The sequence below is a fragment of the Aethalodelphis obliquidens genome, unplaced genomic scaffold (assembly GCF_003676395.1).
Source record: "Aethalodelphis obliquidens isolate GAN/ISIS:26980383/991018 unplaced genomic scaffold, ASM367639v1 scaffold7, whole genome shotgun sequence".
Classification (NCBI taxonomy): Eukaryota; Metazoa; Chordata; class Mammalia; order Artiodactyla; family Delphinidae; genus Aethalodelphis; species Aethalodelphis obliquidens.
In genome coordinates this window covers 46,165,572-46,309,750 of record NW_020837951.1, presented here as the reverse complement: position 1 = coordinate 46,309,750, position 144,179 = coordinate 46,165,572, and the positions used below count along the sequence as shown (strand labels likewise).

The following is a 144,179-nucleotide window of genomic DNA, read 5'->3' as shown; positions in this document are numbered from 1 at the left end:
GAGTATATGTACCTACTAGGGAACGCAAACCATACATCAAATTCACATGCATTTGTGAAATTTTAGCTGATTACTGGCAGTAGGAAACAAAAAACAGGTTAATAAACTATCCTCCACAGAGGTCAGTGACTGTAATAGGTAATCAAAATGTAAAGATATTCATTGCAAATGACTTTTTAATTTTTCTTCAGAAGTTCACAATGTATTAATCACTCCAATTTGGAAAATCCTAACATGGAATTGAGATACAGTTCACAATCTAGTAATCGCCCCAACTGGGAAAATCTTAAACAAAAAAATTGAAATGCTGGATCAAGGGAAGATAACCCTGATTTGATTTGGGAGTCCAGAGCCCCCATTCCAGCCCTCCAAAAATCAGCAATGGGACCCTGAACAGGTGCAGGCTCTTGGGCTCTCAAGTCCTCTCTGTCTCCAGCTGGGAAACAATGCTTTGGACTAGATGGGCCTTCCTTTCAGTCTTCATCATGCATAATTCTATGTGCACTTTATACTCCCAAGGTGCTCATTAAGGTACTGATTTGCCATGGATGATAACAATCTGACTCAAGTGACATATCTAAAGAGAGCAAATGAAACATTAACATGAGTTTTCCCTACTTAAAAAAAATGATTTTCTATGCAAGTGTTTAAGGAATTACTGACTAAAGTTTTCTCCGTTAAATACAATGTGAATAGACAAATAGATCCCCATCTTCCTACCAGGTTGCAGATTAAATCCTTAATCATCAGCTTGTATTGCTGAAAGCAGTTGGTATTAAGCAACTTTCAACTTTCTCTGAAGCAATCTTGGTTTCAAAGTCAAGATGCAGACAGCCTCTTTGTTTTGTTTGGTTTTTTTGGCTGCATTGGGTCTTCATTGCTGTGCGCAGGATTTCTCTAGTTGTAGTGAGCAGGGGCTACTCTTTGTTGCGGCGCGAGGGCTTCTCATTGCAGTGGCTTCTCTTGTTGCAGAGCATGGGCTCTAGGTGCGCAGGCTTCAGTAGTTGTGGCACGCAGGCTTAATAGTTGTGGCTCGCGGGCTCTAGAGCGCAGGCTCAGTAGATGTGGCACACGGGCTTAGTTGCTCCGCAGCATGTGGGATCTTCCCGGACCAGGGATCGAACCCATGTCTCCTGCATTGGCAGGCAGATTTTTAACCACTGTGCCACCAGGGAAGTCCCAGACAGCCTCTTGATTTTTACATATTTGATATGTAAACAGTAAATCTGTAGATATATATTTTTGCAATTAGGCATCACATTAATGACACTGCACTTTGAGGCAGGTAAAGAGGAGGACTGATTCCATAAATGTGGTGATATATGATAACAAGGAATAGTTGCTTAATGGTGAAACACTTTCTCCTGTATAACACTGGGAAAGGCATGTCCGAAGTGCTTTGTCATTATATGATGACTGGGGTTAAATTAGTTTGATGTTAACGTTCATACTTAAGATAAAGGTTACTGTTTAAAACACTCCCTGCTCCACACCCCAGCACCCTGGGGTTGAATGCTTAGTGGTAGGATATTACCGGTGTGACTGAGTTTTCTAAGGAAAACTTTTTACCCTTAAGAGAAAGCTAAAGATACATGCAGAAATTTTCTAGAAAAAAGATTTGATTGTTTTCCTATATTCATACTAGACTATATGATATAAGGGGAGATTATTTTAAATAATACTTCATCAGATATTTACTGAGCATCTACAATATTCCAGACACTATGCTGTGGGGTTATTTATAAGGGCAAGAAAATGCAGGAAAAGGTCCACTCAGGGAGTTTGCAAAATACTAGAGAAATAGTGGTTAGGTAAATGTTCTTGACTTTTAAGACCCTGGTTTGTTTTGAAGGCAGCTATTAGACCTAATGACCTTAGCGATTTGTTGCCATATAATTATAAAATTGTGCTCTAAGTTATGTTTCGATGATAATTTCCTCTCTTCCGGCTCTCTTTCTTTGCTTGATTAATTACTACTTCAGGTCTTAGTAATACTCGGACTTTATTCTGGGAAACCTTCCCCAACCCTTAAGACTATTTGGGCTCTTAAAGCGCCCAATGCCTTTTAACCATAGAACTTACCACACACTAGGGTGTCTATGAATCTGTGAGATCCACTTGGATATTACACAGCTGTGTTTTGCTAGCACTGTGTCCCCAGACACTAGTACAGCACATGGCTTAAAGTTGGTGTATTCAATGAATAATTATTCATTACATGAATGAACATTTATCATGATCCTGGGGAAGGGGGATAGTGATGTAAGAAACTATTCCTTTTGTATACTAGGCACATAACAGATTTTTTAAAAAATTATTATGAAGACAGTACACACTGAATTCAGAAGCCTGAAGTTTGCTCCAAGAAAGCTGTGAGCAGCAAACTATGGAACAATTTAGAACCTCCCAGGTAGCATCAGAAGTGTGTGGAGATTTGCTTAACATAACAATGTGGAGTAGGTCCCCTTGAGTAACAGGACTATAAAAAGGAACTGCTTCCATTTTTAGATACCTCACTTGAGTCCAACGAGCTGTCAGGTGCATGCTGCCTCTTGCTTTGCAGCCTGGGATAGAGTTACACCCTCTGCATTGCATTTCATTCCCTTGATTATTTACATAATCCCTCTGGCTGTGCCTATCAATTTACAGACCGAAAGGAATCCCGTCATAAGCACACTAAGTTATATACTTGGCTGCATCTTACAAATGTGTTTTACCTGGATTATATTTGGCAGGGCAAACCCCTGAGTGATGATAATTTCATTGTATTTAACATAAAGTCTCCCTCGAGGTGGTGGGTGGGAATACCTGAGGTATAGGGAAACCAAACCCGTTAAGCATAATCACTCCAGATAGCTTGTCTTCTTTCCACAACTTGTGACTTTAGAAATAGATTACACAGTGTCTTTAAAGCTGTATTGTAATGAAAAAGTTCCTGTAGCAGCCCCCTTTGAAAACTTCATGCTTATACCAAGCTATGATCGTTTGTGAAATATTAACTTTGAGAGGAAAGATGATTCATTCTTTCCCCAAATAATGGAGTTTGTTAGATCCCTAAATATTTTGAAGGGTAAGATAGACCGCCAGGCTAACATTTTTAAATATATAAAATGAAAATACATAGATATTACCAGAAGTAAATTGAGAAAGAATCTGTTTTATGACTAGAGGGATGGAGAGTAAATCTTAGCTGCAAACAATAAAACAATTATGATGATGCCAATAGTTTATTTATGTGTTTACAAATTTATAGACTAATAAAATGAGACAGTACTAAAGCATTAGAATGTCTCAAAGCGCCAAGAGAACTGAATACCATTTCACTGGTGTACTTCAGATGAATTTTCTGATACCAAGATGAAGAAAAGTAAGAAAGGTATCTGAGTACATCAGTGTGGTTTAATACATCAATGTTGTCCTACAAAAGATTCACTTCACAAACAGAAGCACTGAAGCAGACTTCACAAAGATTTTGTTGAGCACTTTGAAATATTCAGTTTCCCAATTGTAGGAGAATATTCCTAGAAACAGAAATGGTTAAGTCTGATCAGAGAGCCATTATCTCCAATAGGATCACCAAAGTCAAGAAATATTTAATAAAAGTATACATTACTCATAATATTCTCATTTAGTTTTTGTGGTATTAAAATATAAAAAATCCACACTGTCATTAATTCCTTCAATTAAAGTCCTGGAAAAGTTCTGTTTCAAAAATTATCCAAGTCATCCTTAAAGACAAATGCAAGAGGAACCTGGTAGTCATACATACACAGAGTCTTGGGCAAGTGGATTTCAGCTGGGAGTCAGGGCACATGCTTTCTTGTCTCTTGGTTCTACCTCTGGCTATGTGACTTTGGACGATTGTGTCTTGCCTTTCACTATGCCAGTGGTTAAAACTCTGAATTGCCTGGAGGATTTGTTAAAACACAAGTTGGAGTTTCTAACTTAGTAGGTTGGGGTGAGACCCACGAATTTGTATTTCCTACCAAGTCCCCAGGTATTTCTTATGCTTCTGGCATGGGACAGGCTTTGAGGACCACTGCAATCAATACACATATCTCCCAATCTAATCTGTTTCTCTTTACTTAGGAGGGAAGCACGTGTTAACCATGAAATGCGGGATGGCAGAACATGTTATGGTCTTTACATGACACTGCAGGAGTGGTGTACTTTACTGGGCATCGAGGCAGGAAAGGAGGGAGGAAGAAGCACACATTTGTACCCAGTTCCCAATATTTTCAGTCTCTCGATTTCATCAACAAGGAGACAAGCCTAGCATTTGCAAGCAAAGAACCCAGAGTAGTTTAGGGGAAAAATAAACAATGTTCCCAAAAATTCCAAGTACATTCTCCAGCTCTCCATCTTTGCCCTTGCTCATACTATATCCTGGGGCTCAAAAATCCCAAATGATACATAAATGTAAAGGGGTAAAGCTGACCAGCAGTCATCCTGCTGGTAGAAATATGTAGATCTTTCCTTACATACAAAGTGACAACTCATAACAGATTTATGTTCAGAAAAGAACACGGTTGGGTGTATTTTTTAAGTAAAGATCATGAAGAATTATTATGCTTTAACTAGAATATTTTTTACACCTAAACAGAAGTAGACATGTTCTTTGTGATGCATATGAATAAATGTTCACATTTATATGGCTAAATATGGCATTATGCATTGATGAAAAACATTTTCCAGTAGGCACACCAAAATATGAAAAAGATTTAGTTAACTCAGATTTGCAAAGAATATCAAGATGGAATTTCCTTTTATATGCTGGAACTCAAAAAGTCCATTTAACTACTGATGTTAAAATAAAATATGTGAAACAGTGTGTTTTTCTATACCCTAACTGCTGTATTACTTATTATAAGCAGCATTACAGACAATAAAATGTTAGTATAAAAATTGTCAGGTGTATTAACAAACTATCTGCAATGGGATTTGTCTTGTAAAAGCTGTTTTCCTTTAGAAATAAGGCTGCATGCTTTTCTTATTTGCACATTATTCTCTGCATAGAACACTGCTTTATCACTGCAATTCATTGCCTCTCCATGGAGTTACTAGACAGTGCAGCATATTTATAGTGACATGAATTACATTGCTGAAATAAATATTACAATGCTTCTCTATTCAGAGGACATCATGAACAGGAACATAACACGACATTTGCTTTCTCTCAGGGAAATTACATGAGCCCTCTGTGTAATTTTCAACGGAAGGGAGAACAATTTGTGAACGTAGAACCAGTTTGTGTCTTGTACCCATAAAAGTCATTCAAGTTCATCACAAGTCAAGTCCAGATACAAAGTTGTTTATACAACTGAATAGATTTTGCAAAATGAAAAGATTCAGTAAAGGAAGACTTAAAATTTTAATGGTTAATTGCTCCCAATATTTTGGACACTTTTTCACTGACTGGTTTTGGGTAGTAAATTCATATAGAACAATGAAGTCTTGCTGTGTGATTTTTTTTTCAGTATGTAATTTTAAAACACCATAACCACTTTTGAGGAAAATGATTTTATGCAATCATCTATTATAAAATTTCGGTCTTTTTCATCTTATCAAAGTGTCAAACACAAGGATGTTACTTCCGGATACTTTTAGAAAACTGAAATATAGATATTTTCAATAAATAGAATTATAAAAATTGAAAATATTTAATTTCTAAAACGTTTATTAGGTGTGCAGATTTAACATATATTTTTACAATGGAATTAATGAAAACTTCCAAGCTCAGTTAAGCAAAACCACATAAAAAATCTGAATGATATTTATCCATTTACTTGGAGAGGGGAAGATTATTACATTCAAATTTGCTTTCCTATAGAGAACATATATTCAAGAGTTTCATATCATTAGTTGAAGGTGACTAAGGTGGTACAAAATAATTAGAATAGAACACATCCTCAAGGATCTTTTCCCCACCAGAATAATAAAACATATCTCTAAAAAGTGGACGTTCTCCAGAACATATAAGAAGGATGTAAAAGTAGAAAAAAATCGTGCAATAAAACTTTGTAATAAACATTAATTTTTTAAATGCTTGGTAGCTCTTTGCAATTCTTGCATTGTCCCAGGGACTAGGAATGTGAGTAGTTGAGTGTGAATATTGAGAATTTTGTTCATAATTTCATTTTCCAAGTTGCAACTTAAAAAAAAATAGTAATATAAAGCATCAAACATATTCTCCAAATTTCTTCTTCTATGCTGAAAGGGTAAGAAATAAATTGAGTTTTCCCCTTCCTTCCTCGAAAGTAAACAGTACAAAGTTCAATTAAGTTAGAAGATGCATAGGAGGAGATGCTTTGTTTTAATTGAGGCAACATTTGAGTTAACTTTTAGACAGAAAATTATGAATGTGACTATTACCGATATAAAAGTCATTTTATGAAAAAAGATGACAATCCACAGAGTAAGTTAATAAGCAAGTATAGGAAATTAATATTCAACCAAGTAGACATTTATTACTCTGCAAAATCTTTCATATAAACCTATGTATTTTGTTAAAATATTACTTTTTGGAATTTGATTAGTAATTTACTTCTATATTTGAACATCATTGTAAAAAAATTGTTAAATTTTCTGGTGCCATCCCTTAAAAAATTCCAAAGCACATCTGATGATTAGTAAAGACTTAGTATGAAAAATAAAGGAGAAAAACAAAACTAAAGTAATGAATTCTCTATTTTTTACATGTTGGATCAATATTTTGGATATATTGGGTTATACAAAATATAATACTGAAAATTTTTAAATATACTTGTTTTAATATTTTTTAATGTGGCTACTAGACAATTTTAAATGACAAATATAGCTTGCATATATTTTCAGTGGAACAGCCCTGATCTACACTGTAAATAGAAGTTAAAACTTAAATTTTGCACTTTAGGAAATTTGTGGCCATTGTTACCACATGTATTTTAGAGAGTATTCATTCTGTATAGCCACAGCTAATCTAACCACATATGACATAACTTTCCCCTTGGTTGTGAGACCATTTCAGTTGTTAGTAAATGTTCACAGCCCATATTAGATTGATATTTTAGTGAAAATCTGAGTTTTTAAATTAAAGCATGTTTGCTGAGTCACAGTGTACAGTTATAAACGTTGTTTACAACACAAGGGTTCCTAAGTAAACCCAACCTGTACCCCACTCACCAAGTCATCGTCCTGGCAAGGGCATTCATTTGTCTGGAGGAGGAGGTTCTTTTTCCCTAGTTAGCACAAAAGCAGCACGTGGGCTAGCCAACTCTGCATGTTTGCATCAAGATGTAATATTGCAATATTATAAAAAGCACTCTCAGAACATTATTTTCTGCTCCAATCATCCAGATAGAGTGCATTGATATTTCTACATGATATGCAGTAAAACTTCTGATATCACCTTTCATTTGCCAAAGGTTTTATTATTCTCCCAGCTTTCACACATGTTTTATCACTATTCTCATAGTAATACTAGGAGATAAGTAAAGCAGGTATTGTCCTCATTTTACAACTGAGAAAATGGAATTGAATTTCCTCCTTGGATCGGAATAGAACACAGAATTACCACATTTTCCCTTTGCAAATAAAATTACAACTCATAACTTGTGAGGCAGCCCTATAGGCATATACATTGCAACTAAAAGTTAATGTAACATTTATAGGCTAAAAACAGATTATAATAAAAGGAAATAATTCAACCATATTTTGGGCTTCTAAAATTCAATCAAAATTTTGTTTTCTAATAAAAATATTTAATCATGTTTTGTTATTTAATTTATATGTTTTAAAAGAGTGAAAAAAGTAGTGGCTAGGTAGTGTTCCCCAAATCTAATTTATTTATTAGAATTTTTGTTCTCACAACTTATCTAAGTGAGCCTACAGAAAAAAAGTTCTCCCTTGAAAATATTCCTGAAAATAACAGCTACTTTGAGAAACAACTTTGCATTAGAGTCAATTAAAATCTATTTTTAGTTAATAATAAACACTGTTTTCACTCTATATACTTTACTTAAACTAAGGAAAAAACAACTTAGCTAGTGCTTTTATGAATCTAGAGGGCTCTGAGGAGAATATCTTTAAGATAATTCCTTAATATCCCTTTTGGAAGAGTATTAGTAGTTTCTTATTCAATGTAGATTTCTTAAGTAGCTGACATTTATTTTGTTTCCTACCACCTGATCTTGGTACCTTAAAATCTGTTTTTCATTTGTTTTACATTTATTCATGTTCTAATGGCTCTTGGTGATTTTCAACTAGAATTTTCTTAAGGAGTGAAATTTAAGATCTTTCTACATTTACAATGAATATTGTTTGTCCCTATGTGTTTTTTAAGAAAAACCCTCTATTTGTTAAACATTAATAACTCATTCATATTGATTATATTCTTAACAGTTACTAATTTCCAGTCATTGGATTGGAGCCTTAGAGTTCACTTGATTATAGTAATTGGCATGTATATTTAATTATATCAAATAGTATGCCTTTCTTTTGATGTTTTTATAAATAGCACATTTGTTCATTGAAATTATTCATGTTCATTGAATAGCACATGAAATTGGCATGTATATTTAATTATATCAAATAGTATGCCTTTCTTTTGATGTTTTTATAAATAGCACATTTGTTCATTGAAATTCAGACCAGGCCTAAACCACATAGGTTTTGAAGAATGGAGTGTCTTACCTTTACAATAAAAGTTGGCTTCATAACCTATACTCAAAAGCAAAGTTTCATCTTGGGGTATCAAACCACACCACAACTGCCAGATTATCAAGGAATTGGAGGTAATAGATTCACAACGTTTTATATTTGTTTCAATCTCATTTTTATCAAACCGCTATTGTCATCAAAAGAGATTATTTAGGCACATGCTTCATCCATACTGATTTGAAGGGGGATTTAATGAAACATGACAAAAAGGGAATTTATTTTAAAAGTAAAAACATGAATTCACCCCAGACTATCACACATACTACTCATTCTGTAAATCATGTAATGGACATTGTCATTTTGACATGTAGAACATTTCTCTTCTTCCATCACCTTTGAATTAATTGGATTGTAAGGGGTAGGGCAAGGGAAAGAGGGATGGAATTTGGAAAGTGCAATGGCTCCCATTGCTATTTGTACCATTGGAACATTTTGAAGTCAGGTAGATATTAACCTAATAAGGGAAGCCCCACTGGCTTTCTGTCTCCTCCAGACAATAAAAAAAACATAATTGTGTCTGTGCCTCTCTTTTCAATTGTTCTACTATAACACAGATTGAGAAGTAATACAGATTCTAATTAACTCAAATTAGACTAATGAGAGAGATGATAAGTACTACAACATGAAGATTAAGAAATTAATCCTAATTTCCAACCTCAAAGATTTTGGGTACAAAGGAAATAAATGTTAAAGGAACAAATTGGGCACTAACTGCTTCACAGGTATTGGAAGTTAGTGCTAACCAGTTAGTGGCTTTAACCCATTTGGATGCAATCTCCTGAATTTCTACAAAAAAAGAATTTCAGCACCTAAAGGACAATAGCCTAAGTTTCAAAGTGATATTAAGTCTTTTCTTGCACTTCTTGCACTTGATTCTGCATTTATCATTAGCTTGGGGCTGAGAAGGGTGGAAGTGGTTGGGATAGGAAAATATTTTATCAATTAAAAAATAATTTATTGATTTAAAAACTTGCTTAGCAAGTTTTTTCAAAGTTTAGAAAATTTATAAAGACTAAGTATTACAACATAGTATTAAAGACATTTTAAAAGATGTATAATGGGAACTTTTATTCTAATTCTGTTTGAGAAAGCCATTTATTATAGATGTGCATTAATAAAATTCCTTATTAAAAATATGCACAGCATTCTATTTTTCCATAATTTGCAACTCATTAAAAATTTTACTTTTATACTGATGCTTCTAATGTTCAGTCATTTCTCTAAGTTTTTAGTGTGAAAATAAGCTTGTAGAGAAAAGGTAATCTTTTTTACTATTGCAGGATTTTCTTGCAGCAGTCCATAATTATAAATTATGGATTTATAATATTGTAAATTCATATTATATGATAAATTTATTTGTAAGTATGTTCTTAATTCTAATCCTTTTTACATATAGGACTTAAGATAAAAAATGAAATAAATAGCCATTAGACTAATAAAATGTAGAGCAATTTGCCTAAAATTTAAAAAATCAAAACCACGTAAAGGAAGAAAACAAAAATGTAGGCTGTTTGGATCATCCCAGAGGACTTCCAATCAAATATCAAACCAAACTTAGAGTCTTCTGCAAACCAAAGTAAAAAGGGAGATAAAGTAGGCTCCATGAGTCTCTTATTAAAAAAGATGGAATCACATTAATTCCTCAAAAATTCTTTGAAGTCTTTAAAATAGGAACTCACGTTGTGGCTCTCCAAGTAATAATCTCCTTAACAAGTTTGCAACATGCCAAGTGGTACATTACAACAAAATCAAGTCACAGACACAGGTGGCATAAACAAATTTATTACCAAGAAGGTACAAAAACATTCAAACAACGTGTTCTTTAAACTAGGTGAAATTTTAGCTCTCTGTCCTTCAGTCATTGACCTTTCATGAAAGGTTCTTTGGAGGCCCATGTGACAGTAGTCTTGAGGATCAGCTAGTCATCTGGTTAAAATTAGGTGAGTCCTTTATTTTGCTTTGGGGCCCTGGGAAAGAACAGGAGTCCTAGGACTAGGGCATGCTTTGAAGGATAGTGCGCGCTGGCTCACCAAGTTCTCAAATCACCTTTACAATGGGGGAAAAGTATCTCAAGTATCTCTTCTGTTCTATTGCAGTTGGGGATGTCATAATTAGAAGTCATTGTTATTGGAAGATACACAACACTGATTAGAGTCTTTCAAATGCTATCTAATTATCCTAACTAGAATACTTTCAACGTTAATAATCCATTCTAGCATGTAGATTATAGTTAAATTATACCCACTTTATTACACTATCTATGCCTAGATATTTAAAATGAATTGTAGGCAACATAACAAGAGTCGTTACAATCTACTCAGGAGAGGACTCGTGGTTTTCCTAAGATGTCTGTATCAGCTCTTTCCCTTGAAGATCTGCTAATACAAACCTTCTTCTTTATTAATATGCACAAAATATTTAATTTGTAATAATAAATACATTCTTCTTTTCAGTACTTTATGCATAGTGTTTTATGTTTCAAATTATTCCCCATATATCATTTAATTTATGCACTGGAACCTTGTAAATTGAAACAAAATAGGACCATTTTCTTCATTACACCAAAGAAAGCAGAAGGGCTCACGTTGGTAAAGTGATGTACTCAGAACCACACAGCAAATCTTGGCAGAGCTGGCATTTCTTATCTAGTGGTTTTCCATTGTGTAATTTTTCTTAGTGATCTTTTGTAATGTTCCTCCTGCTGTTTTTCCAGAAAAGTCTACAAGAGGAATGCATTTATATTCTTTTACCTGATTTCACTTTCTCTAATTATTCAGGAAAATGATTTTAAGCATTCTCTTTGGCTGGGTAAGAGTATGCTTTTAAGTTCTCTGATGATTCTTGGGAAAAAAAAAAAAACCACCAACTTCTTCAATACGGAATTAACTGTAAATTGAACTCTGTTCTTATTTAGCAAAGTTCAAATGGTAGTCTGTGCTTCACAAAAATTACAAAATATTTACCACATAAATCTAATTTAAAATATAAATGGAAATTTTTGTCCACTTATTTTGTACAGAGGAGTTGGAAAATTGGAGTATTTCAGACTAAATTCTTAAACTTATTTTGGCTCTCTGGCTTATAATTAAAGTGATCTCATCTTATAATTCACTTCTTCTCCACTATCAATATTGTCTTCAAAATGGAATTAACTCCTTCTAAGGAAATAACATTGCTTCATGAAAAGAGCACTAAATGTGAATCAGACAGAATGAGTTTGCTTTGTCCCATTTCTGCCAATTATTTGCTAAGTGATGTTGCCTAGTTCCCATAACTACATTAAACCTGGATTGAAACATCTGAAGAGAAGCAGTGATATGAATAAGAACCTCTAAGGGTTTTATGAAATTACAAAATAAGGGCAAAATATGTCAGGGTTTTTTGTTTTCCTGGCAGACTCTTACTTCTCTTCATACTTCACCTCAGGCATCACCTCCTTGGAGCATCCAGCCCTTGTATATACCCTCTTATCTCACCTCATTGGATATACTCTCCTTTGCTTATCTCTGTCATTGCATTTACTCTATGTAGTATCTGCCTAATTCTGTGCCTCTCCTAGACAGGTAGTCTCTGGAAAGTAAGGACAACATTTCATCAGTCTTTTTATTTTAGCTCTAATCCAAGAGCAGTACCAAATAGAGTAGATTCTTTAAAAAAAAAAAAAAAAGTTAAGTGAATGAATAGATGAATAAATGAATGGAATGCAATGCAATGGAAGAATATTTACCCATCTATCTCGCAAGGTTGTTGTGAAGATCAAAACTGGTAATGAGTGATAAGTTAAACTTTTAAAACTTACGTGTCATGTGCAGTTTCCCTCAGCTTGCATAGCTTTAATAAATGATTGGGAAGTTAAATTAAACAAAACTAAAACTTTTAAAAAATTTACCATGGATTTGTGTCTAACCCTATGCAGTTTGTAAATGGTGACCTTGTGCAGATTAAATCTAAAGGCCCTTGAGTGGAGTTGTCTATCCTATATCCGCCCTCCTTGGCATGGCCCTGGCTGAGGTTGAGAACTACGGGTGTCTCAGACTGCCAAAACATAAGGAGATATGACAGGTAACCAAACGGGAGACTGCTGGCTGCCTTGGGCTCGCTGAGATTTATGTCTAACAAGGCAGACTTGTCACTGGGCCCTTTGGAGGGGAAATAAAGTGATGAACTAATGCTAGGCATAGGAGGCGCCAGGCCCTGACAGGCTAAGGTGTGACCTGCTGAATCCTAACCATCCCAGACATCTTTAGAAGAACAAGTGAGCTGGGAGATGGCCAGGGGCAAGCAAGGTTGCAGGGGAAAGGAGGTGTGTACAGAGCCCACAGAGAGTAGAAAAAGAAAGGGCAAGTGAGATTACTGGTCATCTGGTGTCTTTGATCCCACGAAAAGCAAACTTCAAGCACAACAGCAAACACAACCTTTGAGCATTACTGTCTTCAAAGAGTATTTACCAAGTGCTATCTGGCTTGATCTCCCAGGCTTGGTTAAATATGCATTTTCTCAATGTTGTGTTTCTGACTTTCTTTTCTTTCCCTTTTTGTTATTGTTGTTATTATTTCTATTTTTTTTTTAATTTCTTTTAACACCTCATTTGCTTTAACACTATGACTGACACTGAGGAGAGGAGGAAATAAAAGAAGAGTGAGAAAGAGGAGAAAATTCCACAGAGAGCATTTTTTAAAAAGCCTTTCCAATAGAAAAAAAATGGAATTTAACATTTATAATTATATTATTAAATATATTATTAAATATAATATACGATTCCTTGATCATATTATTAAATATAATATGTACATATGATTCTATAAATGTTATTCTTCATTTAAAATCACTAATATTTCAAAATTAGCAGGCAATACATTCAACTCATACCATTTTTATAAGCTACCTTTCCTTAAAATAGGAAACAAGATCAACAGTGATATTAAAATACATTTTATTGGGTGGCTAGAAGTGTACAAACTTTACAAAGCATTTAAATATATCATTGTACTTTATTATATTAAGGGGAAATGGGAAAAATGGGAAGTTATAAATGAGGTAAAAGTTTTTGTATGCCTTTATGTGTGGCCATTTCATTACATTTTATCACAGTTCTTTGTTTATATGACAGTGTACCAACCAAATCCAGGATCTAGGGAAATGGTAACTATGTTTTGTTCATCCTTGAATTTTCAGCACTTAGCAAAATGCTTGGGGCATAATAGGTTCTTAAAGATATTTAATAAGTAAAAAATGAAAGAACTAAGACCTCACATAATATATCATACTGTTTTAACAATATAATTTTAAAATAATAGCAATTTTTTAACATACAACGTACCTCTCATTTTTCACACATTGAAATGTGTCATAGAAGTATAAAATATATGAAAAGATAAATTTTCTAATGGGTTCATCACTGGGTTCCAATGAATATTTAACTGATCACATTATATTTTCAACTCTATGAGAATTAGAAAGTAACAAAAGAAGATATTTATTATGTGAACATTCTCCACTAAATCGAAGAGTAGAAAGCACCCTATTTGAAATACATAATGTACTTTTGTTTTATTTGGTATTTAGAGTATATGGAGCAGTAAGAAGAGGACACATTTTTCCTTTTTGAAACACACAATGTTCTAGATCCTTTAGACTTTTAATAGAAGTGGTTTAATTTGACTTATAATGTTTCAGAATGTAATATATGTAACAAATGTAAATTTTCACTCCTTTTGTTTCCTACATTTTATTTGTACATTAAAAATCTCATTAATAGTTAGATCAACTAATACAGCACACACCCAGAGAATCCAATTCATCACTTGTGAAGGACAGACATAGTTTTCACCACAAAGATAAGGAAACGACAGCAAGGATTCACTTGTGTCCAGGCGGTACCTGCTCAATCTCAACAACCTTAGCTGCACACAACACAGAAAGAAAAGCCATCTCTCCTCCCTCCCCCAGACCTTGAGAAACCACTGCAACTAGTACATATCAGGAGCATCAAGTCAGTCATGAGCATCAGTCACCGAAGCAGCAACAGATCATTGGAGATGACTTGTTTTCCACACTAAGAGGGTGTGGCAGTAGCAGCAAAAAAATGCAGCAGATATTTAAAACAGTCGTGGCTGGATGTGACATGGTGTTCCATGTGGTTCTCAAATCTTCCAGACTTGAGGGATTTTTAAAAATATAGACTTCTAACCTCCAGCTCCAGAGATTCTGATTCATTATGCTTGGTATGGACCTCACGCTGTGGGAGTCTGTTGACCATCAGATTGGAGAACATCTAATCTAGTCCGGGCCACTTAACAGATCAGAAACTCCAGGCCCAGAAATGAGAAGGCCCTGAGACCACATAAGACATGAACGCTAGAGCAAGAACCGCATACTGGATCTCAGTGGTTCCATTTTCATGATGCCACACCCTTGACTTGAGTGGGAGAACTAGGGTTAGAGATTTTGAAAACCAATGTCTGTGAGTTACACACATCTCTTCCTCATGTGGGATTTACACTATTAATTAGATGGAAACTTTTATTTCCAGTCTAGCAAAGGTAATATTCAATCCCAGATATTTTCCAAAGTATTTTAATTTCTGAACCTACAAATTAACAAAGGTAGTCCAGGTTAAATGCCTTTAAAAATAACAATAACAAAATGTTGCTTATGCTATCTATTTTCCCCATTGAAAACAGTGCTATCACTTTTTCTGATTATGTAAATAGTGCATAACCTTTGTAAAACTTTAAAGAATACCATAAATTATAGGGAAAAATGAAAATATCCTCTGAGATCCTGCTACCCTCATGTATCCATTTGCGTCATTTTGGTTAAATTCATTTATTCATCTTCATGCAATCACAGATATTTATTCTGTATATAAAATGGCATAAATGGGACAATATAATACATGCTGGGTCAGTTGTTTTTATGAACTGACATCTCCTCTCCCTCTACTCCATTCTCCCCTCCCCACCTCATCTCCTCTTCACCAACTATATAGTCAAAAATTACAGGGCTTCCCTGGTGGCACGGTGGTTGAGAGTCCGCCTGCTGATGCAGGAGACACAGGTTCGTGCCCCGGTCCGGGAAGATCCCACATGCCGCAGAGCGGCTGGGCCCGTGAGCCATGGCCGCTGAGCCTGCGCGTCCGGAGCCTGTGCTCTGCAAAGGGAGAGGCCACAACAGTGAGAGGCCCGCGTACCGCAAAAAAAAAAAATTACCTACCTCCTGGTGTAGATGATTTCTATACCTTTCTATACCTTTCCCCATGTATATGGAATCATGCATGCATATATGCAAAAACATACGGCACATATAAAACACATTTTGCCACCTTGTTTTACATAATTGGAATGGTGCATATATTTCTCTGAATTTTGTTTTTGTCCCTTAGCTGTATATCATGGACATATTTCTAGGGAAATATATATAGATCTAATTCATTCCTTTTAATGGCTAAATAATATTGTATGAAACTATCACAACATATTAAATTAGTCCTCAATTGTTTCTGAAGCTGTAAAATATATCTTTGTTACTATTCCGTATGCACTAGGACTTTTATTTCTATGGGCTAGAATACAAGGAGTGCGATTGCTGAATAAAAGGATATGCAGATTATTAATTTTAATATAGAGTGCCAGAATGCTTTCCTAAACGGCCGTCACTATTTATACTTCCACCAGTAATGTATGAGAGTTCTCTTCCTCACTTGTTACCACTCCAGTGTTTGCCGGTCTGAGGGTGTGACGTGATAGCTTACTGTTAAATTTATTTACATTCTCTCAGTGAAGTAGAGTATCTTTTTTATATTATTAGCCATTCATACTTACTCTTTTGTGAAATGCCCTCCTACTCTCTTTTTTTACTCCAGGATCAAAAATACTGTGCAAAATCTCAGAGATCAACATGGCAACACCATGAAAAATTAAAGCCCTCTCTCTGTGTGAATGCCTTTCGTGGAAAAAACACATACAAGCACACATGCAAAATAGTGGTTTACACACAAAATGCTATTCTCTGAAATCATTTCAGGCTGATTAACAAAAAGATAAAATAATTATTTTCCTGGAGTAAAACTAATGAAGCTATACATCCCCATGTTTCATTATTTGGGTTTGTTTTGTTTTGTTTTTTGTGGTACGCGGGCCTCTCACTGTTGTGGCCTCTCCCGTTATGGAGCACAGGCTCCGGACACGCAGGCTTAGCGGCCATGGCTCACGGGCCCAGCTGCTCTGCGGCACGTGGGATCTTCCCGGACCAGGGCACGAACCCGTGTCCCCTGCATCGGCAGGCGGACTCTCATCCACTGCGCCACCAGGGAAGCCCATTATTTGGTTTTAAATACAATTTTTGGAACAGTTTTCTTGAGATAAAATTTACATACCATAAAATCGATCCATCCTTTTCAAGTTTATGATTCAGTGGGTTTTGGTATATTCATCACCACTATCTAATATGAGAAGATTTTCATCATTCCAAAACGAAACCCCATACTCATTAGCCGTCACTCCTAATTCCTTCTGCCCCCAGGCCCTGGCAAACACTATTCTATTTCCTATCTCTAAAGATTTTCCGATTGTGGACATTTCACACTAGCAAGATCGTGCAGTATGTTGCCTTTTTGGTCTGGCTTCTTTCACATAATGATTTCAAGGTTCATTCATGTTGTAGCATGCATAAGTACTCCATTCCTTTTTTATTACTCAATAATATTCCATTGTAGGTTATACCAAATTTTATGTATCTATTCATTAGTTGGTGGACATTTGGGTTAGCCTGTCTGGGTTCAAATCCAGGTTTTGACAGTCATTTCCTTTGTGACCATGGAAAGAGAAACAAAGCTTAACTTCAGTTTCCTTAGCCCCAGTACCCTGGATTCTAGTATATTCTGGACAGGGTTGTTGTGAAGACTAGGTAAAACAATGGATCTGAGACAGAGTACCTGATGATTATCAGGGAATCAGAAACCACAGTACTTATTTTAACAAAGAGACTCGAAAATGGAGAGTGACTAAAAAAGGTAAAAAGAGGAACATTGAGGAAACAGAGAAATTAACTGCAGGAAGCAGTTACACCTGTAGGGCTGGGAGAAAACAGGAAATTGTTGGAGTGGGTTATCCAAGCCCTGGGAGGAGGGTCTACAGAGCTGAGATCTAGCCGGCTGGGGAGAGAGTTTGGCTTGTCTTGTGTTCTTAAGGGGCTGTTTCTGCTGCTGCCATGGAAAAAGGCTATTGGCAGGAAGATGTTGAAGAAGAGTAAGGAAATAGCATGAGCTTGTCTTTCCTCCTTCATTCTGCCTTCCATTTTCCCTCTAGTGCCTCCTACTGGTCGTCTAGAAAGACTCAATCTGGCCAAGGGGAAGTGCAGATTGCAGTCTCAGCTGAGTACAGAGCAGAGAGTCTGGAGTTGAAAAGAAATAGCTTAATGAACTGGCATCGTTCACTCGTTGACTACTCTGTATTATACCCATTTTTGAATTTCCAAAAAAGCAAAAACTATGCTTTTGCCTAGAAAGATAGTCCTTTGCTCTCTCCTCTTTCTGGAAAAAGGTAGACACAGAATCCCAACTGGGGTGTTCATCTCTGGAAAGAGTCATGGTATCCATCGCTGAGTGATGTTAATTACTCCTCAAATTCTGTAACAGTCTCACCTGGAGACTAATCTGCAGTCTAAATTGTAGTAGAACCACCACCCAATAAATCTTATATAAAATAATAAGAGGAAGAGAAAAGATAAAAATAAATGAATGAGTATATAATAATACAAATATGAATACACATAACAAGCGAGGAAGAAAGCATGCGTACCTTCTATAGTCCTTATTTATAAAACTAATCATGAGTTGATGGTTAATATTTGTCACTTTCTTTTTTCATGTTCCGTTTGAACGACTGGGTTTCTTTACCAGTGGGCTTATCTCAGTTTTTATTTCTGAAGGATCTGAATCCTCAGTAACCTGCCTTTTTATGGTTGCTGTAGTTTTCTATTAACTTCTATTATTGGACATGAAAGTATTAATAGGTGCTCAGAGAATCCTGTCAGTGTGCTCCCTACTTCCCTTCCTGTTTAGAAGCTACTCAAGTCCCTTTGATCATCGACACCAACTTCCCCAGCCTGTGCAGCTACCTCTTTTTCTGAGTGTTAGTTCAGTGCCGTAAGGAGCCCGAAGTGACCAGGCAATAGTTTCAGCTTCCAGTTTAATGAAACTTCTGGTGTCCATTAGAGCCTAAATTGTGTTAGAGCCACCTTCCTCAGGATCTAACCATCTGGAAACAGCTCAAGTTGTTTTCCTCCGTCATAAGAAAATCTCTTAGATCAAAGCAGAAGAGACACCAGAGCAGGAGTCGGTATCAAAGAAGTATATCAAAATACAAGTGAAGGCCTCAAGCCACCTTCTCATGTGCATCAAGTATCCACTTGATGATTAATTACTTGCCCAAACTCCTGGCTTGGTGAACCATGTAATACCTAGTTCATGAGGGGCAGTTCAGGTTGGATGGTCATTTTCGTGTCCTGTGAGTGAAAATATGTCACCTGTCATATCAGTGAACAAAGGACATTGCAGCCATCAAGCCCTCAGCCGCTACAGCCACCCCCGATGGTGCACCCTAAGGAGACTCAGGATGGGAAAACACAGGATACTGGCCCCAGATAGCTGAGGTGCGCATCAAATGAATGATTTCAGTGAGCCCAGATTTTGCATCTTCCCATACATAGAAAAGCGCTAAATTCATTAACTTGAGATGTCTATTTTTCTAATTAATTAACAGTAATCTTTTGAAGCTCTGACTACCTAGTCTTTGTTGCAAAAACTCCTCTGTATCCCGGCTCCTCCCTTACCTCGTCTGAGCCATCCCTCAGAGCTATATGAGAGGCTGCGTCCCCGACTGAAGTCCTCAGTTTTGTCCACCAAATAAAACATAACTCTCAACTTTTAGGTTGTGCATTATTTTTTTTTTCAGTCGACAGTCTCATGGTCAGGATTTCAGTCTCTATAAGGGTCAAAAGCACACCAAGGGCTTCCCTGGTGGCGCAGTGGTTGGGAGTCCGCCTGCCGATGCAGGGGACATGGGTTCGTACCCCAGTCCGGGAAGATCCCACGTGCCGTGGAGCGGCTGGGCCCGTGAGCCATGGCCGCTGAGCCTGCGCGTCCGGAGCCTGTGCTCCGCAACGGGAGAGGCCACAACAGTGAGAGGCCCGCATACCGCAAAAAAAAAAACCACACACAAAAAACCCAAAAAACAAAAAAAGCACTCCAAGAACCATTTCTCAAAAGAAGAAAAGAATGTATCGGAGAGAGCATAGATTTGCTCCCGAGCCCTAGAGGCCTTCACGGTGGTCCTCCTCTTGGGTCCTTCCGGAGTCTCCTTGCAGCACCCCTGTTTACCCAGACTCTTAGGATTTTAGGATCTGCCACTATGAGTCTACAAGTGGCCAGGCAGGACCACTGGACTTGCAGCAGAGCCTTCTCTTGCTTTTTTTTTAATCACCCATTTCTTGTTGTTGCTGATGGTGGTCACAGCTCATTCTTAATTTATTTCTAAACTCTTAAAAACCTACCCACATTATACAGGAAAATTTCACAGTTCATCAGTGCAAAAATTTTACTTCTCCTTTGTTTTCCCTTCCCCCGCACTGTAGAGGATCTGAAATTTTACTTAATCCACAGCATTCTTTTCATCATCTGTGCTCAGTCATGTAAAATGTAAGAAAAAAAACACTAGTCAATTTAAAATCTCAGCCTCTTACCCCACTGTTACAGCAAATTTAGGGTAAGTCTACAGCATTCCCTTATTTTAGCTGGTTCTAATACTGAGGCATATTTTTTTATTTGAAAATCAATGCCTAAAGACTTGGCTAATTGTACTGCATTTGAATCATCACTGATAAGTGTCCCAAGAGCCACAAGAAGTCTAAAAGTAGCTGCCAGGTCTTGTACAACTTCCAAGACTTGCTAATTACTGACAAGCCTTAAGCTTTCCCTTCAATGTTATGGTCTTTATGAAAAGAGAATAGTTCACGGTCAGTGTAGCCAGAGCAATGTGAATGTTCTTACTATTCCCTGATTTCAGTTCTATTGCATAGGACAGTAGTGATTCCCTCCGGGACATCATGAGCTTTTTCCCTACCTGGCCAACAAAAAAAAGCCCATGTACTCAGTTGTGGAACTCCTAGCCCTGGCCTGTGACTCCCCAGCTGGCTGCTGCCCAGGTGTCAGAATCCAGGCAGAGTTCAAACAGGGTCTGTCCCAGCAGGCCCTGGGCAAGGCCACCAACCTTTGTCCTCAATTACTGTGCATTTCAACTCCTGGACTTGAACTCTACTGTATCGTAAGTGTTTTTAAAGAGAACAGCTGTACAGGACGATTGACTGCCCTGCCAATCAGGTGGGCCTGCCACATCTGTGAATCTCGAGAGTGGTGCCGTCCACCCCATACCTCTGCCGCCCGCCCTGCCATCGGGGTGCCTACCGCCTTCACTGCACGGGGTGCAGCCAAATGTGTGAGCTCGGTGTTGATATGGGGAAGGGGAGCCTTCTCTTGCTTTGCTTCCACTCAAACGTGTTAGTTTTAGAAGTGATTCAGTAAGGGCGGTTAGTAGTTGGGAGAGGACACGGCCCGTTTTATGCTAGTACTACCAAGGGGGTGCGGTGAGGCTTGTTCTGGGAGTGCTGAAATGAGCTCGCGAGTGAAACAAATTGTGCTGTGACAGGCCATTGCTGGGATGACACCCACAGAAAGAGGCAAATAGGAAGAGCATATCCCTTCTCTGTGTGTTTGCCTCTCAGTCTCCCAGGAGTGCCCCCATTGGTAGAATCTAACAGGAAACCTGCTAGAAAGCAGAAAGATTATTTGCAAAATTGAAACCTCAGCATGACAGAGCAGAGCATAGAAGAATGGGTTTGGAGATGATATACAGTAGGTTAATAACCAGCGCAGCACGAAACTGATCGTCAACTTAGTCTACTGCACAACATGTATAAAAGTAACTTGAACTGGCTTACTTTCCATATTAAAAAGCAGTACGTATTTATTGAGTAAAACAGTAAAACAATATAATAAAAATCTCTTATAATCCTACAATTTAAAAAGAATTGGTGTATCTTTTGCTCTTACTACACACACACACACATTTTTTAAAATTGAAGTATAGTTGATTTACAATACTGTGTTAGTTTCATGTGTACAGCAGAGTGATTTGGTTATACATATATATATATTTTTCAATTCTTCTCAAGATATCGACTATAGTTACCTGTGCTATACACAGGTAATCCTTGTGGTTTATCTATTTTATATGTAGTAGTGTGTATCTGTTGATCCCATATTCATAATTTATCCCTCCTCCCCTTCCCCTTTGGTAACCATAGGTTTGTTTTCTATGTCCACACACACATCTTTATATTTGCAGAAACTGGGGTCATATTCTACAGGCAATTTTTTAAACCCTCTTTTATGCGTAATAATCTAATATACAGTTAGCATCTTTATTTGTCATTAAATAATCCACAATCACAATGTTATTGTCCACATAAGGTCTTAGTATATCTCTGTACTGCATAGATATACTAATATATCATAAATCATTCCCTCATTTTTGGATGTGTTAAATAATTTGTATTAATACATTATGCTGTGATAAATATCTTTGTTTTAGATTCTTTACAAACATTTGTTGTTAGCTAAATTTTGGAGAAATGTTCACTCTGTTCTTATTACATTGTTTGAATCTTAATGATAATTACTATGTATATAAGTCCCTTTGAAAATAGTTTGTCACAATCAGAAAAGCAATTTCTCGAATGGCAATTCAGATGCAAATTCCCTTTCTTTTTCCTTCCCTCCTTTCCTCCCTCCCTCTCTGTTTCTTTCCTTCTTTCCTCCTTTCTTTCTTTCTTTCCTTCTTCTTCTCCTCCCCCTCCCTCTTCCTCCTCCTACTTCTTCTTTCTCTCTCTTTCTTAGTTACCCCCCTCCCCACTCTCTTTTGCCAATTACGCTACGATGCTAGGCTGAGGCGTTATTTGAATTACTGCACATTCCTTTCTAGAGCAGAAAATATGACTAAAAATGTATATGAGATTTTTTGAGTGTGGGTAGTGATGAGAACAGCTGGGGTGGAGACTGAAAGAAATGACAGGGACATTTCATGTAGATATAAGTGGAATTGCTTAGCACAAAACATAGATTTTCTTGTGGTAGGAGAATAAATTAGAATAGAGTATATTTTTTCCTTATAAATATAAAATGCTAAATCTTAAAGCCATCTGTGCTCTTTCTGAAAGTTTATAATTTGAATTTAGGTAAGTCAAAGTGAAAACGTTCATGTGTCAACAAGCAATGTAGCTAATCTAGGATCTCATAATCAAGTGCCATAAAAAATGTTGGCTACAGTAAGTGTGTCCCCAAAGCCACTGAGTCAGCGTCAGCTATTTCAGGAGGAGTTTTCAGGGAGCCCAAAAGAGTCCCCAATGAGGGTAAAATTGTCTTCAAGCCGTTTTGCCTTTCTTTTGCAATGCAGATCCTGGTACCTCAACTCACTGGTTCCCAAATCAGATATAGTCAAGGAGATAAAATGTATTCTGTTCCATCCCATGTAGGTACTCCCAGTGAAATGAGAGGATCACCTCAATATGCAGACACTAGGAGCCCATACCCTTATTCAGAGGACAGAAGCCCATTGCTAGAGTCAACTTAACTGGGAAATAGATTTAGACCCAGTAGTGAAGCTCTGTTACCTACCCAAAATTTTAAAGTGGAAAATACTTTGGGGTTTTAGTCTTTCAGAAGGTAGCTCCCTCAAATTTTAATTATTCTTGTTAAGATAACTGTAATTGTTTATGTCAATAAGTTATGTTATTTTGTCTATTTATTATAAATATGGGTGTGTGCATTGTTTACATAGATTAGGTGAATTTTATTAACATGTTACTATTTGTTACTGTTACATCAAATTATGGAAATGATACAATACTCCAGTGATTTGTTCCTGTGTCATTTGAGACATGATTTGATATATTTTTTTAATTTGATAGAAATGTTTCACTACTGTCTCTACGAAATTATTATTTATGTTACTAAGATGCTGAACTGACTAATGCCATTTTAATGCAAAACTGACTACTAACCTTGAAATTACAAGGGTTGCAATTTTCAGATCATATAGGAGTTACATTTACTATTTTAAATTGCTAATCCTCTCAAATAATTATTTGCTTCTTTTTCTGGAAGAATTTTTAATGATTTAAAAGTAATACCCAGCTGATTCTAAAAAATAGGGAAACACAAGAAATAAGAAGAAAAAACCTTTCTGCATTCTTAGCATTCAAAAATTATTGGTTGATTTCCTTCCAGTTCTTAACTTTTTCTAACCCTTTCTGTCATGATAAAATGTCCTTCCTTAGTCTCTAGTAACAATTTTTGATATTCTCTCTGTTTTATATTCTATGATAACTATATATTTCCATGTAGGATATGTATATATATGTGTGTGTGTATATGCACACACATATGTAGTATATTTCTATGCAAATATATATACATATATAATATATATATCTCCTGTATATGAAATACTATATATATATTTAATTCTTTGGATAAGAACCTAATCTTATTTTAAATTTAAAGACGTAGTGATTCATGTCCTCATGTGATTCCAATGCCTTATTCATAGATCTGCTTGTAATGATTTAATAAGTCTTAAACAATGAAGCATGTATTCTGGTAGCTATTATGTATTTTTGTCCCATTATAGATGGAATCATCTAAAAAAGGGATCTAAAGATATCTCTTAGTGCTGCATGTGTATATGTGGTTCTACAAAATTTGTCATTGTGGTTATTACTTTTAAACACTTGTTTCTTTTTCTTTGGAAATTATTATTTTCATTTCATGGTACAGTTGTAGTCAAGAATATGGGCAAAATTGCAAGTTTTGCACTTGAAATTTGCAGTTAATCAACGCTTATTTTCTTTTCTTCTGAAATATGGAATTAATACCCTGTAAGAAATAAAAGAAATATATATGGTTTAAAAAATTATATATCTGAGGAAGAATCATCATCATTGTTGATAAATAGTCATTCCTGGTTTGGGGAGTTTATTTTGGCAACTATACTTTAAAAATATTAATGCTTCTAAATTCATGATTGGGATGTCACATTATCTAATTCACGTTAACAAGGAGAGGGAGGCCAGAGCAACCAGGGTTGCCAGTGAGTGAGAGGGGAATGCCAGAAAAGCAGTAGAAATTGCCCATGCCTGGAAATCAGGAATCCTATGTTCTCAGGTATGCCTGCCACAAAATATTCAGTGTAAACGTCATTCGTTGTTGAGCTCAATAATGCTTTGGTTTCTTAAATGATGTAAAGGTTTCCAAACTAAAAACACAAAACAAAACACAAGTGTATTAGAATAAAGATAAATTATGCACTCAAATCTAACAAGCCAATGAAATACCTGACTTGAAATTTAAAATGGTTAAAAAATATTAGAGCATGATTTTTTAGGTTTATCAGTTCTTCTAAAAATAGAACATACTGTAGTGTTTAATTATGGAGAATCGCTTTGCTAATTAAGGTTTTAGTAGACAGAAAAGGATGTTACAACTTAGTCATTAACTTAAATTTTCTTGAAAGAAGTGTAATTCTAAAGACAGAAGAACACAGCTTGGCAGCTTTATAGGTCATCTGAATAAAGCCAACATTTGAGTTCTGGTTTTTCTTGGCAAAATACAACTTTCTACCTCAAAGAAATAGTGTTGACAAAAGCTTATTCTTAAAAAGTTTCCTTAAACATCAAATGTCTCTTACAAAGCAATTTGTATACTAAAGTGTAAATTAATCTGATACCGTAATACTGAATTTCCATTTTGAAAATTTATACAAGACTTGAAAAGTGAAGACTTTGAGTTCAATAGCTTAAAAGAAAAAATGAGTGTTGCAGATTTGTACTGTATTGTACTGTGTTGTATTGCATTATGTTATATTATTATTCTATTCTATTCTAGCCTAACCCCCCTGAAGAACATGACTGCTTATGGTCTATCAGGAAATTAGCTGATAGACCATAAGCAGTCTATCAGGACCCACATTTTCAATGTTCTCTTTTACAGGTAATCACACACAGGCCAATATTTACACATCTGTAGATTGTTTAATATAATTGAATGATAATTAATATGATACTAATATGAATTTATCATATGTGTGTGGTTCTTGAAATTTACAAAGTTATTTCAAATTCAACACCACCTCCCCCAGCCAAGAAGTTGTATGTCCAACCAGTGACTTGGTGTTTTGCTTCTGTTCAGCCTTGATAACTGCCTTTGCATAACCTCAGATACGATCAAAACTCTTCTCCCAGAAATATGTACTGAACAGAGACTTCCAGAAACTTTCATAATTTGTGCTTCACTGATCTCAGAGGGATTTGGGTGAATCAGGTTTTCTACTCCTATCAGCCAATGCAATCTTATGCAACTCTTGTTTCAAGAACCATCTAATATTAATATGAAACCTCAAACTCTGTATACAGGATGCAGATCCTTCCTTATCACAGTCCTCAGGCTGCACCTTACACTTGGCTTCTTTTCATAAATCCTTTTCACATGTCATACCCAGGGCCAATGGCTGCAGTCAATAATTAATGCTAGTGGGCTGGCTCTTTTCCAAAATTCAGTTGTTTGGCTTCTCAGTCGATATCATATGGACAATCTTTGCAAAATTACTCAAGAGATTTTTTAAAAATTGTGTACTGGAGAGAGATAATTGAGAGCTGTTGTACTTTCAAATTCTTATCTGTGATTATAATAGTGAGCACAGGCCAAAGGATTCCATGCATTTTTCATTAAGTGAGGAATTTTATTTGTCTGACTTCATAACTTAATGTGACTCTTCAACTAGGACACAATGAAAAATGATAAACAGAAGTATTCAGTCTTGAAATTCTAATCCATGCTAGCCAAGGTCAGCCTGCCTGCACAGACTACCAGGCACAGAATGAGGCATAGAGAACCTTCGTATGTGTGGACACCCTTCATGTATACCCACTCCTCCATCAGAGGACTCACTCCCAGAGAAAGATCAGCAGCTTCTGAAAGCCAGGGACTCCCTGGCACTACAAGAAGGCCTTGTGCTGCTAGGAGCTGGCCTGCCACTCACAGCTAAGCCATGGTATTCTCTTATTGAATGGAAATAATTTCAGAGAATGCCAAAACCAGACAAGGCCACACTGTGATTTTGTTGGATCAAGGCAAAAACAAGAACCTCCTGTAATTATGTGTTAGACAAAAACAAGGACATTACCCAAGTGACAAAAAAGACCAGATGTTACCCTTATCTGGCTACTATGAGTAACTATTGCCTTTTGACCAATTACAGTTTTAGCTGTACACCATTCCTCTCTACTGCCTGGAAAATAATTTTTAAGATGCCCAAAGAATTATCTTTAATTTTTGATAGCAGCAATCAATCCAGAGCAAAAGGCCTACTTCCTTGAACTCTTCCTAAGATCACCAAACGTATGTCCAAATCTTCTAAGTCGCTTCTTACACCCTTTCACTGAGATGCCTCCAAGGTTTCTCAAAGGGCGTGTTCTTCCTCATTATAACAAGTGAATAAAAGCAACCGTGTTATACTACAAATGTGTTCTGGGAGGTTTTTGGCTGGAGAAATTTGACAAATCTGTGGCATGAGCATTTGGGGATCAAAGGAAAGCTAGAAGAACACTCACCAGAAAAGACAGATATATGTAAAGGACAGAGAGATAAATTAACAGCAATAGAAATTCTTCCAAGTGTGCAGAAAAAAGGGAGATTGATATGGAAAGAGGGAGAGAGAGAGACATTGCTAGAGACAATTTATGAACAGAGGACTTGAGAAAATAGACACAGGTCACCATGGGATGTTGGAAGCTAGTGGTGGTGAGAGTGGAAATAATTCATCCATGCCTCCATTCACTTATTTAGTCCACCAGCAAGAATTTACTGAGCGCTAACTATGTGCTGGGCACCGGGGTCTGGGGATGCAATGATAAACAAGAGGAAAATACTATCCCTGCCTTTCTGGATCTCACAGTTGGTGGTAGGGAGTGGAAGTTATCTGACGTTGAGATAACAAGCGTTACTCAGATAATTGCAGAAATAAGAATTGCCCTTGACAAGTGCTCTGGAGGAAGGATCTAGGAGGCTCTGAGAGACTCTACAAAGACGAGGAGGCCACAGGTGGCTTCTTTGGGCCAAGATCTGAAGAAGGAATAAGAGCTAACCAGGTGAAGAGATGATGGAAGAACAACCCAGGCAGAGAGAAGGACATCGGTGAAAGCCTTGTGGTGGGAAAGAATATGTTAAGTATAAAAGCATGAAATGAGCACTGGAATGGCAATAACAGTAGGATATTCTGTATGAGAGAATAGAGAGGTAATTAGGGGTGCAATATGCAGAACATTTTAGGACAAGGACTGGCAAATTAGAGCCTGTGTGTCAAACCCAGCCTGTTGCTTGATTATATGAAGTTTTATTGGACCACAGCCCCCTATTTGTTTATTGTTTGTGGCTGTTTTTCATTATAATAACAGTGTTGAAAAGTTGCAACAGAGACTGTATGGCCAGGAAAACCTAAAATATTTATTATATAGTCCCTTAGAGGAAAAAGTTTGCTGACCCCTGTTACAGGTTTTGCCAGGAGTTTTGTCTTTATTGAAAGAGAAATAGAATGCCATCAATGGCGTGGAAAAAATACCTCAGGCCATAACATGGTGAGTTCAATGAACAGAGCCCAGAGGACATGTGGGTAGACAAATTATGAGGCAATGGTGGTAGTTCAGGTGAGAGGTGAGGTTGTTTAAGAATAGGGAGGAGGTGGTGGAGATGGAGGGAAATGTGATGAATTGGATATGTGAAATATGTGAAATGGAGAAGAGAAATCAGGGAAGACTTCTGGCTTCTGGCTTGTACAGCTAGAGAGAAGATAATGGCATTTGCTGAGCTAAGGGATGCTCCAAAGAGAACCAGCATTTTGTTAATTTATTTTTACACAAGCGAGAAGATTATGAGTTAAGTTTGGGTGTTCAATTTTGAGGTCACTCTGAGATGCCCAAGAGAAGATACACAGTAAACAGGTGGATATACAGTTCTGGAGCTCAGGGAAGAGTACGAGTTGCATGCATACAAATCTTCCCCTATGTTTATAAACAATTTGGAACTAACCCAAGGAGATAAGTGGGGATCAAAGTCCAGAATCAGATTCTTAAAATATTGAACTTGAGTGCATTGTAGGGCTTCCTCTCACTGGGATTTGATCTCCTCAATCTAGAGAATGGCAGACATGCCCTACAGGAAAGTACCAAACGGACACAAAAGAGCTGGACGAGGAAAGTATGTGCCACTTGAGAACAGAACACTCCAAAAGGAAAAGAACAATAGACAAGAGGTGGGGTCACTCATGGACAAGGCCTTCAACACCAATTATCTCAGCCAATAGAGAAAGATGGCACAGATGAAGGCCACATTCTAACTGAAGTCACCACTCTGATAAGCTACTTCTTCATCCAAAAGAGAAATGGCCAGATAGAGAGAGGAGCTAGAAGTATTTGTTCTAATACTCTTCTAAGTCAGAGAGTTGAGACTGAGAACCATTTCCATTATGGCAATGTGAGGAGTCGGGGAGGGGCATGGATACACGTTTCCTTTTAAGAAAAGATTCCAAAATCATATAGAGGACAAGAGACATATAAGAGGTTCAAAATTTATGTTGTTACGTCCTAATTTGAGGAAAGGAGAAACTATGGAGCTATATTTAAATAAAAGAAACTCATTAACATAATTGTATTTTAGTAAACAAAGCGGACTGGGGATTAGTGGACATAAGGAGACACTAGTAAGACGTCTATAGAGGGCTGCCTGGAAGTAGCTTTCCAGGGCTTGGCCATTCTCACTGGCCAAGTATTAGTGGAGGGTGAAAAAATTCTGACCCTGAACTTTGAGCACTAATAAAGCCTAGATGTCTTTACCGCTTCAAGACATTCACTGTGGTGAATAGGAGATTTAATGTAGTTGATGTACTAGGAAGTAGCTCCTAAGAATTTTTTAATCAGTCCTGCAAAACAAGTCCATTCTTTGTTAGTCGTAACTCAGTATGGAGCCACCATTAGGACTGAATTTTGAGCTCTTATTATTATGCTGGTTAATCACTGACTATGTTTTCAGTGGGAAAATAAAGGATGTCTTTGTTTTTTAATCAAATTCAATGGCCTTTCATAAAAGTAAAATTTTCTTCTCATAATAATGTTAATGCAGTGTTTCCTTTTATATTTTTAATTTTTGCCTTTTAAATGCTCACAAACTCAGAAGTTATACATGCTTGTTGCAAAAACTCTAATATTATGGAAATAAATGCAGTGTAAAATGAAAGCCTCCCTGAAAGGCATTTACCTGCTCCCTTCTCTCTCCCTAGAGTAAGTATCAGGGTTAACAATTTTGACTGTATACACTTACAGAACTTTATCCATGCATTTACGTATATAGTTTTCTTTATAAAAATCACACTATATAATATTATTATTGTTATTATTTCTATTGTTATTAATATTATTTATCTTGGTTTCCTCACTCAACTGGAATCTCAAACCAGTACCAACAGATCTACTTGAGTAACTTTAACTGCAAGGTAACACACTATGTGTGGATGTAAGGTGTTTTGTGTATTCAGAACCCAAAGCAACATTTTTATAATGATCCTTAGCATGATATTGTCAGATTAGTAAAAGAACTATTTCATCTCTATGTTTAAACTATAGACCAGGTTTTACATTATGATCAAAAGAGAGACAACGGAGCTTCATGGAATGAGCTCTTGAGCTAGTTCAGCTCATCATTTGATTTTTCTATGATTTAAAGTCCTTATTTGTAATGAGGTTTGGGTCCAGTTTATTTCTAATATTCCTGCTAACTCTAGAATTGTATATGTGTCGAGTATTGGAACATCCAGTTTTAAGACGCTTTAAGAGCTTTTCCTATTTGTCAATATTAAACACCTATCTGCACTCGATACTTTAGGTAAGCTGAGGGACAAAAATACATGCTACCTGTCGTCCATGTCAGATATTGATTGAAAGATAATTTTTCATTTGCCCTTGAATTGTTGTTTCCAACAGTAACTATTTTCCAGAAGTGCTGAGAAGTTCTATGAAAGTAAGGAATTAAGAATCCGAATGGAAATTAAACCCTTAATAGCTAGAGAAATGGAATCAAGAAAACTAAAATAAAATTTCTTAAGGTGAAGAAGTTTCCTTTCGGTTGTGAGAAATACCTTCAGGAGAAAAAGCAAAAAGAGAAACATGTATGGGACCATGTATGGGCAAAAGCAGAACATTGGGGTGGCTTAACTATAGAAGAATGAAAAGTGTGGAGTCATTCTGGTCCCTGGAAAAGAACTGCTGCTCCCCCTTGTGGCCAGTGTAGAGAGCTAACACCCTGATAAAGCAAGGCCTTTCATTCTAGACACAAAATGATGTAAGATCTGTTTGGATTACAGTGATATACTGCTTTTAAGGGGAAAATAAAAGGCATATTCAAATGGAAACTTCAGGTGATGGTTCTGTCTCAGGTATAGGCTTCATGTCACCAAGGGCAGATGATGTGAGGCTGTGCCCACTTGGAGCCACAGATGCTGACTGTGGTCAACTCATGTAGTTGGTTGGTCGACACTTACTTAACAAACATGTTTGCCAACCACTTTGTAAAGTACTAAGAAGAGTGTAAAGTAATATAATACAGTCATCTTTCAAAAGTACTCCATCCACCTAGGAATATATAATATAAACACAAGGAGACAGCTCATTATGAGGTGGTGGATTGCTGTCATACTGGGTGACCTAGAGCAGGGAGAATGGAGAGGGGCTTTTTTGCACTGGGACCTGAAGGGTAGAGGTGCTTCAGAGAGGCTTAGGATGGTAATAAGCCAATCAAGTAGCAAAGCATAAAGCCAGGAAGTTAACCAAGTTTTGTGTTTATCCACTAAAGGCAAGAAAGAATATTTGGGACCAGATTAAGTAATCCTGAGCTAACCACTTTGGACTATATCCCACTTGTTTTATAGATAAATAACTATTAAATGTGTTTGCGTAGAGAAGTGGCATGATGTGACATGTTTCAGGAAGTTTAATATGGGAAACTATATTCAATAAGTGTCCTTTAGTTGCATATGAATTTAAACATTAAAAGAATTACAATTATTTTTTTTAAAGTTGTACCTCTCTAATCCATTATTCCCTATCCTCATATGAGCTATTTTTTCATGTAATGTATTACTATTTGACATTATATGATTATATACGTGTTTGTTTGTTTGCTGTATCCCTCACTGATCACAAATCCATGAAAGCCACAACTCTCACTTTTGTTTACTGCTGTATCCCTAACTCCTCAGACAGCAGTGGACACTGGCTAAATATTCATTGCTATTATAAATAAATCTACATGGAAAGGCAAAAGGCTTGAGGTAAGGAGAGCAATTAAGTGTTTATCAAGATGATGAAACTTGACCTTGAACAGAGGAAGGAGAAGAGAAAAAAAAGAGACATTCAGTATTTTGAAGAATGAGTAAACTAGATTTGATAACTCGCTGAATGTGACTGGCGAGGGAGGAAAAAGGAAGTTAAAATTGCTGAGGCTTCAAGGTTATGTGCATGGTAGGATGATGGTAGCGTTAAAACAAATCAGGGCCATCGGTTGGAAAGTATGTTTTGGCTGGATAACGGAGTAAGCTTGTGACACAGTCTGAGAGGGACAGTTAGTGATTTCTGGTTAGAATCCAAGAAGCAGGCCAGGCTTGCAGATTCAGCTTTATGGCAGAAAGGAGAGCTGAACCATGAGCTAAGATTAGATTTCTGTGGGACGAACTCTAGATGCTGTGAGGAGGAGAGGAGAGAACTGAACCTTATAGTTATATAAGCCGTCTTCAAAACTGACCTTAAGCACTGTGACCCGCTCCTAATTTATGCCTTCATGCTACATATTGAGCCCTGACTAAACAAAACATGATAGGAGGATTCTGGGGAACTCATAGTCTTGTTAAGGGAGGGAAACCTGAAGAAAAGATGTATACACATGACTCATCAAAATGAATCAGCTACCCCAGCTCCAGCCGACTGTAGACCTGCATCGTCAGATCTTATGATCTTTCAAGACAGGCTGAGTTTTTATGTGAGAATTTCTACCATCTAAATATAGGACATTGATTAAAATGTGTGGGCCAAATCATTTTTGCTGACTGGATTTATTTTTTAATTTATTTTATTGAAGTATAGTTGATTTACAATGTTATGTTAATTTCTGCTGTACAGCAAAGTGATTCAGTTACACATATTCTTTTTCATATTCTTTTCCATTATGGTTTATCACAGGATATTGAATATAGTTCCCTGTGCTATACAGTAGAACCTTGTCGTTTATCCATTCTATATATAATAGTTTGCATCTGCTAATCCGAGACTTCCAAGCTGGCTGGATTTAATCTGCAGCCAGCCCTATTATAATCTCAATCAAGAAGAGAGTCCTCCACAGATGTAGAGAATGGACTTGAGGACGCGGGGTGGGGGAAGGGTAAACTGGGACGAAGTGAGAGAGTGGTATGGACATATATACACTACCAAATGTAAAACAGCTAGTGGGAAGCAGCCGCATAGCACACGGAGACCAGCTCTGTGCTTTTCGTCCACCTAGAGGGGTGGAATAGGGAGGGTGGGAGGGAGACGCAAGAGGGAGGAGATATGGGGATGTATATATATGTATAGCTGATTCACTTTGTTATAAAGCAGAAACTAACACACCACTGTAAAGCAATTATACTTCAATAAAGATGTTTAAAAAAAAAAAGGATAAAGACAAAAAAAAAAAAAGAAGAGTCCTCTATCTCCCTTACCCCTTTAATTGTGTAATCTAGGGGAGGATGCTTTAAGAGTCCTGTGAGAATCAGATTAAACAGTCTGGTAGGGAGGGGTGTTTTAGAAAGGCCACTGTGTACTGGTAGATAGGATCACTCTCACACATAGGTCTGTGTGAGTTAAATGAATAACTCATTCTGTTATTTATTTAATAAATAACTCATTCTGTTATTTATTTAATAAATACTTACAGAGCCCATACCATGGAGTAGGAACTCAGTATATAAGGGTGAGCAAATTAGACAAATTGACATTTTGTTGAGGCATATTTCATCAGTTAAGAGACTAAAGATTATTGCCAATGGGAAGAAGAGAACTCTTAACATCTACAGTATGTATCTACCTGGTGTGCTGGCTGAAACTGCTTTAATTTTTATGAGAAAGCTAGAGTGGAAGGCGAGGAACATTTCTAGGTGAAGTGTTTATCTGTGTGAATTGCTGGGGCAGGGTAGGTAAGGGCTGTGAAAAAGGCCCTAGAAATGTCAAGTACAGGCAAGACAAAAGAAAATTAATAAAGAATGAAATACATCACATTTGTTACCTATAGGAATAACAGCGAAAAATGAGTTGATTTGAATTCTGATTAAACCAGTGGCTTCCAAGCTTTCTTTGGTTGTGTCACAGTAAATAAACTATTTTTCCTTTCCACACACTATACAAAAGATGCACATATACTAAAACAAAAGTTTCACATATTAATATTTACATTTACCATATGACATATTGAGAAATTCTCCATTGTTTTGTTTTGTTTTTTTAAAACACTGGTCATGACCTACTAATAAGCTAAACCCACATCCTTGAAAACACTGGATTAAATAAAATAGTCACTTGTCCTTGTGTATCAGTCATTACTTCTTCTCAATGGGCCATGGATTTTCTAGGACTTTGGTTCTGAAAGTGTATGGTGATATCTGAGACACAGTACTGTTAAGTTAATAGAAGTACACCATTTAATTATTTGTGTTCTTAGATGTAATACCAGTTTATATTGAGAAGCTATGTTTGTTTTCAGGGACTTTTTACTTTTACTAATAGAAATCAAGTTAATCGTGATTTTGAAAGAGTATATAAACTGACATTTTAAAATAAAGGGTAGCCAGGAAATTTAAATTTTTATTTGTAGAACTTGTTTGCTTTTAAAGATACTCATGACCAAAATGTTAGTGATAATTGAGTATTGAGTATTGCTTAAATTTACAACATAGTAATGACATTAGAAAAATTAGCCCAAGATGTATAGCGTTTTGGAAATAGGGAAGTTTATTTATTAATATTGACTCATGCTACTATTTTTTTATCGACTTTTCTAACGTGTTGGATATTGAAATAATTAAAAGAGCAGGATATTATATAGAAATCATTACCTGTGTACAAAGCTTTTAGGAGTTGAATTTCTGGAATGTGGTGCAGTTTATTTATAATGTTTATATTATGTTTTTTAGAAAATGACTAGTGTATATTGAAGTACTATAGAATTACACTGACATTTTCTATCATGTAACAATTTTTTAGGATAAGAAAAGAAGACAGAAGCCAAATAAGCAAGTAAAGTAAGGAACCATAAACTTGATAATCCAAGACATACAGAATACAGTAAAGTTTTATATTAATCCAAATTTTTGAATAGCATTCCCCAAGTAATAGATAATAAACATGTACTTCCTGTAATAGGTTCTATACCATCATACCATTTGATTTTCCTGCCTTCACATTTTATAATATGGCAGATGCAAGAGTAAATCTTTGTGATATTTATAGAGGTCATTATCCTTTGTTAAAGAGATTGTATGAGAAATTCTGTAATTATTCATGATGTTACAAATGGAGGTTGAGAATGTAGCTTTTGGATTCTCACTCAAATTCAAATCCTGGCCTCAAATTTAATTAGCTGTGTAACTTTAATTGTGCTACAAATGACCATTGGACCTTTCAGGCAAAAATGCATAATTTGAACATAGTCCTAAGGAAACATCAGACAAACTTACATTTAACAACATTCTAGCAAAGACTAGACTGCACTGTTCTAAAGTGTTAAAGTCGTGGAAAACTGTGGAATGACTATGTTGAAGGAGCTTAAAACAACATGGCAACTACAGACAATATATTTTCTTCTGCTATAAAGAACATTATCAGGCAATTTGAATATGATAATATTAGTGTATTAACGTTAATTTCCTGGTTTTATTCCAACTGTAGTTATTGAAGAGAAAAAGAGAATGATAGATAATGTAATAAAGTGTTACTATTTCAGGAGATTGTTTGAAGACTATATGGGAGTTCTTTGTACTATCCTTGAAAAAAATACCACTGAACCATAGTTAAATGGGTGTAATTATACCAAATTCAAAAAGCTCTTATTAAGGATTAAATGAGACAATTTGTGTAAAACTCCAAATAATCCTCAAAAAATGATAGGTGTTAGATGTTTTTGCTACAACACAATATATCTGTTCCAGAAATACCAGGATTTCTTTTTTTTTTTTTAACATCTTTATTGGAGTATAATTGCTTTACAATGGTGTGTTAGTTTCTGCTGTATAACAAAGTGAATCAGCTATACATTTACATACATCCCCATATCTCCTTCCTCTTGCGTCTCCCTCCCACGCTCCCTATCCCACCCCTCTAGGTGGACACAAAGCACTGAGCTGATCTCCCTGTGCTATGCGGCTGCTTCCCACTACCTATCTATTTTACATTTGGTAGTGTATATATATGTCTATGCCACTCTCTCACTTCATCCTAGCTTACCCTTCCCCCTCCCCATGTCCTCAAGTCCATTCTCTATGTCTGTGTCTTTATTCCTGTCCTGCCCTTAGGTTCTTCAGAACCATTTTGTTTTTTTAGATTCCATATATATGTGTTAGCATACGGTATTTGTTTTTCTCTTTCTGACTTACTTCACTCTGTAGGGCAGTCTCTAGGTCCATCCACCTCACTACAAATAACTCAATTTCGTTTCTTTTTATGGCTGACTAATATTCCATTGTATACATCTGCTGAAGAATTCTCCAGTAGAAGGTGGTATAATCAGAGGCTATGGGCACAGTACTAGAGTTATATTACTTGAGTTCAAAACTTTTTTTACACCATTTACATTCTGTTAGCCTGAGCAATTTTTCTAATTTCTTGGTGCCTCAAAATTTATCAGGGATAAACAGGGAAAAAATAGCAGTTCTTTTAGAAGTTGGATATAAGAAATAACTGAAATAATATGTAAAGTACTTTCAAATGCTTATTCCTTGGAAGCACACAATAAACATTAGATATCACAATTAATATTTTGGAACGGGAATGCAAGGCAATTCTCATTATCTTCTCCTAACAAGGCTTTTAAATAACACATTGCCAAGCAATTATTATCAATTGTCTATAACATGGGTACATGCACGAGGAACTTGATATGGCTATGTAATGTCTATACATTAATCCAATGTGGAGTTAGTTGTATTAAGAAGGTAATACTTAAAGAAAAACATTAGTAATAAAAAAAATTTTTTTTTTCGGTAGCTAAGTATGAAATGACTAAATGCTGGTTAGGAAAATTCTGCCCCTGGGTCAGAAAGTCCCTATGGTTTGGAGTCAGATTTTTTTGGCCGTATGATTTCAAGAGTTTTGATATTGAGAAATCCACAATGTTTTGTGAATATGACACAGTAGTTCAGGGCCTGAAGGTTACCCCTGAGGAAATATCTGAGGTTTAACACTCTCTTTGGGGGCTTGCTTTCTTTACCACGTGAGAAAGTACCAGCTACCAGCGATCCTTCTTGGACAGTCTCATTAAAAGCTGAGTTGAAACCTAGAATAATTACGGAGCCAAAGACTCCAAAGCTTTAAAGAAAAGTTTATTATGTAATAACTTACAGACACCTTGAAAGGATGATGTCACCAAACCACCCGGCATTTCCCTAATAACAGGTAGAAAAACTAGACTTCACACACTGTAGAGGTAGAAAAATTGGTGTTTACACAGGTCAAACAAAAGTGCCTTGACGCAGGTAAGAATATTGTCTCAAATCAAAGCTGTGAATATCATACTCAGAATTAACTGCTCTAGTTGTGGAAATACAAATCTGTCTGGTTGATGAAGACTCCCAAGAAGCTACCAAACCCTCCTGACAAAGGCAACCTGAGTTTCCTGTATTTTTTATTTCGTCCATCTTCCCGCCACTGTGCTTGGCTGCCCAGAGGGCTGCGTGCATGTCCCTGCTTTCCTGAAATTCACAGCAAAGCAATACCTCTGCACCATCGGTACATTTCCTTCTTGCTCTTTGCTTCCTTGCTGCCTATCTTTCGACCCTAATTCTGCTTGTCACCAGCAATTTTAAAAGGATTAGTCTTTGCAGCCTCCCTTTCCCGCCCTGCTTTTTTCCAAGATCAATTTCCATCCTACAGTCTTCTTCCCACGCCTAGCTCCAGATGTGGTCCGCCTTCCTCCACTCATGCTGGAATTTCCCAGCTTCCAGGGCCCAATTCTGGCTGCAGAGGCCTCTCCATTCCTCTTTCTAGCTCTCAAATACCCTAATCCAGCTCCAAACTCCTCCCCACACAGATCCAAAGTCCACCCCTCATTCTCTATTCCCAGAATGTTCTCTCCCAGCCTTTCCCCAGGCCTGCTGCTGCTGTGACCACACTGTTCCTGTTTCCTAGGATGCACGCAACTTTCTAGAAAAACTTCTTTGCTGTTAGATCCCTCCGCCAGATTCCTCGCACTGACTGCAAGATTTCTGGACACGGGTGAGCCTTCCAAGCTTCATTGTAATTTGGCTGAATGGATTTGTTGATCTCACAGCAGATGGTTTTCTCCCCAAAAAGGTCCTCAACTTGGAATGGCCCTTAGTCATATTGAGGAGCTTTTTAACATGCATCCACCCCTAGAGATTTGGATAACTGGTCCGTTTGGGACGTGGGTATTACAATGGTTTTACAGCTTCCGAGGGAGGTCTGATGTGTGTGTCTAGGTTTGAGAACCAAAACAAAAGCCTTCAACCTACTTGTGCTTTTTTCACCTGGTTCTTCTCTTAAGGGGTTAGAGTTCACCTTGAATTTTTGAAGATGCTGCAGCCCACACTTAGGGAGCTGTATACCCTGTTTCAGCCCTAGCTTACTCCAAAACAGCAGGAACAGAATTTGCCTTCAGAGCTTTCCAAGAAAGTTGCCGGGAAAGTTGGCAATGCGCCTGGGTCTGGTAAACTGCCAAAGAGAATTTAATTACAGACTAGAAGGGCCCAAGTTGAAAAAGAATCCAGGGTGATCACACAGTTACTTACATTTGTGGAACTGCTAACTGCTCTGGAAACTCTGGCAACACAATATAGCCAGGCAATTAACCCTGGACATCACACTCAGGCTTCTGCCCACTTTTTCCTTCTAACTTTGATTACTGAAGGCTGGAGCTGGCCTTCAAAGTCTAGTAGTCTGGAGGGACCATTTTACAGATGAGAAAACTGAGGCCAAAAGACACTATAATTTAATAGAGTTCCCACATCTAAATAGGGAAAGAGGTAGGCGGGGGAAACCCAGTCATCTCTGTGGGAGTCAAACTGCACCTACTTCTAGCCACACCCACTCACTTCTCATCTATTTAGTTGTCTGCTTTGGAAACGCCTCTGATAATTGTCAATGTGCATTTGTCAAATTGGAAGTTTGGTGAATGCCCAAGAGAAATGGAATTTTATGAAAAGGCAAGTGCTAGAAGTAATTGGTGATTCATTATTAAGCTCAAAAACCATGGGAAATAAATGAGGAAAATGACTTTATCTCGCGAAGCCTCCCCATAGCAGGATGATTCCTTACCTCATAGAGGTATGAGCTTTGAAAGTGTGGATTTAGTGCTTAGTTCTGGATCTGGCATCTGGTAAGAGAGCAATAAATGGTCATAGAAGCGAGAGAGGTTTCGCAAAATCAGTATGCTGCAAAGCCTCAGTGCAATGACATTCTCACTGTTTTCTTCCTGAACTGAGAGAAAAGGGAAGTTTTGCAAATTGTAGCTGTTGCATTGATTAGGGACTCAGTTTTTCTTTTTAGTTTAAATGCACAATTTTCCCCCTATAAAAACAAGTTGATCTTTCAGTTTTAACTCCAAAGTTAATTCCCTAGAAAACAGTGCCAACCAAGTTGGTGTAATTAGCCACATTTTTATCTGTGAACTTGGAAAGGTAAAACAATCAACTAAAATAGAAGACAAGGGTTTTCTTGCGTATTCAGAGTGGGGGCCATAAGATACACATTTCTTTGATCCTTGGTGCTTTTTAAAAGTAGAACATAAGCGTAGTGCTTTTTACCACCCTATCATTTTCTTCTGAAGTGGAAAACAAATTCATTGCTGCTTGCAAGAATGCTTCCCAATATGAATGTATATATACATTCATTATATATATATTCATTATATATATAATATTCATTTTCTATATATGAAATCAAGTGTTGGCCTACTCAAAAACTCAAAAAGAACTGGATATTTACACTGGCAAATGAGTATACTGCCCACCAATGTTAACTTGTCTCAGGAAGTAATTTGAGAAGTGGGAAATTTAGTTGTATTCTTTCAAGGGAGAGAAAGTTTTGTATTCTTTCTATAGTCACTATAAAATGCAATAGCTAACAAAAAATATTCTTCATGTGTATTAAACTTTATTTTGCGGGGGTGGGGGAAGGAGGGGTGGGTAGGACTCCCTTGGTTTCAAGTAACAGAAACCAATTCTAGCTAGTTTAAGCAGGAAAGAATTCAATCCAAGGACAAGATCTCAGGAAGGTACTAGAAACAGTGAATACAAGGTCATGAGGTCTCTCTCTCTCTGTTTCTTTTCTTTTCTACTTTATTTATTTTTCAGACGTGCTTTCACAGTTTCTTAGGTCCTCCTAGTAGGTGAAAGGTCCCCAAATCATATTTTCAGATTTATATCTTATAGATCTGGCTGCCCAATGAGAAGATGAACTTTCACAGCCCTAATTCCATATTCATAAGGAAGGTTCATCTTGGGTCAAGGGCTTATCCTTGGATCAATCATCCATGACTATGTGGGCAGGTTTCAAAACAGTAGAACTGCTTCAGAAAGTCACTTTTACAAGCAGGCTGAGAAGTTCATGAACAGACTAGGCAGTCAGCCAACTAGATATCCACTAAATGGCTTGTAATTCACCAAGTACATTTTAATAATGGTTTCATTTCATCCTCAAACCATGACAGACCACTCTATTCACAGTTCTCTATACACTTTTCACTTTGTAATCTTATTTTTGTTTATCTAGTTTCCTGATTAGTCTATGAAATTTTGTTTTGTATTTTTTGTTGTTGTTGTTGTTCGGTACGCGGCCCTCTCACTGTTGTGGCCTCTCCCGTTGTGGAGCACAGGCTCCGGACGCGCAGGCTCAGCGGCCATGGCTCACAGGCTGCTCCACAGCATGTGGGATCTTCCCGGGCCGGGGCACGAACCTGCATCCCCTGCATCGGCAGGCGGACTCTCAACCACCGCGCCACCAGGGAAGCCCCTGTTTTGTATTTTAGTGCCTGACACTGGGGTGTTCAATAAATATTTGCTGAAAGAATGTATGACTAATTCTGTTAGGTAGGAGACTTAGATGAGACAACTGGCATACACTTAGATTAAGTGACAGATTGAAGATTCCACGGCTAATGAGTATGAACTCAGCTTCCATAGCCTCAATCCCTTTCCTACCTGCCAGACTGCTTTCTACATTGAGTTTTCCTCTTCTTCTGACGCCATAGGGTGTCAACAACTGACATGAAAGGATTTGGTCTGGTGGTTAGAATCATGAAAGTAATAGAATTGAGATAAAGGTACAGTGCATTTTACAAGAATTTAATTTTACCCTCTTGGTCCATTGTTTAATAATAGCTTTTAACTAAATACAAAGGGTCTGTACTTTTCTTTTAAATATTTACATGGAGAAAGATTACTCTTAGTCTATGCTTAGAATGGCAAAAATAAGGGTTACGTATTTCTATTTTAGTGTTTTATTCCTGAAAATGATATTCGGCATGGCAATCACTCCTGGAGAGGTGACCACTTCTCTCATAATTTGGGGGATGGTTTTTGTTTTTGTAAGAGCCCTAAGGAGCAAAGGGAGAAAGCGGGTGTCTCCTCCTGGCCCGTGGTCCTTCCGCATCATAGGAAATCTTCTTCAGCTTGGAGACCATCCTTACCTTACATTCATGGAGACGAGGAAGAAATACGGAAATGTCTTTCTCATCAGACTTGGCATGGTGCCTGTCCTGGTGGTGAATGGGATGGAAATGGTGAAACAAGTACTATCAAAGTTGGAGAGGGCTTCCCTGGTGGCGCAGTGGTTGAGAGTACGCCTGCCGATGCAGGGGACACGGGTTCGTGCCCCAGTCCGGGAAGATCCCACATGCCGCGGGGCAGCTGGGCCCGTGAGCCATGGCCGCTGAGCCTGTGCGTCTGGAGCCTGTGCTCCGCAACGGGAAAGGCCACAGCAGTGAGAGGCCCACGTACCTGAAAAAAAAAAAAAAAAGATGGAGAACATTTTTCAGGCCGACCTAACATACATACATTCTCTTTCCTGGCAGAAGGAAAGAGTCTTACGTTTTCGGTCAATTATGGAGAGAGTTGGAAGCTTCATAAGAAAACTGCTTCCAATGCTTTACAACATTTTCTAAAGCAGAAGCAAAATCCTCCACTTGCTTTTGCTTACTTGAGAAACATGTCATTGAGGACGTTTCTGAGCTGGTAAAAGTCTCTGCAGAGTTGACTTCCAAGAATGGCAGCTTTGACCCCAGAGGTGCTATTACGTGTGCAGTGGCCAACGTTGTCTGTGCCCTTTGTTTGGGTAAGAGATGTGACCACGGTGATGAGGAGTTTCTTAGAATAGTTAAAGAGAATGATGACTTACTCAAGCCTCCAACGCTGCTAATCCTGCCGATTTCGTACTGTGTTTCTGCTACCTTCCACTGCAAATTATAAATTCTCCCCAGGAGTTTTATCAGGCCCTGAATCAGTTTATTGCTCTACATGTACAAGATCATCTTACAACATATGATAAGATAAGGGTTTAAATTCATGCCAGGACTGGGGATTTGGTGAGAAGTGAAAAAAAAAAAAGGGTGAGATGCATTAAGAACTCAGACAACTTTATGTACTTCCTTGGTTCTTTCACTGTAATTTTTCCATAATGAACCTTACCCAAACTATGGTAAATGTGAGGTCCAATCAGAGCAATTATAGGGCAGTATTACTTAGTTCTCATGTAGGGACCATAAGAAGAGCTTTGAATTTTTTGAGACCTCAGAAATTTCCCTATTGTGCTGATAAGGCACATACTTGAATTATGAATCTGTAATTGACTGATAAATGATGACTAACATGTAGGTGAGCCTCTTGAAGAAATGACCCAATAATTTTGTTTCTCTAATTTTTCATCTGAAACTATCGGGTCTTAAAATTATCAGCATATTTTTTTTCAGAAAGTGTTTTGAATAATTATAAAGAATATTCTACAGGAACCTTCCAATTTACCCTCATATCCTACTTGAGTTTCTTTCCTATGAAGAAATGAACTTTGAGGTCATAACACATGTAGAAATGTTATCCATGTGACAGGAGGAAACCTTCTTATGAGGCCATTGAGATGTTTTTGGCCCAATTTGATGGTCCACAAAAGAGTAAATTTCTCTCTTGAAGTATGTATGTACTAGAAAGAATCCTAGTTCTTGGGGACCAATTTGCTGAGAGGAGGGCATCGGGAAAAAAAAACATGAAAATGTGAGTAATTGAGCAAATGAAGAGATGTGAGGATTTAAGTCCCCTCCGATTAGAAGGAAGAGGCAGAAAACAATGTGTCTCAGGGTACCAGCAGGGAATTCTAGATCAGTTACAGTAAGTAAAAGAGTTTGTGAAATTCATAAATTTTGCTTCCTACTCCCTAACCTACTCTAGCCCCACTTCCTCTTCATGGTGATTATAGTAAAATCCTTACAATAGGTTTGAAAACCTCTTATTGTATTTATTGCTTAGCAATTTCTCTGTAATAAGTTAACCTCTGACTTTTCTAAGTGTGCTTCCAGACATAGGTATATTCTTTATTGATTGAAAAAGCTTTTAAGAAGAAATTTGAGTTTGGTACCTTGATTTTCTATTCTACATTCTTTTTTTTTTCTTTCTTTCTTTTTTGCGGTATGCCGGCCTCTCACTGTTGTGGCCTCTCCCGTTGCGGAGCACAGGCTCCGGACGCGCAGGCTCAGCGACCATGGCTCACGGGCCCAGCCGCTCCGCGGCATGTGGGATCTTCCCGGACCGGGGCATGAACCCGTGTCCCCTGCATCGGCAGGCGGACTCTCAACCACTGTGCCACCAGGGAAGCCCTCTACATTATTTTAAGATTGAACATTGCCTTAAGATTAAGCATTAAGAAGCAAAACTGGTTGCAAGGTTTAAAATGATCTACCTATATTCTTTATATTCCTAAGCTAATTGGGTTCATTTCAAGTTCATTTCAAGGCTTTTCTTGCATGAGAGTCATATATGCTGTAAAATGTAGTTAGGGATGACTAATCATGTTAAGGTTTATATCCTCAGGACTATATCCAAGATAGCACTGATGCTCTGAATAATACATGCCACAACAAATATGCTGCTACCAAAACAGCCACCTTAAATGATGATGAAATCATAAGCACTGTGAATGACCTCTTTGGAGCTGGTATGTGAAAGTATTTATCAATATTTAAGGTGGGGCTTCCCTGGTGGCACAGTGGTTGAGAGTCCGCCTGCCGATGGAGGGGACATGGGTTCATGCCTCAGTCTGGGAAGATCCCACGTGCTGCGGAGCGGCTGGGCCCGTGAGCCATGGCCGCTGAGCCTGTGCGTCCGGAGCCTGTGCTCCACAACGGGAGAGGCCACAACAGTGAGAGGCCCGCGTACCGCAAAAAATATATATATATATATTTAAGGTGAATCAAGATTAATTGCAATTTTCTGTTTTCTACTGTTTACATTTTAGAGTCTTTCCCTCTTTTGATATCGGCCATTTACTACTTTGATCCCTACATCCCACTCCCAGTACCTTTCCCAACCCATTGACATTTACTCTTAATTTGTTTAAGTGCTGTTTTTTTGTTTCATGTATTCTTATAAAATGGGCTTTATATTTTCATGTATTAGCGTGTATTCTAATATTATCATGAATTTTAATATATGTAAATTACCATTGTTATTTACATCTCAACTTATTTCTAACTTTTTTCATGAAGCCCTGTATTTTTAAGGTTCAATCATGGTTGTCAGGTGTATTTCTAATTTGCTTCTTCTAATGGTTGCATAGTACTCCATGGCCAGTACCCCCTACATTTTACTAGTCTGCTGTCTCAGTAATGCAGATATTGGCAATGCTAAGATGACTATCTTTGTGCATCAGTTTTCCCTCCTTTTTCATTATGGTCTTATGTTAAGAAGCAGAATTTCTGGGTCACCTAATAAAAGAATTCTTGAGTTTTTCATACAGATTACCAAAATCCTTTTCAGAAAGACAATTTATACTGCCACCACACTACTATCATTCTTACATTTCATAGTTTTTTTCTAAATCATTTTTACCTATTGATGGAAGAAATTTTCACATATTGAGGTATGGGGAAGTCATCATGGTGGATACGTGATTTGGCTTGAGCTTTATGCTAACTAGCATGGCCTGTCAAACATGCATTGTACATCTGCTTAACCATTAAAAAAAAAAGAAGAAGAATGCATTTATCAGATTGTTCGGAATGTCTACTTTGAAGATAGATATAATATATATGTCATCCCCCCTTCCTATGACACCAATGCTAGTACTCCTTTGAAGATGAAGTTTCCTTCTCAGACACCAAGGTCATGCTGACTCACTGTAAATATACTAACCTGTCTTTTTTGAAACCTTGAAGGAATGTACCCCTGTCATGTTTGATGTTTGTTCTTTGTTCTGACAAAATATAAAACTGTGGTTCAGGCAACCATAATGGAGCTGGATGGCCATTGTGGATGTGATTTCAGACACGTCCCTGCATCACTGAGAACTTGAATTTTCTATGCTGTATCAAACTCACGGACAACACCAGCCATTTTTAAAACAATATCTGCTAGTAGCTGCAAGCTGCAATATTATGGTTAGAAGGTTTCCCCTTGTAACTAAGCAACCATTTCAGACCCCAGCCAACCCTTGTTGAACAACCACACTTACTTCTTGCCAGCTCCAACCATAATTCTTGACAGACAACCTATGTAACTTTGCAGTTTTTACCTATACAAACCTTCCCCATTTTGTATTCTGGGGAAACACAATTCAAGTGCTTTTTGAATCTGTGTCTCCTGGGCTATAGTCCTCAGTTTAGTTCGAATAAAACTCTCTTCTATACCTATTATAGATTGTTTTTTATTTGTGTTGACACTATCAAATTTCTTATAGTTCCTGTAAGATATTAGACTGCAGAAAGAAAATTCCCTTAGTGTAACAACAAAACAACAAAACTCTAAAGGTGTTTTAGTAGTTTCATTTTACGTGGAATATTCTTCAGACTTGTTTTTTCATTTCTTCTTTATGCAATAGTTATTGGCAATTGGGTTCACTTTTTTCTAGGATCTATGTATTTGTGTTCCTGAATTTTCTTTGCAAACAGAGGCATTTGTTTGGGTTTATATTATTTTTCCTCATGCTCCCCTCTGCTCCCCCTCCCCACACATTTATATATATTTATTATTTTGATCATGATTTAAATCTGATGGATGCAGGGGTTATTTATCATATGAATTTGATCATGCTGTACTTAGCATTTCTTCTGCCAGCTATCTGATGCTAAATACTATCGTTAGAATTTGTGAGGACATTTTTTTAAGCCTGAACACCACTGAGTACTAAAGACTGGGTGTGTATGGGTGTGATTAACACAACAAGTGGGCTTTATTTTCATTGGAATTCCATGAGATATCTAATAAATTTATTTCAGAAATATACAGTACGCCAAGATCCTGAAGTAATCAACAAATACAAAATTACGGCAAATAACTAAAATGATTAGAATATAGAAGAGTGCCACCAGATGTGCACAATCCAGTTAAACATAGTTTAGATAAAATGTGTGAAAAATAAGTAATATTCAGTGTAACACATTATTTATTTAAGCATTTATTAATGCAACAAACCTGGCTGAAATAATTTCATTTTGAATTCAAATAACAGTAATAAAGAAAATTAATTTAAAAACTTCTACATGTGTCTGCTACCGCTCTAGTGGTACATGATAGAATATTTTATTAGAAGAAAATAGTGAGTGCTAAACCACATATTTTATTTTATTTTAATTTTTTTGCGGTACGCGGGCCTCGGCCTCTCCCGTTGCGGAGCACACGCTCCGGACGCGCAGGCTCAGCGGCCATGGCTCACAGGCCCAGCCGCTCCACGGCATGTGGGATCTTCCCGGACCGGGGCATGAATCCGTGTCCCCTGCATCGGCAGGCAGACTCTCAACCACTGCGCCACCAGGGAAGCCCTAAACCACATATTTTAGTGGATAAAATTTTTGAGCACACTGTTTCATCCGATCTGCTGTATTATTAACATTTATATTCCATATTTAACTCTTCAAATTGATCATAGGGATAATTTAGTTTCTCCTTTGGCTATAGTCAGTCTCTCCCAAAATAATTTATTATAAGCTCGATTGTTAGATAATCTGCCAAGATAAATAATAGGTTGCTTAAACCTTGATATAAACAGAAAATTTTATGATGATCCAAATATGAATCCTATTATTTATCCAGATAGACCTAGGTCTTGGATATAATGTCCATGGCTCTACAATGTGCAAAATCAGTGTCTTTCGTGCAGCATTCATGACTTGTTTCGTTTGTCTTTTGATAGTGAATAAAGTCAATATATTCTGAATAGAAGTCCATTTTCTCACACCATACTGCACATTACTACAAACACCATTGTTGGCAACTGCATTTGGACAACTCACTTTTAGGATAATTCCTTGCACTGTGAAGTCATGTTAGAAATTTTGTGGCATGAGAACTGTTGAATCTACTGGCTCACTGTAAGAGATTGCCCTATTCAAATAATGTAAAACCAAGTCTTGAGAAGAGATGATTGCGAAGGATTTTACTTTGCTCTGTAGCTACATTTGGGTGCAAATGAACCCACGTCCCCTGCATTGGCAGGAGGACTCTCAACCACTGCGCCACCAGGGAAGCCCTGATCACATTCTTTGATGTAGTATAAAGTTATCCTTGAGAAAAAGATGAAGTTTTACATAGAGTTTCTGGCTTTTATTTTCAATAATGAAAAACATCTTACCAATGTATAGATAATATCAAAAGTGAAGATACGTTGTTTAAAGGACGAATTTTAAAACAAAGCAAGTACACTAAAAATCAGTATTTAAAAAAATTGAATGTACTCAACCTTCCATTAGGCACTTATACAAACTTATGGCCTTGAAGCCAGATAAGTCCAAGTTTAAGTCCTGACTCTGTCTCTTCTGAGTTGTCACCTTGAGCAAGGTTCATAATGTCCTTGTAACACAGTTTTCTCTTCAATAAAATGAGCATAGAACAGAAAAAGCATTCAATAGCTATGTATGATTTATGATATTAATTATTATTATACATAGATCATAGCCATTATCATTGTAACAATGGTTTATTTTGTAGTGAAATATTTCCAGTGTTTTCATTTGCCTTATAGATAATACCTATATATTTAAAACTTTTATTTTATTTTTTCTTGTGGTTGCAAACATGTAACATTAAATTTACTACATTAAACATTTTTACATGTACAATTCAGTAGTGTTGTGTATATTCACATTGTTGTGTAACAGATCTTTAGAACTTTTTCATCTTGCAAAAATTATAACTCTATGCCCATTAAACCCCAATTTTCCCACCTCTGTACTCCCAGCCCTAGGCAACTACCTTTCTAATTTATGTTTTTACGATTTTGACTACTTTAGATACCTTATATGAATGAAATCAGACAGTATTTTTCCTTTTGTGACTGGTTTGTTTCATATAGCATAATGTCCTTGAGGTTCATCCATATTGTAGCAAGTGACAGGATCTCCTTCTTTTTAAGGCTGTATAATATTCCATTGCATGCATATACCACATTTTGTTTATCCATTCATTCATCGATGTACATGTGGGTTGTTTCCACCTCTTGGCTATTGTGAATAATGCTACCATGGACATGGTGGTACATATATCTTTTTAAATCCATGCTTTCAGCTCTTTTGAATTAATGGATCACTTGGTAATTCTTTTTTAAATATTGTGAGGACCCTTTATATTGTTTTCCATAGTGACTGCACCATTTTACATTTCTACCAGCAATGCATTAGAGTTCCAATTTTTCCACATTCTCATCAACATTTGCTGTTTTCTGCTTATTGGTAGTGGCTGTTCTAATGGGTAAGAGGTTAAGCCTATATTTTGAAATAAACGTTAATGTATAATAATTGTATTATTAATTGGTATTCATATTTAGATTATTTTCCCTGGATTCTTAGTATTCAAATACAAAGTAACTTGAGGATCCAATTTTGCTAATACTTTTTTCCAAGACACTTTTTCTCTCTTTTTTCTTTCAGAGTTTGAAACAATATCAACATGTCTATATTGGAGCTTTCTTTATTTGATACACTATCCAGAAATTCAAGCCAAAATTCAAGAAGAAATTGGTAACATGCTTTCAGATGAAAAGTATAATTCTTATAAGAATATATTTTCATTTTTAAATTAAATTTTTTAAAAAACCTTTTTTTTTACCCAGATGGAAACATTGGGATGAAATCAACCAGGTTTGAAGACAGGAAAATTTTACCCTCCACAGAAACTTTCATAAATGAAATATTCAGACATGCCTCCTTTCTTCCTTTTACTGTTCTTCATTGGTAAGGATATGCTGCTCCTTTGGGACAACAACTCTCCCAAAGGTGGTGTGGGGAGGAGTGAGGAATCTCAGGCATTAGACTGGATACTTTAAGTGCTTTAAAATCTATAGTATGTTAATGTTATTTTAATATTATTTAAAATCATTTTATTTTCTTTTGAAACCTTTAATGAAATTTTAACATAGAGCAAGGCAAATTTTGTGAATATTTTTTATAACTAAACTATGATGCCATTAACTTTCATCTTATATTTAAAAATTAAGGGGAGAGAGGATATAGAAATTTGGAACAATTGATAATCCAACCACAATATATGTTTGGCTATTAAGCGTTGTACAAACTCACTTAACTTCCCCTTACGAGTAGCATTAGCCGCCTGCTAATGTGATGTGGCTTCATTTTCAGTAGCTAAGAATTTTACTGAACAGTAGACCGAGGAAGCTAGTTGCCACAAACAGATTAAACAGAGTCTACATTTATAGATATTTGAAAGTTTACTGAACCTTATGCCAGATTCTCCAGATCCCAAATGCATGCAAGTATAGACTAAGTAGATAGGCTTTATTAAATATGTATGTGAACAACCAAAGTTCTGGTGGTTTGAACTGTTTCCATTCCACACAACTAAAATAAAAAATTAAATTCTCCGTGCTTTTTCTCTTCCCATCTTTATACAGCGAAGGAGGGGGAATGTCTCTCACGCCATGTGGTAATCGGCAGAGCAGAATGCAGTGCCTCAGCCCAGGTATCTCCAAGGGCCAGACCACTAGCTGAGCAGAGTCAAGCCCAGACAGTGAGCCACTCAGTCCCCTGTATTTTGCCTCTCTCATTTGCTCTCCATATTCACACGTGATGCTATCTATTCACTGTGATCCCTTTTCTTCAGATCCCCTTTCTGGTTGAAGTAGACTTCATCTTTAACTTAAGTGTATAAAAAGCATCCTACATTTAAATATGCAGCTCTTCTGTCCCAAAGGCTTCTGTAGGGTGACTTTGGGTGCTTCATAAAAGAGTACGACCTACAAGCTTTACTAAGAAATCAGGAACAGAGAGACCTGCCAAGTTTACAGGCATTATTTGGGATGAAATGAAAGTGATCATAATCTTTGGGATCCTGAAAACACATCTGAGAGCCTCACTAATAGGGAGAAATATATTTTAGGAAATAGGTATTCATTATATTATTAGAAGTGAAGAAATAAACTAATATATCAACTATAAAGATCAGAGGCATCGGCCAATGAGAGTAGTGTGGTATAAACCAAGAATTTTGGCACAAACGTAAAAGGCATCTTATATATTGATATGTTGTTTGGGAATAATCTGTTCTCCACTTGGATGTTTACCATTTTCCATTTAAAAGGACAAGGGATTAAAGAGCAGAAAATGGTTAAAATGAAATGAATTTTAAAAAGATAAATGGAAGAATCTTAGGTAAGGGGGCAAAAATTTTGCTATTATATATAACGTATGCACACACATACACGAAAGACCAAACAGTACCCTAATAAATATTTATTGCATGTGTGCTCTTTAAAAGTTATGTGGAAAGGCATTTTTATATATGAAGTTTCAGAAGTATATATTTAGAAAGAGAGACCCTACAATGAATAAATTTATACATTGAGTCCTTCTTAGAATATATAGTCACTCATAGTTTAATATTAGTGAAATCAAATTTTATATGCTAGGTTTCCATAGGGTGGGAGCATGTGGTTTTTATGCAGAGTAGAATTTGAGCAGCTGAATCCACAGAGGGAGTGTGGACAGGAATGTACTGAGAAAGGCAAGTGGCTATACCAGGAGCTGGTAATCCTTCCAACAAATGGCTCCATCCCTTTTTTGACCTTCTCCTTTGTTGGGTTTTGAGGGCACCCGATGAAGAATACCCATATTATTTGCCAAAGTTCAGTACCAGCTGCAAGATGAAAGTAGGTCAGAGAGAGTTTCAGATATTAACTTTTTTAATGATCAGAGCTAGTTTGCACAGTTTGGCTTACAGCTAGACCAAGGAGGCTTACTTATACTTTTTACCTGAATTAGACATACGTCTACACTCAGACTCTGGCAAAGTTGGGCGACAGCAGTCTCCTCTGCACGAAACCTGCTCTTCAGCTCAGCCCATTAATAACTATAGATGAGATGTATTACCTTCTCTATAGGTTGGCTAATCAGAAAAGAGAACCCAGAAGTGGCTAAGACAAATGTGTCCAGTGACTGCTCTTAAACTCATCCCATTGAAATGTCACTGCTTCTCTGGGGAGAAGTGAGTGTGAGGGCCATCTCAGAAGTTAGGGAGTGCCATATGGAAATATAACATGGCTTAATCTAAACTGTGCATAATTACAGAGGTATAAAAGGGAAAGATGTACAGTATACATAATGAAGTCTGAGTATGGGACTAGAAAAATAGAATACTTGTTCTAGAAGCAGCTTAGAGACCATCCAATACAACCAATATCATTTCACAGCTAGGAAATGAAACCATAGAGTAGATATGAGATTTGCCCAACATCTCACTGAGACCAGTATCTAGAGTTCAGATTTCCTAGTTCCAATTCCATTCCAATTCCTAGTTCCTCCCATCAAGTACTAAATGATGTTATGTTTTGTTTTTCTAATCTACTAATAGAAGCCAAAAACACATGGGGTACAAAGAAAATGTTTTATAATGTCCTTAATAGTTTCTGGTTGTATTCGAATGTGTCTACTTATGACCAACTCTGTCATAGAAATACTGAGATAATTTTCTAGAGATTTTAACTCATAGCAATGCCTGCTTAACAAATACAAGAAAAAGAATAAATTAGTGATTTGACAATAGGTAGAAGATATATCAATTAATGAACAAAGGGAGATTTATAAAGATGTCACATCATTATTGCAGTAAAAAATAACACTAACAAAAAATAGTCCATGCATCATGGGAGGCAGCTTAGGGATGGGTTATTTGAATTTACAGGATGCGTTGTAATGCTGCCTTTCTCTTTCCTACAGTACTACATCAGATACTACTCTGAATGGTTATTTCATTCCCAGGAAAACATGCACCTTTATTAACATGTATCAAGTAAATCATGATGAGGAAGCCACCAAAATTATTTCCTGAGATAAAATTTGCTTGGTTATTTGTTTGCTATTTATTAATCTGGGAAAAATTTACATTCTTCTTAACCAAACTTCATTCCCTCTGTTTCTCTTGAAAGAAGTTGGAAATAAATTCAGTTTTCTTTCCTCACAGATAATAGGAAGGATGAAATCTTAATACAGATTCATTCAGGGTAAATCGAATTTCAAAAGTGGGCTCACTGGGGGAGTTGTGAGCGAAGGACTTCGTGGGCTCACCCTCTGCATGTGTATGACCAGCTGATATTTGAAAAGCAGCCTGAAACCCCCCACTGGAGTGTAAGCCACCAAGCAGGGATTTGTTTTTTCTCTCCCTTTTTGTTTGTTTGCTTTTTCCTCAACCCCAGTACCTAGATCAGTGCCTGGCACATAGTAGGCACTCAGTAAATATTTGTGAATAAAATGCAACTAGAGGCTTGCCCATATCAACTACGGAAGGGCAGTCTGAGCCTAAGGTACCTCAGGCAGTGAAAAGTGAGGGTGATGAGTGGTGATGGCACTGGTGGGAATAATGGTGAGTACAGTTAATCTTTATAGACTCCCACTGTGTGCTGGGCACAAAAGCTCAGATGTATCTCCTCTGACCTCAACAGTAATCCTATATAGTGGTGCTAGCATGACCCCAATTTTACTGATGAAGAAACTTTCAGCCAGATTGAACAAATTACTTACGATCACATGTTCAGCAGGTAAGAGAAGCAGGACTCACATCCAGTGTAAATCCTGTTTAATATGTAGATCTTGTTTAATGGAAATTATATGCTCCACGTGGTGAGGGCTTGATGTCGCCAGTAAACTGGTAAAGATTGCAATCTTTTCTTTCCCCCCCTTTGGCCACCACACGGCTTGCGGGATCTTGGTTCCCAACCAGGGATCAAACCTGGGCCTTGGCAGTGAAAGCACCAAGTCCTAACCACTGGACCGCCAGGGAATTCCCAAGATGGCGTTCTTATACACTCAGCCGGTTGTATGTACAGTACTCTGTACAGCTTCTCCGTCTTCACGCAACATCTCATCTGACTGATGGCTTAGGCTTCAGGCTCTTAGGGAGGGAGGTGATTATCCTGTGTACCTAACAGCACCTTCACAATCTCTGTAACTAGCAAAATGGTAGAATACACTGCACAGACCGTCCCACTGGAACACTGATTGTCAGAGAGATTGATATCCATTCTCCACCCAGTGATCATATTGGATAAACCTAAGCATTTTTAAACGCATTATAAGAAGAAATACAGTCAGTGTAAATTGAATGGCATTTATTTTCAGTTGGTACAACCCCAAGTATCCCAAGTGTTCTAGTATCCTAAGAACTTGTGATTGTATTGAATATTGAGTAATGATCAAACAAACTCAGTTAACACAGGTGCTGGTAAAGAAATACTATTTGTATGGAGGCACTTGTTTAAGTAAATGAGTATGTAATTCAGGACTTGATATTATGGGAAAATTATTCATGTTGAATCTAAAAGGTCACAAACTCAAGCACCCACTGAGCAGTGGAAAATACCAAAAATGAAAGAATTGTACTTTGTTGAAGCAGTGGCAAGAGGTCATCTGCTGCATCTAATTCAACCCAGTAAACTGTTGGCGAGCAGGGCATTGTCCCACTGTTATCAGCTCTTTCAGTTATAAAAAAAAAGAACGTGAAAATGTAGATTTTCATGTGGAATCTCCTGAGTTTTAAATGTCAGCAACAATTAACTATTTTTAAAAGATTATGAGAGCAAAACGAAGTTTCTTGGAGGACTGAGTATGACTTGTAAGTCCCCAGGTCCATGACCTCTGGGGCAGAGAGAAAACGAATTTTTCTCCTAGACAGAGGGTGACATCTATAGGCAAAGAGACCCAGTTCTTTATGAAGTCAAGTGAGTCCCTGATGTATGGCTTAAGATGTAGGCAACTCACAAACATTAGTTGTCGTAGACGAGCCAGATGTGGTGCCTGTAGCAAAAAAAAGGTGGAGGGAGAAGAGAGAACCAAATGCACAACAATTTGGGAACTGTGGGCAACCCCCTCAATCAGGGCTGCTTTCAGGAGACCTGGCTCCTCCTCTGATGATGTATGAAGGCTATTTCCTAAACATAGTGAGAGAGCACCAGAGTGAGAGGTGTGTCTCAGTCTCATCATTCCTGCTTATTTTGCTTAAAGCAAAGGAGATTGAATATTTATTACCTTATTTATGCCACAATTTTGGAATATTCTAATGAGAATTTTGTGGAATTATTCATTTAAGATAAAAATTTAAATACATTTCATGTATTTTATTCACTACTTAATGAACCAGAAGTCATTTTAGTGAAAAATAATTGTATTAAATTTTATTTTATTTTTTTTTTGCCTCTCCCGTTGTGGAGCACAGGCTCCGGACACGCAGGCTCAGCGGCCATGGCTCACGGGCCCAGCTGCTCCACGGCATGTGGTATCTTCCCGGACAGGGGCACGAACCCACGTCCCCTGCATCAGCAGGCAGACTGTCAACCACTGCACCACCAGGAAAGCCCTGTATTAAATTTTTATGATAACTAAACCTGTCAACATATTAAAGGAAAGAATGACATATATATCTGTAATAATTATATAATTACATAGCTCCATAACTATATACATATATGTATATATAATTTATAAAGGATGTTCTGAACTTGAACAGAACACTTTATGCAAAACAAAATTATTATGGAAAAGTTGGCAACAAAGGTAAAAGTGATAAAATGATTCCTTTAAAATTTTTTATTTTTGTCTATTTTATACAGAACTATTTGGGATAATCCCAATTTATTTAGACCTGAGAGATTTCTATATGAAAACATGGAACTGAATAGAACTTTGTTGAGAAGGTGTTGACTTTTGGAATGGGAATCCGGAAGTGTCTCAGAGAAGATGCTGCACGAAATGAGATATTCATTTTCTTCACCACAGTTCTGCAGCAGCTCAAGCTGGAGAAGTGCCCAGAAGCCGAGCTTGACCTGACACCCATGTATGGCTTAGCCATGAAGCCAACACCATACCAACTTCAAGTAGAGACCCGCTGCACAGGTAGTTCCTGTTCATCGATTCTCAGACTGGGTGGAGGGTTTCTTGTTTAATTCAGAAAAATTATGGGCTTCAAATTCATTTAACAAGAAATTTAGAATTCATACCCCTATGCTGTGCTGTTCAGTTCATTGTATGCCATCCTAGTGTAGGAGTTAATTTTTGAGTGTATGGGGTTTTAAACCCATGTCTCATGTGATGATGTCCCAGGTGTCACTGTGTCACTGTGAATATGGAAGAAGGGAACGAGGACTGCTGGATGGAGTGAGCAGGAAAAGGAGTTCTATCTTCCTTCCCTTAACGCCAGCTACAATAGACAGGTGTACTGATATTTGTTTTAAATATTGAGTTCAGAATAAGAACAAGGTTCTGACTTTAAATATATTTCTTTCCACTGGACTAGGTACTAGGTATTCAAGAGGTCCAAAGAAGGGAGCTAGAGTCACCCAGAGCAGCAGAGAACATTCATGGTGATAATAGGTGGACTGAGCCAGATTTAGAGAGGCAGGGAATGGGACTTGAAGCGGGGGTGGGTTTCTTCAAAATCTATTTTTATGTCTGCTCTTATGTTTTCTGGATTATGAATTTAACTTCAGAGCAAATTGGTGTTTTTACAATGTTACTAATTCCTTTTGATACCTACTAGATATACATGTGTATTAGTTTGCAAGGGCTGCCATAACAAAATACCACAGCCTGAGTGGCTTTAACAACAGAAATTTGTTTTCTCACAGTTCTGGAGGCTGGAAGTGTAAGATCAAGGTGTCAGCAGTGTTGGTTCCTCCTGAAGGCTCTTTCCCGGGTTTGTAGATGGGCTGTCCTCACATGGCCTTCTCTCAATGGCCACCCATCCCTGTGTCTCTCCTTTTTGTTGTAAGGACAACAGTTATATTCGATTAAAGCCTCATCCTAACAGCCTCATTTTAGCTTAACTATTGGGTTGGCCAAAAAGTTCGTTTGGGTTTTTCCATAAGATGTTACTGGAAAACCCAAACGAACTTTTTGGCCAACCCAATACCTCTTTAAAGACCTTATCTCCCAATACAGTTACATTCTGAGGTACTGGGGTTTGGGATTTCAACATATGAGTTTGCGGCGGGGCGGGGGGGAGATACAATTCAGCCCATAATAACATGTTATGAGAAAAAAAAAAAGACAGCAATTAAAAAGTTTTTCAGTATAGTACCCAGCACTAAGTATGTGCTTCTTTAATTGAACTTGTTAATGAGCTAAGGCATATAAGGGACATAAAATGGACAGTGAAAAACTAAGAATTTCAGATTGAAGCTTTAAGGGGAGTTGCATTATAAAGGGCTTGAAATCCAGGCGGAAGTTGAGAGCATGTCTGGAGTCTAATTCAAATGGAGAGAGCACTTAGGGATAATGACCTAAGACCATCTGGATGATGACCATCTTGACCAGGATGTTGCAGTGGAAGCCGAGAAGTTAAACAACTGACAGACATTGAGGATTAAAGTCAGGACTTTGTCTTTCTTTCCAAGTACAAATAAATTCAGCATAATCCTTGGGAATAAACAAATTGGATTGCCTGTACTTTTTTGTAAAAGCTTTTGAAATTATTTGTATTATCCACGTGACAGTGTGTCAAACTGAAACTATCCTTACATTTTTTTCTGTAAAAAACTATCAAATCTTCTGTATATGCACTAATAATGGGGAGGACAGGAACACTATAGGAATATTGTTATCTGTTTATCTGGTATTTTCTTTAAGGAATTGTGTTTTTCTAAAACTCTTATTTTGTTTTTTTTTTTAAACAGTAAGCAAATAAGAGTCTATACACTTATTTTAACACATTGTATTGTAAAATGCTAATTTTCACTTTAACTCTGCTCCTAAGGCATAATTAGTGTACTGTTGGGCTTTTTGTATAATTCATAAGTTTGCAGTTTATGTAATTTTAGAAACATGGATAAGAATAAGACAGGGAAAAGAACATATAAAAGCAAAATAGAAGTAACTTTTCTTTTTCATTTAATTTCATTTTCATTTAATATGTAACGATGAGCTATTTTTAATTATATGTATTTACTTATCTGGAAATAATTTATTTTATGAAATATAATTAGACGCAACACAGTGTACCAGCATTTTATATTGAAATAACTTATAACATAAACACTCTAAATAATCAACTGGAGACTACACACAGAATTCATTATGACGATGGAGCAATTTCTGCATCAGTGGTAATCCAAGACGAGTGAAGTCCTTAAAGCCATTATACATGAAGTAAAAAGAGTAATAGATATTAGATATCCTGCTATACAAAGGTACATATGGATGCTTACCACACTGTGCCCCCCTTGTAGCTACAGCCCCCTGGGGCTTTTGGTAACACCATGAAGATGAAGCTCAGACTAGAAACTATCCACTGCATGATGCAAGTGAGCACAGAATGTGTCTGGTCCCAAGTGTTTTTCAGAGACGAAAACTTGCACCAAAATTTATAAAGACATTTATATATTCCCACATTGAAATTCTCTAATTCCTTCCCAGTTAAACCTATAACTCAGATGTGATATCAACCCACATGACAGGGTAAGAAATCAGAACCATTTTTGAGAGGTAGAAGGGGTCTTTGGGGATTTTACTCTCTAAATAATTATTAATTAGGCTGTAAAATCTACAGATCCTTCCAGGCTTCCAAGTGTGTGGACACATGATTTGATGTTTCAGATTCACACAGGACGTCCCCACAAAATCCAAGATTCATACTTTAAACAACAAAAAAGGCACCGTACTATGTACACCTTAAATCAGAAATAGCTAAAGGGAGGTGTTTTACAGCTTAACAGGCTATAAAAAACAAATGCCCTATGAGGAATGCACCATTGGCTTCCCCTTCAGATAAGAATAAAAGCAGGATGCAGGCAACTGATTCTCTATGACACACATTTTTAGCAGTAGGAGAGCTAAAACAAATAAAAATTATAAAAGTTTATACGTCTTTTCTATCCTTCAAGTTATTTACAGAGAATAGTTTACCTTAATTCAACATCACTATCAAGCCCCATCAACCATAAACTATACACATACAGGCAATACTGTTGCCTTTATCTCTACCCCTGTGGATGGAAGCATGTTGCATGAATGAATTTTCCAGCTAAGTGTGATGACCAAGTTCCAAAATGCTCATTTGAATGGATCTTAATTACTGTCTTTCTGATGTCTTAAAATGCATTTACTAAATATAGTTTTATCTTTTTCAGACTTTATATTGACATTTATTTCTAAGGGTAATGCACTGGGCTATAGTCATTTGATGCACTCCTGATCAATCCTCCATCCCTGCCTCAATACCTGCCTTCATTCATTACCTTAATGCTGATCTCCCCAGCTCCCTGCAAGCTCCACAAATGCAGGGCCAAGTCTGCTTGGCTTCCATTGTACCTCCAGTGTCCAGCACTGTTTCAGGCACATAGCAGACAATCGATAACTAGTTGTTCAGTGAATGCGGGAATGAATTAATGATTAAATGAATGAATCTAACGGAGTAGCAAAAGGAAGTATCCGAGATTTTCTAGTATGGGTAGTATTTCTGGCATCTCTGCTCCTATTTTAATTTCTACCTGTTGCCTCAGTCTCAAAATCTGTTCAGTGCTCTCACACCTGTTTAAGCTATAAGGTCCAGATCTCATCAAATACACCCTTAGTTCTTTTTTTTTTTAACTCACATTTTTATGACATCAGATCCCAGCTGGATATCATTAGCCTTCCCCCATCCCCACAGGACCACTGTCAAAGTGTGTCCTAGCACTTAGGAAACTATCCAAAAGTAACATCTCAGATGTGCTCCAGAAAAGTCAATGTTTCTCCCGCTCTAACATCTTCATCTTGCCAACACACACGCATACAGATAGGCAGCTGACCATTCATTAACTTCACCAGACACATTTGTTGTCTAATGGCATCTGTCACTTCTCCTGCACACTCTGATGGAGAGAAGGGGTCACTGCTTTCTCCCTGTAACGTTTACACCCAAGGATGGGTGTTGGAGTTTACTTATTTTTCAATGGCTTAACTGAGAGTTAGGAGTAATTCTGAAGAAAGCTTACTTGAGGTTTGGGAATATTGGAAGGAATGACCTAAACATACACACAAAATTACGTCCTATGCCCTACTGCTTAAGCCTAGGACTAGATTGTTCCTAGCACCTCATCCTGCACCAGTTCCTTGCTCTCTTTGCTCCCTGTGGACAAGAGCAGTTCCCTGATCCTCTACCTACCCTGCCCCCAGATTCCCATAGGCTTTGTATTTTGTGCTTTCTTTCTCTCTCTCTCTTTCTCTTTTTAGTTAGCTTAGCTAGAGGTTTATCAATTTTATTGATCTTTTCAGAGAACCAGCTTTTGGTGTCATTTATTTTCTCTCTAGTAATTTCTTGTATTCAATTCCATTAATTTCTCCTCTAATTTATATTTCTTTTCTTTGGCTTACTTTGGATTTACTTTGCTCCTATTTTTCTAGTTTTCTAAGGTGGAAACTTAGTTTATTGATTTTAGATCCTTTTTTCTTTTCTAATATATGTATTCAGCGTTCTAAATTTTCCTCTAATATGACCCAGAATGTGGTCTATCTTTGTGAATATTCCATATAAGCTTGAGAAGAATGTGCATTCTGCTGTTGTGGGATGAAGAAGTCTACAAGATGTCCCTTACTATTTAGTTGATTGATGGTGGAATTAAGTTCAACTGTCTTTACTGATTTTCTGCCTACTGGACCTGTTCATTTCTGATTCCAAACTAAAATTTAAAACTAAATAATATGTGAAACATGCATGCAAACAGTTAATATTTCTAGCTACTGAATTATTGTGGAAGTTTATTTATTGGCATGGAGAGGTGATATATTTTAAAAAGCTAATGTGAAATATTGCATGTAACTATTAATTATTTTGTGTATATATACACACGGAAAGTGTAAGATGTGACATGCAAATAGAATGCCAACAAAAATATGATTTTTTTTTTCTATTTCAGCTTATGCTCTAAATATAGTATTGCATTTATTTGAGATTATAAATTTCCTCTACTTCTGTGAATTCACATAGGGGTGAAGAAAGGTTTCAGGGTAGCAAGTACCTATCACAAAATTCATGTGTTTGGTCTAGAGAGGGGGATGAATCTTCAGACTAGATGCGTGAACTGTGAATTAAAACACCAGGTTATAGAAGTTTTGCATTAATTAAATTAAAACAAAAGCTGGCATCTGAGAATAAAGAAAGAGACACACACTGTTAGTATAAAACCTCAAAAGTCTGGGATCATTCATTGATCAATTAAGAAGCTCTACACACCTACATAACTAGATAAACTAACTTCATTTAGTTTTTAATGTGTGTTTTTAGGTGCCTACTTTAAGCCAGGCTCTTTAGATGCCAGGCATAATAAAAGATGACTAAAATATGATCTATAACTTCAGAAGCTCTTTAAGATAGAGGTGAATGATAAGTGTGTGTGTGTGTGTGTGTGTGTGTGTGCATAGATAGCATATGTGTGTGTATATATACACAATGATATAGTTAAATGTACATATCTTAATTGTTCTTTCTAAGACTAGTCATAAAAATTCAAGCTTTCTCGTTCCCTCTTCATGCATTCAATGGGGGTGTGTGTTTGAAATTTTCTTTGCAACTTTCTCTTTTTGTGAAGAGTCCTTGACAGGGTGAATGCCCTTTGTTGATCAAGGAGCTTCGTATGGTTCTGCCAACTTACCTCTTTGCACAGCTGGTCACTCTCCTAAGGAGTCTTCATTCTTTGATTCCTTTGTGCCAGCTTGGCCTATTTTATACTATTTCCTAGCATTCCATACTCAGTGGTCCTCACTGGGTTTCACCATGCCTCTCACTATTCTGCTTGGCACTTTGATTTTCTTCTATCTATTTAGAATTGCCAACAGGTTTTACCATCTCACAGTAGGTGAGAACAGAGCGGTTTAGAAATTCAGCACCTTGGGATGAGAGTTTAACACAGCTGGAGGGCAGAACGTCACCTACCATCTTAGCAGTGCTTGCTTAGCTTAGTGTCTGGAACATAAAGGCCTTCAACATGTATTCAGAGGAATCACTCCCATTCAAGTGTTTATTGACAATGCACTTCATTGGGCCTCTGTGGGCCAGGGAATAGTACTGCGTGAAAAGGCTCTCCAGAGTTAAAACTGCTGTGGGCAGTGAAGTGATTTACAGGATGATATCTCTTTGGTTAACAATATTCTTACTCTACATGTTTCAGAAAATTGGGAAATGAAGCCAAGTATATGAAAACTATTCTTTGGAGCAGGAGCAATAATAGCTTCGGGTGTTGAAATAAGAATCAAAGGTGGTGGGGGGCTTCCCCGGTGGCACAGTGGTTGAGAGTCTGCCTGCCAGTGCAGGGGACACGGGTTCGAGCCCTGGTCTGGGAGGATCCCACATGCCGCGGAGCAACTAAGCCCGTGAGCCACAATTGCTGAGCCTGCGCGTCTGAAGCCTGTGCTCCGCAACGGGAGAGGCCGCGATAGTGAAAGGCCCGTGCACCGCGGTGAAGAGTGGCCCCCACTCGCCGCAACTAGAAAAAGCCCTCGCAACAGAAACGAAGACCCAACACAGCCAAAAATAAATAAATAAATGAAATTTTTTTAAAAAAGAATCAAAGGTGGTGTTTTCCCCAGATTTGGGGGCAAGATAGATTCGAACCCAGTTACTCTATATATGGAAAGCTGCTGTTTGCTTTTTAGTTAAGATTTTTAAACAACTTCCCCCATTTAAAGAAAGTTAAGTTACTCACTTCTCGTCACCACTGCTTCTTGCTCTATACAACAAACGCAAGTTTGATGAGGAAATTTTTATTAAGGTATCCATACAGAAAAGTGCACAAAATGTAAGTTTAAAGCTTGGTGAATTTTTACAAACTGACCACCACCAGCATTCCACAGCCCCCCAGCCTTTCATTCCTCCTTAGTCTCCAATCTCTGTGCCTCAAGGATAACCCTTATCCTGACTTCCAATGCCATAGTTCGGTTTGTCTGTTTTTGAATTGTACATTAAGGGAATGAAACAAAATGTGCCCTTTTGTGCTTGACTTCTTTTGTACCACATTGTGCTTGCAAGATTCATCCATGTTCTATTTGAAAGATTAATCAAGTTGTGTGTAGTTGTATTTCATTCATTCTCATTGTTCATTGCTATCGATTGTTCCATTAGGTGACTATACCAAAATTTATGAATGTATTTTATTGATAGAAGCCACTTGGGTAATTTCTATTTTGGGTCGTTATGAAGAGTGCTGCTATGAACATTCCTGTGCACAGTTTTTGGTGAATATACGTAAACTTTTTCGTTGGCGCATATAAGTGTAGGACTGGAATTGCTGAGTCATAAAGCATTTGTTTTTTTAATTGAGAAATTCGAACTAATATTTCAGCATGGTTGTACCAATTTATACTCCCACCAGCAAGCTGAAAAAGTTCTCCAGTTGTTCCACATCCTTTTCAACAGTTGATATTTTCTGTCTTATTTTCTGTATTTTTGGTTTAACCACAATGATGGTAAACATACCCTTATTAAAGAGACAGATGGTCAGATAAATCCCTGGCCTGTTACCTTACGTGAACTTGATTTTGGCAATGTTAGCTAGTTCATTCTCTCTTAATGAAATGAATCTAGGACAGATTGAGTGCATTCATCCACTGAAGTCTTTCAAAAGTGAATGATCATCCAACCCCCTGCCACCGCCCCCCTCCCCCAAACACAAATGATCTTAGCTCACAGTTACCAGGGCCTCCTGAGAAAGCAGTTTTTGCCAAGACTGTCTTTTTCCAATTTCTTTGGGAAGAGATTTTACAGGATTTCCCCCATTAATCAAAACAATTTCTGCCTTTAAAATGTATCTCAGTTAATGTATCTCATTATAATGTATCTCATTATAATGTATCTCATTATAATGTCTATGTTTAGTTTATAATTTCAGGGTGATCTAGAAGTGGTTATTTATATCTGTTTATTTTGTAACATATGCCTTTTATATTTTTCAGAATTCTACTTTTCGCTGAAAGAGTCGGTACTGAAAAAACAGGATGTTCTATCAACTCACATTCCTAGAATTCCTTTTTGGTCAGAAGTGTAAGTCTGTTGACCCTTCCAAATTTTGTCTCTCTGACAAGAAAAGAAAATCCAGAAGAGAACATTTTGAGATCGTATTGTTTTCCATTGCCTTTGTGTTTGTTTTGCTCTGTTTCACTCTATTATCCAACTAATACCATTCTGCCTATTATTTACCTATTTTAAAATAAAGACTTAGAGTAATTTTTCATATTTTTCTAGAAGTCTTCCTTGATTAGAAAGGTATTTCTGGGCAATAAAACTTAAGTTTTGACTGTGAAATTCTGTCAATAATTTGAGAAAGTTTGAAATTTCTTTCTGTTGTATGTACAGTAGGTGATCTTATGAATTCCACATGGATTTTATATGCAACGATCCATCAGTAACTAGTTTCTAAGAAAAATAGAACCTTTTCCATACTTAATTTACAGACCTAGCTTTCAATTTCCTCTTCATTTTGTTTATGGTAAGTTTTGCCATGAAAACATAAGTGATTTTAAAATAGCCAAATATATCTAGTTGTTTCTTTATGGTTTTTGAGATTCCTATCATACTTAGGAAAGCCTTCTCCACCCCAAATTTATACAAATAGCCTCCTACCATTCCTTCCAATATTTTTCTTTAAAAAAAAAAAAAAAAAAGGCATCCAATTCTGGATTATCAATCATGTCAGCAGCATTTATTAAATTAGGCACTCTTTCTCACTAAGTTAGATAAAAACCACATATATACTTATCTTTCTGTGGATGCTCGACCATATGTGACTAATATATTTATATATTTATGTGCCAATATTACATGTTTTTGATTACAGTGACTTTATAGTTATCTTAGTATCTGAAATTCTCTCACTTTGCCTTACTTGTTCTTATTCAGTATTCATAAATTTCTTGGCTACTTTTAGAGATTTATTTTTGCATTACACATTCCAGAATTATTTTATATAGTTCCACAGAAAAGCTCATTGAGATTATAATTTGAGTTGTGCAAAATTTATGTATTAATTTTAGAAATACCAACATTTCTATGACAGTTCTTATTCTGGTTGTTTTATGTCCTGCATTTGCATTTCAAATTTTAATTTTTATGTCTTAAACTATTCTTGCTATACTTAGGTCTAAGAATTTTATTGTTTTGTCCATATTATACATGTATATTATTTTTCACTTTAGTTTCAAACATTATTGTTAGGACTGAGAAAAAGTTATTGAGTCTCATGAAGTGTCCAGTCAGAGTTCATCTTGGGACTTTTTCAGGAGCTGCTAGAAGGAGATACTCAAAATGAAAAACATCTTGTCATGAGGAACCTGGGAAACAACTCAACATGAAGGAAAATAGAATCTAGAGGTGGAGACATAGTAAGTACTAGAGCTATTATTTGAATTTCTGGAACAAGCCATATCTGAAACCATTATCATTTGTCCTTTTCAATTACTCAAGCCAATAAGCTTCCCCTATTTCCATTTGATTTAAGCAAGTTTAAGTAGGTCTTATTTTTCTTTGCTTATCAAATAAGGTATGTATAGACATTTGAACTTGACTCTTCCAGATGACTTTGTTGCTGGGAATCTTCAGAAAACTGCCAAGTTACACTCTACTACTGTCATGGAAAAAAATAATTTAATGGTAGTAGAGCTGAACTTAAGAGAGGTGTTGAAATGTTAGCAGAGATGTGTAGGATGAAACTGAGATTGCTTCCTTAGAGCCCAGTTTTAAGAGGTACTGATACAATAAAAAGTATGGGGGATTACAAATATAAAACTGTAAAAATAAAGCAAATCAGTTGTGTGAAAGGATGATGAAGGACGCTTATCTTCTATTGCCTGTACAATATAAATTTGATACATTAATATTTCCTTTCTAATGGAGAGTTTAGAACTTCATTTGACAATCATTATTTTATTCAAGGCATTTTTATTAATTAAAAAACAAACGTTAATTGTAAGTAGCATAATTATGTTCTTTTTTGTGTGTGTGTGGTACGCGGGCCTCTCACTGTTGTGGCCTCTCCCGTTGCGGAGCACAGGCTCCGGATGCGCAGGCTCAGCAGCCATGGCTCACGGGCCCAGCTGCTCCGCGGCATGTGGGATCTTCCCCGTCCGGGGCACGAACCCATGTCCCCTGCATCGGCAGGGGGACTCTCAACCACTGCGCCACCAGGGAAGCCCTAATTATGTTCTTTTACTCGAAGAAAATAGAGCTTGAACCCACTATGATGTTCTGAAGTTTTTTTTGTGCCCACCTGTTTATCCAGCAAGCTGGTTTCTTCATTATTGGCTTCCTTACAACCCGTCGCACAACTCTGATTTTGTTTGTGTTTCAGCTTTAAAGTCATACTGAGGCCAATCAACAGCTTTCAAATATTTGATCATGTCTGAGATTATATTTAGGGAACTCCTTTGCTTCCTGTTGAAAAATAGTTGAGGCTCAAATAGGATTTGGAATGACCACTTATCTCTCAGGGTTTCAAAACGTAACTTTTGTATCAGTTGATAATTCACTTATTCATTCTTTCATTTCACTCCACATATGTTTAAGTGGGTATGACTATAATCCAGGCACTTTTCTAGGCACAGCATAAACATCACCGGAAAACAAAGATCTTGCTCTCATGGAACTTAGATTCCAAAAAGGACAGAGCAAATAAACCTATAAGCAAAATATAAATTATGTCAAGTGGTGGTAAGTACTATGAATTAATGTGAAGTAGAGTAAGAATAGAGAAGGCAGGTGGAGAGGGGTGAGGATCCCCTTTCACATGATAGTGAGGAAAGTTCCCTTTGATAAGGTGACCTTTATGCAAAGAGTTGTAGTGAAGTAAGTACTAAATGGATATCTAAGGAAAGCACATTTCAGACAAGTTAAGAGACTCTGAGACACGAGTATGCTAAGCATATTTAAAAAGTAGCAAGAACATCTAAACGGCTGGAGTAGATTGAGGATCCAGGAGAAACAGACAGCACGTGGAGGGGGGCTTGATCATAAGGGATATGATATTTGTTCTAGAAGATTGCTCTGTTTGTATATGAGAATAGACTGTAGAAGGGCAAGTGTAAAGAGCTACTACACACCTGCAAGATGGTTGCTAAGAAATGACATTAAATTTTTCACCGTGGAGGTCATTAATGACCTTGACAAGATTAGTGTAGAAAAAATAAATTTTATGTTTCAAAATTATACATTTTCTTATAACATTTCTTACATAGAAAAGTTACACATTTTCTATAGCACCCTCTTCTGGGCTTTCAGTGAAGCGGCTATTACAGTAACACAGAAGAGAGATGATGGTGCTTGGACAGGGAACGCTAAGTGAGACATGGTCAAATTTGATACATTTTGAAAATAAATGAAGAGAATTTGCTGGATGTGAAACAGAGGGCTTGTATCAATGTTCTATCAGAAAAGATATGGCACATTTAATTAAGATAACTAGCGACGTGTTTAATAAAGGAATTATTTAGAAAGATGTGAGCAGGGTATAGAGGAACACAAGGAATAGTACAATGCCCTGAAGAATGAATATAAAAACCTGTGTTAAGCGGAATTTTAACAGACTTGCCTTAAGGAAAACACCCAGCTCAAAATTGCCCCATGAGGATATAGATGAAGGAATCAGTACTTTGACCTGCCTCCACAGGAGCAAAGGTTCCCATTGACTAAAACCAATTGCAAAACAAAGGACAAGGGAGAACCTTGATTTAGCTCCTACAGGTCAGCTTTCAGTGTCATGAATCAGGGTGTGGAAGGGTGGAGAATGAACCTGGAGAGACAAATGGAAGATATCCAGGATGACTCTATGCACTTGGCTCGAGTAACTAGAACTGCATAAGGATCAGTGTGTGTGTGTGTGTGTGTGTGTGTGTGTGTGTGTGTGTGTGTGTGCGCGCGCGTGTGTGTGTGTGTGCATGTGTGTGTGTGTATGTGTATGTGTTAAAAAAAGATAGATCGAAAGAAATTGAAGTAGAATTTTGTATAACACAGTTTTAAGATGGCAACATGACAGTAAATGTGAATTTTTAAAAAGTGTGTCCGGACTTCCCAGAAGAAGTTAAGATTGAAGATATAATATTAGGAATTTTAGGTCTATAGCTGGTATTTAAACCCCCAGAACTGGATGAAATCACCTAGGCAATGAGTACAGATGGAGAAGAGTTTATGAAAATAATCCAGAGGAACAGACAAAGGGAACAGCAAAAACATTTTTTTCAAAAAGGAAGAAGTCATTAGTTATGTCAAAAGCTGTTAATAGCTAGAGCAAAATAATTTCTGAGAAATGACGTTAAATTTTTCAGTGTAGAGGTCGTTAATGACCTTGACAAGATTAGTGTAGATAAAAATTTTGTGTTTCAATAGAAACTATGCTTTTTCTGACAACCCTTCTGGGTTATCAGATTGGAGCCCAGTTCATTGCCTTTGAGCTATTTTGCAACTCTTTGTAAATGTGGGTAACTGATAGTAAATTCTGACTTGTCTGATAGTATTTAATGAACATTTTCTATCCAGTTTGGTAGTGACTTGATTGGCTTGGAAAAACCACAGTTTTGTCTCCATTTGTAATTCATTTCAATATTCCTTCAATCCATATGAATTTGTACTGTTTTGAGTTTTCCTTTGAACCGGTTATAGCATGAGCCTGGTTCTATTCATAAGAATAAAAGAATTTCTTTAACACACGTCCATTTTTCATCTATATTAAAATCATGATTTTTACCTTTTTCTGAAAATTATCTTTTAACATTAGTTTTGGTGTAGTGATGTGGGCAAAAAATTGACTTAAATATATTTAATAGAAAACAGGGTCAAGATAGCTGATTTGATACTCAGAAAAATCTTTTTTGGTAAAGCACATTGAAAAATTTCAATACAATTTAACTATCACTTTTTTAAAGCTTGGTGGGAAAGCAGAGACCTGAAATGAAAAGAAAGCCATGAAGAGGGGGTGAGTGAGTACTAGATGTGCCCTTGGGACAGGAAACGAAGCTTGGGACCAGAGCTGAGTAGGAGGTAGGACCCCTGGCATAAGCTGGGATTCTTCAAAGGGCAAAATCTCGCGGGAAAAAGCTGCTTTCCATTACATGGAAATGGTGAAAGTATTTGCCTTCTTTCGTCTTAGCTCTAGTTGAGGTAGGATAAAAGAAGAAAAATTATCCCTGAGAATTCTAACCACAAGCTAGCACACACCTTGTTTGTTTGAGGAACTGGAAAAAGGCAGGTTTAAAGACAACGGAATGAACTCTTGTCTAGTTTCATGTCTGTCACCTCCTTGTTACCCTAATGTTGCCAACGATAACTTCTCAATTTCATTAGATAACTCAGCCATGAGGGTGTCTCTTGATTCACATTATGAAAGCCCAAACACGATTCTTTTGTTGCAGTGTACACATGCAGGTAACAGGCTATTAAAATCTACAGATTCCACCCTTCTGATCCCCATATCACAAGAATTGATTTCTTACATTATAATGATATTTACTTGAGTTTTTATTTTGTCATTTGATCCTCCAGTTAATGTATTTACCCAGGCAAAAACATTAAAAAACGAAAAAGTTGTTCTCAAGTAATTTCCTCCTCTCTCCTCACATTTTTTATTTTCTTTGAAACCAACACTATTTTCCTTGGCTGAGATGGACAGTTAGTTAAAATGATATTTCCTAGGGAAAAAAAAATTCTCAGAATGAGAAACTAAACTTGAACTAAATTGTAAATGTCTTAGTCCAAAATCTCAGAAAGAGCATGTATTTTTAAAATAAACTTGGACCTTTCTCTGAGCTCCACTCCCATAATAATTCAATTTGAACCTACTTAGGTGCTCTCTCACTGACATCCATCTGATGAAAAGCAAAGCATTTGGGGGAAGTCCTTTGGTCTCGTGCCCATTTGGTTACCTCTAGATGCCTTGTCTTAGCTCATATAGGCTACTGAAATCTGAGAGCCTTGGGTTCCTGTCCCATCTGGAAGCCCAGCAAATTTTGCAGAGGCTATGAACCTGAGCCCAGACTCCAACCTCTCAAGCATACCATGCAGCCATCCCATTCCCACCTAACCAAAACCTCTTCTCACTTCCTGGGATACTGGGAGGAAGCCAGCTGCAGATTCCAATTGAGAACTTCCAGATCTCCCTTCACATCCTCAACTTCTGGAGGGCACATCCTCTTCTTCCTCCTCTTTTCCAGGAGATACTTGTCTCCCTTCCCCTTCCTGGGCATAATCCTTTCAAGTACTAGGAAGACAATTATCCTTTGATTCCTACAGCAAAACCTCCTATAAGCCAAGAAAGCATGAAAGGACTGACTACCTTCTTGGAGTGGATGGAAGTGGGAAAAAGTGCATCAAGGAAAAAGCACAAGTTAATATCTCAGTCAATTATACTGTCTCACAACTTTTGCGGGAGTACCCTCCCCTCATAACCTGAAATACCTGATAAAAGAAGGCAAGGCCCATCACTAACATGCCATTCAATTTGTGAGTGTTTGAAGGAGTGCCCTAAACCTCCATCAGTGGCCTAGCCTTTATAATCTGATTACACTCACCATTTTTTTATTCCTGAGATCTGAAACGAGAAGGAGGAAGGAAACTTAAATTAAAAATGTCACCACTCATTTATTTAAAAGTTATGTCATTCTACATATGCGGATGCATTATATTCTCTTGCAGTTTATCTAAACGCTTTACACTAGCTGTACCCTTCAGGACATTAAAGAAATGGAATCATCTCTTGACTGCCCATGGGCAGATGAGACTGAGGTAGAAAGACTTTGCCAGGAATAATAGATGAATGTTGCTTTTGGTAAGAGACCAATGGAGATATGTTTCCTTTTTATAAAAGGCTTGTCAAATATTCATTTATAATTAAATTAAAGATATTGTTGCACTGAAAATGAGGAGTAATCATTCCTCAACATACTAGAAAGCTATCTTGGAGCATAAGGGCTCACAGACAGATGACACTTCAATGAACATGTGTTTGTAGGAGGCTGACCTGGGCCAGGAATGAACGATTGTTAGCTTTAGTTTCTTGGGGATGTGTTAATTGATTGAGAAATTTAAAAGTTGGATTTTTGTGATTGCTTTTTTAACCTGTCAGTGTGTTCTTAACTAAAATCGTATTATATTGACATTTTACTCTTCTCACTCATTATTTCAGTGTGAGAAATAGGTCAGGGAAGTAAGCATCTGTAAATGTCCTTTTACATCACATTTACTGTGTGTAACTGGGAATCTCTAAAGTTCCAGTGACTTTGTACTTATGAAGGGGCCACGGAAGACATCTGTGAAAACCAGAAGAAAACCTCACAGGAAAAGTGCTGAATAAAGGATGGCCATGTGTGTTGGTGTGCCAGCACTTCTTCGTAACAGCACCACATTTCCAATAGTCTCCTGTTTCATTATATGACTGAAAATATAATTTTATTTAAAGTTGGCATCACTAACAAATAGTCAAATCTCAATTCCCAATGTTTGATTGGTTGTGTGCTTTTCTGTTTTGTTTTCTTTTTGTATGTGGGAGGCAAGGGACCCAGCCAGCCTTTCTGGATGTTAGAATATATATACTCTAGCACCACCTACTGGGCATTAGTTTGCAGTGCCCCAAATTACAAAAAACTAAACCCCCAAATCTGATTCTTTCCCCAAACTTTCATTTTCTTGCTTTTTCTCCTCCCTACCTTTTTATTTCCTGTTGCTTCTGTATTCAATGTTCTTTATTTCCTTCTACCTATTAGAAATATTCTTTTTCAATATAATTCTCATACGCAGTTTTCTCAAACAAATACTTTTACGACATGTGGACAGATTGAAGATGAGGAAAGAAAAGGTTCTTGCCAGGTCTTTACCTTAAAGTGATAACTAATGGCAAATTAGATTCAGAAAGGCATTATTTTATATATTAAATATTAACATTAATATTAAGCATTTCTACGCCTAGACTCCTTTGAATCCCGACTTTTCCACTAACTAGCTGTGAGGCTGCACAACCGCCCCAAATCTCTATTTTCTCACTTGGAACAAAAAGCATATGTATTATGCTAATAATACATAACTCAGAGCAATGCTGTGAGAACTGAATGATATGTATGCACACAAACTCTTTGACAGGGCACCTTCTCATGCGGCAAATGTGCAAAAAAGATTTTCCATTATTATTACCTTTCTGAAGACAGAGTCCATATTTTCATTCATCTCTATCAGCTTAGAGTGCATAGCAGGGGGCTTATACATGGTAGAAACTTAATAAATGCTTTTTGAATTAACTATCTGGAAAACATGAAATTGTTTGCAAATAGTGATACTGTTCCCATCCTTGAAATTCTAATGTTTTTCTTTAGAAAGCTATTTGAAAACATTTAATCACTTTTTCCTGTCTGAATACATAGCAGAATATCTACTGTGCGTAGTATAGCAGGAAAAAAACACATTATTACCATGGCTATGAGCCAACCACTCTGCTAATCACCTTGTAGATATTATTTTATTTCCTGGACAGAGGGTCCAGATCTTGATTTTACTCTCAGTTTTATTATTAACTTTCTAAGTAAAATTTGAGCACTAGAGCTTAGTTTCCTTGAGAGAAGGGTGGGCTATACCGTGTCTAAAGTTTCTTTCAGCTCTGTTATCCTTGCTAGGATTCTGCCAGCCTTATAAATTAGGGTTGAAATAGAATAATTCAGCATTTATACTGGCATTCATTCTGTTTGCCTCTATTCTAAAATGAAAGGAACAAGTGAGATGGAATTATAGATAATTAGAGCCAAGAGATCAGAGGTCATATAGCCAACCCTCTACCCATATTTAATTAAACACACACACACACACAGAAAGAGAGAGAGAGAGAGAAAGTGAAGTATTCTGCCCAAGATCATAACAATAGATGAAGCAGTATTAAGAGTTTATTCCAGAAGATTTGGTGGAAATGGCAGATCAGACTTTTGTATACTTTAGCCTCTCCATGATAGGAACAAAAGAAAATGTAGTGTGGGAGCAAAGGTTTATAAATTAGCCTAAAATGTAGTTGTGATATTTTTAGATGGCCACTTGTGAAATGTATACCTGAGCAAATCTAAAAACACAGAGACCATCTAATTTATGATATGTATCTTCAGAAAGATTCTGAGGTATACTACACTGAGGCAATTTATGAAATAAGAAACCCTTTCTTTAAATTTAAATTACATTGTAGACAGTTTGGAAGGAATACTATAAAGTCACCCATATTTACATGGCTCCAAACAATCATTTACATAGTTTTAAATTTTTTTCCTATGCATATATTATATATATTGTAATCATAGTGTTCATAAAACAGTTCTGTTATTTGATTGTAATTTTTGCCATAGTGTTACATAGTCTCTTAGGTATCAAATGCTTGCAAAGTATTTTAGCAAATGACCATATCATAATTTATGTTAACATCCCCCTATATTTCTGAGCATTAAATTGTTTGCCTTTCTTTCTTTCTTCTTTTCTCTTCTCCCTCACTCCCTCCTTCCCTCACTTCCTCCCTCCCCACCTTTCTAGAATTTTAAATAATGCATTGCAATCATGGCTTTCTCTGATTTTTCTATTAAAAAACTATCAGAGTGGTTGTCACATTGCTGTGTCAATTTGCCAAATTTCCTTCTACCAAAGTGTGTCGCATTTAACAATGCCACCAGTAATATAAAGTCACACAAGTTTTGCTCTTCTCTCAAATGCAATGGGAATGACCATAACCATTTTAGTTTATATACAAGTATTTTCATTACTAATATATTTGGATTTATTTTTATTATGAGAGGTCTGTGAGAGGGCCACATGGCAAGGAACTGCAAGCAGCCTCTAATAGTTGAGCTCAGTTCCTGGCTAACAGCCAGCAAGAAAATGGGGACTTCAGTCCTAACACCACATGGAACTAATTTCTGCCAACAGTCACATGAACTTAGAAGAGGACTCCAAGCTCCAGAAAGAAACACAGCCTGACCAACATCTTAATTACAACTTTGTGGGATCCTGAGCAGATGACCAAGCTAAGTTGTATCTAGACTCATGGCTCACAGAAACTGAGATATTATATGTTGTTTTAATCAATTGAGTTTGTGGTAACTTGTTATAAAGCAATAGAAAATTAATATACCTTGTATTTCAATTCAATTTTAAAATATCAAAGCTGTATGATTTTTATGTAAATCCAGTTAAGTCTGCACGTAAGTTTGATGAGAGAATTAAATCTTGACTATTTTTTTTCACCACGGCTGCATTTTTGGAGCTTAAAACAACATTTGGAAGTTAAACACAAGTTAGCAATTCTACTTGTATGTATTTACCCAAGAGAAATAAAAATGTATGTCCATATAAAGATATATTCATAAATATTCATAACACTTTGTTCATAATAGCTTAAAACTGGAAACAGGCAAAACAGTCTAACAACAGGTAAATAGGGAAACAAATTCTGGCCTATCCATACAGTAGGAGTACTCAGCAACAGTAAGGAATGCACTACTGAAATACAAAAATATGGGTGATTCTCAAAAACATTATGCTGAGTAAAAATGAAAAAGCTGGATATAAAACAGTACCTACTGAACAATTCCACTTATATAAAATTCTAGAATAGGCAAGACTGATGTATGGTAGAAAGATCAAAGGCTGCCGATTTGAGGAAATGGGGATAAGGAACATTTTAGAGTGATGAAATGTTTATATCCTGATCATGGATTGCTTACACAGGTATATACATTTGTTAAAACTCACTGAGTATACACTTATTGAGTTCATTTTAGTGAAGAGTTCATTTCAGTGAAATTATACCACAATAAGGCTGATTAATGAAAATAGCATCTGGTCATAGTAAAACATTCAATACATATTTGTGAATGGATAAAACTTTACTTAAAGGCAATTTTATTCTTTAAATAATTTGCAAATTTAGGAAAATATTATTTTCCATAATAGCCCATATGGGCCAGTGTGTAAACAGATATAACAGTATGGGTTTTGAAAGTGCACGAATGTCACTAGTTATTAATCTCACCTGTCTGCAATGGCGAGTTATTTGTAATAAATAATTTGAGAAGTTTGTCATTTCAGAGCAATCCAGTGTTACTTTCTTTAGGTCTTGAGGATTCACGTGAGTTTTGTTCATCATAAGATTTCTGAAAAGATTTGTCATAAATTGATCAACTACACAGTTTAGAAAGTCATAAAGACATTGAGAATTACAACAATACATTTTGATACTGGAATTAATGCAGCCTGAATAACAGTAACATATTGTGTTAAGTAAAATGGCTTAAAAAATTGGGGGTCCCATTATTCCTTAGGAAATAATACAATGCTTTCATGTCTTTAGACATATTAAGATAGGGTGATTCTTTTACTAGGCATGAGTTTAAAATGATAGATTTTAAAAAATAAAATCACAACATTGAGAAAGTTAATATTCACATAGAAACAAAACAGATATAGTAAGATATTTTGTAGGAAATTTGGCAATGCATATTAAAAGGCAGAGGAATATAACTGAGGTCTCAAACTATTTTTCTTCTCCTTGCTTTGCTTTCAGGTGTTTCATGAGGTGGTATTCTTTATCCAAATCTCCAATAAGGTAGGATTGGTTAAAAGCTATGACTCCACATTGAAAGCAGTGATTTTATTAACTAATGGTTGATATAAAAAATAAAATCCAAGAATATGTCTCATAAATTCATAAGATCTCAAAGTACCTTTCGAGATCCTCTGGTACATCCTTCCAAATGCTTTATGGTACCAGGTGTTCGTCACCCATATGCAATGATCTGTTTTCTTGTGCTCAAACATCTAAGGATCGGGCTTCCCTGGTGGCGCAGTGGTTGAGAGTCCGCCTGCCGATGCAGGGGACGCGGATTCGTGCCCTGGTCCGGGAACATCCCGCATGCCGCGGAGCGGCTGGGCCTGTGAGCCATGGCCGCTGAGCCTGCGCGTCCGTAGCCTGTGCTCCGCAACGGGAGAGGCCACAACGGTGAGAGGCCCGCGTACCGCAAAAAAAAAAAAAAAAAAAAAAAATCTAAGGATCATTTTTTGTGTACATGAGCAGGTAGTGGATTCTTTGCTATGCAGCTAGGATATCACAGTATATAACATGGACCTGATAAAAATAGATATGATCATTTTTTGACAGAGACTTTAAACTTTCTCTTTAGCACTATTCAACTATTCTCTTCCACCATAACAGACACGTGGACAAAGTTTAAATGGGCAATAGGCTGGGAAGTTATGAGAAGGATTCAAGAATCAGGAGGGTCAATGGATCAGATGTCATTTGAAGTTCATTATGGCTCCAAGATTCTATGATTCTGCGACTTTACTGATGCATTTTTATTCTCTCCCCCAAAATTCAAACAAGTGAGCTGGGACTGTGTGTGTTTAGTGCAACACAATGGTTTTTGCATGTCTCTGTGTTATAGGAACACCAAGTCTTTTTTGTAACTCACCCCGTGTAACTTGAGGGAACTGCTGTGTTTTGTTTCAATATAGTTCTGCACTGTTGTAACACAATTTTTATTTCCATGACTTTTTTGAGCAAAATATTATTCACATTTTGTGAATACTCAAAACCTTTTCTCCAATTTTATGTTTTCTTTTTTCAAGGCTGTAAAAGTTTGTATTGTGTACTAAAACTGCCTGCTTTCTCTGTTACGACTTAATGGATAATTTTTGAAATTACATATAGACGTATTATCCTTTAACAAATCATTCAATTGTTTTATATTAAGGTATGCCCTATTGTTGAGATTTTCCATTAAGTGTCATTTTGTCTATGGATGTTCTCTAAGCTTCGACCATTTAAATTATTCAGGCTCTATACCTCACCACTCCTGTACTCAGATAATTATTTATAAATACTAACTCTGAGAACAAAGTTGATCATTAACCTGGCATTAAGCTGTACAGCTTTAACCACTGACAAGAAAAAAATGAAACAAAAGAAAAACAGGCATAAAATTTAAAACAGAATTGTGACATTTAAATGTTTATTAAGACATTCATATTAATAATAGGATACTTTATAAATACTTTATATATAAAGTTGATAGTGACCATCATAACTCCAGCATCGGTTTTTACTAGGCTTTCAAGGTTTAAGATACCAATACATCAACATTTTCTTGCCTTTAGCATTTGAAAGCTAATTAGGTGCTTCAATTAAAGGTCAATGACAAGAAAGAAGAGATATGGGGATATATGTATATGTAAAACTGATTCACTTTGTTATAAAGCAGAAAATAACACACCATTGTAAAGCAATTATACTCCAATAAAGATGCTAAGAGTCCCTCCCATCAGGAAACTTGCACAAGCCTCTTGGATAGCCTCATCCACCAGAGGGCAGACAGCAGAAGCAAGAAGAACTACAATCCTGCAGCCTGTGGAACAAAAACCACATTCATAGAAAGATAGACAAGATGAAAAGGCAGAAGGCTATGTACCAGATGAAGGAACAAGATAAAACCCCAGAAAAACAACTAAATGAAGTGGAGACAGTCAACCTTCCAGAAAAAGAACTCAGAATAATGAGAGTGAAGATGATCCAGGACCTCGGAAAAACAATGGAGGCAAGGATTGAGAATATGCAAGAAATGTTTAGCAAAGACCTAGAAGAATTAAAGAACAAACAAGATTATCAATCACAGTTTCAATTTCATTACCTGTGATTGGTCTGTTCATAATTTCTGTTTCTTCCTGGTTCAGTCTTGGAAGGTTATACCTTTCTAAGAATTTGTCCATTTCTTCCAGGTTGTGAGGGATTTATACCATGCAGCCCACATAGAAATCAAACCTATGATTAACCCAATGTTCTAATCAACTGCTCTACAGACATAAACTACAGTCTTGATGATGGTAAACAGCACAAGAAAAAGTCTATATTAAAATACCACCATGTTACCTTTTACCACATTACTGAGCATCCTTTCAAATAAATAGAATATATTAGCAAACAGTATTATGTCATCATGTGCTAAAAAGCAGCAATAAAATGTACTTATAAAAAGCAAAGAATCCTGTATGAAATAACATATACTTTAAATTTTGAGATATGTGTTTTGAAAATATTTTTTTTAATGTTCCAGAAATTTGTGGGAAATTGTTTAAAACTGTATAAATTAAGGGGTTTGTTGCTGTTGCAGTTAAGTCTTTTCAAGTAACTGACTGCTTACTTGAGTGGAGAAAAACAGCTCTAAGAATAACTTATAGGGCTTCCCTGGTGGCGGCAGTGGTTGAGAGTCCGCCTGCCGATGCAGGGGACGAGGGTTCGTGCCCGGTCCGGGAAGATCCCACATGCCGCGGAGCGGCTGGGCCCGTGAGCCATGGTCGCTGAGCCTGCGCGTCCGGAGCCTGTGCTCCGCAACGGAGAGGCCACAACAGTGAGAGGCCCGCGTACCACACACACACAAAAAAGAATAACTTATAAAACTCAATACCAGACTTTTAAAGGCTATTTGTTTTTTTTGTTTTGTTTTTTTTAATACCAGACTTTTAAAGGCTATTTGTAAATATGTTTCACAGAAAGTTTCTACCTGTACTCTAAACGGGCAAGAAACAGAATGGGTAAGTATAAAAAGAACATTTTATTAACTGAAGTATCTCTAGAGGATAGCCAACATTAACTTAATAAATAAATGTGGAATGAATGGATATGTAATCATGTGTAGTGTTTTAAATCTTATAAATGTCTTTAAAAATTTTGTATTTTCAATCATAATTCTAAGATACTTTTCCACTATATTCTTTCCCTGGATCTTGACTATCCACAATTATCATGAAAGAAAAATATACACCATATCTACCACTGAGTTATCCATTTGTCTTCTGGAAATAAAGTCATTCTCCCATAAAGAACACGTAATTAATTATTTTAAATAATGGTCTAAATGTTAAGGGTATATCACTATAAATTTTAGTTGTATAAACTCTTAAAAAGTTCTAGTTTTTCAGCAATTAATGTTATAGCCAGTGGGAGTCATATTTTTACATATCCTCTAAGTCAAAATTTATATTTACAGTTGATATTTTGTTACCATTAAGTTCAAATGATCTCAGCCAACTATCCTCTTGTTTAATTTGCTATGATGGCATGAAATATCAGTGCTTTAAAGAAGTGTGGAATGAGAGTATGAGTTTGAGGTGATAAAAATAAGTTAAATTAAAACTCATGTTTATAATTGCATACTATTTTAGTTTAATTTTTGTCATAAAATTCTCTTCCAAGGCTTGCAAAGTCAAAAGTTAAGTGTTCCTCAACATTTTCATGGGTTTCTTGAGCTTTGAACCTAGCTTACTAACTCATTAATTTTCAAGTCATCTTGAAATATTTCCTATGGAATCCACGGTGATTTATCAGGTGCTATAAAGTTTAAAAAAGCAGAGAAATATTTAATTTATTTGAAGATGCGTTTGTGGGATACTATATATATTTTTGGAAACACTATTCAGTTATAATGTGATTACTTTATAAAACTTCTACCTCTTTTAAAGTTCTTTTCATGTTCTCTCTTGTATCAGAGATAAGTATGTACAATTCCAGGATAAACATTCTTAACAGTTAAGGTTATAACTAGGATGTTGCTTACAGATGGGAATATTGTAGACAAGGAAGTAAATCTGAAATGTTTGTGATAGTAAGAATAAAATAAATATTCATTATATTGAAATGAATTTAAAAATTTAAATATAGCAAGGGAACTAATAGCAATTTGTGAGACAACTAATGATTACATTTCACCACTGAAAATGAATAATTACATTAGTAATTGAAGATCAATTTTAACACCAGTCATTGTGGGGGGGAAAAAAGAAAAGAATGCAAATGAACTGTCTTCCCAGTTTTTCTGTAGTCTTAAAGAATAATCTTGATTAAGAAGATTACTGTCTCTGGCTTGGCTGGCTCTATCATTCTGATTTTGTCCAGTGCAACCGGGAATAAACATAATTGTGTGTTTATTTTTATTTCTTTCTTAGACCTAAGGCAGTGTTCTGTTTTTCAACAAAAGTATCTTAGTAAGCTAAAAGGGTTTTTTTTCTTTTCCTTTTAATCCTAAGAAGGTCTGTTTGAGATATATGCTTCTTACTTATATGTAAATTTTACCAATTTTTTTCTAAATAAAAAAGTGAAAAGAAAACATCTCTCATGTGAACTTAGGTATAGGAAACATCTTGTTCTACCTGAAAAATAATTTAGATGCTGTGGTTGTGAGCCTAGTGGGAGTCTGCCTTATGTAACTGCTGTGTGTCTGACTCTAAGCTACCAGATGCTGGAAAGAAAGGAAAATGAAAACTATAATCTTAGACAACTAAATCCTTATTTCCAGCCTAGGAAGACATGAGTGTGTAGTGTGTAGTGTGTGTGTGTGTGTGTGTGTGTGTCTTAGTTATAACCTGTGATTTGGTAGATAACCAGTGATTTGTTAGAACTCTAAATTAAAAGATACACATCTGGCTGTTTCCTACAAAAGTCAGAAAGAATAAATCTTCACTTTTAAAGATATAGTTTTGAAGATTCTCAACTGTGGTACAGTATGAATTTAGTCACTTAGCTAGATAATGCACTTTACCTAAAAGCCAGAACCTACCTCTCAACATGACGTTGTGATTTTTTAAAAGTCTTTTGAGAGAAAAAAAAAAGTAGACGTCTAAAAGAAAATGGCATATATACATTTGGGTATCCATGAAATAAATGCCTTCAAATGTATTCCTTCTGGATGTCAAGCAACATGATGTTTTCAATTTTTTTATACACTGTCTTGCATTACAAATTTAAATATCGGAAGGATATTTACTTGAAGGTCACCAAATTAATGTTGTTAAAAATTATTTTAGTTATTCTAAAGCCGTGAGAAAGGATTACATTTCCAAGCTTGTTTATACTCTCTTGTTCTGTGTCTACATCCAAATCCCAGGAAATCATCTTCCCTGGGGACACTGTTGCATTTGGATGGCCATGTGCAAGTTTCAGATTTTTCTGGACTTTTTCCCAGCTCCACTCTGATTTCTTGCAATTCATGGGCAGCTGAAGAAAGAGGAAGAATAAGGAAGAAACTTACAAGAAATTATCATTAAAATCACTGCAGATATTTCATTAATGAAAAACTTTAGAAAAATGCACTGATGAGATAGTGTCTGGTAGAGTTTATTATACATTCTAGTGAGGGAGAAAAGAAGCAAAATGCTAAACACATGCATTAACATCATTAAAGACTGTAGTAAATACCAATAAAGAAGTAAATAGGGAGCTATGGTAATGAGTTTTGATTACATAAGGCTGGTTAGGGATGATTTCTCAGAGGGGATGGTTTGTGAAGTGTATCTTGAAGAGTGGAAAGAAGTTGACCATGGTGACAAGGAGACGCTTAGAGTTCCTGCTACACTAGGGGCTTCCTCACATTTCTTTTCATGGTTTTCCTTGAGCGTGGAATATGTGCTCCACTTCTACCCTGTATGCTTTAGTACTCAGTGCAGGCATTTATCTGCTTGGAAGTTATTCCTGAATCTGTCTTTGTTTTTCTTCTCCAGGATGTGTTAGATACACTTTCTTAGTGCTCCCTTAAATAATCCACAAATATCTCTCTTAACATACTTCCCTTACTGCACTGAAACTGTATGTCTTTATGCCTTCACCCTGTCTCGTTCCTCTTTACAATCCTAGAATCTAGCACTTTGCTTCATAAATTGTGATTGAAAAACTGATGGGTTATTATTCACAAAAACTGCAAATGAAACTTTGAGCCATGACAGAGCAAGGATACAATAAAAGCTTCGAACTGAAACTCCATCAGGCCCAAACTATGAATGGTAAAGTACACTTGTTCAACCTACCTTTTCTCTCTCCTATTTTTCCATTTTCTTTGCTTGCTGAAGGAAATGTTCTTTCTTTCCATAAATTTGTCATTTTTCTTCATCAGAGCCTATATACGTTGGAAGAAGCTAAAAGGAGAAGGGCAGAACAATGGATTTTCCGTTATTTAAACATTGTTATCTTTATATATGATTGTTTTTGAGACAAAAAAAAGATACTTCAAAATCAGTTATAGTCTCAAAAATTTTTAAGTGAATTTCTAGAGAATATTATTAAAATTATGTCTGAATGCTAGAATATAAATTGAGTGAATTAACAGAGAGATGATCCATTCAGCTGTAGTATTTGGTCAGTTAGTAGGTGACCAAAGTAAGCTATTAAATCACCCCATAATCTGGAGGTGAGGTTGAAAGTTTTAATTCAAGTTTCACTATATGTGTTTATCAACTGACTTTTTATTATGAAATTAAATACTTCTCACCTACTGTCTCTGTGGTAGGCAGAATAGTGGCATCTGAAAGATGTCCTCCCATTGGATGTCCTAATCCCCCAGACCTGTGAATATGTTAGGTTTCAAGGCAAAGGAGAACTAAAGTTGCAGATAAAATTAAGGTTGCTGATCAGTTGCTTAAATTAAGGAGATTTTCCTGGACTATCTGTGTGGGTCTAATGCCATCACAAGAGTTTGTTTTTTTAAGATTTTTTAAAATAAATTTTTCTTTATCATTGTGTTCTGAATTCAAAACATTTTAAAATTTTTATTTATTTTTAATTTTATTTATTTTTGACCACGTTGGGTCTTCGTTGCTGAGTGGGCTTTCTCTAGTTGTGACGAGCAGGGGCTACTCTTCCTTGTGGTGTGCAGGCTTCTCATTGCGGTGGCTTCTCTTGTTGCAGAGCATGGGCTGTAGGAATGTGGGCTTCAGTAGTTGTGGCACATGGGCTCTAGAGCACAGGCTCAGTAGTTGTGGCTCACGGGCTTAGTTGCTCCGCGGCATGTGGGATCTTCCCAGACCAGGGATCAAACCCCGTGCCAATGCAGGGGGATTCTTAACCACTGCGCCACCAGGGAAGTCCCTTTAAGATTTTTGTGTGTGTGGACCATTTTTAAAGTCATTATTGAATTTGTACAATATTGCTTCTGTTTTTTTAATGTTTTGGTTTTTTGGCCACAAGCCATGTGGGATCTTAGCTCCCCGACCAGGGATTGAACCCACAACCCCCTATTGGGAGGCAAAGTCTTAACCACGGGATGGCCAGGGAAGTCCCCTAATAAGGGTTTTTAAAAGTGGAAGAAAGAGGCAGAAGAGGAAAGTCAGAGACAAGAGACGTGACAGATGTGACAACAGAAGCAGTGTCAGAGAGATACTATATTGCTGCCTTCAAAGATGGAGGAAGAATTTAGAGCAGCAGCTAGCGTAATGGTACCATGGAGTCAAATAAAATACGTGCTATGATGGCAGCCTGCAACATTCAGAGACATTTGCAATGTTAATGCATTTGAATTATTAATCTTTCCCACTCAGCATCTTATTAGGTTTTTTTGTTTTTTTGTTTTTGTTTTTGTTTCTTTGCGGTACGCGGGCCTCTCACTGCTGTGGCCTCTCCCGTTGCGGAGCACAGGCTCCGGACGCGCAGGCTCAGCGGCCATGGCTCACGGGCCCAGCCGCTCCGCGGCATGTGGGATCCTCCCAGACCGGGGCACGACCCCGTGTCCCCTGCATCAGCAGGCGGACTCTCAACCACTGCGCCACCAGCGAAGCCCTTATTAGGTTTTAAATGGTCAATATTTAGCATCACATTTCTGGAGAGAAAATGAATCCCTGTCATATACTAAATTTAAAATAAAAGGCTTACACTTGGTGACAAAAGAAAAAAAAGTTGGCGGAAGAAGCACAAACCAAGCAATACGGGCAGCTTTAGAAGCTGGAAAAAGCAGGAAATGAATTTTCCCCTAGAGCTTACCCACCTCTATTTTAGCCCAGTGAGAGCTGTTTGGGACCTGTGACCAGCAGAATAAGGTAATAAATTTGTGTATTTTTAAGCCACTAAATTTGTGGTTATTTGTTAAAACTACAATAGCAAATGAATACAGTCTTCACTCCCCAAAACTGAAGTTTCAAAAGCAACTCAAGAGAAAAATAACTTTGCTTTTTAGTCAAGTACACTGTTAATTTTGTAATTGTATGAGAAACATTTTAAATTAAGATTACAGTTAAGGAGAAAAACTTCTTGTACTGACTCAGGTGAGAAAACCAAGAACTATTCAGCCGATTCCCCGAGGTCCAACCTTCTAATTTTCCCCTCGTGTTTCTCATGGTGTGTCCTAAGTCTCAGAGTGTGAAGAAGTTTCCAAAGTGAGTTGGGGCTGTGAAAGCTCTGTTTCCTCTTCCAAGGGACCAAATATCAACGTTGACACTTGAAAGGATACAGAATTCTACAAATTATCTACAACTCCATTTCAGACTTTTAAAAATGTAAATACATGATTAAATACATGATTGCAGTAGTTTTCTGCAAACAAAAAAAAAAGTGGAGTAACTGCAGGCCAATCATTATTCTTTAGCGCAATTTATCCATTGCATTTTACCTTACTTAAAGAAGATGGCTGCAACTAGTTTTGAACCATTTCCGTTCTACCAACCAAGAATGCAAACAGCAGAAGGAAGAAGAGAAGAAATGTGTGGATAATAGCAGGAAAGATGTTTAATATTAAAAAGGAGCTGTTTGCTCTCCAGTACTAGTTAGAATTATCTCTATAGGTCTATTTAGTATTTTATATAGAATTACATTTCTAGGGAACAGTTTACATTCCGACATTACCTTCACTGGACCTTACCAGTGTTTGTTCTTCTGTACTACTTGGTCATGACCTGATTCAAATATTTCTTTGGTATCTTTATTTTCCTCTCATGGTCATTCTATAGAGACATGAGAAAGAATCCGTAAAAGTGCATTAACTAAATGTAATCTCTTCTCCTTACTACTCAGGCACATTCTACAGGATAAAACCTCAACAAACCCCTTACTGTAGAGAGAGACAGTAATGGTCAAGGCCACCCACCTCGCACTGTGCTGGTATTAGGAACAAGAAGAGTAGCTGGGAACTCTGGATCACATGCTTCCCCTGCACTTGGGCATGGTTAGCAAGTCACTTTTCAGCCCAGTGATAATCAACACCAGCCTGGAGCTAAAAGGTAACGCAACTGTCTTCTGTGGCCAAGTCTTGACTTAATAAACGTATCAGTCTTGAAAGGTTACCTTTTGGCTTCAACAAGCTAATCTGAGTAGCTTAAAAACAGAGCTTTAACAGAAGGTAACCTTAAACGTGAACCCCACTCAGGTCTGTACACAGGCATTTTTGTTTTGATGATCTTTCCTGCTCTTTCAAAGCTTATGGGGATTTTGAAAATCATGCTTTATTTAGCGTTTCTGTAACTCCCTGTAAATGAGAAGAATGATAAATTTAGTGATAGAGATGGCTTATATTTTGGGACACTGGAAAAAGATCAAGGTCTTAAAGAAATAGTAGTAAGTTCTTTTATGCACGCACATCTCCCACTGAGTTCCATATCGTAAGTACCACTGATTTCACATTTTTTATTTCACAATATCTGATTTTCACAAGGTGTCTATCTATTAGCATTTTGGGGCCCATTTAAAAACATCAGCAACAAACTAGAAATAGAGCCAGAAGTTTATTAAAGAACAGGTCGACTATAGTGTCTAGGCCATCATAAGACAATCAAAACTCACATTTCCAAACTTCATTAAGGGAATGATGAATACTCACTGTTACTTATATGAAACATTTTATACACTGAAGACAGAGACTGAGTGTGAATTACTGAGGACATTCATTTCTCCCCACTAGAATGTAATCTCCATGAAGGAAGAGATTTTGTTTGGTTGGCTCATTGCTGCATACCCAGCACTTAGCATACTGCCTGGCCCAGAGTCGACGTCTAATGAACATTGATTGAATAGTTCAATAAATTAAAAAGAGTCTGACACAGTTAGAAACTAATAAAAGAATATGAAAAAAATAGCTAAACTTAATGCAGGCATCATTGATTCCTGAGTACCTCATAACTGGATGAAATTAAAATACTGTCTGATGTACTGATCTGCCGATGTACATGCCTTTGCTGCTGTGGATCAAAATCAAGAGAACTGTGGAGATAAACTTTATTGTATAAGCAGAAAATTAATTTCATACTAGAAATGGACAGATGATGCAAGTTGAAATGGACTGTCCATTGATGTTCCTAATGTGGTAGCAGAAAAAAAAAATGGTGTCTTAAGTGCTTAGTGTTTGATGTCATTAATAGTTTTGTAAAACTCTACAGTGTAGAAAGGTTTTGATACTAAACTGTGCATTGTACATAGCTCTAATGCATTTTATTGCCCACCAGTACTTCTGTAATGGTAGATGGTTTGTGCATTCAGACTCTGAGGCATTAAACATAAATGACTTATAAATAAATAATGTCTTGGTGCCTGGGATGCAGGTTTACATAGCTGTTATTAAATGCCTACATTAGTCCACCTGGATTGCACTCCTGCTATGCACAAAAAGAAGATGCCGTTCAATTCTGTCAACTGGTTCTCCATATGCTCAGCGTTTGTCAAGCCTATGCATATGGGACAGGAGTGAAAACGTGAATTTTGTGTGTGTGCGTGCATGCAGATAGCGTTTTTGTGTGTGTGCTTGCATGCATATGTGTGTGTGTATTTGTCTAGATGTCTTCCCACCTATAGACCCATAAATTAAGTTCTTAGTAGCTTTTAGCGTATGCACATATGACCAGATGTGCATAGTTTCCTCTTCACTGTTGGTCAGTAGGGGGAGCTGTCACCTGCCTCTGCAGCATGAGGGTGCAAAGGCAAATTCATTTTCTGTGAGGACCTGTACATCAGTGGTATCTTTTCTCAAAATAAAAACTATAGATTTTGATTGCTAAATATGTCAGTACATCAATCAGATAAATTAATACCTAAGAAAGAGTACCATAAGACATGTGATAGTGCATATTATTATAATTTTTTAACAGAAAATGGGTTATAATGCAAGAAAATAAATTAGGTCAATGGTAGATTATTAGCACTTACGTACCATAGCATAGCTATGATAGAAAATGTGTACATCCTTCATCTTCTCTTCTTTTCTCCTAAGCCCCATTTGTTTGATTATTTGTCTTTATGTTGCATTTGGTGCACATCCTTTGTCATCTGCAAAAATTGAGAGAAAAATGGAAAAATTAAAAAGTAGGAGAAGAAAGGCCTATATGACATATAAACCAACTTTTAAAAATTTAACATGATGTTTTCAGGATTCATCTAAAAATTTTTATCATCTACTACATACAGGCCCTATATTAAACACTTAGACATATTCTTATTCTCAAAAATTATCTTCACAGTTGCTTTTATTAATCAAATTTTACTGGTGTAGGAATCATTACCTAGGGAAGATGGGAGACTTCTTCAGGCTCACACTACTAAAAGGTGGTTAATTTGACATTTGAACCCAAGTTTTTGACTCTAATTCCCGTGTAATTTTCTCTTCTCCTAAACTACTCCTCCAATCAGCTGTTTGCCCAGTGGCTGGTATCCGCCAAGTACGTGGGATTATTCTCTTCTCAGAGATAAGTTTCCTTTTCCTCATTCTCATGGTCTGCACTTGAGAACAAAATCTTGCCTAATTTCACCATGTGCTAAAGGCGCTGATGTCATTCAAAGAATCTGTTATTTTTATGTTAAGAAGAGCCTGCCATTCTTCTCTGACCTGGTTGGGCCTGGCCTACGGCAGAATGTTCTGGGAGCCTTAGGTAGTGGTCTTGTCACCTGTCTAGAATATCAGGAAACGCACAGAGATTAAGAGGTTGAATCATTAAGAAGCTGACTGGGGAATAAACAGAATCTGTCCACATATCCCCGCTGTGGCTTTGATATCGATTCTGCATTTACTACGATGTCTGACACAATTATAGTGCCTTATAATTGCATTTTGAGGTATAAAGAAAGATGCCTTAAACCTAAACCTTTTATTAATCAAGATAACCAGCAGTATATGTTGTTTAAAAGCTAAGTTGGGTCTTATTTGCTAACACTCTGCTATCAAAAAGGAAGGTGAGTTATTGAATAATTTCATTTAATTCTTTAAAATTGCATGCAAAATACATTTTAATAAGAAACATGTAACAGAAGCATAAGCTCTGTTTAAATGGAGTCATTATTCATAAGTTTTTTGTATGTGTATTGATATAATTATTTGCTAAAAACTCATTCTATGATAATGAACTTATCTTAAAGATATTATTAATATTATTGGCAACTCCTACACTTTGATTTTGTTTATTATAGGTGGGATCTTGTCCTAATTTTACCATGTAATCTCCAAATCAATACTAAGATTTTTGTTCAACAACTTTTGCTTAACCTGAGCCCTATCATGTCAAACAGGGACTTCCCTGGCAGTCCAGTGGTTAAGACCCTGCACTTCCACTGCAGGGTATACGGGTTTGACCCTGGTTGGGGAACTAAGATCCCTCAAGCCTCGCAGGGCAGCAAAAAATAGTTAAATACTATTATAGTAATTTTATTATTTGTTTAAAACTGCAAAACACCTAACCTTTAATCACAAAGACCACCACCACCACCAATCCCCGTGCTTGGATTGTCGGCCTCGCCTTTGACGTAGTAGGCAGAAATATGAGACTGGGAATTGAAAGAATAAAGATCTGATCTAACAGATTGTGTCAGTAATGCTTGAGACCTCAGGTGAGGTTTGAATATAGATTAGATAATCCTTAAAATCCTACAGAGGCAGTGTAGTGCACTGTTGAAGAGCACAGAGCTCAGAGATATCTGGCTTGAGTTCAAATCCCAGTTCCAACATTTACTAGCTGTGTGACCTTGGGCAGGTTGCTTAAAGCCTCTGGTTCCTCACCTATCAAATGGGAATAAAAACAACACCTACTTTATAAGGTTGACAAGTATAAGTGAGTTCATATGAGAAGGGCACCTAGAACTTGGCCTGGTACAAAAGATATATATCTGTACTTGCCATTGTTACCTAATTTGACTTAACTATTTAGAACTTTGTAAAATTCTGAGAAGCTCAAATATTCACTCAACATTTACACTTTGAGTCATGCCAGCTGCTACACTAGATTTGAGGGCTATATCCATGAACCAGACAAAGATTCCTGCCTTGAGTTTTTACTCATACCAATGTGCTATAATTATAGCCTCCCCAAAATTCCTGTTTATAAAAAAAGTTATTAGCTAGTTCAAGGTTTTGCTTTTTAGTCTTAGTTACTAATGTGTCTAGTTGTAGAAATTTGTTACGTCTCTAAACCCGATGATCTTTGCCTCACTTCATACCATTTTTAAGTCAAGTACAGTGTCTAACATATACCAAAGGTTTACTTGATATAATATTTCATATGTTATAAAAAATTATGTCTCATAACCTGCACTAAATATTTGCATAGATTACAAGGTGCATCCCAATTTCAAAAAAGTTAAAATGTGAAAGAGAAAAGCTACCTTAGCACTGAGAAAATATTTTATTTCTATTTTTAGTATTAATGATTACATCATCAACTTCGTTTAATATATTCTCTCACAATGTAATACAAAGCAAAGAATTCATTGTTATCTACAGAGATCTTCAATATGATAATTTATAAGATATGTCGTAATATTTTTATTAGTCTCATAATATATAAGAAATGAAAATATTTAAACTAACTTGGAAATTTTAAATATAATTTATAATTCAACATCAAAAAAACAAACAACCTGATTAAAAAACAGGCAGAAGAACTGAATAGACATTTTTCCGAACAGGAAGTGCAGATGGCCAACAGGCACATGAAAAGATACTCAACATCGCTAATCATCAGGGAAATGCAAATCACAACCACAATGAGATGTCACCTCACATCTGTCAGAATGGCTATTGTCAAAAAGAACATAAATAGCAAATACTGGGGCGGATGTGGAGAAAAGGGCACCGTCATACACTGTTGGTGGGAATGTAAATCGGTGCAGCCACTGTGAAAAACAGTATGGAGGTTTCTCAAAAAACTAAAACTGGAACTACCATATGACCCAACAATCCTACTCCTGGGTATATAGCTGAAAAAGAACAAAAGCACTAATTCAAAAAGATATATGCACCCCAATGTTCATAGCAGCATTGTTTACAATTGCCAAGGCATGGAAGCAACCTAAGTGTCCATCAACAGATGAATGGATAAAAAAGCTGTGGTACATGCACACACACACACATACACACACACACACACACACACACAATGGAATACTACTCAGCCATAAAAAAGAAGAAAATTTTGCCATTTGCAGCAACATGGATGGACTTGGAGGACATTATGCTGAGTGAAATAAGTCAGAGAAAGATAAATACTCTATGATATTGCTTATATGTAGAATCTAAAAAAATACAACAAACTAGTGAATTTAACAAAAAAGAAGCAAACTCACAGATACAGAGACAAACTAGTAGTTATCAGTGGGGAGGGAGGAGGGGCAATATAGGGGTGGGGGAGTGGGAAGTACAAACTACTGGGTGTAAGATAGGCTCCAGGTTGTATTGTACAACACAGAGAATGTAGCCAATATTTGGTAATAACTGTAAATGGAAAGTAACTTTTAAAAATTGTATAAAATTTTAATAAATAAATAAAAATAAATCAGTCCATCTAAGAAAAAGAAGACAATTAGCCTTTATATCTATTTTTGATCCATTGTCCACATATAAAACAGTGAAAGCCCTGTGTGATATCTTAAAATGCCTTGTATATACTTCACCCTCATAAATGTTTTTCTTTTATTTATACATCTCTAAATCTCTATCCACAGAAGTAGAGTTATTGTTTATTGCTGTGGATCACCTATCTTTTTTACAATGAGCTTTTAAAATTCATCATCCTACTATAAGCATTTTTACTTACTGATACACTCTTCATTAATTTTAATGACTTCAAAATTTTTTCTATTATGAATAATGCTGAAATATGCCTGCATATATATACATATAAATGCAGGTATATATGCATATTTGTTCTTTTTTTAAGTATTTTCTTTGGATACATTCTAAAGTTTGAGAGACAAAAAAAATAATAGGTGTTAAATAATTATACTTTGAAGTATTGAAAACCTGAGTTTCATTCCTAGTTCTACAACATTCAATGAGTTTGACCTGAGGCAAACTATCACTCCTTTCAGAGTAAAAGAAATGCCTATGTCTTAAAGTTGGTGTGGGGATTAAATGGGCTAATGTAAAATTGAAATTTATATGAGGAAACTTTGGATAGTGATGGATATGTTTATGGCATAGATTGTGGTGATGTTTTCACAAGTGAAAACTTATTCCCAAACTCATCAAGTTGTATGCATTAAATATCTACAGCTTTTTGTATGACGATCATACCTAAATAAAGTGGTTTTAAAAAATAAATAAAATTCATGTCATTAGATATTTATTAAGCCATTTAATAAAAAGTAGCTATTATTATTACCTTCATCCTCATCATTATCAATAATAAATAAAAGAATATATACATTTTTGGAAAACATTATATTCTGTTGGCTTAATATATTAGAACACCTCTTTGTATATGATTTATTCCTATTCTTACCATTTTTGGATTATAGCAATTCTTGTCATCTTTCAATTTTATCAGTATAGCACCAAAAATTTTTTTTACCCTCTGTAATGATAAGGAAATGGAAACACATTCTTTATGGTGCTAGAATTAGTAGGAAGAATAGGCTATGTGTATGTTATTCTTCTTGGTTTGGGGTGTGTTTTATCAAACCTGTTCTACAAGGTAATATAAATATTTGCATATTGTATAACAAAATACCTTTTTCCACAGTTGTATTCTTTTCTTTCCTTACAGTGCGCCACCTGAAAAAACAGCTTTTTGTTGATGCCAAATCTATCCATCCAGGGCACTCCCAGCTCTTCAACTTCAAAAGAGACAAGTAAACTCAGGTGAAAAACGTTCATGGGAAGGTATCTGGAAGTGATCAAAGTCTACTCTCAGACCAACCCTAAATGAGAGATCAGTAATAAATCCCACACAGTAAGGAAAATAAAAACACTTCTAATGAATACTTCCTCATTATGGCCCAGGGTTGTAATGTCTCAGAGAAAAGATGCTCATATTCATTGAACAGGGGCTGACTAGAGCCACTCCAGCCACCAAAACAGCACATAAAGGTGGTGCTGCACAAAATGAGGGATGCTGGAAGCTATACTCTATTGCATTATTTCAAACATGCTTGAAGGCACATTTAAGTAGGTGGCATAAGTTATGTTGACTTTATTCTGATGGAAATCTGTCAAGTTTTCAAATCTCCATCCAGGTGGAAATGTAAAAGTTTTGAGTCATGACCCACATTAAACTCTAGCTTTCCCTACAAAACTTCCTTTTCGGGGCTTCCCTGGTGGTGCAGTGGTTGAGAGTCCGCCTGCCGATGCAGGGGACACAGGTTTGTGCCCTGGTCTGGGAAGATCCCACGTGCCACGGAGCGGTTAGGCCCGTGAGCCATGGCCGCTGAACCTGCGCGTCCGGAGCCTGTGCTCCGCAACGGGAGAGGCCACAACAGTGAGAGGCCCGCGTACCGCAAAAAAAAAAGCCAAACAAACAAACAGAAAACCTTCCTTTTCTTTACGTTGTTAGAGATTTTAAGATTATAAAATATACCAGCTACTTCATACAGCCAATAGAGTCCTTGATGATACAACTTTCCCCTCTGTTACTATCCAAAAGGCAGCTCATTTTTAGAATTAAAGAACCTGAGATTTTTAGTGGTACAAATATATGCCAAATTGCTTATATCGATACTGCTTTGTGAAACGATTTTTACTTCAGGAAGACGGTGGATAGAAGGAGTAAGTTATGCCTCAGAGCCCAGATACATCCTTATTTCCTGACTCTGGTTTCAATCTGGTATTAACCAGACTAATTGGAAATATCTGAATAGTGAGGATAGTCACAGGAGAATCATTAAAAACCAAAAATATTGCTCTCTGTGGGACACCCCTAGAAATCAAACTTGAAGTAGGTAACACTGAACTACACAAAAGCCTTTCTGCTGTCTTCCCCAAGCCTCCTTTTTGGGGCCACTCTACTTCCTATGTCATCCTCTTTCTTTGCCATAAGCTAGAAGGATCAAACCAGTTTTTCTCTCATCTCAAGGACCTGCCACTGTTAAGTGGCAGACACATTTCAATCTTGAAAAGTAAAGAAAGTAACAGAGGTGTTAGGTCTGCCATCATAGAGCTGCTGAACAAATGCCAACAGAGGCTTATTTTCAGATTTCTTGTGATGTAAGAAAAGCATCCCACCATTGTTAAGCTCCTGTTAGACATGCTTTCTGATACTTCTAAGTGGAAGCATTCCTCGCTGAAATATATGTTCTGATCCGAGTCTGTTATTTTGAGAATTTTCTTTAAGTGATTGACCACATTGATCAATCATTATTTGTTGTTTTCTTATTGGCTTTGTATAGCAAAATGATGTCTGGTTAACTTTTTTTTTCTAGATAATTAAAATACCTTGTTAAAAGTCAGAACAACCTATGAAGCTGGTCACTCTTTGGCCCATTTCAGCATTTTATTGAGAAAAATCATCTCTAATTGGGAAAGAGATTCTTTAATTTTTACTGAATCCTCTGGAAAAGAAGATTTCCATTCATAACACAAAACCCAACATAAAAATCCTCTTCATCTATCTTTCAGTCACCCCAAAGACCCACTCATCACAGTATGGCAACTTAATCCCAATCTTCTCCCTCTATTTCTAAAGTCTTTAAAAATTTTCCTTTAACCCAACCTCTTGTCACTCCTGTCTCTGCCCTTTCACTCTTTCTTTACAAAAGAATAACTCCCAGCCCTGAGCAGTGAAGATCAATCGAATGGGTTTCAGCTTACTGTTCTTTTTTTTTTAAGCATCTTTATTGGGGTATAATTGCTTTACAATGGTGTGTTAGTTTCTGCTTTATAACAAAGTGAATCAGTTATACATATACATATGTTCCCGTAACTCTTCCCTCTTGCGGCTCCCTCCCTCCCACCCTCCCTATCCCACCCCTCTAGGTGGTCACAAAGCACCGAGCTGATCTCCCTGTGCTATGCGGCTGCTTCCCACTAGCTATCTACCTTACGTTTGGTAGTGTATATATGTCCATGCCTCTCTCTTGCTTTGTCACAGCTCACCCTTCCCCCTCCCTAAATCCTCAAGTCCATTCTCTAGTAGGTTTGTGTCTTTATTCCTGTCTTACCCCTAGGTTCTTCATGACGTTTTTTTTTTCTTAAATTCCATATATATGTGTTAGCATACGGTATTTGTCTTTCTCTTTCTGACTTACTTCACTCTGAATGACAGACTCTAGGTCTGTTTACTGTTCTTACTGTCTCGTCCTTCACCCCCTATTCCAGGCTGCCCAACAAAGCCCCAGATTATGGAAACAAAGAAAAAAAAATCCTCCTGGTATGTGAGAGATACAAGAGATTCTGAAAATTCACCTGTAATTTTTTTTTCCTGTACCATAACAAAGGGTGACATGTTTAAAAGAATAATATATATAAAATCAATTATTAAAGAAATACTATAAGCAAGGGGAGAAATTTTTTATTACTAATCACTTCATAACATGACTGATTTTCCATTTCTTCTATAAGAGATATCTTTAAGACTTCTTTTTTATGTTGTTTTGAGTGTTAAAAAAAATTCCTAGGTTTATAATAGTTCTATAAATTTAAAGTAGTACTTGGACATTTTGTTTCCTGCTATTGTCTTTAAAAGAGAGAAGAGATATGGGAACATATGTATATGTATAACTGATTCACTTTGTTATAAAGCAGAAACTAACACACCATTGTAAAGTAATTATACTCCAATAAAGATGTAAAAAAAAAAAAAAAAAGAATATTTGACCGCTTAGCAATTCTCTCTCTGATATGCTGAGCTCTAGCTAACTGCCTATTGCCTCCGATTCATTGCATGAGAGGGAAGAAGTGGCTTTCTTAGTCATAAACCTGACTTCATATACCTTGACTGAAACCAAAGGATTCAAAACTCAAAGCAAAATTTAAAATGTACTTTCATGGTTTCTCTGGCTGTACATTTCCCAGTCATGAGGTTTGGCCCAACCAAGAGGCAAGGATGTCTGTTTCCCATTAAGTAATTTCAAACTATGTACAACTTATATTTAAACTAAAATCTGCAAAGTTAGTAAAAATAATTTTATAGCCTTGTTTCTCTTAGGACCATCTAACATGAATTGTTTCCAATTTTAGAGAGGGTCAGGCCCTTTCTACTTCCAAATATAAAAAAAAAAATCTGAAGCCAACACATTAAAAATATTAATGGTATCTTTTATATAGGGAGTGAGATTATGAGTCTACAGTTTCTGTAATCTATATCATGCTCAATTAAAAAATACTTGAAATTATTTTTGATAGGTGAGAAAAGGCAATTGGGAAGACCTATTTTAATAAGAGAACTGGATGCCTGAAAATTTATTATCCTTTACTGTGAGGAAATGGTCACTCAGGTCTGTTATGAAAACATTTGTTGGCCATCAGTTAAAAAACCCTTAGTCAGATTATTTTAGATTCTGAAAAGAAAGTGAAAAAAAAAATGGTTAGGGGTAAGATAAAATCTGTTCTTGGGAGAACTAGCTGTTATATTTAAAATATATCACTGCTTCTAAACTGGATAGATGCATTTCTTGCCATATAACTTTATCCCTGTTCATGCAATGCTGTTAACTTTGAGTTGTAATATTCATCTTTCAACAGTAGTAGGATTCTAGGAAACCGAGCTCATTATAACTTTCTCCACTGAAGAGCTGAGTTCTGAAGTATTCATCTTCACTGGGGTATCAGTAAAGATAGGCTGGGTTATGTTGTGAAAGCAATTCCAAATCTTAAGGCTTAGCACGTACAACTTTACTCTGCTCTTGCCTACACAAAGCCATCTGTAGGTCCAGTAGCTCTCTAGGGCAGCTCCCTTCTAAACAGTGACTTAGGGATCAGGTTCTTTTTTTTTTTTTCTTTTTCCTTTTAAATCTTGTAGCTCTACCATTTGGAACTGCAGTCACATGGCAGGGGGAGAGAAAGCTTGAAGAACTTAAGTGCCTCATTCCAGAGATGACATGCGATTTCCGCTCATAGCCTATTGGCTGGAAGTAGTCTTATTGTCCAGAACTAACTATATAGAGACTGGAAGATGTAAGAGAGCACATGGAATATTTGATGAGTTTTATGGTCTGTGCCTTAGAACACATGCGACTTTTAAGTCTCAGCAGTGAGAGTCTAGACAATCCTCAGCTCTCTTTTCCCCCAACATAGCCACCCTGGAAAACGAGAATTTCTGATGGTGGCCCCAGAAGATGAAAAGAGCCTGGGTATCTGTGGTACTACTGGGAAGGGCACTGCTCTGGAGAACTATCAAACTATAGCTGACTTTGGGTAAACAAGACATACACTTTTATATATTAAGCTGGTGAGGTTTCAGGGGTCATTTTATTAATACGATATAGCCTATCCCATCCTGAATAATGCAATTTGATTGGAAATGTCTTCTGCCTTGCTTTTTTATCTTTTTTGTTCTTATTTGGGTTTATTCCCCATTTTAATCACATTATTTTTTAACTAAATTTAAATATGGAGCTACAAGATCACATTTTTAGAGTCATTAGGTAAGATAGTAGAAATTATATCATAAGGAGAGGAAATATAACCCTTACCCAGTTGAATACATAGGTTGTACAAACTATACAGTCATTGGGAAACAATGAAATGACCCAGTATTTCCTTCCCCCATTTTCACAAGTCAGGCATGTCACATGACCTTTCTCCTAGTCTCTGGTTGCAAGTCTGGGCAAGGATGTCCTCTTTCTCACTCTCAAGACTGTGTTGGCCTTGGAGCAGGCACTGTAGCTGGATGACTGACTCAGGATGGTCCGGAGCGTAGAGGGTTAGAGTCTGAAATGTTTCCTGGTTAATTCCTGATTGGAATTATTTCAATTGTTGGTTTTCTGAGAATAAGTGAGTAGGGAAATATTTTTCCAGAAACTCTTCAGCCAAATAATGTGAAACTCAAGATCCTGCTAACATGAGAGTAGATTTTCTAACACCTCCCTACTTTAAACCAAATTTATGTCGCCAGATATTCACCGTAATGTAACTGAACCCAGAAAGAGTGTTTGTGGAGTGGAACCTATTTGTTTCAATTCATCACTGCATATTTAATACCCTGATAAAATTGCTGTATTCTTCTTACACCAATATGCATCAAAAATATTTTTACATATATTACAGTGTCCTCAATGTTCCTCCATTATCTTTGATTTTTCTCTTTGTATGTCAAGTGAAATTATGCATTCAGAAAAAAATTACTGAACTCTGACAAGATTTCATAAAATTATAGGTGAGATAGATGTACAATAATTAAGGTCAAGTAAACCACTACTTTTCGCAGAATGATTCTTAGGTTTCTTGTTTTTTTATAGTTGAAACAACGTAAGTATATGATTTATTAATATACCAAATAGAAATACTTTTAGTGAGAAGAACATTAAACTCCATGGGCTATGACAGTTTAATTGGCATAGCAGCCAGGATCCCAGCAGAATAAGGAATGGCATACTCAAACTGGATAATTGATGAGATTTTAATAGAAAGGATTTTTTTTAAAAGGTACAGGGTGAGGTTTTAGGAAAACAGTGAGGGATGGTGCTGTATCCTGACACTAGCAACAGCAGGGAGCTGTTTCTAACCCTAGAACAAGGGACACAGGAGAGAACAGTTATGAGAACCTAGGGAGAGCAGCTATATAGAAAAGACCATCCAAGCTTCAGATCTCCTGCTAGTGTCTTCCTTTGGCCAAACTCAACAGGAGGTGAGGAGGAAAGGGAACCATTGAGGTAGTCCCTATGTATTAATTTCCCACAACAAAGAGCAGAGTGAAAAAGCATGAAGAGTTAATCTGGGAAATGGAGCAAAAGAGATATGTATAGCACAATTGGTGCATGACTTTAAAAAATAAGTTTAAATGGCATGCTTACTTTTTGGCTAAGTTGGACTCCATCTGCCCCTCCTGTCATCAGACAACATTACTTCTCTCTCCTTTCCCATAGTTTTATATATATATATATATATATATATATATATATATGCCTTTGGGGAAGAAGAACCACATTTTGGTAGTTGGCATGAGGCCCTTAAGGGGTAAAACAAATCAGAGAAGGGTTGGAATACCATCTATCTCCTACACTGTTTGTTGGATTCATTTTGAGACACCACAGAGAAGTCAATAAAATAGACCAAGAAACCATGGAAATACTAAGAGTTTTTAGAGCCTAGGTGACAAAAATGAAGAGTTGAGGTAGGAGATTCTTCTTCCCATCTTTGCATGGAATCCAGGAATGTTCTGGCAATCCCAAGATTGGAAGCCTTTGATGCATCTGGCAACAATACTATTGACATTACTATTGAACTCACGGTAAGCGGTTGGAATGGTGGGGCTTTTCCAAATGGCTTCATGAGCAGTGGAATTAAGCCACAAATGAGAGCTGTTGGAAAGAAAGACCAGAGCAAACCTGGTGGTGTGCTGGTAATATTTGACAACCAGCTCTCCAGGGAGGATTAAAAAGCCCTGGTTTATAGTCTTTTCCATCATAGCCAATTTAAAGCTATCAACATAAATTCACTAAACATGGATTTGGGAGAAATGTGCACAGCTGGCTCTTGTGAGCTCATGGTCACCCTTCCAGCACAGCAATGGCCACAGACCCTGTATCCTGATGGTAGCTGAAAACTGACTTGGGAAGCGTGTGAGACACCTTAGATGACATTACACTTTCGTGGTCATTACGTTCTACCAATCAAATGAGGGGACTGTTGCCATCATGATTTAGGAATACAAAGAAAGAACTACTTAATTCTTTTCCCTGTGGTCTTACTTAGGTCAGTGAACTCTGGGATATCAGGGCAGCATGAATAATATGTCATAATTACAAAAATTCCAGAAGGTATGCTAAAGACCTTTATGTATGGAATAAGCAAGAATATGAGTGGGATGGAGCAATGCGGTGTCTAACACAAGATCATGTGGATCCTATTCATGCATTTTCTTTGCCACTGTGCGACCATCAATATTTCTCCTGGTTTGACATGGGTTGTTTCCCTTTCCAGCCTGCTTTAGTGACTCTCTCTTCCTAACTCAACATAATTGTTTCCCTGGCTTTTCTTCATTTTCCCAGGGTACCATATAACTGCTCAAGTCTGGTTTGACTCAGCAGGTCTGATTTGTATGGGTGAGGCAACATGCATTGCTCAAGTCCCATCTTCTATTTCCTGGTCCTGCCACTCCCAGCTTCAAATCGACTCTTGCCTGCTCTTGTACTCCTTCAAATCATGTAGAGATTCAGCTATACCCTCTGACTGCCCCTCTGGCAGTTTCTTGGAACTTGCGGGTAGTCTGCCTCATGTTGGGCGAGTTATGACACATTCCACTGAAAAATTAGATCACTGCCAGATACTAAAACAGGATCATCTATTTCAAAAGTTCAATGTAGGCAGTACATCTTCTGTACCATTCCGTCTCCACCTTCAGTGACATTTGACCCTTCCTTGTCTCTTTCATGTCCAGTAACCTAAAAAGCAACTTTATATAGTAACTGTGTGTATCTTGAAACCTAAACTGACCTAAAACCATTAAGAGAACTAAGAAAATCACTTCTATTGGCTTTCTACTGGTAGAATATTGGGCACTGGAAGTTATTTTGAGGCAGGGTGATCTCTTTTGTTCTGAAGAGATCATATCACAAATTAAGTCAGCACTCCTCTGGTTAAGAAAGCAGCCTTATAGTAAAATATTATTTGTATTTGATGTTTAACTTTCTCACTTTTCTGGGCTTCATGCCTCAGCTCAAGTAGTCAAATAACAAGGTTCTTTGCTCACTGGATCATCCATAATTTATATCTTTCTTTATATTCCATCATGTCAACAAAGGCAGTTTATAGCACAAGATCTGATTAAAGTATATGCTTACTTCCATGAGCTTGATTTCTGTCTACACAAGGATCCTTGCTCAGTCTGATTGGGATTTATAATTCTCTTTTAAAGAAAGCTAATTTTATCTTAAGACAGATAAATATATATATATATATATTTTTTATATGTATTCTCTTGTATATATGTTCATACACACACAGCCACTGGTAAGCAATATTATCATCCCCATTTTATAGGTTAAAAAAAGTCTGAGGCTTAGTAGGTTAAATAACTGGTTAAATAACTAACTCAAGTTTGCACAGTAAGATTCAGGATTTAAGATCATTACTTATTTATTTTTAATTCATTTATGTCTATCACTTGAGTAAAAATATAACCTTGATGAAGACAGGTATATGGACTTCTGATCACTTCTATATCTTCAGTCCCTAAAATATTGCCTGGCTTGATTGATATTGGTTGAGATGAGAAGGCAGGTAGGATATCCTCCAGCTAACTATTCTCAGTCACTGGGCAAGGGATGATGAATAAGGAAGAGGTTCTGCAGGTTAGAGGAAACAAGGAGGATGGTAGAGACATGAGTAAGTGTAGGTTTAATTGAGATAATATTAGAATGTGTACTGATTTGTGTTTTCATAAAATGTTTCCACCATTGGTTCCTAACTTGTCCAATTATGCAAGAATTAAGCAATTTTTGTTTTGTTTTTCATCATGATCTGATGATCTGTAAGCATGGAGTTATTCAGTTTTAAGAATTTTGTTTAATCTACTTTTTCATGCATGTGTTAATTAGAGGTTGGCTGAAATGGAAGGTTAATATTTTTGTCTATATTCTGTTTCTAAGTTTGAATACTGACTTAACTTGGTTCCCTGGGAAGAAAATTGTCTCCATTTGTATTAGAACATGAGATTCTGCTGGGTTTTTTTGTTTTTTGTTTGCGGTACACGGGCCTCTCACTGTTGTGGCCTCTCCCATTGTGGAGCACAGGCTCCGGACGCGCAGGCTCAGCGGCCATGGCTCACGGGCCTAGCCGCTCAGCGGCATGTGGGATCTTCCCGGACTGGGGCACAAACCCGTGTCCCCTGCATCGGCAGGCGGACTCTCAACCACTGCGCCACCAGGGAAGCCCAGATTCTGCTGTTTTAATTAGTAGATTTAAAAGTTAATTAACACTGGGTGTGAAAATAACATTTGTGAAACTAATATCAAAATAATTATTCGTATAGAACATAATGCAAGATTTATTTAGATGTTTATTTTAGCTCTGAGAAAAATGTTGAAGATTATTCTATCATAGGTTGAATTGTTTTTGGAATATTTTCCATTCTATGACTATAAACAATGACTAAATGGATTCATCCCTGCAGTTAACCTATAATTTTCTTATATCACTTAGAGTCACATGCAAAAATTTTAATTTACATTATTAAAAATTCTACTAAGTGATTTCACATTCATTGTTATGCTTGACAGAATCAAAATTATAATAACCTGACATGTATATATTACACAAAATATTCCTAATTGGAAAAAAAATCGTAATATCACATTTATCATGTTGCTCCTTTTTCTAAAATAAGAACTGCATCTCTACATTTTATTCTTAAATGTTTGAGAGTTGAATTATCATTATTGTGATTTTTTTCTTTAAATACGTAACAAGAAAAATATTTCTCCTATCCTCATGTTGTAATTCCAATAGCTACCAAACAAAAAGAGCTAACATACTTGTACTAAGATCTTATATCTCTGCCTCTCTACATTTTCTTTTGTGGGTGAGAAATCGTAGATAAAACAGAAACTCAAATTCAATGGTGGCTTAGTATCTATTACTGTGTGACTTAGGAAAATGAGTGAATAATTTGGTGGGTCAATTCTTATACTCCTACTAGCAGGATCATGCTAGGATTAGTAACTTAATGTTTCACAAGTCTTTTTTATCCTTGAATATGGTATCCCCATTCCTCTCAATATTAGCCTAACAAAAGAGAATAAGATGGTCACATTGGCTATTGTAACTAATTTTACCCCAATAAATTTTCAAGAAATCTGGGGGGAGAAAAATTAAGATGTGTGTTAAGGTCAAGAGGTCAAAGTCTGCCTTCTAGGTTCAAGGAGAGCAAAAGAGCTATTTAAATCCAAAGTTGTGAAATTTCGGGTTTCCTAATGCCAGCTTAATTACAAAACATTTTGTACACAAATTCTCCTATAAACTTTAGTAATTTGTGCTATCATAATGATTTTTCTTTTATTCAATATGTCAACCTACTTGCAGCAAAACTTTCTAATGGAAAAGAAAAAATATATAAACTCATTGCATGATGATATTAGTTTGAGTAATAGATATTTATTCAAAAATCCAATTGGCAGGAACACTTTTTCACTGCTGGTAGGAATACAAAATGGCACTGCCCTTTGGAAGATAGCCTGACAGTTTCTTACAAAATTAAACATCGTCTTAGGATACAATTCAGTGATCGCACTCCTAGATACTTACTCTAATGAATTGGGAAAATTATTTTACCACAAAAATATGCACACAAATGATTGTAGCAGCTTTATTCATAATTGCCAAAAATTGATAGCAACCAAGATATCCTTTAAGAGCTGAATGGATAAACTGACCATTATACAACCATACAATAGAATTTTACTCAACAATAAAAAGAAATGTGTTCTCAAACCAGGAAATGACATGGAGGAATCTAAAATGTGTATTGCTAAATTAAATAAGGCAGTATGAAAAGGCAGTATACCATATGATTTCAACTATATGACATTCTGTAAAGGCAAACTCTAGAGAGTGCAAAAACATCAGTGGTTGCCAGGAGTTTGGGGGAAGGGTAAGAGAATGAGTGGGTGGAGTGCAGGGGATTTTTAGGGCAGGGAAATTTTTCTGTACTATCATAATGTTATATACAAGGTATTTTGCATTTGGCAAAATCCATAGAACTGTACAGCATGAAGAGTGAGCCCTAATGTAAACTCTGGCATTAGTTAATAATAATGTATCAATAGTGGTTCACCAGTTATAATAAATGTACCACACCAATGCAAGATATTAATAATAGAGGAAACTGAGGCCAGGGGAAGAGGAATTTTATGGGAACTCTATACTTTCTGCTCAATTTTTCAGTAAACCTTAAACTGCACTAAAAACTAAATTCTATTAATTAAAAAGAAAAGCTCAGTTGACTATATAACAATAGAGTCACATCCTTAAATTGAGTAATGATGTTATTTTCAACTTCTATTTGAACTCAATAGATTAAGCAAGTAATTTAAAACAATTCTTCAAATGGAAACAATTAGAAAAACTGGATCCCCATTTCATACCATATTAAAAAATAATGTCCAGAGGGGTCTAAGATTTAAATGGAAGTAAATATACAAATAACATACATAATCTTTGGATTGGCAAACTGTTATCTATGCATGGAAATCTAATATGATTAACAGAGGGAGATTTTTAATACACACACATAAAAATGCACATGTGGAAAAATATAAACAAAATCAGTAGGTTCTCACTAAAAGTTCAAATTTTGTTTCCATGTATTAACAAGACTGATATCTATATTATACCAGGAGCTCTTACAAATTGTTGAGGAAAAAAGACAAGCAACCTGAAAAACAACAAAAATGAAGGGAAAATATGAATATTCAGAGAAGCAAATCCAAATAGCCAAACAGGAAAAGTTGTTCAAATGCACAGTAGTGAAGGAAATACTGTTTAAAAAAACGATGAATATCTATCTATCTATACATATCCATTAGACTGAAGATGGTTTAAAACTTTCTATAACATCTTAACTGGCGAGACTATTTGAAAAGGGATATACCCTCATACATTGCTGGTGCTCATTTGTTTGGAGAGCAATTTGACAATAACTATCAAAATAAAATAAATACAGAAGACGATATGTCAGAGTAGCAGGAAGCAAATGAAGAGAAAGTAATCTGGAAGAAACAACAGCAAGAGGAGAAATTATCAGGAAGGAAGATGTGGGTAATATTGCCAAAGCTACAGAATGGTCATTTTGAAAGAGGATTAAAAATGGGCCTTAAATTTGGTAATTAAGAGAGATGATGGCCTTCAGGATAAGAGTTTCAGAAGCAGAGTAGAGAGAAAGTGGTCTGAAAAGAGCATAGAAGCTGAGAATGTGAAGTGTAGGCAACTCTTAGACCTCACACTTTCATAAAATGGTGGGAAAATGAGAAGCAGCAACGTACTCATTGTGATGTATTTTTAAGTGGAATAGTAAATTATTAAATTAAAGAAATTAAAGAGAGTTGAAGATTAATTATTAAAGAAAGAGAGTTGAAGATTAAAACCAAAACCAAAACCGAAAACAGGCTAGTTATTGTAATAAGCTTTCACAAGATTTGGGAGGACAGAAGAACCGGTACAGCAAAAGAATTACTACCCTTAGGGATGAGGGATAACCCTTCCACTAAGGATATTTTCATATCCTCCTTTCTAGTTGAAGATTTGATGGGAGGAAAGAGAACACCTAGTCCTCGGGTGGGACAACTAATTAGGAGGGGCAGAGATGGAAAATCAGTGGCAAGAAACCTCACCGATGTTCAAAGGGAAGAAAATATGAATACAAAAAAAAAGAATGCAGCCACCTACAAGCCAAGGAAAGCAGCCCGGAACAGGTTCTTCCCTGATGGCCCTTAGAAGGAACCATCCCTGCCAACACCTTGGTCTCAGGCTTCTAGTCTCCAGAAATGTGAGAAATTAAATATCTGTTGGTTAAACCACCCAGTCTATTTGGTACTTTGTCACAGCAGTCCTAGCAAACTATTACAGATTTATTATTTATCTAAGGACACCCTTGGTTAGATGGCCCACTAACAGTCCCCATATAATTAATAGTTTTTCCTCGTAGAGAATTAAATGAATTAGCCAATTTTGAGTGTTGATTATTGTTTTTTTTTTTTATAGCTCCCACTAAATCTGTAGGCCCAGCTTTCAGAGATAATTTACACGTATATTATAATGGAGAGAAGACGTAATGTATGATGGATTTGTGTGCGAAATCTCTCTTTGTTCAAAAGGTATTCCTTCTTTCCTCCTCCTTATTCCTCTCCATTGACCTGGTCTGGATGATGTAGCAGAACTGGGACTAGATGTTCCCGTGGTTGTAGGAGAGGCAGTGGCTGGGTCCCAATGCCTCCCCCCACGGGTTGCCCTGTCAGCCCTGCAGAACTGTGGCTAAAGAGTACCAACAAATCCCTTGGTGTGCACCCTGCAGAAAGTGCAGGTCCTGCACTGCTTGCAGTTGAAAAGGAAATTTATCTCACCAGTGGAGAGTAAAAAACAAATTTTCTTTGCACAGTTTTGGATAGCGGTGGACATTAGAATAGCCTTTGACTGTTGTCTCTTAGTGTCCTGAAGTATTGATTATTATGAAGAATTTAAAAGCCATTTTGTCTAGAGTATATGGTTATCTGATTTCAACAAGGTCCTAAAGCAATTTTACTTTCCTCTTTCACTTTGCTATTGCAAGACAGATGTTACCGTAGTTTAACAGTAGAGTTTTGCCACGACATACCACATTTTTTTGACATGCATAACAGTGGCAGGGGATTTAAGACCAATTTTAATAACTGAAGGATTCAAAAATGTCTTTCAATGCCATAATTGTACAAAAATATTGGATGTGACCCCTGTGTAGCTAGTTGGTATATAAAAATCATTTTTTAAATTTTTATAAAAGGTATTTTATAGTTTTTGTACATCCCTACTACAAAAGGTTGTGAAATTGCCATAAAATAAGTATCAAAATATAAGGTAAAAAAGAGAGGAAAAGCTGCACACTTTTTATAACCAAGATCATCTTTAAGCTCAAAGCCAAACATGCAAATTCTAACATTTTCCCTAAATCTGCTACATAACCAGGAGTCTTTTGGAGAGACTAAAAATAAGCAAAATGTGAAAAAGAAACAATTCTAAATTCCATGCATGATAGCCAGGTTCAGAAGAACCCCAAGAAATTTAAATTCAGCTAATGGGTTTATAGTAAGCAATCCAGAGAATTAAAGATCCTTAGGCAGCTCTTCCTTCCATTTGAAACTATATCCTGTTGCCTGGTTAAGGTTTTGCATTTTTTAGAGTCTGTGGCAGGTGCTTGCAATGTGCACATTTCAGTTTAATTTCCATCTGGGTGAACAAGAAGTCAGCTGCCTGGAGCTGAGGCATATTTACTGTGGACACAGGTAAATTTGCTCAAACTGCTCTAAGTGTAAAGAGAATAAAGGCTTAGTTGAGTAAAGAGAGAGCACAAAAACTCACTGGGATTAGAAATGATGGGTTAGACAAATATTCTTTGTAGCATTTGATATTTGCAATACGGAAATGAAATGCAGATCAGAAGAACTGACTCTTGGACCTCTTAAAACGCAGTGTCTCCTAAAGTTCCTTTAAACAAAAACATCTAAGTTACATTTCTATGTAGCTTGAGTGTACTAAGTTTACTATCACTATAAGGTATTTTTTAAAACTCTATAGATGGGGTTTTGTGAAAACTAGTACCGCATTGAAGAGAACTATTGTATCGTGAATGTCACTACCATACAAGAGATTTGCTGAGAAGAATTAATGAAGAATCCATTTTGTGAACAAACCTGTTTTGCAGAAGGAGTCAGCGCAGTTCAGAATGTCTAACTGTGGTTTGATGAATCATGACTTTAAAATTTGCCACAGGGTGAGGAAGAGGGGGAGGGAGACTTGCCGGGGATTGCACGATCCTGCCGAAACTTAAGTAAGGAAAAGAAAATGCCCTTCCTTTCCTTGAATTACTTGTATTTTTCTTTACGAGGCAATTCGAGTTTAATGTGACACATGCTTCAAACTGAAACATAAACTCTTAAAAATAAAAACAGAAGAAGCTTTTTTCAAGTTACTCATTTCACTTTAAGGAAAAATGGTAGAAAGGCCACATTTTTTTCCATGGGAGGGCACTCGGAAGTGCTTAAATACTTGTGTCTTGAAGAAGCTGTAGTGCTTAACAAATTACAGTAAAGTTATTTCAGCTACTGAAACATACTATTCTTTATTTCTGCTGGTCTCATGAAGGCTCAGAAAAGATTTTAGGACTGATTTCTAGGGCAAGGCATTCTCTGCCTTTGAGCTTCTCTCTGCGGAAATTCTATTCATATTTTAAGACACAGCTCAAAAGCCAATCCTCTATAGCATAACTTCAAATCTCTACAGAAAGGAGTGTTACTTCTCAGGAAAGCAAACAGCACATTGGTTGGATCTTGAATACAGAATCATTTCACTTGAATGTTTAGCGTACCTATTTTTATATTGTTGCTCTCCCCTACTAGATCAAGTTTCTGCAGGATGCACTCTTATTCGTTCTCTAATTGTCCACAGGGCTGTGCAAGTTGTAGGGGCACACACACTGAAAAGCAAACATTTATTCAATTATTTAGCAAAATAATTCAACTCTACAGTCACTATGTGTGAGCTCTCCAACAAATGTTAGCAATCACATGTACTAGGTCCTCTTCCAAGCACTGGGGACTTGGTGAAAAACAAGACAAAAATCTATGACCCTCACAGAACTTACATTTTAATGACACAAGTTGTATTATGTCAGAGAGCCCACTCCAAAAAAAAAACAAAAAACTTACAAAAAACTTTTTGTCCCTATGGAATTTTTAAATAATCTACTCATTAGAGTATAGACTTTGAAATTGCACTTTTGCCTTATGAGGTAATTGCAGCCAATAGATCATAAATGGAAGATTGTCTGATAGTTTAGGTCATTCTCTTATAATCATAGCCAATATCTTTGATTAAAAAAAAAAGAAGAAGAACCAGAGTAAGTTGATAACATAAGGCAGTAAAAATTTAACCTTTGAAAGCATCTAAATTCAATTCTTTGCCCCTTGTGGACATACTGTGAAGAAATCCCATCTATCCCTCCATAATATGGATCAGAAAGGGTTGTGAGAAAAGAGAACCTTGAAAAATCCAGGATTGGCATTGTGTCCAAAAGTGAAAGTCAAATTCAGGAGGAATAGCTTATCCCACATTGGCCAATAGAAGCAGGAACACACAGAGGAGGATCAGAAGACAAATCTACTCCAATAAAAATTAATTAAAAAAAAAAAAAAGACAAATCAACTAAAGCTAACTGTAGTAGCTCTCAACAGTAGAGGGGCAAAAGGCCAGACTGTTCAAAGTCTATGTAAAGGGCCAGAACAGGTCAGATGGTATTAAGGAATTACTAATACTTACTGAGCTTTTGCAGTGGGCTAGGTAATGGCAAGTAGGCTTTACTAGGGAGGAGGGTAGAGGACTAGATTCAAGACACAGAGAGAAGGTTTTGGCAAGTTAAGCCTTGTGGGAGCCTCAGCAACTCACCCGGGGAAGATAGCATTAGAAGTAAGGGAAGCTTTTCAACTAGCTTGTCATCATTTTACAAGTAAATTAACCTCTTCTTAATGTAAATAATATCTGTGGTATTGTTGATTTGTGCTGTCAAATGTAAGTTCCCTGGATTAGTCAGGATTGCTAATGCAGAAACTGAACTCCAACAAGCTCAGTCAGAAAGGGGGAAATAGAGGAGAACAGGACTAGAGGTCTTTTTTGTAACTCAAGTACAGATCTAGCCCTCAGACTGTTAGAGCTAGGAATTTGCATGTTGTTTGAAGTTTCTGTCTCTTTCTCTTATCTCTGCATTAATCAGACTAGTTTTTCTCCTAATGGTGGGAAACTTAACAGACAAAATTCTTGTCCTTCACACTTCTCATCACTTCTCTATCAGAGGAGCATTGCTCCTTCCCCTGTCTGGGAAAAAAAAAATCCTGGAAGGGTTCCAATTGTCCTAGCTTGGCCGATACCTTATACCTTAAACCATCCACTGGGGACGGAGAGCTGATGTACTATGACTGGAGGACTTTACCAGAAATGGTTGGTTGGTTTTACACAAAAGAAGGTAGGGTTATTCTTAACATCAGTAAGAATGTTTCTCAGAACAAGCAACAAACGTCTGCAACATTCTTTCAGGGACGGAATCCACTGTCTTCCTTAGTATCTCCACTTTTATTGCCTGGAAAGGTTTAAAATCCTTAACTCTCAGCCTACAATGCATTGCCTTTATTTTCCCCTTGGTATAGCTGGAAAAAAGTCATCTACATTCTATACAGTGATTTATGGATAATAGGAAATTTTAAAAGTAAGGAAAGGCTCGACTCTCCCAGACTACCAGGAATTCGGCCCACTGTTCTGGCAGCAACCCTTCCCTCTAATAAATTCTATCTTTACATTAAAAAAAAAGTAAGGAAAATTTTTGTACATTGCTTCCATCATGAACAACAGGCAAAGAATAAATTCTCCCTTTGGTACTGACTTAATGTGAAAAAACAATCAAATCCTACTTTCCGTATAAGTAGCATCAAAGTTAATCGGTTTAATTATTTATGCATTTGCTGTTTTTGCAAATGTGTTATAAATTTGTAACCACTTGCCATGAACAGATAAGGCCTACTTTCTTTTTACAATTGTCACAGAACCTCATTTCATTTATTCTTTATCGTAGTGAAATATTGTGAAGGTGGGGAAAATATAGTCCTTATCAATGTACAACCACCAACATGATCTTTTTGTTGTTTTTACATTTTTGCTACTCTGATCACAAGCCTTTAGTTTATACAGTACATCACTATTTGCAAAGTCCCGTTATATGATTCTCTCATTTTATCATGGTTGACTGCCATGTTCTTTCTTGGCTCAGCCCATTCCAATGTAACATAAAAAAGCCTTTGGGCTAGAGATTGACTGACTGAATAAGATGTGCATTGTCATTTAGGTATAGACAGAAATAAGATGAAGAGTAGAACTGAATTTTCATGACTTTTCATAAGATGTACATTCAACTGGATAGCCCTCAAAGGTAGCAAATTTGAGGTAATGAGAGCTTATTAAAAGTATGTTTTTTGTTGGGAATTTCATGACTGGTTTGTAAGGCTCCCAATTGCTGCCAGTTTACTGCTTAGCTAAGAGGTCCATTTGTAGTCAGGAGGACAAGAAGTATCCAATTAAGGTTTACAGTCTACCCCAAATTCTAGAAGATTCATTCTAAAGATGGAGACAAAGAGTACTTAGGAATGTCCACCATTTTGCACTTAGGAAAAGCACAACTTTTCATGTGGAATGTGAGATTTAGGTTCAGATCAGTTCTTAGAATACACACTAAGTCAAGGGTGAATTTCCCAAAGGTACTAATTCAAATCATTTTGTAGTTATAACTCTAAATAATGTATATGTCATTGATAGCTCCAGAAGAATGTTTGATTCAGGTTCTGGAGAATAGAAAGCAAATGCCCAAAGCCTTGGAAGATTGGTGTGCAATATAACATTTAAATTTCCTTTAAAAGAAAAAGTCTAAATCAAAAATATTTATTTTACTAAAAAAAGAAAGCAATCTTTTTATAAAGATTGGCACCTTGCTTTTCTTTTTTTATATATATTATTGAGAACATTAACCAACATCTCTCATTTTTAATCTTCTTTTTCTCCTAATGGTTGATATTTTCATGTTGCTTTTTTGATGCCTGAAGGTAATGACCTACTTTCATATACATTCAGAGATTATAATTGCACTATTATAAAGGAAAATGATGATTTCAGGTAGAAATCTGTGGAAGAAAATAGATGTGTGTATATATATATATATAATATATATTCTGATATATGTATTCCATCAATGCTGAGAATACATATAAAAATATGTGAAGTGAAATAATACAATAATTTATATTTCTAATTGACAAGTTTAAACAATTGCCATGTTCATTAAGAGCCTGTTGTTGCCCTGGTTCTGTACCTGTCCTTCAAATGAAATCTTAGTTCACAGGCTCAGGGAGAAACTTTTTCCCTCAATATCATTTCTCGAGAAAAACACAGAACATGTTTTATAAAGTAAAAATGTAAGAGTTTCATCTCTGCTTTAATCTCTAAAAATACCTAAAAATGGGAAGATAATGCAATGGCTAAATATTATTTTTGTTTGCTTTATTTTATTTTGTTTTTTACCTTCTCCTCTGCAGTCAAGAGCTAAACCCTGAGGGCTTGCCTCTTCCTCTCCCATTCTATGTCCTCAGCTTCACATGTACCCTCAACCAAACAAGACTAATTTCTCTACCATTTCCCAAATAATCTCTGTTCCCACTTGTGCACATTTGCTCATCCTGTTCCCAGTAAAGACACTCCCTTTTTTCCCCATAAATCTTTGCATTCTTTAAAGTGCAGCTGCAACCTACAGTATGTACTCCTGAACTTTCCAATTCATTCCTTTGAGTAATCAAATTCTTGTTTACATTAGTACTTAATAGTTCCATAGTCTTAGAAACTTCTTTAGAGCACCCACTGAGTTTTTAATGCTTCTTTAATTTAAACCTTAAAAAGATCCTGTTAGAAATTGCTACCATCTCCATTTTTCTGTTGATAAAAATGAGGTGAGGTTCACAGAATTTCAGATTATTTTTTTCTCCTAAAGGAAAAGTGAATTAAGTGACAATATTTGAACTCAGGTCAGTTTGACTACAAATGACATTCTTGTCTACCACATAGAGCAGAGCTCAAAATATAGTAGGTGTTTGGATTAATTGTTTTTCATACATTCCCTTTCAGGATTAGAAGGAAACAATTAGTCTAATTATGACTTAAGAGGAACTGAACTCCTTTTTAATGAATTTGATGTGAATATATAGTTTCTTGTGTAGTCTTCTATGTAGTTATGTGTTTGATATCTATTTCCCCCAACAGACTATAAGTTCTTTGATTTATTTCTTATTAGTTCCATTCCCTAGCACAGTGCCTGAAACATAGTAGGCACTTAGTACTTGTTAAATGAATAATGAATGATGAGATATCTCTATATTAGAATGAGATCATTTGTCTGAGGAATTCTTTAATAAGGAATCAAATAGAACAATCTGGTTTACTTTCCATGACTGGGAAGCCGATAATATTCTTTTTTTTTTTTTTTGCGGTATGCGGCCTCTCACTGTTGTGGCCTCTCCCGTTGCGGAGCACAGGCTCCGGATGTGCAGGCTCAGTGGCCATAGCTCACGGACCCAGCCGCTCCGCAGCATGTGGGATCTTCCCGGACTGGGGCACGAACCCGTGTCCCCTGCATCGGCAGGCAGATTCTCAACCACTGCGCCACCAGGGAAGCCCCCCGATAATATTCTTTTTTTTTTTTTTAAGAAGATGTTGGGACAGGAATTTTTATTAATTAATTAATTTATTTTTGCTGTATTGAGTCTTCGTTTCTGTGCGAGGGCTTTCTCTAGTTGTGGCAAGCTGGAGCCACTCTTCATTGCGGTGCGCGGGCCTCTCACTATCGCAGCCTCTCTTGTTGCGGAGCACAGGCTCCAGACACGCAGGCTCGGCAGCTGTGGCTCACGGGCCTAGTTGCTCCGCAGCATGTGGGATCTTCCCAGACTGGGGCTCGAACCCGTGTCCCCTGCATTGGCAGGCAGACTCTCAACCACTGTGCCACCAGGGAAGCCCTCGATAATCTTTTAGGCTCAAAGGAAATCTACTAGCAGTGCTTGGACAGAATAAAGATGAGCCAATACTGGCTGTTACATAATACAACACAGGTCCTGTGACTGAGCAACAGATATGGAAAATTTATATCTGTGAAATCAATTCTAGTTTCAGTTTCTGCATTATAACATTCTTTTTTCTCCCTTTCTTCATTTTAAAATGAAATTTTTTAGTTAATTAATGATATGATGACAGTAATGAAAAATGGCTTTCTTGTTTAATAACCCATTGTGGACACATTATTAACTAACAAAATTTGGAGTGACCAGAATGGGATTTAGAAGAATATCATTGTAAGGAAAAAAATATTTGGATATAATTTTTAAAAACAGGACTGGCAGGTAGAGGAGAGTGGAGAGGAACATTTTAAGGGTGAAACTAACTGAGAGAAGCGAGGATAAAAGAAGCACTGTTAATACCTGCCTGACTTGGATAAGTTCCCGAGTAAATAAATCCTTTACATGGGACCAGTGCAGAGTTATTTGAAACTGAGTAAGGAGGCAATTCAATCCATCATGGTAAACCTGAATTAAGACTCTTTGTTTCTTTAATGCTCTAGCTACTGCTGATATAAAGTACATCTCCAACCAATCAACAGGCTTTATCTACCTATGATTCTGAACTCTGAAACAGAAAGCTTTACAGGGCATTGTGCCTGGGTGAGCAGGTGGGAAGGTAATGATGCAACTGTTTATTTATGGTTAACTAGCTGATTCTTTGTGGTTTAAGACTGAAACTCAACAGATTCCACCCTGTAGGACACACTCAGGCACTTATTTGAGATTCTGGAGACAAGCTTAAGCCTTCCTCAAAAGAGCAAATGCAAACCAAGGAGTGTGGAGAGGGGTGTTGCAGCCCCAGTAGAAATGTTTTACCTCCTATAGCAATGCTTTATCATTTAAGTTATAAAATTGAATTGGTTCTGTTCTGCTGTAATACAAATGTGTGTGTGTGTGTCTGCCTGTGTGTGCAACATTTACTCAATGTCAAGGTTCCTGAATTGCAGTAACTTAAATTTTCTCAATATTTTTGAACAGGTGATAATGGACAGCATTTCATTTGGAAAAGTTTAAACACACTAGGAAAGTGGACTCTGCTATAGAATCTGACTCAAAGGGGACCACAGTCATCACGTTATATTCATCTTACTCTGATTCCTGCATAGAAGCTTCATTGGCACTTTGCTGAACAACATTGCGTAGATTTTTCCAAGAATAATAAGGCAAATATTGATTCAGAAAGGTACGTTTACTCATGGTCATTTTTCAATTTAAGGCCATTTTATTTAGAAAAATACATTAGAACTGTACTTACTAAGACCAGAAACATTAATAATTCACTATATTTATAAGACATCTCAGATAGAGTGCTTCAAACCACTTTATTGGTTTGAGTGGAATATTTAAAATACTTATAAATATGTATACTTTATATTATGTATACATTATATACTTATATATATAATGTTTGCTTATTTTTGAGTATAGATGATAAAGTTGTCTTCTTGCCAATAATCATGTTACTGTTCGAATGAAGTATATGATTGATCACCTGGAATTTTATCTTCTGACTGCCTGATTCTTGACAAAACCACCGTGCAGTCAGGGACATTAAAAAGTGGCTAGTGGGCTTCCCTGGTGGCGCAGTGGTTGAGAGTCCGCCTGCCGATGCAGGGGACATGGGTTCGTGCCCCGGTCCGGGAAGATCCCACATGCCGCGGAGCGGCTGGGCCTGTGAGCCATGGCCGCTGAGCCTGTGCGTCTGGAGCCTGTGCTCCGCAACGGGAGAGGCCACAACAGTGAGAGGCCCGCGTACCGCAAAAAAAAAAAAAAAAGTGCCTAGTGTTTTCTTCTCAAATATGTAACTACAAAGTCTTTAAAATGAGAGATAGAAGTGAAGTCCTATCTGCTACATTCATGAGGGGTGAAACTTTCTATTGGTTTTACACTTTAGGGCTTACAAAACTTTTGTCACATGTATTTATTCCATCCTCACAATTATATTGTGGGAAAGGTAGGGCAGGTGATATTATCATTGTACATATTTCAAAACTGAAATGCACTGAAGTTGAGATTTAGTTAAAGTGAGTAATTAGTAAATAGGAGAGTGAGGAATCTAGACCTTATACTTTCTTTGAGTGCAGACCATGGTGCCCCCTTTAACTTAGACATTTGGAGGCATAAAATTATCTAAAGTTCTAAATTACAGATTGACATAAATTATAGAAAGAAAATTATTACTTGACGGTAAAATCAAAACATAAGACCAGAATGTGAGGTTTGTAGTGACTACAAACCTACACATACACTTACCATTTAATACTGATAGAACCACAGGCATCCATTTTGTTTCCCCTCTTTAGGAGGGTGTGGGAACCTCAAAAGCACACCCATATTTCTAACTACTACATCATTATTTAATTTCCTGTACGATTCTTGAAAAACCAGGTCTTTGGGAGTTAGCACTCACCGTGTGTTCATACTCTTCAAAGTTTTCTTTCTTTTTGAAACTTGTTCTTCTCAGTCATTTTTCATGCTTGACACGAGACAAAGCTAGGTGATGAAATAATGAGATGGTTTGATTAATTCATTGTCTTTATAATGAATGGAATGCAATGAAAAGGCATCATGCATGCCTAGTTTTTGTCCGCTCAAAACCTTTTCTCTGGGTTGATTGCTCTTGAACTCTACTGTTTTTCATGATTTTCTTTGACTTAGTCTCTGAAGTTCTTTTATCCTTGAATTACCTCTTACCTTTCAGTTTTTATGTTGAAATCTTCTTTCATTATGTCTTTCCTTCTATTCCCTGAAATCACTGAAATACTTAGGTTCCAATTTTCTTAGAGTTCTTTAGAAAATAAATAGTTGACTCTCCAGACAACCTTATTTGTATTTTTGATTTCAAATAACTTATAATCCCTATAAAATTGCCAAGAATAAGTTTTATTGATTACAGGAAATGTAATACAAAATACCATTATTCCACCTTCAAAACAAACCAACTAGAAAACTACCAAAGCATGAACTTAGTCAAATACATAGATATCATGGTTTATTTTGATCTCACGTGTTGAAGAACAATCCAATTAAATAAACTTCAAAATACTCTGCCACTCTGTATGTGTGATGTATTTAAATAATTGATGGTACTATTGATTGGAATTCTTGTTTTATTCATCTTTCTAGAAATTTAGAAAATTTTATGATGTAAAGTATTCTGCTTCCATCAATGACATGAATGATATAATTTGGGAGAAGTATTAAAAATTTCAACTTAAAGACCTTGCTAATTATTGAAGAGCAAAAGATAAATTATATCATTTTCATCATTCTCAAACTACCCATCTTAGATTTTTAAAAAATATCATCAAGATGATGACTTTCCCACCCTCACCCCCCAAGAAAACCTTACACTTTCTACAGATTCTGGGCTAAAAATATAGGAATGATTTTTAAGAAAAAAAGTTTAGGAAACCTTGTATTTCTTCTTAAGGAAATAAATTTGGGAAAGAAAAAAATCAACCAGTCTACCATGAGTTCATCACTTTCAAATGAGAGGAGATTTGGAAACTTTTGATGGGACATCAGTAGATATTTTTCCCCTAAAACTGTGGCCATTGGCTAATATTTCAGCACAATTTTGGGTAGAGGAGCAACGCAATTAAGAAATGTTCCAGGAAATATTCTGTGCTATTTCACATGATACATAGTTGATGCTAGGATGACATTACTTCTCTGAGAATATGACAAGACATATGGAAAAACAGGGAGTATCAATCTAAAAGTACCTCTTGAAGGTATTTGGATTATGGATGGTTACCTCAGGTGTCAGGTACACAGAAAGCTACTTCGGTGAGCAAGAGGCAGAATGTATTCTACGTACAAATGCTGAGGCTTGCTACAACTGGTTCATCAGGGTGGGGCCATAAGAGTCAACCAAGGAAAAAACTACATCACACACAAAATGCAAACATCAAGCCAGTTGTTGGCCAGAGTCCTGACAGAGCCCTTAGTAAGATTATTAAGAAATAGATACCTTGGCTCACCATAGAGTATACAATGTGAATCACAAATGCTCATCAGGATAGCTAATTTTTATGGACACTTTGTGGGTCATTTATTACTGATAGAGTTCCAAGTATAAAGGCTATTCTATTTTTTACTATTTTCTTAATGGGATTGGAAAAACTCACACATCCAGTAACTAACTTTACCTGAAATCCAGTGTGATGAAACATTGAGTTATGAAGGTCTTTTAATTAAACTATTTTATTTGAGCTATAATTTAAAACATTAGATAAAAACTAGAAATAGTAAGGAAGACAAAAAGATTCTTTCACAAAAATAAAACCATAATCCAGTTTTACAGAATCAGTCATTACAAAGTAAATCTACAAGTTACAGAATAAAGCAGTGGCATTAGGTGAAGCTTTAAAGCTAGAATTAATTAAACTACTTCCAATCATACCCATTTATTTTTCACTCTGTATTTCCTATATGTCTTATATGTAGAATCTGAACATTTTCCACAGAGAAATCCTCTTTTCCATCCAAAATCATCTTTCATCTTTTTTCTGCCTTCCAATTTTGCTTCAGCCCATCTTTTAAAGGCAAAAGATAATATTTATTGCACACATACACACTGTAGAGCATTATGCAAAAACTTTGTACCATGTATTACCGGAGATAATTCTTGTAACAGTCAGTGAACCAGATACCATTATTATCCTTACCTTACAAGAGGCCTCACATTGGTTAGATAACTTGCCCACAGTCTATATGTGAGAGAACTTGAACTTAAACAGGGGGCAATTATTCTCTAAAGACCAGGCTCTGAAAAGCTATACCACAAGCAATCCAAGTGCAAGCCTCTTTCTTATAGAACTTTAATTTTAATACAGTTTAGTGTTACATGAACTTCGAAAGTTATGAGAAAATGAACTAAGCCAGAGGAGTAAAACTTCGTTTCACACACATACACACACACACACACACACACACACACAAAATTTTTTTTTTTGGTTTGCTTATTTGTTTTTTACCATTCTTAAAGAAGTTTTTGGGGGGAGTGACTTTATGTCATTTCTCTCATCTATAAAAGAAGGATGGTGTCAATGTCATTTACTTTATGTATCCATGGACGTGATGTGAAAAAATGGTGATGTATAGTTAAGAATGGAGGCGAGAGTATACAGTGGAGAAAAGACAGTTTCTTCAATAAGTGGTGCTGGGAAAACTGGACAGCTACATGTAAAAGAATGAATCTAGAACACTCCCTAACTCCATACACAAAAGTAAACTCAAAATGGATTAAAGACCTAAATGTAAGGCCAGACACTATAAAACTCTTAGAGGAAAACATAGGCAGAACACTCTACGACATACATCACAGCGAGATCCTTTTTGACCCACCTCCTAGAGAAATGGAAACTAAACCAAAAATAAACAAATGGAACCTAATGAAACTTAAAAGCTTTTGAACAGCAAAGGAAACCATAAACAAGATGGAAAGACAACCCTCAGAATGGGAGAAAATTTTTGCCGACAAAGCAACTGACAAAGGATTAATCTCTAAAATGTACAAGCGGCTCATGTAGCTCAATATCAAAAAACAAACAACCCAATGCAAAAATGGGCAGAAGACCTAAGACATTTCTCCAAAGAAGATACACAGACTGCCAACAAACACATGAAAGAATGCTCAACATCATTAATCATTAGAGAAATGCAAATCAAAACTACAATGAGATATCATCTCACACCAGTTAGAAAGGCCATCATCAAAAAATCTACAAACAATATATGCTGGAGAGGGTGTGGAGAGAAGGGAACCCTCCTGCACTGTTGGTGAGAATGTAAATTGATACAGCCACTAAGGAGAACAGTATAGACGTTCCTTAAAAAACTAAAAATAGAACTACCATATGAACCAGCAATCCCACTACTGGGCATATACCCTGAGAAAACCACAATTCAAAAAGAGTCATGTACCAAAATATTCATTGTAGCTCCATTTACAATAGCCAGGACATGGAAGCAACCTAAGTGTCCATCAACAGATAAATGGATAAAGAAGATGTGGCACATATACAATGGAATATTACTCAGCTATAAAAAGGAACGAAACTGAGTTATTTGTAGTGAGGTGGATGGACCTAGAGACTGTCCTACAGAGTGAAGTAAGTCAGAAAGAGAAAAACAAATACCATATGCTAACACATATATATGGAATCTGAAAAAAAAAATGGTCATGAAGAACCTAGGAGCAAGACGGTAATAAAGATGCAGACCTACTAGAGAATGGACTTGTGGATACGGGGAGGGGGAAGGGTAAGCTGGGACAAAGTGAGAGAGTGGCATGGACATATATACACTACCAAACGTAAAATAGATAGCTAGTGGGAAGCAGCCGCATAGCACAGGGAGATCAGCTCGGTGCTTTGTGACCACCTAGAGGGGTGGGAGGGAGGGAGACGCAAGAGGGAAGAGATATGGGGACATATGTATAACTGATTCACTTTGTTATAAAGCAGAAACTAACACACCATTGTAAAGCAATTATACTCCAATAAAGATGTTAAAAAACAAAACAAAACAAAACTACAATGAGGTATCACCTCACACCAGTCAGAATGACCATCATCAAAAAATCTACAAACAGGGCTTCCCTGGTGGCGCAGTGGTTGAGAGTCCGCCTGCCGATGCAGGGAATACGGGTTCGTGCCCCGGTCCGGGAAGATCCCACATGCCGCAGAGCGGCTGGGCCCGTGAGCCATAGCCGCTGAGCCTGCGCGTCCGGAGCCTGTGCTCCGCAACGGGAGAGGCCACAACAGTGAGAGGTCCGAGTACTGCAAAAAAAAAAAAAAATCTACAAACAGTAAATGCTGCAGAGGGTGTAGAGAAAATGTAGCCCTCTTGCACTGTTGGTGGGAATGTAAACTGATACAGCCAGTATGCAGAACAGTATGGAGGTTCCTTAAAAAACTAAAAATAGAACTACCACATGACCCAGCAATCCTACGACTGGGCATATACCCTGAGAAAACCATAATTCAAAAAGAGTCATGTACCAAAATGTTCATTGCAGCACTCTTGACAATTGTGAGGACATGGAAGTGACTTAAGTGTCCATCGACAGATGAATGGAGAAAGAAGATGTGGCACATATATACAATGGAATATTGGTCGCCATAAAAAGAAACGAAATTGAGGTATTTGTAGTGAGGTGGGTGGACCTAGAGTCTGTCATACAGAGTGAAGTAAGTCAGAAAGAGAAAAACAAATACCGTATTCTAACACATATATATGGAATCTAAAAAAAAAAAAAAAAAAGGTTCTGATGAACCTAGGGGCAGGATAGGAATAAAGACGCAGAAGTAGAGAATGGACTTGGGGACACGGGGAGGGGGAACGGTAAGCTGGGATGAAGTGAGAGAGTAGCATTGACATATATACACTACCAAATGTAAAACAGCTAGCTAGTGGGAAGCAGCCACATAGCACAGGGGGATCAGCTCCGTGCTTTGTGACCACATAGAGGGGTGGGATAAGGAGGGAGACACAAAAGGGAGGGGATATGGGGATATGTGTATAAGTATAGCTGATTCATTTTGTTATACAGCAGAAACTAACAAAGCATTATAAAGCAATTACACTCCAATAAAGATGTTAAAAAAAAAAAAAGAGTGGTAAGATGATGAGAAACTTTGTAACATGAGAGGTAACAGCAGAGATTCTGGAATCTAATTATAGCAGAACAAATTTGATTTGCCACTGACTAGCTATATAACTTTTTAAAAGTTTCTTAATCTTTCTGTGCCTCAATTTCCCATCTGTAAAATATACATAACAATTAGTATTCCATATAGTTGCTAGTTGATTATGAGGAAAATCTCTGTAGAAATCTTAGCACAGTATGTGATACATAGACATTTCTCAATAAAGATTTATTTTGTTCCTCACAACAAATAAACTAAAGACTAGACCATAAAAATAAGAACAAAGCTGGTCCCTAATTAGGGAAGATAATTTTCCAAGATAAAATGGAGTTTTAAAATAAGACAAGTTTAGGTTTTCTTTTGTAAATAGTTGTTTTACCATTCTGCATTTTTTCGGGATAAAAGTGAAGTTATTTTGGAGAATGAATTCATTTTTTGTACTTTTTTGATGTTCTCTGAACTTCTGTGTTTTCTGAACTTCACATGATCCAATTTTCCTAAGAGTTCATCACTTAAGGAAAATAGATTAGAAGAGATCTTAAGAAGCTGAAAGAAAACAGGTGAATTATTGATGATTGCATTTCTCTTGACTGTGTTTATGAGCTTCCATTCAGAACAAACAAAATGTTTATCATTTTATTATCAGAATACTACATGTCATAAAACAGGAATGAGGGGAGTTTTATAAGCGATTTAATGAAAAGCTCTGAAGAAAAAGCAGCAGCATGTTAGAAAAAGATGCCAATGATGCTGTAGGAGCAGAAATATTACTGATACTAGAAACCAAGGAGGAGAGAAAGACATGGGCTTCTGAAGCTGTAATGTTTAATACTGGAAACTCAAGGAGATACAAAGCCCTATGGCCGAGTGCTAAGCCTGTCACAGCATGTTCTTCTTTTGAGTCTGTGGCTGTCAAGGCACTTCCTTAGCTGGTTGCTATAGAAATAATTATAGTACAGGACGCTGAGAATTCAAAGCAGATGGATGTTAAAGTAGAAACGCTGTCATCTTTGTGTGTTTGCTCTAATATCCTTAGGATTAAAAAGGAAATAAAATTAAAAGCAAAAAGCATCATTGCTTGAATTGAAAATTAAGAAATATGGGTTTCATAGTTTAATGAAGTATTTCATTTCAGCACAAAACAGTTAAGTGTGAGGTACTGGATGAAGTCCTCAGAGTAATCAACAAATGCTAACAAAAATGGGAACCAAGGGCTTCTGTCAAGTGGAAGAATATCTGATTTAATCAAGAAACTGAGGATAAGTATATTTTTGAAAGGATTATATCATCCTGTAAATGGTCTCTTTTTTAAGTTTGTGGTTATATGCTGGGATGTGACTACCTTGAAAAAAATACTCAAAAACTCAAAGCTATTTTTTTGCTATCACCGTATTAACTTTGAATCCTTCTTTCTTTTTAAATTTTTTCTTGTGAGATTTATCATATATAAAGAAGATTTTATAAGCTATAAATGTGTGCATATGTGTATATTTGTGTGTGCATCTATAAAGGCAGATAGATAGATAGATAGGTATTATTTCTATTCTGTTCTATCTTTTAGTCTTTCTCTTAACCAGTACCACAGTATCTTAATTTCTAAAATTGCATAACAAGTTTTGATATTGAATAGAGTGGTCCCAGCATCTTCTTCAAGTCTCTCTGGGCGAAGACACTTTGATAATTTTCAGCATTTAGGAAACAGTCACATTTCCCATTTTGGCATGATAATTTATGGAAGGATACAATGATAGCGATTGTGGCTTTGTAGTCAATATGAAGTAATAGATGACAGAGTTATAAAAGGGCCTAAATTGTAAGACTATGTACCTGTTCTACAGCGGCTATTATTTCCTTTGACTCATCTGATGTTGAAAACATAATTCCAGCTTGAAAAAAAAAAAACCCTGAATTGAATCTACCTGAATACCCAGGTTAATCATTCCATATTAAATACTCCTATTTAAGTTTATTTCCAGGATTTCAAGTAATTCTGCCAATTAAGAATCTAAGATAAATGTATGGATGTAATAATATTTGCATTCTTATAAGCAGTGATAAACAGCTCCATTTCTAGTTCAAAGAATGAAAGGGATTAAAATGCTAAATGGAAAATTCTAATTAAGATTTTGTTAAGCAAGAGAGCACTGTAATAAGTACTGGCATATAAGATTGATCCTGTTTGCAAGGGTCTAAGAATCGAGTTGGAAAAATGGACTTTTCTTTCTTTTTTTCTTTTTGGTTGTGCTGCGCTCCTGGCGGGATCTTAGTTCCCTGACTAGGGATTGAATCCACGCTCTCGGCAGTGAAAGCACAGAGTCCTAACCACTCAATCGCCAGGGAATTCCCAGGACTTTTCTCTACATATAAAAATTTCAACAACTAATCAAGGCTGAATATAGTAAATATTAAATGAACAGGATAGCTGTTTAGAGGAAGGGGAGGCTACCAAGACATGGAGGTCATTGAGAGAGACTTTACTGAAGACTTAAAACAGGGTAGCACTCACACAGAGAAGGTACAAAAGTGTATTCCGGACATGAGAGGCGTCATTAGCCAGTATAAAGAGACTAGAATGTACATAGTGGACTTGCTGACTAATTTCAAATTAGAAGTGAATTATATGCAAAATATGACAAATTAAATCGCAGAAAAGTCTACAGTATATACTTGTGGCATTGTAGGGCCCTTCTGTGGGTGTGAGGACTGGCTCGGTTTTTAAACTGGATGCGGAAGTGGTATTCCATGGGCACTGATGAAATCAGCCTTATGCCATCCAATTCTAATAATTTTTCATTATGTATATCGAGCCATGCTCTTGTCATCTGTCCATCTATTTTTCCTTTAGCAACATCTTGGCATATTAGCCATCACCATAGATCCCTAGTGGTTGAGTATTGCCACTTGACCTCTGCTATTCTGGAATCATATCATTCCCACTGACAGCAGGGAGCCTGGTTCTCTAATAGTATTGCCTATCACCAACCCTGGTGCAGTCACCACTGAGCTTGCCAGACATGCCAGTACCTCCATCACTAGCTTATTCTTCATAAGCTTAGTGATGAGAGCATTTTCTGGCCCTTCCAAAGAATGGTTAGCCAGCTGGTGGGTTCTTAACCGTTATACAATAGAGCCATTCTAACAAGCTTACTTCCCTGAGCGTTTTGATTTCTTCCTCAAAGCTCTGCCAGGGGAATTCTGTCGTTTGCCCTTAATTTAATAGGAGCCTTTTGTCCCCGCAAGCCTCCAGTAACCATCCCAACAATATTTTAGGACCATTTCCAGGTGTTCTTGCCAGGGAGTTTTCAGTCATGGGAGAATGCTCCCTTATTGGACAGTTCTCCCTTACGGAGCTTATCTTTCACCATCCCTAACCCCTACCCAAATCCAATGCTATCAAGATCTACTTCCTGGCCTGCTCTCTCCCACCCCCACCCCGGATTTCTTTTGCTACAATTAATCGTGTCCTGAAGTTCCTTTGGTAAATAATTCCTTTTTGCCTCTAGCAAGGAAGTACTTCCCTAGTTGGCCCATGCTGAGACTTGTTAAAGAACTAGAGGACAAGGAGGGGGAGTGGGGTCAGATCTTGAAGAGAACAATTACTATCCTCCAAAGCATCCAACTCAGTTGAGGTTTTGGTATGGTCTTCAGGCAAGAGAAGGCTGCTATTCTTCAGCAAAACAAAGTAGGCTGTGCTTGCAGGCCCAGGGGTTCAGAGGAATCAGGGGTCCCATGTTCTGAACCCATCTACCCATATGTCTCCATTCAATGTCTTAGAGCCCCACTCCTTTCCTATCAGGGCTTTGATTTTAGCATAAAAAACTTGCCAGGCTGTGGATTCAGTAATCATTATTTGTCTACTATTTTTACAATAAAAAAGTGCTTATGAAATAATAGAAAATTTATATATTGTCTTCTGCCCCCAGTTCTTGGCACAGAGTTCCTAAAGCCTTGTAATTTCCTGAGTGAGAAGAGTATTAGGGGTATCTTTTGTTCTAATATTTGGCTTTTGACCCTTGTTCCTGACGTGGAACTCCTAAATCCCTTGGAATTTACTGGGTGATAGTAGTGTCCTTTGTTCTAATGAGGAGACCCTTGGTGGGCTCTTTGATGGGGGCTGGTCACCAAAAAGAACAAGCCATGATGAGAACCTTGGAATTTTTTAGCCCCACTACCCATTCTCCAGAGAGGGGAGAAGGGCTAGAAATGGAGTTTATGATCAATCATGCCTATATGATGAAGCCTCCATAAAGATCCCTATAGTATGGGGTTTGGAGAGCTTCCCAGCGGTCAAACACATGGAGTTGCTGGGAGAGTAACGTGATGTACCCAGAGAAGGCATGGAAGCTCTGCACTCCTTCCCATATACCTTGTCCTACACGTTTTTCATCTAGATGTTCATCTGCACCTTTTATCATATTCTTTATTATATAATAAACTATTAAGTATAAGTGTTTCCCTATGTTCTGTGAACTGCTTTGTGAGCAAATTATCAAATCCAAGGGGGAGGAGGCCATGGGAACCTCTGATTTATAGCCTAGTCAAATGGAAGTTGTGGGCAACTACTACGTGTGAGTGGCATCTGAAGTGGGGAGAAGTCTTGTGGGACTAAACACTTACCTTGTAGGATCTGATGCCATCTCCAGGTAAACAGTGTCAGAACTGAGATAAATTGTATCACATCTAGCTGGTGTCAGAATTTCTTGGTGTGGAAAAACACCCACACATCTGGTGTTGGAAGTGTTGTGACTATGGTAGTAGTGTGAGAACAAAAGAGACACAGAGGAGGAAGTGAGTTTTTTCCATATAGTTCATCATCCAATCTTCAGTTCCATCTGCTTTCTAGCTACAGAAATAGTGGATCTCTTTAAATGCTTCCATGGAGGCTTTCTAACTTTCTTTCACACAGTACACCAGGTTGGTAATTGACAAATCCCTCCATATTTCTCAAATGCTTAGTATTGTGCAAGTCATTGCATCTCTTCTCACCTGTATCCCATCCCAACTCACCACTGGTGAAAATTATAGCAGTTATAATGCTAGAACGAGTAGCAGGTTTTTAACACAGTTTATCTCTTACAATGGGATCTTTATTGCTATACAGCTGGCAAGTGATCTAATTCCAAAATCACATCCAAGAGTATGCTATCTGGGACCACTTCTGAAATTACTTATTTTCAGTTGGGTTTCTGCATTGGTTTCCTAGGGCTACCATAACAAAGTCTCACAAAGTTTGTGGCATAAAACAACAGAAATTTGTTGTCTTACACTTCCAGAGTTTAGAAATCCAAAACCAAAGTGTTGGCGGGGTTGGTTCCTTCTAGGCACTCTGAGGGAGAATCTGTTCCGCGCCTCTCTCTTGGCTTCTGGTGATTAATTAGAAATTTCTGGCATTCCTTGGTTTATAGATACATCACTCCAACCTCTACATCTGTCTTCACAGGCGGTTCTCTCCTTTTATTTCTGTGGTCACGTGACATTCTCCCTGTGTGTCTCTGTCTCTCTGTTCAAGTTTCCCTCTTCTTATAAGGACACCAGTCATATTGGATTTAGGACTAATACTGGACAGTATGGCATCATCTTGACTTAAGCACACCTACAAAGACCCTATTTCCAAATAAGGTCACATTTACACATTAGGATTTCAACATATCTTTGGGGGAGTCACAATTCAACTCATAACAGTCCCAAAGACAAAGAAAAATCCTGTCATGGGAATTTGTGTGTAAGTGATTTATTAGGATATATTCCCAAGAAAATACCGTAGGCGGGTGAGGAAATGGGAATGGTAAGGGAAGAAGACCAGTCAAGGATACGTTAATTAAGCCGCATTCAACTGAGGATAACTTTTGCTCACTCCAGTCATGGAGTTCTGGGGACAGTGTAGGCCACAACTCTGAATTGGTCCTCAGAGGCAAAGAAGTTAGATTATTCTCACTTCTGTACCCATTGGTTCAGAGCAATGGCTGGGGGAACATAAATTCCCAGGCATATTTCATTCCTGCTTGTATGGCAAAAGTGATTGTAACAGACTGAAGATAACTGTTATGGACTGAATTATGTCCCCCAAGACTCATATGTTTAAGTCTTAACACCCAGTAGCTCAGAATGTGACTGTATTTGAAGATAGGGTCTTTAAGGAGGTAATTAAGGTAAAATGAGATCATATGGGTAGACACTAATCCATTATGACCGATGTCCTTATAAGAAGAGATTAGTACAAAGACAACACACAGAGGGACGACCATGTGAGGACACAGAAAGAAAGTGACCATCTACCAGGCAAGGAGAGAGGCCTCAGAAGAAGCCAAACCTGTCAACACCTTGGTCTTGGACTTCCAGCCTCCAGAACTGTGAGAAAATTAATTTCTGTTGTTTAAGCCACCCAGTCTGTGGTATTTTGTTATGGCAGCCTCAGAAAAGTAATACAGTAGCCATTGACAAACATACAGGTGCTGGTTTGCGAAAGTTGAGCTCACACTGGGGGCACGTGTGCATGGAGTGGAAGAAGAATCTGAGGGGATGTGGGAAGAGCACTCATGGTGTCTGCTCTGACCTTAACCCTTGAAACTCCCAGTAAACCATTTCAGGAATGTGTGCTTCTTGTCTCCACGATGTCAATCTTTGCTCTATTAGACATTCTGGTTTCCAGAAAGGATGTAATAAGGGTTCTACTGAAACCTGAAACTCAAACCTTGTCAGTGTAGCCTCTGAAAAATTACCCAGGCTTGTTTTTATACAATGGAGACAGAAACAAGTATATATATGGACCTCAGGAGATTCCTTTAGATGCATCTTGATATTTCTACACCTGATGACAAAAATGAGCGGGTTAATGCAGCAACTGCAGTCGGATGAGTGCAAGGTACCGAGAGAGCATGGGCCATTCAAGGTTGAGGAAACGGGTCACTCCACAAAGTGATCAACCTAGACCAGGTACAATTTTAACCAAGCATAGGAACATCTTGAATACTTAATGGAGGAGTGAAAAGAGCCCTTAGTTGATTGGTTGGTATTGAAAACTCTGCTTAGTTCAGTATATCTAAATTCTATTTTCATATCTGCATACACAAGGGACTTACATCACAGTCCCAAAAAGTACAGTTCATAGCCAAGTTTGAGGAATTGGTGTATGCGGTTGGGGAAATATAGTAAACAATCGCACAAATGGCAGAACCTCTTTGCTTCTATAAAGGACTAGGTCTAAGACTCATGTTATCATCCATTAGGTTAAATCTGTTTTTGTATGCTTTTATGTTTCCAAATCTAATCAGTATAATGTCTAATTGAAATGGCATTCTACAATATAATGCAATATTAAGGTTGATCTTACTTTAGTCATTCCTAATCATAACTGTATTGTTTGCATAATTTTTATCTTTAGTTGGAGTTATAATTTTTTGTATTCATTTTCTACAGAAATAATTTACTGTGGATCTGTAACTCAAAAATTAGTATTTCATAAGTATTTCATAAAATAAGTATTTCATAAGTATTTCATAAAATAAGTTATAAATTAGATTAACTTTTACCTCAAAATTTACACCCTGAGACTAGCAGTAAATTTAATATCAGTGCATGTTTAGCACTTTCTCTCTTATGCTTGGGTCACACCAGAATGCAAGGTTTGGGGAAATCTAGTGAAATGAGAATGGGCACCACATTGTTCTTGATTCCAATGATCTCAATTGCTGATGACCAGGTCAATAGTGGGGACCTGCTGTAAGGCCATGAGACCATGGCAATTGGTGCTGACTTCTTCCATGTCCTATGCAGTCAGCCCCTGAAAGTCATGCCCTTCAGTGACCACGCTAACATGGAGGCATCTGAGCAGATTCAAGCACACTGTATGGCCTAGAAGACCCAAAGCTCTCGTGTTCCTCCCAGGACTGAGAATTGCAACCACCTCTTTAGGTCAGACCAATTACTCTGTGCATGTGGTGGTGGTGGTGGTGGTGGTGGTGGTGGTGGTGGTGTGTGTGTGTGTGTATAAGTAAATTTATTTCAATTTAAAATATTTTTGAAAAACTAAAATAGATAAGCTTTGCCTGTTTGTGAACATTGTGTAAAGAACCTGAATACATAAATAATTCCTACAAATCAGTGAGAAATAGGCAGATGACCCATTAGAAAAATGGACCAAAAACTTGAACTGGAGTCTAAGAAAGAAGTGACTCACAGAGTGAGTCACTCACAGGGTGACTCACAGAATGGAGAACACTTCTACCACAGAAGTCCACCCACTGGAGGGAAGGTTCTGAGCCCCATGTCAGGCTTCCCAACCTGGGGAGCCAGCAACGGAAGGAGGAATTCCTAGAGAATCAGACTTTGAAGCCTAGTGGGAATTGATTGCAGGACTTGGGGAAACAGAGACTCCACTGTTGGAGGGCACACACAAAGTAGTGTGCGCATCAGGACCCAGGGAAAGGAGGAGTGACTCCAGGGGAGATTGAACCAGAGCTGCCAGCTAGTGATGGAGGAAGAGGTGGGGGGGTGGCAGTGGCTCACCGTGGGGACAAGGACACTGGCAACAGAAGTTTTGGGAAGTACTCTTTGGCGTGAGTCCTCCCAGAGTCTGTCATTAGCCCCACCAAAGAGCACAGGTAGGCTCCAGTGTACTGTTGCCTCAGGCCAAACAACCAACAGGGAGGGAACCCAGCCCCACCCATCAACAGTCAAGCTGAGCTCTGCCCACCAGAGCAACAGTCAGCTCTAACCACCACCAATCCTTCCCATCAGGAAACTTACACAAGCCTCTTAGATAGCCTCATCCACCAGAAGGCAGACAGCAGAAACAAGAAGAACTACAATCCTGCAGCCTGTGGAACAAAAACCACATTCACAGAAAGATAGACAAGATGAAAAGGCAGAGGTCTATGTACCAGATGAAGGAACAAGATAAAACCGCAGAAAAACGACTAAATGAAGTGGAGATAGGCAACCTTCCAGAAAAAGAATTCACAATAATGATAGTGAAGATGATCCAGGACGTCGGAAAAAGAATGGAGGCAAAGATCAAGAAGATGCAAGAAATGTTTAGCAAAGACCTAGAAGAATTAAAGAACAAACAGACATGAACAATTCAATAACTGAAATGAAAACTACAGTAGAATGAATCAATAGCAGAATAACTGAGGCAGAAGAACAGATAAGTGACCTGGAAGACAGAACGGTGGAATTCACTGCTGTGGGACAGATTAAAGAAAAAAGAATGAAAAGAAATGAAGACAGCATAAGAGACCTCTGGGACAACATTAAATGCAACAACATTTGCATTATAGGGGTCCCAGAAGGAGAAGAGAGAGAGAAATGATCCAAGAAAATATTTGAAGAGATTATAGTCAAAAAGTTCCCTAACATGGGAAAGGAAATAGCCACCCAAGTCCAGGAAGTGCAGTGAGTCCCATACAGGATAAATCCAAGGAGAAACAGGCTGAGACACATAGTAATCAAATTGGAAAAAATTAAAGACAAAGAAAAATTATTAAAAGCAGCAAGGGAAAAATGAAAAATAACATAAAAGGGAACTCTCATAAGGTTAACAGCAGATTTCTCAGCAGAAACTCTACAAGCCAGAAGGGAGTGGCATGATATAATTAAAGTGATGAAAGGGAAGAACCTACAACCAAGATTACTCTACTTGGCAAGGATCTCCGTTCAGATTTGACAGAGAAATCAAAACCTTTACAGACAAGCAAAAGCTAAGAGAATTCAGCGCCACCAAACCAGCTCTACAACAAGTGCTAAAGGAACTTTTCTAAGTGGGAAACACACAGAAGAAAAGGACCTACAAAAACAAACCCAAAACAATTAAGAAAATAGTCATAGGAACATACATATAACTAATTACCTTAAATGTGAATGGATTAAATGCTCCAACCAAAAGACACAGGCTTGCTGAATGGGTACAAAAACAAGACCCATCTATATGCTGTCTACAAGAGACCCACTTCAGACCTAGGGGCACATACCGACTGAAAGTGAGGAGATGGAAAAAGATATTCCATGAAAATGGAAATCAAAAGAAAGCTGGAGTAGCTATACTCATATCAGATAAAATAGACTTTAAAATAAAGAATGTTACAAGAGACAAGGAAGGACACTACATAATGATCAAGGGATCAATCCAAGAAGTAGATATAACAATTATAAATATATATGCACCCAACATAGGACCACCTCAATACATAAGGCAACTGCTAACAGCTATAAAAGAGGAAATCGACAGTAATACAATAATAGTGGGGGACTTTAACACCTCATTTACATCAATGGACAGATCATCCAAAATGAAAATAAATAAGGAAACAGAAGCTTTAAATGACACAATAGACCAGATAGATTTAATTGATATTTATAGGACATTCCATCCAGAAACAGCAGATTACACTTTCTTCTCAAGTGTGCATGGAACATTCTCCAGGATAGATCACATCTTGGGTCACAAATCAAGCCTCAGTAAATTTAAGAAAATTGAAATCATATCAAGCATCTTTTCTGACCACAACACTATGAGATTAGAAATGAATTACAGGGAAAAAAACGTAAAAAACACAAACACATGGAGGCTAAACAATACGTTACTAAATAACCAAGAGATCACTGAAGATATCAAAGAGGAAATCAAAAAATACCTAGAGACAAATGACAATGAAAACATGATGATCCAAAACCTATGGGATGCAGCAAAAGCAGTTCTAAGAGAGAAGTTTATAGCTATACAGGTCTACCTCAGGAAACAAGAAAAATCTCAAGTAAACAATCTAACCTTACACCTAAAGCAATTAGAGAAAGAAGAACAAACAAAACCCAAACTTAGCAGAAGGAAAGAAATCATAAAGATCAGAGCAGAAATAAATAAAATGGAAACAAAGAAAACAATAGCAAAGGTTAATAAAACTAAAAGCTGGTTCTTTGAGAAGATAAACAAAATTGATAAACCATTAGCCAGACTCATCAAGAAAAAGAGGGAGAGGACTCAAATCAATAAAATTAGAAATGAAAAAGGAGAAGTTACAACAGACATCGCAGAAATAGAAAGCATCCTAAGAGACTACTACAAGTAACTCTATGCCAATAAAATGGACAACCTGGAAGAGGTGAACCAATTCTTAGAAAGGTATAACCTTCCAAGACTGAACCAGGAGGAAACAGAAATTATGAACAGACCAATCACAGGTAATGAAATTGAAACTGTAATTGATAATCTTCCAACAAACAAAAGTCCAGGACCAGATGGCTTCACAGGAGAATTCTATCAAACATTTAGAGAAGAGCTAACACCCATCCTTCTCAAACCCTTCCAAAAATTGCAGAGGAAGGAACACTCCCAAACTCATTCTATGAGGCCACCATCACCCTGATACCAAAACCACACAAAGATACTACAAAAAAAAGAAAATTACAGACCAATATCACTGATGAATATAGATGCAAAATTCCTCAACAAAATACGGGCAAACAGAATCCAACAACACATTAAAAGGATCATAGACCATGATTAAGTGGGATTTATCCCAGGGATGCAAGGATTCTTCAATATACACAAATCAATCAATGTGATACACCATATTAACAAACTGAAGAATAAAAACCATATGATCATCTCAATAGATGCAGAAAAAGCTTTTGACAAAATTCAACACCGATTTATGATAAAAACTCTCCAGAAAGTGGGCATAGCAGGAACCTACCTCAACATAATAAAGGCCATATATGACAAACCCACAGCAAACATCCTTCTCAATGGTGAAAAACTGAAAGCATTTCCTCTAAGATCAGGAAAGAGACAAGGATGTCCACTCTCACCACTATTATGCAACGTAGTTTTGGAAGTCCTAGCCACGGCAATCAGACAAGAAAAAGAAATAAAAGGAATACAAATTGGAAAAGAAGTAAAACTCTCACTGTTTGCAGATGACATGATACTAAATCTAGAGAATCCTAAAAATGCCACCAGAAAACTACTATAGCTAATCAATGAATTTGGTAAAGTTGCAGGATACAAAATTAATGCACAGAAATCTCTGGCATTCCTATACACTCATGATGAAAAATTTGAAAGAGAAATTATGGAAACACTCCCATTTACCACTGCAAAAAAAAGAATAAAATACATAGGAATAAACCTACCTAGGGAGACAAAATACCTGTATGCAGAAAACTATAAGACACTGATGAAAGAAATTAAAGATGATACCAACAGATGGAGAGATATACCATGTTCTTGGATTGGAAGAATCAATATTGTGAAAATGACTATACTACCCAAAGCAATCTACAGATTCAATGCAATCCCTATCAAATTACCAATGGCATTTTTTACGGAACTAGAACAAATCATCTTAAAATTTGTATGGAGACAAAAAAGACCTCGAATAGCCAAAGCAGTCTTGAGGGAAAAAGACGGAGCTGGAGGAATCAGATTCCCTGACTTCAGACTATACTACAGAGGTACAATAATCAAGACAATATGGTACTGGCATAGAAACAGAAACATAGATCAATGGAACAAGATAGAAAGCCCAGAGATAAACCCACACACCTGTGGTCAACTAATCTATGACAAAGGAGGCAAAGGTATACAATGGAGAAAAGACAGTCTCTTCAATAAGTGGTGCTGGGAAAACTGAACAGCTACATGGAAAAGGATGAAATTAGAACACTCCCTAACACCATACACAAAAATAAACTCAAAATGGATTCAAGATCGAAATGTAAGACAGGACACTATAAAACTTAGAGGAAAACATAAGAAGAACACTCTTTGACATAAATCACAGCAAGATATTTTTTGATCCACCTCCTAGAGTAATGGAAATAAAAAGGAAAATAAACAAATGGGACCTAATGAAACTTCAAAGCTTTTGCACAGCAAAGGAAACCATAAACAAGACGAAAACACAACCCTCAGAACGGGGGAAAACATTTGCAAATGAATCAACGGACAAAGGAATAATCTCCAAAAAATATAAACAGCTCATGTAGCTCAATATTAAAAAAACAATTGAAAAATGGTCAGAAGACCTAAATAGACAGTTCTCCAAAGAAGATATACAGATGGCCAAGAAGCACATGAAAAGCTGCTCAACATCACTAATTATTAGAGAAATGGAAATCAAAACTACAATGGGGTATCACCTCACACCAGTTAGAATGGGCATCATCACAAAATCTACAAACAACAAATGCTGGAGAGGGTGTGGAGAAAAGGGAACCCTCTTGCACTGTTGGTGGGAATGTAAACTGATACAGCCACTATGGAGAACAATGTGAAGGTTTCTTAAAAAACTAAAAATAGAATTACCATATGATCCAGCAATCCCACTACCGGGCATATACCCAGAGAAAACCACAATTCAAAAAGACACATGCGGGCTTCCCTGGTGATGCAGTGGTTGAGAGTCCGCCTGTCAATGCAGGGGACACGGGTTCATGCCCTTGTCCAGGAAGATCCCACATGCCGTGGAGCAGCTGGGCCCGTGAGCCATGGCCGCTGAGCCTGCGCGTCTGGAGCCTGTGCTCCGCATCGGGAGAGGCCACAACAGTGAGAGGCCTGCGTACCAAAAAAAAAAAAAAGACACATGCACCTCAGTGGTCATTGCAGCACTATTTACAATAGCCAGGTCATGGAAGCAACCTAAATGCCCATCGACAGATGAATAGATAAAGAAGATTTGGTACATATATACAGTGGAATATTACTCAGCCATAAAAATGAACGAAATTGAGTCATTTGTTGAGACGTGGATGGATCTAGAGACTGTTATACAGAGTGAAGTAAGTCAGAAAGAGAAAAATAAATATCGTATATTAATGCATGTAGTGGAACCTAGAAAAATGGTACAGATGAACCGGTTTGTAGGGCAGAAGTTGAGACACAGATGTAGAGAACAGATGTGTGGACCCAAGGGGGTAAAACCGCAGTGGGGTGGGGATGGTGGTGTGCTGAATTGGGTGATTGGTATTGACATGTATACACTGATGCGTATAAAATTGGTGAGTAATAAGAACCTGCATTATAATAAAACAAACAAACAAAACAACTAATACTAAACTTTCTTTGGGTTTTTTGTATGGAAATATGTTAATATAAATGTTTCAGACGTTACATGAAATTTCTAAAAATATTATATGTTCTGGCATAATGTTATAAGTCATAATTCTAGTTATTACTTTAAAATGTATATCTCAGAAATAACTAAATTTCCTTGTCAATTGCATTATTATGAACTTTCATCAAATCTTTAACCGTGGTCATTTTTAAGTCTTTTGTCATTTACAGACAGTTCTGGGTGTACTGTGATGCTTTTGCAAAAATGTTCCTATAAAAGGGTTTCATCTTCGAGGAATTCATGGAAAAGACTCTGACAATACAGGTTTCTGGTAACTGACTATACTGCTGAACTGAATGAATAAGCATTTCAGAACTCTAATGGAAAATTGATGAATTCATAAAAGTGCTAACAAAAGATCAAGATAAAAAAATTAATTACATGGGACTGAGTGAACTGATGAGGATGATTATAATTTTTGTGACTTTCTGTTTGAATAAAAAAAAAAGACAGGTAATAACAAGTGTTAGTGAGGATGTGGAGAAATTGGGGGAAGATGTTCTAAAATTGTGGTGATGGCTGCATAGCTCTTTAAACCATTGAATTGCACACTTAAAATCGGTGAATTATATGTCATGTGAATTATATCTGTACAAAGCTGTTTAAGAAAACCCTCAAAACCCTCCCCTCCCGAAATAAAAACTGTCCTACATAGTCATCTTCCAGAAAGTGACAAAAGCTTTACTGTTGAGGATGGACTTGACTGAACATCATACCTGCAGACCACAGTTTTCTTAGTTTGTCTTTTGGCTTTTTTGGCTATGACAGATGCAGTGTCTCTGAAGTGACCTTAAGTGTTTGCATATGCCTGTCTGTATTCCTGGTGTATTAGGTGGGTAATTTTTGAGTATGGAGAGTCAAATGCTCCCCTTAGGGTGCTGTAAGGGTCAGAATCTCACATGCAGGTTATTTAACATGTTGCTGGAAATGGTAGCCCCCTTAAATCCAACTTGCATCCTGATCACTTTTAGTGTATGTTCTAGAACTCAGCATGAAGTAGTTCCAAGGGCACAGAGCCCAATTGTTTAGGATCTTATTTTAAAAATACGGATTGTTTCTATTTATGCTATATATTGCTTTGCTTTTTACCTTGTCCTAATTATTTGGTCAATGATTCTGTTCATCTCTTTATTGTATTATAATAGCTCTTAAAACATTGAATCCATTTAGTTGAGAGAAAAAAATGAAGATAAAGGAAAGAAGGATAGAATACAGGAAGAAAATAATGAGGGAAAATATTTGTAATTTTATTAAAGAGACAAGTAGATATCCACTTACGGGTTTAGCAAAAAGAAATTAAAGTAGATTAGTAGAAGCTAAATTTGATAAACAGTGTTTCACTGTTGTACTCTCAGCCCCTGCTTACCAACAGGTTCTCTTCCAGGGGTTTCTTCTTAAGCTATTTGGAACGTGAAAGGCTTTTTCCTATTAAGAGCTGGGGCTGACGTCCAGACCACAAAAGCCCATTTAATCTGTGTGTATCAGAAATACAAGACGATGGGTTGTATACATGCTAATGAAATATCTAACTGATCCATTTAACACATTTGTGTTGAACACCCACTCTGTGCCTGATTATGGTGATAGGTACTTTTCTGTGTTTGATGCTTTGAGGGGTCCATCTCTTTCCACTATAGTTGTATGCGGCTAATTAATTACTGCTTTCATTTAATAAATATTTATCGAGCAGCTGCTGTGGGCCGGACACTTCTCTGGCTTGGCTCTGAGGATGCAGACAGAGGGACTCTGCTCCCACTTTTAAGGAGCTGCCTGTCTAGAGGGGGCACATACAAGTAAACGGAGAGTTTTAAATTGCTTTGGTAAGTGCTCCCACAGGGGTAAGCACCGACAGAAGGGCGAGCGAGAATAAGGGAGAGGGGGGCTTCCCTGGTGGCGCAGTGGTTGAGAGTCCACCTACCGATGCCGGGGACGCGGGTTCGTGCCCCGGTCCGCGAAGATCCCACATGCCGCGGAGCGGCTGGGCCCGTGAGCCGTGGCCGCTGAGCCTGCGCGTCCGGAGCCTGTGCTCCGCAACGGGAGAGGCCACAACAGTGAGAGGCCCACGTACCGCAAAAAAAAAAAAATCCTCTAGAATATCAAGTAGCTATTTGTATTAAAGTGTATATATAACATTCTATAAAAAATTAATGTACATAAGCCTTCCTCTAATGCCAATATTTTCTGTGAATGTCATAATGATCATACTTCTAGGGTTAACTTTGTTTGAAATTTTGAGACAACCTGGAGCTTTATTTCTTTTATATTTCTTATTTATATCAACAAGATGTCTGCAAGCACAAAACATCTTTTATTTTGAAGGCAGGAAAAATGCTGGTGAAATAGAAGATTATCCAGTACTGCATAACATTAAAATTTACAAATATATACTGTATTTTTAAAAATAAACGTATTTATTTTTGGCTGTGTTGGGTCTTCTTTGCTGCTTGCAGGCTTTTCTCTAGTTGCGGTGAGCGGGGCTACTGTTTGTTGCGGTGCGCAGGCTTCTCATTGCGGTGGCTTCTCTTGTTGCGGAGCACGGGCTCTAGGGCTTGTGGGCTTCAGTAGTTGTGGCTCGCGGGCTCTAGAGTGGAGGCTCAGTAGTTGTGGTACAGGAGCTTAGTTGCTCCGTGGCATGTGGGATCTTCTCGGACCAGGGCTCGAACCCGTGTCCCTGCATTGGCAGGATGATTCTTAACCACTCTACCACTAGGGAAGTCCCTATTATTTCTTAATTTCTTAATTATTATTTCTTATTGTCATAAGAATTCTAGTAAGTAGGCAGCCTAGAAGATATTATCCCTATTTCACAAAAGTTGAAACAAATTCAGGGAAGTTAAATATGTCCCCAAGATCACATAGTAATTAGTGATGAAGCTGGGACTTAACCAAAGGGGGTTTTATTTTGTTTTAAAGTTTATGATTTTTCATCTCACAATTCATTTGACTAAAAAAGTATGCCAATCATTGGTATCAGGATTGAGGCGGATAGTACTGCATACTTGAAAATCTCTTGCGTTCTACTCCCCTGTAAAAAAAACAGTGCAAACTGAAGAGGGAAAAAAATCTGTACTTTTTTTTTTTTCTTTTGTGCTGTCAGCTCTGAGTTGGTTTAGTGAGTAATTTTGCAAGGCTTGCTTCACTTTGTTTTGAGCAAGACTGAACCCAGTATTTCAAACAAAAGGCAGCCCGTTACTAACTTCTGGTTGCTAGGTGTGGTCTCCTTTCAAATTCTATAAAATCAGAAGCCCAAGGTTCCACTTCCAGCGTGAGCCGTTCAGAGAAGAATCTCTCTTTAGGTCTTTGGACGGAGGCAAAAAAAAAAAGGTAAGTCTTGGTTTTACATTTAGGTAGTTTTGGCTGTTTTGAAAACTTTTCCCATTACAGTGTTTAATGTTACTTCTGTGTAATTTATGGCTAGCTGCACTTACACCTTTGATAAATCTTTATGTAAAATTACACTGGCTATTTATATTTTAGGAATCAGAAATTGTAATGTTTTATTTTTACTTAGTTAAAAAATACAATTTTAAAAACAAGGAAACTTTGCTTAATACTGGCTTATTGTACTGTTGGTGAGTTACCATGGAAAAGAAGGAAAGAATGTGTTTTTTCCTGCAAGTTATGAGTCTCCACGAGCTGTGTATGCTTTACAAGGAAATCATGAAGGATGGTGGTGTCTGTGGGGAGCCAGGCCAGAAGAACCCAGACATAGGTTTCAGGGAGCTATCTCAAAATAGCAGGACTTAAATAATTTATTTTTTCTTTTGTAAAACAAAACAAAGCAAAACAAAAAAATAGATTCAGACCTCATAGTGGCAATTATGGCTTTTGTAATTAACATTTTGAAATTAATGTTATGTTCACTCATGCGGTATAAGTAAATTAGAGGATCCACTTACTAATCATTTCATTTAGAGAGGGTGTGGCCACATTCTTTCTCCTGTAGTCTCTGTGTTTTAGACAGGCTTTTCAAGTGCTGATTTGAAAACCTAAGGGGAAAGGAAGTATTTCCTCCTGGGTGGTGTCAGATAAGTTATCTCTTGGGAATGCCTGTAGGGCCCTCTAAAAATATTCCACTTAGTAGCATCTTGATTGCTGAATGAGCTAATGGCCATAAAACTCCTTAGAAAAGCAAAAAGCAGATCTAAAGTAGAGTTTTTACTGGTGTTGGATATATGTGCAAAAGTGAGAGATTTTGAATCCTCACCATATATTTGGCTATTGTTTATTACAAATGTTCCTTCAAGAATTTTTTCTTAGCTCATTCCGAATATTAAGTTAAATGACGTAACATATGATTTTTAGTGCTAGTTAATCAAAAAAGGTGTGCTTTTTCTTGCCTTGTTTGTGTCTAAAATTATGTACGGACCTTGAAAAAGTAATATTCTCCCCTGCTTGCAGGAATGTATTTTGGTAGGCACATTGCAAAACGATTCAAATGTGGTCAAATGCTGGTTTCATAATTTCCAAATGGCCTCTTCTCCAGAAGTTATGTTAACCACCCTGTAGCCCCAGGCTCAACCACATCTGGCAGATATCTGACATTTGATGGATGTTGACAAAACTGTTAATAATAATATTATTAAGAAACCAGCTAGAGTTTCATGGTTATTAAATACTTTTTCAGTCAAATGATCTGCAAAGATTGGTTTCTATTGATGTTAGCTTGCTGAGCTGGTTTTTAATCCTCTCTAGACCCATTAATTGATGACATATTTAAAGCCATGGACGTATTATTTTTCAGTGATAAACCAAAAGCCGTTTTTTCAGTAAATGATTTCCTCTTTCCTTAAAATGGGAGAGATTTTTATCAGAAAGATCAGAACAGATACAATTTATATAATACCTTCATTCATTATGCTAATTTTCTCCACCTCCATCTGCTTGAGGTGAAATTTAAGACTGGCACTTCAGAGCTATAATGAATCTTAGCTACTGTGTATTTCAACACTCTTTATTTTTATAAATGGAGGCCCTCTCCCCCACTGCCGAGAAGTTAAATGTTTTCTTGAGGGCAAACAGCCAGCTAAAGAGAGTCAAAGTAGGGCTCAGAGCTCTTCAATTCTTATTTTTACATCCTATAGTTGTGGATAGAAAATATTTGTTAAATTAGTATAGATATTTTTCCTGAATAATTAGCACTGATACAATATTTGTTCATTCAATAATGCTTATTAGCATACTAAGTACAAAGCATTCTGCCAGGGATTAGAGGTTCATAATGAATGGTAGATTATCACTGCCCCCATGGAATGCTGCTATAAATATAGATAAGTAAATAGAAAGTGATAATGCAGAACAATAGGGATGAGTGTAGGAGTAAAGGCAGGATGCTTCAGGAGCACACAGAAGGTCGGTCACTCACCTCAGTGCTGGACCAAGGAAGGCCTCTTGGAGGATATCATGAGGTGTAGGCTGAGTCCTCACCAAGAAGCATCATTTAGGCAAAGGGAATTGGACATGGAGGATGAAACAGCATTCCAGGCAAAGGGAACACCTTACTCAAAAGTCTAGAAGCAAAACATTCATGAGACTACCTTTCATAAAGTGGCTCTTCGTAAGTCATGCCGTTGTACAGACTAATTGCGTTTTCTCAAACGAGTAGGTGTGGGAAAGACTTGTGAAATATATATTCGAGGGAAAAAACTATGCACAGGCTAAAGTATTGAAGAATAAACTCCCTCGGGCTGGGGTGAAACCTGCCACAGTCTCCATGGGTTAACTGTGAATGAATTTGATTCTTAAGTGTAAGCTATTAAAAATAACATTGATCTTGTCATCATCTTTTTGGTCACTAGTTTAAAAGCATATACAATATTTTGGACTCAGAAGGCATGGATTTATGTATGCCTTGATGCTTGCCACTAGTATCTAGAAAACTGCCAGAAGAAATTACACTTTGTTTACCCAGGTAGAAAATGGGAATAATGATGCTGTCCTCTGCAAGGATCAAATTTCTGCTGCTGTCTTTGCAGAACTCTGATCTTTCCCACTTGTCTCAAGGAAGGCATGATAGACCACAAAACTCAGTTTCCTCTGTCAGAAATTCTGGAAGTAGCCTTTCATGAAGCTGACAGAGATAGAAATTGTGGTTTTTAAAGTTATTAAAAACTGTTCTTCTGTAATAATTTCAAACCTTCAGAAGAGTTGCAAGAAAACTGCGCAGAATCACCATATACTTATTACCCAGGTTCCCCAAGTGTTAACCTTTCACCACATTTGCTTTCTCATTAATTCTTCCTTTTCCCCCTTCCACCCTCTATGCAGTTTTTCTTTTCTGTATCATTTGAAAGAACACTGCAGATATGATGTCCCCATGTCTCTAGATACTTCAACCATAGTGCAGTTTAAAAAAATCAGGAAATTAACTTTCATACAATAAGCCATAGTTTTCTCAAACTGTCCAGTTGGTACAATTGCTAATGTACCATTTCTGGAATACCTTTCTCCTACATTTAGTAAGTATGGCTCCCTCTCTGTCTAGCATCTTTTTATGCATATTTACCTTCTTTAATTTATTGCTGAATGAGAGGAAGAGAGCTCTTTTATGACACATACAAAAAAATGTTAATCCCTAAAAAGTTACACATTTTTTCATAGATAAATGAGATTGGTAGGCAGTGCATGTTCACAGATGATTAATTAGAAGAACTCTGGAATATTATTAATTTCCATATAGGTCAGCCTATGTATAAATGGTCAATTTCATCTTCAAATTAGATGATGTTAAAGACTGAGATAAACTTGGTTTCAGAGCTCATTGGTAGCCAGATTAAATATATATTGAGCCAAGGAAAATTAATAAAATAAGCTCTTAAGTACCTAGTACATGTTCTAAACATTGCAACTTAAAAGAAAGATGGAAAAAATAAAACCTGTTGTGAACTCAGAGGGTTATTAAATTCTTTTTTTACTGTACAATTCTACTTCATAGACTAGATCATTCTCTGAATAGTAAAAATATATGACAAATATTTGTATAGCATGTGGCAATCTATAAAACATGTTTGCATGTTTGTGATTTATTTATAGTTAAGAGATCTTACCTTCAAATTACTGAATGGGTTTAATCAAGTACAAAATGCTGGTTTTCATACAGAGGTTAGGTATTGAACACACAAAATGGTTTAGCAATACAATCTGAGCAAAATATTTTTGCTGTGGTATTTGTAAGGTGTGTTGCAACTATTCAACGTTCTGTTAAAACATGTAGCTGCGTTTGAGCACTTAACTAGCAGTACATGATCGAAACTACTTCCTTGAGGGTTTGTACCTCCTGCCACAATCCTTGTGTGTTTAAGCTTTGCTGAGAGCTAGTGGATCTTGTTTGGCTGAATTTAGATTCCGTTTTCCTCTAATTGCTTTCCTGAGTAGATTCTATTCAGGTTGCTTGACCATATGCCAGATCATACCTTCAGGCCATCCAAATGGCTTCAGACTAAAATCGAGGAACACAGAGGATATGTCACAAAGCTGTCTCCTCTATGGATACTCTTGTGTCAAACAAATTATTCAACCCCGTTGTTTTTGTTATTTTGTATCAAGTAATTAATAGAGCAATATCATTTTCTAGGCGTTATCAAGTTTTTTTTTTTAAGAAACTGATGCATTATGTAAGCATTTTTTAATTTTTTTTTTTTTTTTTTTTGCGGTTCGCGAGCCTCTCACCGCGGCGGCCTGTGCCGCCGCGGAGCACAGGCTCCGGACACGCAGGCTCAGCGGCCACGCCCCTCGGGCCCAGCCGCTCCGCGGCACACGGGATCCTCCCAGACCGGGGCACGAACCCGCGTCCCCTGCATCGGCAGGCGGACCCCCAACCACTGCGCCACCAGGGAAGCCCTATGTAAGCATTTTTAAGTGAAAAAATTGTGAAGTAAAGTTTCCATAAAATTTATTTTGAAGTTGTGAGGCTCATTTTTTAAATTACGTTTGACAAGATCCTTAATCTCTTCTTTGATCTCTTTTGCAGTTTTTCTTTTCTAATTGAAAAGAGTGGAAATATTGGAACACATATTTCTATAATTGAGGGAAAAGTACTTTGCTAAGTGACCGATCATATCACTCATTTTGAGGATTCTACTTCATAAAGGGCATGGATGAGATGATAAAAATGGACATTTTAAATACCTGAAACCTTGCCAGAAATTGCAAGAAGTTTTGGATATGCCAATTAAGCAAAAGGAAAATGACACTCCATGTGCCAACAGCAGTTGCACCAGATTATAGTATAATAGGAACTAAAACCTTGTGCAAAATTGTACACCATGACTTTACCTCAGGAAATAACTTTAAATTTATCAGTTGCTTGAGGGGAAGAGATTAAGTGAGTGCACAATATATTGGTTCTTCTCACAGATGACACAACAGTAATTTGAACAATCCCCATGATAATTAAGTGGAGATAGTTTCTGCTTTGGATATTAATTCTCTCACGTATTTAATCTCATTACTTGCAACTACAGCCATTTTTCAGCAGGTGTGGACTGAAATTTGTCTGAACATGCCATTAAGGAATCAGGTTATGCGTTTTACTCCTCATGAGTCATTTAGCTTCATAGCAAGAATTTAAAACTGCTAAGATTATCCTTCCAACCTCCTTCAGATGTACTCATGATAGCTGTCTCCAGAGAAATAAACAAAAGGGTATGGAGAGATAGATCAGTGTAGACCTGGAGCTTGAGCTCCTAAAAAAAAATCCCTAGACAAAAAGGGTCATTGATGGCTTCTTTTGTAGATAACTCAGAGAATGCATTAATTTTTAACGTACTTCAGGTTTTAAAAATATACATGTTTTATTAAATAAAAATATTGCTGAACCACGACAGCAAGTCAGGCAATTTTCTTTAAGATAGAGTTTTCCAAAAGAGGGCATGCATGGTGCAATTTCACTCTAATGAATCCTGTTAGAGCAAGGCACCTGCTATAAAATAATCCTTTTCTGGGTTTTTCATGTTGGGTAAAAAAAACACATGTAGGACTAGTATTTAGACAGCTCAAATAGGAAGAAATGTGAATGTAGTGATTACTCCAGGTACTGAAATAATTTTATACCACGGAATGGAAAAGAAAACTGAATTATTTCAGGGAGAAATATCACCTGACTATCTTTCTATAGAGTTTTGAGTCTGAATCCACTCCCACAGATTAGTCATAGATTATTTTACCTTATAAATGTCAGTATTATGCTACTTCTCTACCCATTACTTTTAAGTCCTCATTAATCCTACATAGATTCTCCCACAACTTACTAAATGGTCTCTAATCTTCCCTCTTGCACATCTCCTAGCCATTCTCTAGGATACAGGATGACCTTTCTGAAATATAACTTTCTCTTTAAAAAATCCATTAATGTTTATCCAAACCTTTGGAAATATATTTAAACTTTTAAATTTGGGCTTCTGTTAACATTTCTTGCTCTAGTAAACTTCTTTCAACTTCCCAAATGTGACAAGTTTCTCTCTGTTTTGTTCTCTTTAACTTTTCTGCTCATCTCAACTATTCTCAAGAGAGGCTCCGGTCACCAAGAACTTCCTCTCAGAATTGTTCTTAGCTTTTGAATTTTCTTAGGGAGAGCACACACTGGCTTCAAGTTCTTTGAGCCAAGGGATATTTCAATGTTTTTTGCACCCTCAGTGCTTGGCATACAGTGGGTGGTCTGTAAATTTAGAGCAGTGAAGTGAAACACCAGCTCCTCTCTTCAGCCTATATGCTTACTTATAGAAGTCATCTGATCCCTACAGTGAGTTCTGAATATGCTGAGGAAGAGCTACGTTTCTGAGGCTATGGGTTTCTGTTCAAGGCTAGTAGACTCTCTTTTAAAAAAAAAACCCAAATCTAGCATTTTATGATGCTCCAAAGATAATCCTGGAAAGTAAAGGCAAGGCTGCTCTACGTCTTGTGTATGTAAAGGGGTGGAGTGGTGTGTATATGTGGTGGGTTTGTGGTTTGTAAACGCATCGACCTGTTTTCTTTTCAGATCCTTCAAAAATGGCAATGGTAAATGAATTTCTCAAGCAGGCCTGGTTTATTGACAATGACGAGCAGGAATACATTGTAAGTCAAGTGACAATAAAAGAACTTAGTTAAATATTAAAATAGA

At 36.9% G+C, this 144,179-nt stretch overlaps 1 protein-coding gene and 3 long non-coding RNA genes across 7 annotated transcripts in view; 2 read left to right on the top strand and 2 right to left on the bottom strand.

Moving 5' to 3' along the window:
- The first annotated feature begins 48,807 nt into the window (after window positions 1-48,807).
- On the top strand, window positions 48,808-91,645 carry LOC113620045 (uncharacterized). Its single transcript, XR_003432640.1, has 9 exons — window positions 48,808-49,327; window positions 49,420-49,540; window positions 50,218-50,285; window positions 52,782-52,945; window positions 55,423-55,705; window positions 63,734-63,821; window positions 65,057-65,158; window positions 84,598-84,803; window positions 91,542-91,645. It is a non-coding gene; the product is annotated as an uncharacterized LOC113620045 (long non-coding RNA).
- LOC113620046 (uncharacterized) lies at window positions 78,134-91,612 on the bottom strand. The gene is made up of 5 exons (XR_003432641.1): window positions 91,506-91,612; window positions 86,723-86,838; window positions 84,446-84,527; window positions 81,627-81,734; window positions 78,134-80,820 (listed from the first exon to the last, which is right to left on the bottom strand). It is a non-coding gene; the product is annotated as an uncharacterized LOC113620046 (long non-coding RNA).
- A 10,343-nt stretch (window positions 91,646-101,988) lies between the features above and the next one.
- LOC113620044 (uncharacterized) lies at window positions 101,989-125,123 on the bottom strand. 2 transcript variants are annotated; one of them, XR_003432638.1, is made up of 5 exons: window positions 124,587-125,123; window positions 121,797-121,855; window positions 114,722-114,804; window positions 106,983-107,090; window positions 101,989-103,301 (listed from the first exon to the last, which is right to left on the bottom strand). It is a non-coding gene; the product is annotated as an uncharacterized LOC113620044 (long non-coding RNA). The 2 variants fall into 2 exon arrangements; XR_003432639.1 differs by lacking the exons at window positions 114,722-114,804; window positions 121,797-121,855; window positions 124,587-125,123 and adding an exon at window positions 110,732-110,877.
- Window positions 125,124-137,241: 12,118 nt separating this feature from the next.
- ANXA1 (annexin A1) overlaps window positions 137,242-144,179 on the top strand; it is a 17,810-nt gene continuing 10,872 nt past the window's right edge. Inside the window, exons 1-3 of one of the 3 annotated variants that reach the window (XM_027105682.1) lie at window positions 137,388-137,404; window positions 139,430-139,432; window positions 144,057-144,133. In XM_027105682.1, coding sequence (XP_026961483.1) covers window positions 144,068-144,133 — 66 coding nt within the window. In that variant the 5' untranslated portion in view covers window positions 137,388-137,404; window positions 139,430-139,432; window positions 144,057-144,067. Of the gene's footprint in view, window positions 137,405-139,429; window positions 139,433-144,053; window positions 144,134-144,179 lie in introns of all 3 variants that reach the window. The other 2 variants (XM_027105684.1, XM_027105681.1) reach the window with 2 other exon arrangements.